This window comes from Natrix helvetica, assembly GCF_964273705.1.
Source record: "Natrix helvetica genome assembly, chromosome: Z".
Lineage (NCBI taxonomy): Eukaryota > Metazoa > Chordata > Lepidosauria > Squamata > Natricidae > Natrix > Natrix helvetica.
In genome coordinates this window covers 58,293,190-58,410,796 of record NC_138554.1, presented here as the reverse complement: position 1 = coordinate 58,410,796, position 117,607 = coordinate 58,293,190, and the positions used below count along the sequence as shown (strand labels likewise).

The 117,607-nt window shown below is 39.3% G+C and overlaps 5 protein-coding genes across 6 annotated transcripts; 1 reads left to right on the top strand and 4 right to left on the bottom strand.

The window, feature by feature from the left end:
• Window positions 1-55,091: 55,091 nt before the first annotated feature.
• IFI35 (interferon induced protein 35) lies at window positions 55,092-68,675 on the bottom strand. Of its 2 annotated transcripts, none has more exons than XM_081969938.1 (9): window positions 68,168-68,675; window positions 65,998-66,126; window positions 65,540-65,698; window positions 63,674-63,790; window positions 62,786-62,939; window positions 61,492-61,601; window positions 58,473-58,662; window positions 57,101-57,207; window positions 55,092-55,803 (listed from the first exon to the last, which is right to left on the bottom strand). In XM_081969938.1, the coding sequence occupies exons 2-9, from the start codon at window positions 66,037-66,039 to the stop codon at window positions 55,615-55,617; spliced, it is 1,068 nt and encodes a 355-aa protein (XP_081826064.1). In that variant the 5' UTR covers window positions 66,040-66,126; window positions 68,168-68,675; the 3' UTR covers window positions 55,092-55,614. The 2 variants fall into 2 exon arrangements, with proteins under 2 accessions (XP_081826064.1, XP_081826065.1); XM_081969939.1 differs by lacking the exon at window positions 68,168-68,675 and adding an exon at window positions 67,889-68,144.
• Window positions 68,676-69,913: 1,238 nt separating this feature from the next.
• On the bottom strand, window positions 69,914-73,607 carry RPL27 (ribosomal protein L27). Its single transcript, XM_081933804.1, has 5 exons — window positions 73,532-73,607; window positions 72,858-72,940; window positions 71,809-71,978; window positions 70,592-70,702; window positions 69,914-70,003 (listed from the first exon to the last, which is right to left on the bottom strand). Exons 2-5 carry the CDS (start codon window positions 72,936-72,938, stop codon window positions 69,955-69,957), a joined length of 411 nt encoding a protein of 136 aa, XP_081789930.1. The 5' UTR covers window positions 72,939-72,940; window positions 73,532-73,607; the 3' UTR covers window positions 69,914-69,954.
• A 2,654-nt stretch (window positions 73,608-76,261) lies between these two features.
• On the bottom strand, window positions 76,262-87,451 carry RUNDC1 (RUN domain containing 1). The gene is made up of 5 exons (XM_081971252.1): window positions 86,988-87,451; window positions 84,343-84,501; window positions 83,992-84,190; window positions 80,706-80,816; window positions 76,262-79,121 (listed from the first exon to the last, which is right to left on the bottom strand). The coding sequence occupies exons 1-5, from the start codon at window positions 87,321-87,323 to the stop codon at window positions 78,250-78,252; spliced, it is 1,677 nt and encodes a 558-aa protein (XP_081827378.1). The 5' UTR covers window positions 87,324-87,451; the 3' UTR covers window positions 76,262-78,249.
• Window positions 87,452-87,510: 59 nt separating this feature from the next.
• Window positions 87,511-111,287, top strand: LOC309401575 (alanyl-tRNA editing protein Aarsd1-like). The gene is made up of 18 exons (XM_081970645.1): window positions 87,511-88,465; window positions 90,665-90,778; window positions 91,518-91,584; window positions 93,874-93,972; window positions 94,541-94,630; window positions 95,652-95,705; window positions 99,583-99,705; window positions 100,790-100,915; window positions 101,516-101,675; window positions 101,790-101,847; window positions 106,650-106,806; window positions 106,878-106,994; window positions 107,130-107,260; window positions 107,674-107,740; window positions 108,244-108,335; window positions 108,840-108,894; window positions 110,600-110,694; window positions 110,857-111,287. Exons 1-18 carry the CDS (start codon window positions 88,458-88,460, stop codon window positions 110,990-110,992), a joined length of 1,749 nt encoding a protein of 582 aa, XP_081826771.1. The 5' UTR covers window positions 87,511-88,457; the 3' UTR covers window positions 110,993-111,287.
• A 148-nt stretch (window positions 111,288-111,435) lies between these two features.
• Window positions 111,436-117,366, bottom strand: LOC309401901 (glucose-6-phosphatase catalytic subunit 1-like). Its single transcript, XM_081971253.1, has 5 exons — window positions 117,107-117,366; window positions 115,586-115,695; window positions 115,380-115,485; window positions 113,602-113,717; window positions 111,436-113,505 (listed from the first exon to the last, which is right to left on the bottom strand). The coding sequence occupies exons 1-5, from the start codon at window positions 117,322-117,324 to the stop codon at window positions 112,994-112,996; spliced, it is 1,062 nt and encodes a 353-aa protein (XP_081827379.1). The 5' UTR covers window positions 117,325-117,366; the 3' UTR covers window positions 111,436-112,993.
• Between the last annotated feature and the right edge of the window lie 241 nt (window positions 117,367-117,607).

Genomic DNA, 117,607 nt, shown 5'->3' with positions numbered 1-117,607 from the left:
AATACATTACATTAATAATAATAAAAATTAAATTAGTCATTAAAATACCCCGAAATAATAATACAATTTTAAAAAGGACTGTCAGGAGGAAAAGGATAAACTACGGTTGAGCCAGGCCAGACAGTTGAAAGAGGTGGGTCTTGAGCTTTACAGCTCAAGGAGCGGAGATCGGAAGTAATCCTGATATCAAGGGGGAGGTCATTCCACAGGGCTGGGCCCATCACAGAGAAGGCCCTCCTCCTGGGTGTCGCCCCCCGACACTGTTTAGCGGACGGCACCCGGAGAAGTCCCTCTCTGTGTGAGCGGATTGGTCGTAGGGATGTATGGGGCAGGATGCGATCCCGCAAGTAACTAGGAAATGCAGCCCCAAGCTTCTCTCTCCTCTGATCTATAGCATTTGATATGGAATATCAGATTTAATGCTTAAATACTTTGTATAGAAACATCATTAGCTTCTAAAAAAAAGTCAAGAGGGAAAGGCTCAAAGAGCCTTCTTGATATTGATGTCCTGAGTGAGGATTACAAACCTTTGGGAAGAAGAAAGGTGGTAATTTACAAGCAGTCCTAGACTTACAACCGTTGGTTTAATGATGGTTTGGAGTTTCAATGACCTCAGCAAAAGTGACTTATGGTCCATCTTTGAAGTTACAAGCATTGCACCACGCCCATAGTCACGTGATTGCAATTTGGGTCCTTGGCGACTGACTTGCACTTGCAATGTGGGATCTTGTGGGCTGTGTGGGATCACAATTTGTGACCTTCCAATTGGCTTCCAACACGCAAGGTCAATTGGGAAAGCTGGATTCTCTTAATGACTGTGTGATTCACTTAATAACCATGTGATTTATTAAAATTATTGTGAAATCGGGTCCGGTCATGTGAAAAGTTGCTTAACAACTGCATCACTTACCTATCAAAATTCTGGTCCCAATTGTAGTTGTAAATCAAGAACTACCTAGATTACTAAATTAACTAAAAGGGTTCATGGACAAATCATATACAGATGGAGTGGATATTCTAAAATACGTACTTATTTAACTCCAAGGTAGCCATATTCAGGTCTCTCATTGGCCAATTCAGAATAACTGATGATTTCGAAGATGTACCTATATGGATGCACAGTGAAGGTCTTAGTTACTTGTGCAGTTGAAGGCTTTTTGCTGTCCTTTTGGATACTAAGAAAAGGGGCGTTAGAGAGTCTCCATTCAATGTTGGGCTGGGCATCATGAGTTCTGAGATATATCTCTTGCTGATGTTCTTTAAAGTGCCCCCCAATTGCTGAGAAAGCTAGAGATTGCCAAGTGAGTGGACACTCCTGTTCTTATCTAATCAGGTGCTACCTTTAGGCAAAAAGTGTGATCCCGTCATTGCTGAAGTCCACTACATTTATCCAGTGCAGAATCTTATTCAATTCTCACTGCAGAATTTCATAAATGCAGGAGGTTTCATGACCTATCAAGGTAAATGTCAGAGTCTGTCAGCAGTGGTTCTCCATAGAGTTTCTAACTGGTAATGGGTTTCCAGAAGTTCTCTTCTCCTTTTCCAGCTCTGTCTCCCCCAGCCTTGCCTGCAGATCTTCTGATTACCTCAGAAATGCTTTCCACTTTCTTGCTCCTGGGACACCTCAATAACTCAGAATTGAAGGTTTGTACTTCTATACAGGGAAATTCTTTGACTGAACAGGTCCTGGGAGTTAAACTTTAAAGTAAGTTCCCATATTACTTGTAGAGATGGGATAGGGCATCCTTTCCACTGGGGAATGATCCACATTTCACTCTTCATATAGACATGCACAAAGATCTAACCTCACAGTCCACCAAACAGTTTCACCATCTATAAGTTCAATGAAGTAAATCCAGGTACTAACAGAAAAGCTAAGGATAGAAGCTTTGTAAAGCTAGCTCCATTTCTGCCAAGTTTATAGAATGTGGTTTACAATATATAACTACATAAACCAAGTTTTCTTTGACAAACTACAATCCAGGCCAGGACTCCTGATATAAGGAATATATTCAAAGTCCTTTGAAATTTTGAATGGGATTTCTAGAAAACACTTGCTAGATAAATAAATAAAAAAAGAGAGGGACGGGGAACAGAGATAGAACACATGGCCGTAATTAGAATTCAAGGCATTCCATTGGTATTAAAATAAATGCTTCTCTCTTCTAGACAGATAACTGGAAAGGCTTTAATGTCAAGTAGTATCTCCCAGCAAATAAATAAGAGTTATAACAGATAACAATAAAACCACATCAACCTATGATCCTGGAAATGGTGTCCAAAGAGAGTTCCCTGCATAAAGAGAGTGCACCTTTTTATGCATCAGTACTACAGGGAATACACTGGAACGCAAAGATCTTGCCTCTGAAATTTTGACACATTCACTGGTCTGCAAGATCCCTAGTTTTTTTTTGACAAGGTACTGCAGTGAATATGGCACTGGATTGGGACCAGGGAGACTGAAGTTCACCTTCAGCCATGGAAGTGGTTTGGATAAGTCACTTTGTCTACAAGGCAAGTCTACAAGTCTACAAGGCAAGTGTTGTGAGAACAATAGAATCTGTATAATTTAAATTTCCCTAGACTATATAGCTCATGTTCAGAATGCATTTCCAGCATTTTTTTCCATACAGTTTCAGGGGTTTGTCCATTAAATTGAATGCAGAATCTTCAGGATAAAACTTTTTTCAGCTTGCAGGATATTCAAATATACAATATTTTTTAGAGCTACTGAAATATTTTTGCTTCTTAAAATATTATATATCTTCTGCTTTAGAATAATGTCTGGATATCTTTACCAGATTGCTAGTAGCTTTGGGAATGACCTCTGGTATTCTTAGATGTACTCCCTATGACTATATCTCCAGTAGTTAAAATAGTATTCTTTTGAAGTGAAGTTTTGTTGCCACTTGGTGGCTATAGCTGCTTACAACAATTCCACTGCTGATCCTAACAGGCAGAACAAGTTCCAGAAATTCCTAAAAATAAATTCAATATTATTTCGGTTAAAAAAATGAATGGTTTATAATTTCAAATTTAAAAATTTCAGTTCCCCATCTCCCAGACTGTTAACTACAGTGAAGTTCAATTCAGTTGAATGTGCTGTTATTTCCCAAAAAATATATTTTCTCACTGACTGACAAATTATTTGACTTTCAATACTTACTGAGGTATTCAATATGGGGGAAAAAACAAGGATAAAGGGGAGTCAATAGAAATCACTTCAATAGAAGAAAACCTCTCTCTGCTTGCTTCTTTCTGCTTTCCCCCATCATTCCAAGCGATACTCATTAAGTTCTCAGAATGTTTTTCAAGATCCTCAGCACAAAATATTCTACATTTTAAAATTCAGAATCTTGATTTAAAAATCAAGCAATTTTGTACAGTTTATTTCATTTAATTTTAGCCCCCCCCCCATCTCCTCAAATAGTAAATGTCCAAATCAGTATAATTTTCTCTGTTTTCAGCACCAAATATTCACTATATCAATATCATCCTCTGATCTCTATTTTTCCCAAAATCTTGCAACAATTTGAAGGTCTGAATTTTCTGAAACTGCCAGCAATCCACCAATAAGAAGCTCCCACTTTGAAAATGTACCATAAATTCTAAATAATAATTGTTTCCCTGATTTCAAAGGTATGCAAAACATAATAAGCCAAATGTCAAAGTACTGAGGTATGGAATATTTCCATCAGAAGTTGTATGTAATCAGCCAACATCTCTTTGGCGGTCCCCGGGCATAAACTCCTCAAAATTCTTAGGAACTCACCTTGTCCTGCTAAAACACACTACGGCCCTGCTCCCTTCTGAAGTGTATCTTTTGATGTGCTGTACAGTGCTGATATAGGCATCTAGCTGTCAGAAATAAGACATGCCAAAGAGAAGATTACTGTTTACTCCAATGCCCGGTGATGGAACTGGTCACTAACATCTATCAATAAAAGAACCCTCATTGTTTTTCTTCCGCTTATAAATTATTCCTTCCATGATATATATGCCAGCATGGTACCATAACGTGCTTGACGGTTTCTCCACTATCATTGGGGTCTTGTGTAGCAATTGGATTGTCAATCTGTCAGCTGCCTGTTCTGGGGTTAAGTCATTGGAATATCCACATACGCACAATTCTACTTACCCCCACAGAGCCTGACCTTTGCAAAAAGTAGGCAACATTTTCTTCCTATTGCATTTAATGTTACATGCAGAAGCAAGTATTTCCATAAGCCACATCTAAAGTTGATAATTTTCTGCCCAAAAAGGAGTTTACCTAAATCTGATCTTGCTTAACTTGGAGAGCATCTGTACATGATATTTGTACAAATTGAAAATATGTTAACTACATACATTACCACCTTAGTGTAGTAGGCAGTAGGATCTGGGAAAAGTCAAAGCTAATGTATTTACATCTATAAGATATATTTATTTTTAGAGTGCATTGTTCTTTCTGAAGATGAATGCTTTTATTTTGATAGAACAAGCTGTGAGGCACCCTTCCCTCTCCATCCAAGCCCACAAATGTTTCCTTTGACAAAACCTTTTCAGCACAGCCATTCTCAGGAACTACAAATAAATGAGCCCCATTAGGTCCCCTTGTCCCCTAGCCTGCCTGGTTTGTCTTGCTGGCTCCCACATGAATAATGCAACAAAGGAAGGTCCTATGCAGCTTAAGGTGGGTGAGGAGCTAGCTTGTCACTTCCCTTGGAAGCCTTGTTGCCCTAGCACAGGTTCTTTGACTGTGTATCCACTCTTGAATTGTTCACCAGAGATCAAATTAACATGCAAAGAAGTATTTCTGCATAGCATAACTATTCATGAAGTTTCAGGGGTTGTTCTTTTTCCAAGCCTATTTATTAAACCTGGGCAAAATGCAATGAAACAGGAAGAGTGGAAGATATATACATGCTTGCATGTGTGCACACATGTAAAATGCTGGTCTAGAAAAGGCCCCCGGGCATTGGATCTCTGAATATCTCTGGGCATGAAAGAGAGCTGAGGGAGATAGATGGACAAACTGAGAGAGTGATAAAGCAGGGGATAGTGCAATAAACACTCAAGGAACAGTTTTTGGAGGCATGGCCAGGGTAGTCAGTGCCATGACAGGTTTCTTTGGGGCTCCAGATAAACATCGATATCTCGACCATTCAGGGGATCCCCTGGTGAATTGGATCCATCTTGTAGGGACAGTGAGGAACGGGGGTACGTGCTGGCGCGAATGGAGATTTCACAAATTCCCCGAAGCACCAGTAATAGCCTCCAACCTGACAGCCAGGAAGACCGGCACTGTGTGCTGTCAAGAAGCTGGGGGCGGTCACATGGAGAGCGGGAAGAAAGCAAGGTGAATCATCTGAATGAGTTTGTAATTTTGTCAACATTTCCTTTCTATTTGGGATTCCCTGACTGGAAAACTTTAAAAGAATAAAAGAACAAGAGACTGACAAAAGCAAGATATTAGAAAGCAGATTGGACAGAGTGAATTTTTAAACATCTTTATATGGTTATATTTTGAATTTTGGCACACTAAGATTTGCTTTCAGAATTGCTGATTTCTATCAAGGGAATCAGAGGTGGGTTTCAGCCGATCCGGTCCGGTACACGGGTACCGGTTCCAGAAATCCAGCATGCGTTTACGTATCGGGGCCCCGTACCAGAACGATCCCTCCTCTGGCCTGCCCGCCCCACTCACTCGCTCCCCCACCTGCCTGGTCGTTGCTCTCTCTCTCTCTCTCTCTCTCATTCCACCTGTTCGCACTATGCTTGCCCCGCCACCCACTTCCTTTGCTGGACTCAGCTGGTGGAAGAAGCCCGTGCTTCCTTCTCTTTGACAAGCACCTTGCAAAACCAGGACTTTGCAAATCACTTCTCAAAGAGAAGGAAGGGGGGGAAGGGGACAGACTTCTTCAGATAAGCCTAGAAAGGCCACTTTGCCTCTGCTGCTCTCCTTCCCGCACTGCAGGTGTGGCCTCTAGGGGAAGATGTCCTACCAAGGCAACAACATCCCTCAGATCACAGTGAGGTGAAGCGCCCTCAGGCATATTCTGCTGACCTTGGATGGCGGAGGTGGGTGGGTGGGAAGCTCCAAAAGTCAGACAAGAAGGGGAGTGGGAGCCTGGTGGGGAGCGCAGCTTCCCTTTCAGCCTCTGAAGCCACACTCAGCTTGCTTAGCTCCCGGGGATGCTTTCCTGGCCGGCCACCGATTTATAAACAGAAATTAACCATCTTCTTTTAAACTTTCCATTTCAATGAATTTAAGAAGTTTTAAAATAATTCTCATTGATATGGAAAGTTTAAAAGAAGTTGGTTAATTTCCATTTATAAAGGTCATGTGGGCTGCTGACTGACCCAGTGACTGGCCAGGGTGGCGGGGCTGTCCTAGAGCAGGGGCGCCAGGAGAAAGTGGGGCCGCCAAAAGCCCAACTGCAACTGGCAATGGGGCATGAAGGAACGGCCACACAGCAGAACTGGGAGCGCCCCCAGCTTGGTGGGCTGGCAGGGAGTTTGCATGGGCCTGGGGGTGGCGGGGAGGTGGGGGTCGAGGCTTCCCTGGGCATCTGCAATGGGTGGCAACCTGCCGCCTTTAGCTCTCAGAGGAAGGAAGCAGGGAAGTGAGCCCTGGGCCACACCCCTGCCTCCTTCCTCGAGAGCAAGGCTCAAGTCCGCCCACAGCAACTCCCTCACACCCGCATCCAATGCAGCAGGGAAAGGGAGGAGGAGGAGGAGCCCAGCCGTTCACGCTTAATTGTTTGGCTCAGCAGGCAACCCCGTGCGAAGCTGAGCAAAAGTGGGCGAGCGCCTCTCACCTTTGCAACCTGAAGACTGGCATTTCATTTCTGCGTCATGAATCGGGCCTCAAGCCATGGCCCGTTTGCGCCTCTTGCAGCTGTCGGCTGCTCAGGGAAGACAAGAGGCTTCGGCTAGCCAACTTGTGTAATACAGGATAGCCAGGCTGGCGGGTGCGTGACTCTGCCTAGGAAAACGTAGAAGGTGCAGAATTAGCTCTGTCTGAAGGCGAGAAGGCTCGTATGCCCCCCCCCACTTGTCCCCTAGCAGAAGTCTCCTGGGAGGTTTTGGCTGGCGGGTGCATGGGGGGGAGCTCCAAGCCTTTTTCCCTTCAGGTAGAGTTGATTCTGCGCCTTCTACGTTTTCCCGGCCAGAGTCACATGTCTGCCTGCCTGCCTGCCTTACACAAATTGGTCTGGAGTGGGTGAGACATCTTTGGGGAAGGGCTGTTCCTTCTGCTTAGCTTACACACTTGAAAAGACCCTATGGTTCCATATCCACAGCTGATACCTTCCTGGCCAAAAGGGTGCCTTTTCAGTCCCAGTGGGGCTTCTGGAAGAGAGTGACCGAAGTGACTTCTCTCTTCCACTCCTGCCAGCCAAAGAAAAAGCCCTGGGGAGATGGGCCCTGCACGCTGCTCTGCCGGGCTACCACAGCCAATCATCCACTGACCTTTAAAAAGGGGATCTGCCACCACTTCTTCTTTAGGGGTCAGCGGAGGATTGGCTGTGGCAGCCTGGCCCCAACCGCCTTTCCCCAAACCTGGACAGTACTACTCCCATCTCCCCTGTGTCCAAGCTGCAGCAAGTGAAGTGCCACTTCTGCGCAGTTATCTCCAGACAGGCTGCAAAGCACAGGGAACAGAGACCAGCCACCGCCACTGCTGCTACCCCGCTGTTGCTGCTGCTGGTGATGTAATAGTAGACCTGGATGCACCTTCGCTGTTCGTTCCGCTGCACCCAGTCTCGTGGGAGGCGAAATGGGAGGCGTCCTACCGGCAGAGCCTCTGGATGGAAGGTGAGTGAAGGGAGCAGTGGTGGGAGAGGCTGGCCGTCCTGAAGCCAGCTCTAGAGGAAGGAGGCAGAGATGAGCCCGGGGACCACTTCCCTGTCTCCTTCCTCCGAGAGCCGCAGGCAGCAGGGAAAATGAGGCTTCTTTGCCAGCCTACCAGCTGGCAAAACAGAAATTTTCACCAACTGTAAGGTATGTGTGTGAGAGCAGGGGGGGGGAGCAAGAAAGAAAGAGAAAGAGTAAGAGGGAAAAGAAGAAAGGAAGAAAGGAAGGGAGAGAGAGAGAGAAAAGAGAGTGACAAAGATAGAAAGAGAAACAGAAAAAAAGGAAGGAAGGAAAGAGGGAGAGAAAGACACACAAGAAAGAAGGGAGGAAGGGAGAAAGAAAGGGGGAGAGAGACACAGGGAAGGAAGAAGGAAGGAAGGAAGAGAGGAAGAAGAAGAGGAAGGAAAGAAAGAAAAATAGAAAGAAAGAAAGAAAGAAAGAAAGAAAGAAAGAAAGAGGGAGGGAGAGACACTAGAAAGAAGGAAGGAAGGAAGAAAGGAAGGAAGAGGAAGAGGAAGGAAGAAAAGAAAGAGGGAGAGAGAGACACACACAAAAAAGAAAGGAAGGAAGGAAGGAAAAAAAAGGAAAGAAAGAAGGATAGAGACACAAGAAAGAAGGGAGAAAGAAAGAAAGGAATGAAAGAAAAAGAAAGAGAATTTATGATCACAACTGATCCCAAAATTTTGGTTGCTAAGCAAGAGCATTGTTAAATGTGTTTCACCACATTTTAAATATTTTTTAAAATTATTTTTGAATAAACACAAACAGACAAAACACACACACCCACACCCACAAAACCATCTTCCATTACAAATTGTAGAAAGTGCATCAATGGTTACAAAAACTTCCGTGCATCCCTTCCACAGTCATCACCTACAATTCATATCAAATCATATATTTTATTTTATTTTTCCTTTTTTTCAATTTTATTAACAAACATGTAAAATACACACACACAAAACTTAGACGTACAACACATTTACACAATGCAATACAAACAAGAGTTTCCTGTTCTTTCTAATAGCAATTATCAATTGATACCGCTCATCTTATATTATTTCCCCTTCTATTGTATTTCATTTGGATTTCACCATTCATAACTCTCTTGTTTTACTCATAACTATTATTTTTGAGTTTTGTTACATTCCTTCATTGATTCTTGTTTCTTTCCTCCATCCACCTATACCATTTATCCCATATCTGATAGAATTCTGATTCTTCTTTTCCCTGAATTTCTTTAGTTAATTTGTCCATTTCAGCACAGTCCATAACCTTTCTTATTATTTCATCTTCGCTTGGAGTTAGTTTGTTTTTCCATTTCTGGGCAAAAGCAATCCTGGCCACTGTAATTATATGTAGTATTAAATACTGGATTTCTTTTTTGTATTTCGCAGACATTATTCCTAATTTAAAAATTTCAGGTTTCCATTCTATTTTAACCCCCGTTATTGCCTCCAGCCAATTTTTTACCTTTTTCCAAAAAATTTTAGCCTCCTCACAGGTCCACCATAAATGATAATATGTTCCATGTATCGATTCGCATTTCCAACATTTGGGAGAGGTATTTGATGAGATTTTAGCTAACCTTGCTGGTGCCAGGTGCCATCTATAAAACATTTTGTACTGGTTTTCCTTGTATGCAACTGATAATGTCATTTTTAAGTTTGTTCCCCCAAATTTATCTCATTTGTCTAATTCAATATTATAGCCAAAGTTCTGTGCCCATTTTATCATTTGTTCTTTCACAATTTCCTCTTCCATTTTATACTTAAGGAGAAATTTATATATTCTCCCTATCATCTTTCTATCTGAGCTTTGAATAATTTTATCCAATTCGTATGGTTCTGTTTCAATGTCATATAATTTGGTATCTTTATTGTATTTCGCCTTGATTTGAAGGTAAGTTAGCCAATCAACTTTCATGTTCTGTTCTCCCAATTCTTCAATTGTTTTTAGGTTTCCCTGTCTCTATATCTTAGCATTTTGTTCAAATCTATAAAATTTGGATGGGTCGTCCTTTCTGTCGGTGATAGTCAATTTGGAATTTTCACATAGTGGATTTTTTTTTTTATTTTGAGCCATTTTTGCAATAACACTCTTCTAATTAAATGATTTTGAAAGTATTTGTGCGCTTTATTTTTATCATCCCATAGGAATGTATGCCAGCCTGCTTGCAAATCATGGCCTTCCAAGGTCAAAATTCTTTTATTCTTTAGCTCTATCCAGTCTTTCAGCCATGTTATTGTTACTGCTGATGCGTATAGATCCCAATTTGGTAATGCTAAACCTCCCCTCTCCTTGCTGTCTTGCATTGACTTTATTTTAATCCTTGCTTTTCGTCTGTGCCAAATAAACCTAGCGATAATTTTGTTTAATTCTTGAAAGAATTTTTTACCCGGATTAATAGGTGCGGCTTGCAAGAGGAATAAGATTCTTGGTAAAATATTCATTTTAATTATCGCTATACGTCCCATGAGTGATAGTTGAATATTTTTCCAATTTTCTAAATCTTTTTTATTTGTGTCACTAATTTTTTATAATTATCGTCTTTAATTGTGGAACATTTTGCCAACACCCAGATCCCCAAGTATTTCACTTTCTTAGTTATTTGCATTCTGGTTGTTACTTCCAATTCCTCTTCTTGCTTTTTTGTCATGTTCTTGGTTATCATTTTTGTTTTGTCTTTATTGATCTTTAGTCCTGCCACTTCGCCATATTCTTCTAATTTTTAAATTAATTTCAGGCTGGATTCTACTGGGTCCTCTAGAACAAATATTAAGTCATCGGCATAGGCTTGGGCCTTATATTCTTCATTTTTGAGTTTTAAACCTTTTATGCCCTAGTCCTTCCAGATTTCATTTAATAAAATTTCCAAAGTTAATATAAACAGCAAAGGAGAGAGGGGGCATCCCTGTCTGACTCCTTTTTTATTTCAATCTTCTCTGTTAATTCTCCATTCATCAGAACTTTGGCTGTCTGATTGTTATAAAAGCCTTCTATCATTTTTATAAATTTTTCTCCAAATTTCATCTCGTCCAATAGTGTTATTATAAATTTCCAGATTACGTTGTCAAATGCTTTTTGTGCATCAAGGAAAACCAGTACCATTTGCTTTTCTGGATGCGCCTCGTAGTACTCTATTATATCTAGGATGATTCTCGTATTATTTTTAATGTGTCTGTGAGGTAGAAATCCGTTTTGGTGTGGGTGTATTCGTTCATTTAAAACCTGTTTAATTCTTCTTTTATTTTATTTTCCTCCATGCTATCTTGTGCGTATAGTTTTGTGAAGTATTTATGAATAATATTCTTCTTTTCTTCTTTGTATTGAATTCTTCCCTCATCGTCTTTAAATTTGATATATAATCCTTTTTTCTCTTTCATTCTTCAGTCTGTATGCCAGCCATCGTCCAGGTTTGTTGGCTTGTTCAGTAATTTTGACTGGCCGCTTTAATTTTCTGTGCTAAGTCCTTTTGAGCTATTAAGTTTTATTATCTCTCTTTTTTCTTTTTAAATTTTATTCTTTGGGTCTTTATGTAGTTCATCTTCGGCTTCCATAAGTTCCTTTTGCATACATTCTTGTTGCTCTTTATGTTTTCTAGTTTTTCTCACCATGTAGGCAATCATAAGGCCTCTTGTGTATGCTTTCATAGTGTCCCAGAGATTTTGAATTGAGGTGTCTTCTTTTTTATTTATTCTAAAAAATAGTTTAATTTTTTTCTCCAGCATTTGAGTGTATTCTATTTCATTTACTATATTTGAATTCATCATCCATCTTTTTCTTCTTCTTTGGCCTTTCCATCTTAATTTTATTGGATTGTGATCTGCCCACTCATTTGCTTCTATTTCAGTTTCATCTACCTGATTGCATAGACCAGATGAAATCCAAGCCATGTCAATTCTTGATAGGGACTGGTGGGGCTTCAAATAAAAGGTATATTGCTTTCTTGTTTTGTGCCTTTCTCTCCAAATATCATGTAATGTATATTCCATTGCCATCTCAAAAAAGGATTTGGGTAGCATATTTTTTTGTTTTCTTTTTCTTTTTGCTTTCATAGTCCATTTTTTTAATCCACTATTGCATTATAATCCCCAATTAAGCATATATTTTTATTTTCTAATTCGTTTATTTTGTTGTATAGTTTCCTATAGAATTCCTCTTGTTTCTGATTTGGTGCATATATGACTATTAATAATATCGGTTTTTCTGTTGTCTCTAATTCAATCATTAGTATCCTGCCTTCTTCATCAGAGTAGACTTCTTTGGAGTTTACTTTTTCCTTTACATAGGTTGCTATCCCTCTCTTTTTTTATCTGCTAGTGCTGTATATAATTTCCCTAGTTTTTTGTTTTCCAGTAAGTTCTTATGTTCCCTTTTAATATGCACTTCCTGTATACAGATTATATCTACCTTCAGTTTCTTAAGTTTATTAAACATCTGCGCTCTTTTTTTTTTTGGTGCATTCAATCCATTCAAGTTTATTGAAATAATTGTTATTTCCTGGTCCATCTTTAGATGGGGTATTTTTTGTTGCTTCTGGTTTGTATCTGACTTTTCCCTCTCACGCCCTCCTTTTCTGCTCTCTCTCTTTCTTGCCTCTGTTCTTCTTTCCTGTTTCTTTTGTTATCTTCTGATGTTTCTTCCTCTGGACTTCTACTTTCTAGGTCCTCTTTACTTCCTTGTTCTTCTTCCCCTGTGCAGTATTTCTCATAGAATTCCTGCGCTTCTTCTATATTCTCTATATTATACCTTCTTCCTTGCCAAGATACCAGTACCCCTTCTGGTACCAACCATCTATACATTATTCTGTTTTTATTTAACTGATTTGTTAAAAATTGGTATTGTCTATGTCGTTCACGAATTCTCTGTGGAATCTGTTTAAGCATGATCAACTCTTTTCCCTGGTATGTAATCGTCTCTTCTCTGGTATTTTTGTATACTTCATCTCTAGTTTTTTTTTTGGCAAATCTTACGTGCACTTCTCTCAGGAGCCTATGTCTTCTGGCATAATTAGTATGCACACGGTAAGCTTCATCGATATCCCCTCTCAATTCTTGTTCTTTTCTCTGTAGAATTTCAGTGAAGATTCCAATCATTTTTCCTTTCAGGTCTTCCTCCTTCTCTTCCGGTATGTTTTGGAATCTTAAGTAGAATGCAGCTCTTTCATTTTCAAGTCGAATTATTGATAACACTAATTCTTTATTAACTTGTCTATATTCCAGCTCCATTTTTTCCATCTTCTGATCTGTTTGTTCTATTTTTGTTTCGATGTTCTGGATTTTCTGTTCGTTGATTGCTAAGGCGTTCTGTATCTTTTCAATTTTGTCATCCACGGTTTTGATATTTTCTTTCAATTCTCCCATTTCATTTTTCATTTCTTCATGATTCCTCCTTGTCTCTTCATGATTTGTAGCCGTCACTTCTTGGTTTTTTAACAGTGTTTCTTGTATCATCTGGAGCATCAATTGCATACTCTGCATTGTTGGTGCTAATCCCGTTGTTCCTGCCATCGTTCCGACTTTCTCCAGCCCCGATGTGCTCTCAATTGATCTTTGATTTGAGGAGGGGGGTGTTGTCGAAATCATATTAGGTGTGGTTTTTTTTTACTAACTTTGCTGAAGTTGCCATTCTTAGCCCTCTATTTATCCTTGCCCACAATTGCATATAAATTCTACTTTATTTCTACTTTATCGGCAATATCAATAGTATCAGTAATTATATATCTCAATATTCAGCAATAATTAACTTTCCTTAATATCGTGTTTCAATATCTACACATTCTTATGTATTATTCCATTCTATTTTGATCCTTAATTATTATATATCCTAGAGTTATATATCACACTGTTATCTTATACAAATAGATGTCTCTCAGTTGTATCAATTATATAAGTATTCAATTCTAGTAATAAGTTTCTCTCTATGCATATATATCAGCTTATGTCACCGTTAAGGTTTCTTGTGTCATATCGCAGGGTTCAAATTTTTGATCCACTAGGTGTCACCCTCTGTTTGGTATCACTGTTAGTGTCAACCAGTTAATGCAACAAGTCCAGCGGCAGTGGAAAATAGAGGGGGGGGGGGGTAACAAAGCCCTCAAATCGTTTCAAAAGAGCAAGAATAAAAAAGTCACAATCAGCCCAATTGTTAAATAATCCTTTTCTGTGCTTTCCAGGCCTTCTCAGCAGTTACTATGTCCTACTCCTGTTGTCCATGCTGGGTTTTCGTTCTCTCTCTGGCCACTTTAATTCAAGTTATTTATGCCATCAATTCCAACTCAGTGATTCTGCTCTCACAACTTTTCGGCAAAAGTCTGAAAAATCTCCTTCCCAGAGCCTCCTTCTTTCCAACTCACTCTCTCTGCCAATTTCACATTGTTCTCCTCTTCTTTGGGTTGTCAATAATAGCAACAGATGTCTCGATTTCAACTGCTTTCTCTCTCTGCTTCCTTCTTATGCGGTTGCCATCGCTCTGGTCCTGACAAAGTGGCAGGATAGATCCTCGTCCGTTTAGTGGGTTTCTCCTACCCGCTGGAGGGTTTGCCTTATCGCTCCAGCATCTTCAGAGTTTCCCCCTTAATCTGATGGCCTCTTCAGGATCCACAGTGCTCAAAAATGAGCCCAAACAAAGAAGTTAGAGTTAGAGGTCAGGAGAGCTCCCGTTCCTCAACTCCAAGCACGATGACGTCACCACAGGAAGTTTTCTCAAATCATATATTTTAAATCAAGTATATTTATATATATTACTATCATTTGACTATAATGATATTGCTTATTGCATATCTTGTATAAGCTTGAAACCCTCCATCTGCTTCTTCAATCAGCTTATCTTTGGTTATCACTAGTGCTTCTGACAAAATTTCTCTCCTTAGTTCCATCAATTCATCTCTCTTTTCTTCTTCTGTACTTTGAAATCTGGGATAGAGCTCCAGTCCATCTATCTTCCCTTTCCATATTCCACTCTTTCCATTTCCAATCATACTCAGTTCACTCTCAGTATCAACAATTTTCTTGTCTCTTTGTTTATTTCTTCCTTCAGTTTTTAGAACTCTGACCTCCACTTTCTTCATTTGATGAACATCTTCAATTTTTCCATCAAATTTTACTGCTCTACAATCTATGTTCTCCAATCTCTTCTCAATTTTCTCTGTTACTTCTAATAATTTTTGAATTTCAAACATAATCTTTTGCAATGTTAAGGTTTCTTTTTCATGTTGCGCCATTCTTCCAACTTGTAAACACTGCCACTCTGGCATTCAAAACTTTTTATTAAGTTTAAAGCAAGTTCATTTATAATCTTTCAAGACAAGGCTTTGTTTTCACTCCACTCCAGCTGCTAAAAAAGCTCCCGAAAAGCACCCGTATAAACAACCCATGCTCTTCTCACTATCACTCTCTGTAAACAAGCTGAGGAACCTTGAAATGCAAAGTTAAATAATCAAAGAGAAAAAAAAATAGATAATATTTCCAAGCCTTCCGAGCCTCCGGCCTCCAAGTGGCAGTGTTACTTCTTTTCCCTCTGTTATTACAGCCCTCTTTGTATTCCTTTTATATCTTCTTTATATTCCAGGCTTGAAGAAAACAAAATTCTTAAATGGAGCAAAAAAACAAAAAACCGTCCAATCCAGCATTATAAAAATAAGGAAAAAGATTTTAATCCATAGATATAAAAAAAGAATGTAAAAAGTAGAAGAAAAACTAATCCATTCAATTTAAAGAATAGAAAACATTTGCAAAAGTTCCATGCGTAAAAGAAATTTTTTTTAAAAAGGATAACACACTGTCTAATGTAGCTAAATTTCGCCGCTTATTCTCTTCTGTTTTCAAATCTAATTTAGCTTTATTTTTTTGGGGGTAGTCTGTTTTATAATAATAATATTTCCTCACCAGATGGACACACTTTCTCTTTCCGTTTTCCTCCTGTTCCGGAGCTGTCCCAACTTCAGCAGCTTCAATGGCTGCGCTTCTGTCACCGACAAAAATATATTCTCCTGAATCAATCAGGGACTTTGTGGTGTCCCTGAGATCAGCAGGATGTACTCTTCCCTGTCACCATCTCTTCGGTATGGTTTAGGTCCAAAAGGATCGTCCAGCGGCAATTGTATCAACTGTGATCTTGGAACTACAAGATCGCACATTGTGTCGTTGCGACATCAGCTCCTCCTCTCGAGTTTCACCACATTTTAAATGTTGGTCACTCCCAGCCAGTCACATGACCCCCAAGCCACGGCCACAATATAGTCCACACCTACAGAATAGGTTCTAAAACAATTTGAAACCCACAACTGAAGGGAATATGTGTGTATAAGAAAAAACTGCAGGACCATCTAATGGCACTAGAGGAGATATATTAAATACAGCCAAAAAACAAAGGACAAGAAAAGAAAAGAAATGACTTTGAGTAATATTTACAGACTTGGTAAATAGAGTGCTGAGAAGATTTGTCCCTTAAAAAAATAAGACCAGATGTGTATTTATTATTACTTTTTTTTTCTTTTGTGGACAAGCTTGGCTTTCTGGGTTTTCTCTATTTGGAACACTGGGAATCTAATTCTGGGTATACCATTTTTGAACTATTTTATTTTTTTCTATTTTTTCCTCAGCTTTTTTCCCCCTTTTCTTTTTGAACTACCAATGTGGATTACTTTTATTTTTTCATGTTAGTATTCTTTTCTTTTCCTTTTTCTTCTTTTTTAACTTTTTATATTTTGGCAACTTGTTTCTGGGATTTTTAGAGGGGGAATTTCTTTTTGGGAACTAAGACATCTATTTGGATTAGGATAACAAGAACCCGAAGATCCTGAATTGGAATTGGAAGCGAAATTTGAAAATTGGGGGTTGAATTTGTTTGATTTGGGCTGGTTGGGGGATTCACAATTTCGATTACAGTTTTAACAGGGCATTTGGATTATAAATCTAACACAAGAAGCAAGATGAAGAAAATAACAGCGTATTCATCATCAGCATGATGTCTTGGGTTTTTAAGGGAGGGATTCCATTTTGGGAACTTCGACACCGATTTGGATTAAAGGAAAAAAAACCCAAAGATTCAGAATTGGAATTGGAAGTGAAATTTGAAAATTTGGGGTTGAAATTGTTTGATTTGGGCTGGTTGGAGGATTCGCAATTTGGATTATACTTTTAACTGGCATTTGGATTATAAATGTCTTGGGATTTAAGGGAGGAATTCCTTTTTGGGACCTTCGACATCTATTTGGATTAGGGTAACAAGAACCCGAAGATTCAGAATTGGAATTGGAAGTGAAATTTGAAAATTTGGGGTTGAAATTGTTTTATTTGGGCTGGTTGGTGGATTCGCAATTTCAATTATAGTTTTAACAGGGCATTTGGATTATAAAATCTAACACAAGAAGTAAGGTGAAGAAAATTACAGCATATTCATCATCAGCATGACGTCTTGGGTTTTTAAGGGAGGGATTCCTTTCTGGGAACTTTGACACCTATTTGGATTAGAGTAAAAGGAACCCAAAGATTCTGAATTGGAATTGGAAGTGAAATTTGAAAACTTGGGGGTTGAATTTGTTTGATTTGGGCTGGTTGGAGGATTCACAATTTGGATTATTGTTTCAATTGGCATTTGGATTATAAATATCTTGGAATTTAAGGCGGGAGATTCCTTTTTGGGAATTTCGACACCTATTTGGATTAGGGTAACAAGAACTCGAAGATTCAGGATTGGAATTGGAAGTGAATTTGAAAATTTCGGGGTTAAATTTGTGCAATTTGGGCTGGTTGATGGATTCAAAATTTGGATTACAGTTTTAACTGGCATTTGGATTATAAATCAAACACAAGAAGCAAGATGAAGAAAATAACAGCATGTTCACCATCAGCCTGATGTCTTGGGTTTTTGGGGGGAGATTCCTTTTTGGGAACTTCAATACCTATTTGGATTAGGGTAACAAGAACCCGAAGATTCTAAATTGGAATTGGAAGTGAAATTTGAAAATTTGGGGGTTGAATTTGTGCAATTTGGGCTGGTTGGAGGATTCACAATTTGGATTATATTTGTAACTGGCATTTGGATTAGAAATATCTTGGAATTTAAGGGGGGAGATTCCTTTTTGGGAACTTCGACACCTATTTGGATTAGGGTAACAAGAACCCGAAGATTCAGGATTGGAATTGGAAGTGAATTTGAAAATTTGGGGGTTGAATTTGTGCAATTTGGGCTGGTTGGAGGATTCACAATTTGGATTACAGTTTTAACTGGCATTTGGATTATAAATATCTTGGAATTTAAGGCGGGAGATTCCTTTTTGGGAACTTCGACACCTATTTGGATTAGGGTAACAAGAACCCGAAGATTCAGGATTGGAATTGGAAGTGAATTTGAAAATTTGGGGGTTGAATTTGTGCAATTTGGGCTGGTTGGTGGATTCACAATTTGGATTACAGTTTTAACTGGCATTTTGATTATAAATCAAACACAAGAAGCAAGATGAAGAAAATAACAGCATGTTCACCATCAGCCTGATGTCTTGGGTTTTTGGGGGGAGATTCCTTTTTGGGAACTTCGACACCTATTTGGATTAGGGTACCAAGAACCCGAAGATTCTAAATTGGAATTGGAAGTGAAATTTGAAAATTTGGGGGTTGAATTTGTGCAATTTGGGCTGGTTGGAGGATTCACAATTTGGATTATATTTGTAACTGGCATTTGGATTAGAAATATCTTGGAATTTAAGGGGGGAGATTCCTTTTTGGGAACTTCGACACCTATTTGGATTAGGGTAACAAGAACCCGAAGATTCAGGATTGGAATTGGAAGTGAATTTGAAAATTTGGGGGTTGAATTTGTGCAATTTGGGCTGGTTGGAGGATTCACAATTTGGATTACAGTTTTAACTGGCATTTGGATTATAAATATCTTGGAATTTAAGGCGGGAGATTCCTTTTTGGGAACTTCGACACCTATTTGGATTAGGGTAACAAGAACCCGAAGATTCAGGATTGGAATTGGAAGTGAATTTGAAAATTTGGGGGTTGAATTTGTGCAATTTGGGCTGGTTGGTGGATTCACAATTTGGATTACAGTTTTAACTGGCATTTTGATTATAAATCAAACACAAGAAGCAAGATGAAGAAAATAACAGCATGTTCACCATCAGCCTGATGTCTTGGGTTTTTGGGGGGAGATTCCTTTTTGGGAACTTCGACACCTATTTGGATTAGGGTAACAAGAACCCGAAGATTCTAAATTGGAATTGGAAGTGAAATTTGAAAATTTGGGGGTTGAATTTGTGCAATTTGGGCTGGTTGGAGGATTCACAATTTGGATTATATTTGTAACTGGCATTTGGATTAGAAATATCTTGGAATTTAAGGGGGGAGATTCCTTTTTGGGAACTTCGACACCTATTTGGATTAGGGTAACAAGAACCCGAAGATTCTGGATTGGAATTGGAAGTGAATTTGAAAATTTGGGGGTTGAATTTGTGCAATTTGGGCTGGTTGGAGGATTCACAATTTGGATTACAGTTTTAACTGGCATTTGGATTATAAATATCTTGGAATTTAAGGCGGGAGATTCTTTTTTGGGAACTTCGACACCTATTTGGATTAGGGTAACAAGAACCCGAAGATTCAGGATTGGAATTGGAAGTGAATTTGAAAATTTGGGGGTTGAATTTGTGCAATTTGGGCTGGTTGGAGGATTCACAATTTGGATTACAGTTTTAACTGGCATTTGGATTATAAATATCTTGGAATTTAAGGCGGGAGATTCCTTTTTGGGAACTTCGACACCTATTTGGATTAGGGTAACAAGAACCCGAAGATTCAGGATTGGAATTGGAAGTGAATTTGAAAATTTGGGGGTTGAATTTGTGCAATTTGGGCTGGTTGGTGGATTCACAATTTGGATTACAGTTTTAACTGGCATTTTGATTATAAATCAAACACAAGAAGCAAGATGAAGAAAATAACAGCATGTTCACCATCAGCCTGATGTCTTGGGTTTTTGGGGGGAGATTCCTTTTTGGGAACTTCGACACCTATTTGGATTAGGGTAACAAGAACCCGAAGATTCTAAATTGGAATTGGAAGTGAAATTTGAAAATTTGGGGGTTGAATTTGTGCAATTTGGGCTGGTTGGAGGATTCACAATTTGGATTATATTTGTAACTGGCATTTGGATTAGAAATATCTTGGAATTTAAGGGGGGAGATTCCTTTTTGGGAACTTCGACACCTATATGGATTAGGGTAACAAGAACCCGAAGATTCAGGATTGGAATTGGAAGTGAATTTGAAAATTTGGGGGTTGAATTTGTGCAATTTGGGCTGGTTGGAGGATTCACAATTTGGATTACAGTTTTAACTGGCATTTGGATTATAAATATCTTGGAATTTAAGGCGGGAGATTCTTTTTTGGGAACTTCGACACCTATTTGGATTAGGGTAACAAGAACCCGAAGATTCAGGATTGGAATTGGAAGTGAATTTGAAAATTTGGGGGTTGAATTTGTGCAATTTGGGCTGGTTGGAGGATTCACAATTTGGATTACAGTTTTAACTGGCATTTGGATTATAAATATCTTGGAATTTAAGGCGGGAGATTCCTTTTTGGGAACTTCGACACCTATTTGGATTAGGGTAACAAGAACCCGAAGATTCAGGATTGGAATTGGAAGTGAATTTGAAAATTTGGGGGTTGAATTTGTGCAATTTGGGCTGGTTGGTGGATTCACAATTTGGATTACAGTTTTAACTGGCATTTGGATTATAAATCAAACACAAGAAGCAAGATGAAGAAAATAACAGCATGTTCACCATCAGCCTGATGTCTTGGTTTTTTGGGGGGAGATTCCTTTTTGGGAACTTCGACACACATTTGGATTAGGGTAACAAGAACCCGAAGATTCTAAATTGGAATTGGAAGTGAAATTTGAAAATTTGGGGGTTGAATTTGTGCAATTTGGGCTGGTTGGAGGATTCACAATTTGGATTACAGTTCTAACTGGCATTTGGATTATAAATATCTTGGAATTTAAGGCGGGAGATTCCTTTTTGGGAAATTCGACACCTATTTGGATTAGGGTAACAAGAACCCGAAGATTCTGAATTGGAATTGGAACTGAAATTTGGGGGTTGGTGTTTGATGATAATTTAGCTAACCTTGTTGGTGCCAGGTGCCATCTATGAAACATTTTATACTGGTTTTCCTTGTATGCAACTGAGAGTGTCATTTTTAAGTTTATTCCCCAAAATTTTTCCCATTTGTCTAATTCAGCGGTTCTCAAATAGTGAGGCTCCGTAAAGGGGGGCGCTAAGGCTCCCTTTCCAATGGCGGCGGCGATGGCGGCAACGGCGAAGGCGAAGGCGGCAACGGTGGCGGCGAAGGCGGCAACGGCGGCGGCGAAGGCGGCAACGGCGGCGGAGGCAGCAACGGCGGCGGCGAAGGCAGCAACGGCGGCGGCGAAGGCAGCAACGGCGGCGGCAACGGCGGCGGCAACGGCGGCGGCGAAGGCGGCGGCGAAGGCGGCGGCGATGGCGGCGGCGAAGGCGGCGGCGAAGGCGGCGGCGAAGGCGGCGGACTGGAGTTTCCCGCCAAGGTTGCCTGTCCGACCAGCCCCCACTGGCTCCTGGCTGAGTGAGGAGCTGCTGCTCCGCCTTCTCCGAGCAGGATCCGCGCCCTGCAACTGGCCGCGGCGGGCGAGGGGAAGCGGGAGCAAAAGCTGCTAGAGTGACAGGTAGAATCTCCAGTTGCCCTTAAATAGCTGCAATTCTCAGCTGTCATTTAGCAAAGCAAATTTCATGCCTTTTTCCCTCTCTTTTTTTCTCCTCCCTTCTCTTCCCCGGCTGCTTTCAGGAAATGTCCCAGGAGCAACAGAATTCACAGGCAAAAGCAAAATACAGGGCACTACAGTTCAGACAACACAACGAGAGCATCGACCAGGTTAATTTAAAAAAAAAAGAGCGCATGTTTCCACAATGGCAAAAGTAAACTGCAGACAGCTTAGATTATTATTAAAGTTCATAACACTTTCTGAAAGCCATGATAATCCTTGCTAAGTTTACTTATTGAAGCCTTCTAGTGGGATACCGTGTCTGTGAGAATGTCTCCCTGTTGAGTTTCCTTTCAAATTTAAGTGCAATATTTTTTATTACCCTATTGCTATTATTTGTCTCCTGACTCTTGGAGTGTGTGGCAGAATGAATGTAAGTCAGTCACTCTTGTTCCTTATTCTTCGGCCACAGTGGTGTGTACCTTATAGAGACTGAAAAACATCTGTATGTTTCTGTGCTGTGTCATAAAAGGAGGTGTGGAGACACAGCAGCATGTCTGGATTTGCATTCATATTCATTGTAGCCATTAATCCAGACATCACATCTGATTAAAAAATCAGCTCAAATTATTTTATATATTTTTGTTTTGCAGGTTAAAGTTTTTTTTAATATTATGTTAAAGTTTAAATCCTGTGCTCCTTTAAATCTTTTCTGCTACAGTTAATAAAGCTATTCTTTGTTGTAAATTGATCCACATTTCTTTCTTTTTTTATTCTCTTATACGTTAATAAGGATACAGTGTTATGCAGAGGTGTACTTATAACAATTTTATACATAAATGATACTATTTACAGTCGCGCGGGAGGCGCGAAATGTTTTCTTCTTCCTAGGGGGGGCATGACAGAAAATAATTGAGAACCACTGGTCTAATTCAATATTATATCCAACACAATTTGGATTATATTTTAAACTGGCATTTGGATCATAAATATCTTGGAATTTAAGGCGGGAGATGCCGTTTTGGGAACTTCAACACCTATATGGATTACGGTAACAAGAACCAGAAGATTCTGAATTGGAATTGGAAGTGAAATTTGAAAATTTGGGGGTTGAATTTGTTTCATTTGGGCTGGTTGGAGGATTCACAATTTGGATTATTGTTTCAATTGGCATTTGGATTATAAATCAAACACAAGAAGCAAGATGGAGAAAATAACAGCATATTCATCATCTGCATGAGGTCTTGGGTTTTTTTGGGGGGATTCCTTTTTGGGAACTACGACACCTATTTGGATTAGGGTAACAAGAACCCAAAGATTCAGAATTGGAAGTGAAATTTGAAAATTTGGGGGTTGGTGTTTCATGATAATTTAGCTAACCTTGTTGGTGCCAGGTGCCATCTATGAAACATTTTATACTGGTTTTCCTTGTATGTAACTGAGAGTGTCATTTTTAAGTTTATTCCCCAAAATTTTTCCCATTTGTCTAATTCAGCGGTTCTCAAATAGTGAGGCTCCGTAAAGGGGGGTGCGAAGGCTCCCTTTCCAATGGCGGCGGCGAAGGCGGTAATGGCGGCGGCGAAGGCGGTAATGGCGGCGGCGAAGGCGGCAACGGCGGCGGCGAAGGCGGCAACGGCGGCGGCAAAGGCGGCAACGGCGGCGGCGAAGGCAGCAACGGCGGTGGCGAATGCGGCAGCGGTGGCGGCAACGGAGCCAACGGCGGCGGCGAAGGCGGCGGCGAAGGGCGGCGGCGAAGGCGGCGGCGAAGGCGGCGGCGAAGGCGGCGGCGAAGGCGGCGGCGAAGGCGGCGGCGAAGGCGGCGGCGAAGGCGGCGGCGAAGGCGGCGGCGAAGGCGGCAGACTAGAGTTTCCCGCCAAGGTTGCCTGTCCGACCAGCCCCCACTGGCTCCTGGCTGAGTGAGGAGCTGCCGCTCCGCTTTCTCCGAGCGGGATCCGCGCCCTGCAACTGGCCGCGGCGGGCGAGGGGAAGCGGGAGCAAAAGCTGCTAGAGTGACAGGTAGAATCTCCAGTTGCCCTTAAATAGCTGCAATTCTCAGCTGTCATTTAGCAAAGCAAATTTCATGCCTTTTTCCCTCTCTTTTTTTCTCCTCCCTTCTCTTCCCCGGCTGCTTTCAGGAAATGTCCCAGGAGCAACAGAATTCACAGGCAAAAGCAAAATACAGGGCACTACAGTTCAGACAACACAACGAGAGCATCGACCAGGTTAATTTAAAAAAAAAAGAGCGCATGTTTCCACAATGGCAAAAGTAAACTGCAGACAGCTTGGATTATTATTAAAGTTCATAACACTTTCTGAAAGCCATGATAATCCTTGCTAAGTTTACTTATTGAAGCCTTCTAGTGGGATACCGTGTCTGTGAGAATGTCTCCCTGTTGAGTTTCCTTTCAAATTTAAGTGCAATATTTTTTATTACCCTATTGCTATTATTTGTCTCCTGACTCTTGGAGTGTGTGGCAGAATGAATGTAAGTCAGTCACTCTTGTTCCTTATTCTTCGGCCACAGTGGTGTGTACCTTATAGAGACTGAAAAACATCTGTATGTTTCTGTGCTGTGTCATAAAAGGAGGTGTGGAGACACAGCAGCATGTCTGGATTTGCATTCATATTCATTGTAGCCATTAATCCAAACATCACCTCTGATTAAAAAATCAGCTCAAATTATTTTATATATTTTTGTTTTGCAGGTTAAAGTTTTTTTTAATATTATGTTAAAGTTTAAATCCTGTGCTCCTTTAAATCTTTTCTGCTACAGTTAATAAAGCTATTCTTTGTTGTAAATTGATCCACATTTCTTTCTTTTTTTATTCTCTTATACGTTAATAAGGATAAAGTGTTATGCAGAGGTGTACTTATAACAATTTTATACATAAATGATACTATTTACAGTCGCGCGGGAGGCGCGAAATGTTTTCTTCTTCCTAGGGGGGGCATGACAGAAAATAATTGAGAACCACTGGTCTAATTCAATATTATATCCAACACAATTTGGATTATATTTTAAACTGGCATTTGGATCATAAATATCTTGGAATTTAAGGCGGGAGATGCCGTTTTGGGAACTTCAACACCTATATGGATTACGGTAACAAGAACCAGAAGATTCTGAATTGGAATTGGAAGTGAAATTTGAAAATTTGGGGGTTGAATTTGTTTCATTTGGGCTGGTTGGAGGATTCACAATTTGGATTATTGTTTCAATTGGCATTTGGATTATAAATCAAACACAAGAAGCAAGATGGAGAAAATAACAGCATATTCATCATCTGCATGAGGTCTTGGGTTTTTTTGGGGGGATTCCTTTTTGGGAACTACGACACCTATTTGGATTAGGGTAACAAGAACCCAAAGATTCAGAATTGGAAGTGAAATTTGAAAATTTGGGGGTTGGTGTTTGATGATAATTTAGCTAACCTTGTTGGTGCCAGGTGCCATCTATGAAACATTTTATACTGGTTTTCCTTGTATGTAACTGAGAGTGTCATTTTTAAGTTTATTCCCCAAAATTTTTCCCATTTGTCTAATTCAGCGGTTCTCAAATAGTGAGGCTCCGTAAAGGGGGGCGCGAAGGCTCCCTTTCCAATGGCGGCGGCGAAGGCGGTAATGGCGGCGGCGAAGGCGGCAACGGCGGCGGCGAAGGCGGCAACGGCGGCAGCGAAGGCGGCGAAGGCAGCAACGGCGGCGGCGAAGGCAGCAACGGCGGTGGCGAATGCGGCAGCGGTGGCGGCAACGGAGCCAACGGCGGCGGCGAAGGCGGCGGCGAAGGCGGCAGCGAAGGCGGCGGCGAAGGCGGCGGCGAAGGCGGCGGCGAAGGCGGCGGCGAAGGCGGCGGCGAAGGCGGCGGCGAAGGCGGCGGCGAAGGCGGCAGACTAGAGTTTCCCGCCAAGGTTGCCTGTCCGACCAGCCCCCACTGGCTCCTGGCTGAGTGAGGAGCTGCCGCTCCGCTTTCTCCGAGCGGGATCCGCGCCCTGCAACTGGCCGCGGCGGGCGAGGGGAAGCGGGAGCAAAAGCTGCTAGAGTGACAGGTAGAATCTCCAGTTGCCCTTAAATAGCTGCAATTCTCAGCTGTCATTTAGCAAAGCAAATTTCATGCCTTTTTCCCTCTCTTTTTTTCTCCTCCCTTCTCTTCCCCGGCTGCTTTCAGGAAATGTCCCAGGAGCAACAGAATTCACAGGCAAAAGCAAAATACAGGGCACTACAGTTCAGACAACACAACGAGAGCATCGACCAGGTTAATTTAAAAAAAAAAGAGCGCATGTTTCCACAATGGCAAAAGTAAACTGCAGACAGCTTGGATTATTATTAAAGTTCATAACACTTTCTGAAAGCCATGATAATCCTTGCTAAGTTTACTTATTGAAGCCTTCTAGTGGGATACCGTGTCTGTGAGAATGTCTCCCTGTTGAGTTTCCTTTCAAATTTAAGTGCAATATTTTTTATTACCCTATTGCTATTATTTGTCTCCTGACTCTTGGAGTGTGTGGCAGAATGAATGTAAGTCAGTCACTCTTGTTCCTTATTCTTCGGCCACAGTGGTGTGTACCTTATAGAGACTGAAAAACATCTGTATGTTTCTGTGCTGTGTCATAAAAGGAGGTGTGGAGACACAGCAGCATGTCTGGATTTGCATTCATATTCATTGTAGCCATTAATCCAGACATCACCTCTGATTAAAAAATCAGCTCAAATTATTTTATATATTTTTGTTTTGCAGGTTAAAGTTTTTTTTAATATTATGTTAAAGTTTAAATCCTGTGCTCCTTTAAATCTTTTCTGCTACAGTTAATAAAGCTATTCTTTGTTGTAAATTGATCCACATTTCTTTCTTTTTTTATTCTCTTGTACGTTAATAAGGATACAGTGTTATGCAAAGGTGTACTTATAACAATTTTATACACAAATGATACTATTTACAGTCGCGCGGGGGGCGCGAAATGTTTTCTTCTTCCTAGGGGGGGCATGACAGAAAATAATTGAGAACCACTGGTCTAATTCAATATTATATCCAACACAATTTGGATTATATTTTTAACTGGCATTTGGATCATAAATATCTTGGAATTTAAGGCGGGAGATTCCTTTTTGGGAACTTCAATACCTATTTGGATTAGGGTAACAAGAATCCGAAGATTCTAAATTGGAATTGGAAGTGAAATTTGAAAATTTGGGGGTTGAATTTGTGCAATTTGGGCTGGTTGGAGGATTCACAATTTGGATTATATTTGTAACTGGCATTTGGATTAGAAATATCTTGGAATTTAAGAGGGGAGATTCCTTTTTGGGAACTTCGACACCTATTTGGATTAGGGTAACAAGAACCCGAAGATTCAGGATTGGAATTGGAAGTGAATTTGAAAATTTGGTTGTTGAATTTGTGCAATTTGGGCTGGTTGGAGGATTCACAATTTGGATTACAGTTCTAACTGGCATTTGGATTATAAATATCTTGGAATTTAAGGCGGGAGATTCCTTTTTGGGAACTTGGACACCTATTTGGATTAGGGTAACAAGAACCTGAAGATTCAGGATTGGAATTGGAAGTGAATTTGAAAATTTGGGGGTTGAATTTGTTCAATTTGGGCTGGTTGGTGGATTCACAATTTGGATTACAGTTTTAACTGGCATTTGGATTATAAATCAAACACAAGAAGCAAGATGAAGAAAATAACAGCATGTTCACCATCAGCCTGATGTCTTGGGTTTTTGGGGGGAGATTCCTTTTTGGGAACTTCGACACCTATTTGGATTAGGGTACCAAGAACCCGAAGATTCTAAATTGGAATTGGAAGTGAAATTTGAAAATTTGGGGGTTGAATTTGTGCAATTTGGGCTGGTTGGAGGATTCACAATTTGGATTATATTTTTAACTGGCATTTGGATTATAAATATCTTGGAATTTAAGGCGGGAGATTCCTTTTTGGGAACTTCGACACCTATTTGGATTAGGGTAACAAGAACCTGAAGATTCAGGATTGGAATTGGAAGTAAATTTGAAAATTTGGGGGTTGAATTTTTGCAATTTGGGCTGGTTGGTGGATTCACAATTTGGATTACAGTTTTAACTGGCATTTGGATTATAAATCAAACACAAGAAGCAAGATGAAGAAAATAACAGCATGTTCACCATCAGCCTGATGTCTTGGGTTTTTGGGGGGAGATTCCTTTTTGGGAACTTCGACACCTATTTGGATTAGGGTACCAAGAACCCGAAGATTCTAAATTGGAATTGGAAGTGAAATTTGAAAATTTGGGGGTTGAATTTGTGCAATTTGGGCTGGTTGGAGGATTCACAATTTGGATTATATTTTTAACTGGCATTTGGATTAGAAATATCTTGGAATTTAAGGCGGGAGATTCCTTTTTGGGAACTTCGACACCTATTTGGATTAGGGTAACAAGAACCCGAAGATTCAGGATTGGAATTGGAAGTGAATTTGAAAATTTGGGGGTTGAATTTGTGCAATTTGGGCTGGTTGATGGATTCACAATTTGGATTACAGTTTTAACTGGCATTTGGATTATAAATCAAACACAAGAAGCAAGATGAAGAAAATAACAGCATGTTCACCATCAGCCTGATGTCTTGGGTTTTTGGGGGGAGATTCCTTTTTGGGAACTTCAATACCTATTTGGATTAGGGTAACAAGAACCCGAAGATTCTAATTGGAATTGGAAGTGAAATTTGAAAATTTGGGGGTTGAATTTGTTTCATTTGGGCTGGTTGGAGGATTCACAATTTGGATTATTGTTTCAATTGGCATTTGGATTATAAATCAAACACAAGAAGCAAGATGGAGAAAATAACAGCATATTCATCATCTGCATGAGGTCTTGGGTTTTTTTGGGGGGATTCCTTTTTGGGAACTACGACACCTATTTGGATTAGGGTAACAAGAACCCAAAGATTCAGAATTGGAAGTGAAATTTGAAAATTTGGGGGTTGGTGTTTGATGATAATTTAGCTAACCTTGTTGGTGCCAGGTGCCATCTATGAAACATTTTATACTGGTTTTCCTTGTATGTAACTGAGAGTGTCATTTTTAAGTTTATTCCCCAAAATTTTTCCCATTTGTCTAATTCAGCGGTTCTCAAATAGTGAGGCTCCGTAAAGGGGGGCGCGAAGGCTCCCTTTCCAATGGCGGCGGCGAAGGCGGTAATGGCGGCGGCGAAGGCGGCAACGGCGGCAGCGAAGGCGGCAACGGCGGCGAAGGCAGCAACGGCGGCGGCGAAGGCAGCAACGGCGGTGGCGAATGCGGCAGCGGTGGCGGCAACGGAGCCAACGGCGGCGGCGAAGGCGGCGGCGAAGGCGGCAGCGAAGGCGGCGGCGAAGGCGGCGGCGAAGGCGGCGGCGAAGGCGGCAGACTAGAGTTTCCCGCCAAGGTTGCCTGTCCGACCAGCCCCCACTGGCTCCTGGCTGAGTGAGGAGCTGCCGCTCCGCTTTCTCCGAGCGGGATCCGCGCCCTGCAACTGGCCGCGGCGGGCGAGGGGAAGCGGGAGCAAAAGCTGCTAGAGTGACAGGTAGAATCTCCAGTTGCCCTTAAATAGCTGCAATTCTCAGCTGTCATTTAGCAAAGCAAATTTCATGCCTTTTTCCCTCTCTTTTTTTCTCCTCCCTTCTCTTCCCCGGCTGCTTTCAGGAAATGTCCCAGGAGCAACAGAATTCACAGGCAAAAGCAAAATACAGGGCACTACAGTTCAGACAACACAACGAGAGCATCGACCAGGTTAATTTAAAAAAAAAAGAGCGCATGTTTCCACAATGGCAAAAGTAAACTGCAGACAGCTTGGATTATTATTAAAGTTCATAACACTTTCTGAAAGCCATGATAATCCTTGCTAAGTTTACTTATTGAAGCCTTCTAGTGGGATACCGTGTCTGTGAGAATGTCTCCCTGTTGAGTTTCCTTTCAAATTTAAGTGCAATATTTTTTATTACCCTATTGCTATTATTTGTCTCCTGACTCTTGGAGTGTGTGGCAGAATGAATGTAAGTCAGTCACTCTTGTTCCTTATTCTTCGGCCACAGTGGTGTGTACCTTATAGAGACTGAAAAACATCTGTATGTTTCTGTGCTGTGTCATAAAAGGAGGTGTGGAGACACAGCAGCATGTCTGGATTTGCATTCATATTCATTGTAGCCATTAATCCAGACATCACCTCTGATTAAAAAATCAGCTCAAATTATTTTATATATTTTTGTTTTGCAGGTTAAAGTTTTTTTTAATATTATGTTAAAGTTTAAATCCTGTGCTCCTTTAAATCTTTTCTGCTACAGTTAATAAAGCTATTCTTTGTTGTAAATTGATCCACATTTCTTTCTTTTTTTATTCTCTTATACGTTAATAAGGATACAGTGTTATGCAGAGGTGTATTTATAACAATTTTATACATAAATGATACTATTTACAGTCGCGCGGGAGGCGCGAAATGTTTTCTTCTTCCTAGGGGGGGCATGACAGAAAATAATTGAGAACCACTGGTCTAATTCAATATTATATCCAACACAATTTGGATTATATTTTAAACTGGCATTTGGATCATAAATATCTTGGAATTTAAGGCGGGAGATGCCGTTTTGGGAACTTCAACACCTATATGGATTACGGTAACAAGAACCAGAAGATTCTGAATTGGAATTGGAAGTGAAATTTGAAAATTTGGGGGTTGAATTTGTTTCATTTGGGCTGGTTGGAGGATTCACAATTTGGATTATTGTTTCAATTGGCATTTGGATTATAAATCAAACACAAGAAGCAAGATGGAGAAAATAACAGCATATTCATCATCTGCATGAGGTCTTGGGTTTTTTTGGGGGGATTCCTTTTTGGGAACTACGACACCTATTTGGATTAGGGTAACAAGAACCCAAAGATTCAGAATTGGAAGTGAAATTTGAAAATTTGGGGGTTGGTGTTTGATGATAATTTAGCTAACCTTGTTGGTGCCAGGTGCCATCTATGAAACATTTTATACTGGTTTTCCTTGTATGTAACTGAGAGTGTCATTTTTAAGTTTATTCCCCAAAATTTTTCCCATTTGTCTAATTCAGCGGTTCTCAAATAGTGAGGCTCCGTAAAGGGGGGCGCGAAGGCTCCCTTTCCAATGGCGGCGGCGAAGGCGGTAATGGCGGCGGCAACGGCGGCGGCGAAGGCGGCAACGGCGGCAGCGAAGGCGGCGAAGGCAGCAACGGCGGCGGCGAAGGCAGCAACGGCGGTGGCGAATGCGGCAGCGGTGGCGGCAACGGAGCCAACGGCGGCGGCGAAGGCGGCGGCGAAGGCGGCAGCGAAGGCGGCGGCGAAGGCGGCGGCGAAGGCGGCGGCGAAGGCGGCAGACTAGAGTTTCCCGCCAAGGTTGCCTGTCCGACCAGCCCCCACTGGCTCCTGGCTGAGTGAGGAGCTGCCGCTCCGCCTTCTCCGAGCGGGATCCGCGCCCTGCAACTGGCCGCGGCGGGCGAGGGGAAGCGGGAGCAAAAGCTGCTAGAGTGACAGGTAGAATCTCCAGTTGCCCTTAAATAGCTGCAATTCTCAGCTGTCATTTAGCAAAGCAAATTTCATGCCTTTTTCCCTCTCTTTTTTTCTCCTCCCTTCTCTTCCCCGGCTGCTTTCAGGAAATGTCCCAGGAGCAACAGAATTCACAGGCAAAAGCAAAATACAGGGCACTACAGTTCAGACAACACAACGAGAGCATCGACCAGGTTAATTTAAAAAAAAAAGAGCGTATGTTTCCACAATGGCAAAAGTAAACTGCAGACAGCTTGGATTATTATTAAAGTTCATAACACTTTCTGAAAGCCATGATAATCCTTGCTAAGTTTACTTATTGAAGCCTTCTAGTGGGATACCGTGTCTGTGAGAATGTCTCCCTGTTGAGTTTCCTTTCAAATTTAAGTGCAATATTTTTTATTACCCTATTGCTATTATTTGTCTCCTGACTCTTGGAGTGTGTGGCAGAATGAATGTAAGTCAGTCACTCTTGTTCCTTATTCTTCGGCCACAGTGGTGTGTACCTTATAGAGACTGAAAAACATCTGTATGTTTCTGTGCTGTGTCATAAAAGGAGGTGTGGAGACACAGCAGCATGTCTGGATTTGCATTCATATTCATTGTAGCCATTAATCCAGACATCACCTCTGATTAAAAAATCAGCTCAAATTATTTTATATATTTTTGTTTTGCAGGTTAAAGTTTTTTTTAATATTATGTTAAAGTTTAAATCCTGTGCTCCTTTAAATCTTTTCTGCTACAGTTAATAAAGCTATTCTTTGTTGTAAATTGATCCACATTTCTTTCTTTTTTTATTCTCTTATACGTTAATAAGGATACAGTGTTATGCAGAGGTGTACTTATAACAATTTTATACATAAATGATACTATTTACAGTCGCGCGGGAGGCGCGAAATGTTTTCTTCTTCCTAGGGGGGGCATGACAGAAAATAATTGAGAACCACTGGTCTAATTCAATATTATATCCAACACAATTTGGATTATATTTTAAACTGGCATTTGGATCATAAATATCTTGGAATTTAAGGCGGGAGATGCCGTTTTGGGAACTTCAACACCTATATGGATTACGGTAACAAGAACCAGAAGATTCTGAATTGGAATTGGAAGTGAATTTGAAAATTTGGGGGTTGAATTTGTTCAATTTGGGCTGGTTGGTGGATTCACAATTTGGATTACAGTTTTAACTGGCATTTGGATTATAAATCAAACACAAGAAGCAAGATGAAGAAAATAACAGCATGTTCACCATCAGCCTGATGTCTTGGGTTTTTGGGGGGAGATTCCTTTTTGGGAACTTCGACACCTATTTGGATTAGGGTACCAAGAACCCGAAGATTCTAAATTGGAATTGGAAGTTAAATTTGAAAATTTGGGGGTTGAATTTGTGCAATTTGGGCTGGTTGGAGGATTCACAATTTGGATTATATTTTTAACTGGCATTTGGATTATAAATATCTTGGAATTTAAGGCGGGATATTTCTTTTTGGGAACTTCGACACCTATTTGGATTAGGGTAACAAGAACCTGAAGATTCAGGATTGGAATTGGAAGTGAATTTGAAAATTTGGGGGTTGAATTTTTGCAATTTGGGCTGGTTGGTGGATTCACAATTTGGATTACAGTTTTAACTGGCATTTGGATTATAAATCAAACACAAGAAGCAAGATGAAGAAAATAACAGCATGTTCACCATCAGCCTGATGTCTTGGGTTTTTGGGGGGAGATTCCTTTTTGGGAACTTCGACACCTATTTGGATTAGGGTACCAAGAACCCGAAGATTCTAAATTGGAATTGGAAGTGAAATTTGAAAATTTGGGGGTTGAATTTGTGCAATTTGGGCTGGTTGGAGGATTCACAATTTGGATTATATTTTTAACTGGCATTTGGATTAGAAATATCTTGGAATTTAAGGCGGGAGATTCCTTTTTGGGAACTTCGACACCTATTTGGATTAGGGTAACAAGAACCCGAAGATTCAGGATTGGAATTGGAAGTGAATTTGAAAATTTGGGGGTTGAATTTGTGCAATTTGGGCTGGTTGATGGATTCACAATTTGGATTACAGTTTTAACTGGCATTTGGATTATAAATCAAACACAAGAAGCAAGATGAAGAAAATAACAGCATGTTCACCATCAGCCTGATGTCTTGGGTTTTTGGGGGGAGATTCCTTTTTGGGAACTTCAATACCTATTTGGATTAGGGTAACAAGAACCCGAAGATTCTAATTGGAATTGGAAGTGAAATTTGAAAATTTGGGGGTTGAATTTGTGCAATTTGGGCTGGTTGGAGGATTCACAATTTGGATTATATTTGTAACTGGCATTTGGATTAGAAATATCTTGGAATTTAAGGGGGGAGATTCCTTTTTGGGAAATTCGACACCTATTTGGATTAGGGTAACAAGAACCCGAAGATTTAGGATTGGAATTGGAAGTGAATTTGAAAATTTGGGGGTTGAATTTGTGCAATTTGGGCTGGTTGGAGGATTCATAATTTGGATTATATTTTTAATGGCATTTGGATTATAAATGTCTTGGGTTTTGAAGGGGGGAGATTCCTTTTTGGGAACTTTGACACCTATTTGGATTAGGGTAACAAGAACCCGAAGATTCAGGATTGGAATTGGAAGTGAATTTGAAAATTTGGTTGTTGAATTTGTGCAATTTGGGCTGGTTGGAGGATTCACAATTTGGATTACAGTTCTAACTGGCATTTGGATTATAAATATCTTGGAATTTAAGGCGGGAGATTCCTTTTTGGGAACTTCGACACCTATTTGGATTAGGGTAACAAGAACCTGAAGATTCAGGATTGGAATTGGAAGTGAATTTGAAAATTTGGGGGTTGAATTTGTGCAATTTGGGCTGGTTGGTGGATTCACAATTTGGATTACAGTTTTAACTGGCATTTGGATTATAAATCAAACACAAGAAGCAAGATGAAGAAAATAACAGCATGTTCACCATCAGCCTGATGTCTTGGGTTTTTGGGGGGAGATTCCTTTTTGGGAACTTCGACACCTATTTGGATTAGGGTACCAAGAACCCGAAGATTCTAAATTGGAATTGGAAGTGAAATTTGAAAATTTGGGGGTTGAATTTGTGCAATTTCGGCTGGTTGGAGGATTCACAATTTGGATTATATTTTTAACTGGCATTTGGATTATAAATATCTTGGAATTTAAGGCGGGAGATTCCTTTTTGGGAACTTCGACACCTATTTGGATTAGGGTATCAAGAACCTGAAGATTCAGGATTGGAATTGGAAGTGAATTTGAAAATTTGGGGGTTGAATTTGTGCAATTTGGGCTGGTTGGTGGATTCACAATTTGGATTACAGTTTTAACTGGCATTTGGATTATAAATCAAACACAAGAAGCAAGATGAAGAAAATAACAGCATGTTCACCATCAGCCTGATGTCTTGGGTTTTTGGGGGGAGATTCCTTTTTGGGAACTTCGACACCTATTTGGATTAGGGTACCAAGAACCCGAAGATTCTAAATTGGAATTGGAAGTGAAATTTGAAAATTTGGGGGTTGAATTTGTGCAATTTGGGCTGGTTGGAGGATTCACAATTTGGATTATATTTTTAACTGGCATTTGGATTAGAAATATCTTGGAATTTAAGGGGGGAGATTCCTTTTTGGGAACTTGGAAACCTATTTGGATTAGGGTAACAAGAACCCGAAGATTCTGAATTGGAATTGGAAGTGAAATTTGAAAATTTTGGGGTTGAATTTGTTTGATTTGGGCTGGTTGGAGGATTCACAATTTGAATTATAGTTTTAATTGGCATTTGGATCATAAATATCTTGGAATTTAAGGCGGGAGATTCCGTTTCGGGAACTTCAACACCTATATGGATTACGGTAACAAGAACCCGAAGATTCAGGATTGGAATTGGAAGTGAAATTGAAAATTTGGGAGTTGTATTTGTGCAATTTGGGCTGGTTGGAGGATTCACAATTTGGATTATTGTTTCAATTGGCATTTGGATTATAAATCAAACACAAGAAGCAAGATGAAGAAAATAACACCATATTCATCATCAGCATGATGTCTTGGTTTTTAATGGGGGGGGGATTCCTATCTGGGAACTTTTACACCTTTTTGGATTAGAGTAACATGAACCTGAAGATTCTGAATTGGAATTGGAAATGTAATTTGAAAATTTGGGGGTTGAATTTGTGCAAATTGGGCTGGTTGGAGGATTCACAATTTGGATTACAGTTTTAACTGGCATTTGGATTAGAAATGTCTTGGGTTTTGGGGGGATTCATTTTTGAGAACTTTGACACATTTTTGGATTATGGTAACAAGGACCTGAAGATTCTGAATTGGAATTGGAAGTGAAATTTGAAAATTTGGGGGTTGAATTTGTTTGGTTTGGGCTGGTTGGAGGATTCACAATTTGGATTATAGTTTTAACTGGCATTTGGATTGTAAATATCTGGGTTTTGTCATGTGGGAGATTTCTTTTTGGGAACTTCAACACCTATTTGGATTAGAGTAACAAGCACCCAAAGATTCAGAATTGGAATTGGAAGTGAAATTTGAAAATTTGGGGGTTGAATTTGTTTCATTTGTGCTAGTTGGTGGATTCACAATTTGGATTACACTTTTAACTGGCATTTGGATTATAAATCAAACACAAGAAGCAAGATGGAGAAAATAACAGCATATTCATCATCTGCATGGGGTCTTGGGTTTTTAGGGGGGGATTCCTTTTTGGGAACTTCGACACCTATTTGGACTAGGGTAACAAGAACCCAACGATTCAGAATTGGAAGTGAAATTTGGAAATTTGGGGGTTGAATTTGTGCAATTTGGGCTGGTTGGAGGATTCACAATTTGGATTATATTGTTTTCTTTTTTTATTGTTTTAATTAAACAAAAAACACACACAAAAACATTCTTCATTACATCTTCCTGAAAGTATGTCGATTGGTTACAATTAAATTTCGTGCGTTACTACAATCATTCTTTATATTTCATTCATATTGAATTGTACATTTTAAATCAAAAATCTTTATACCATCAATATACCAACATTCTCATTTAACTATATTTGTTTGAACGTACTTTTGTGTAGAATCATTTATTTTTATATTATAATAAATGTCATGATGGGTTATCTGTTAACGAATAAACATTTTAAAAATGAAAACATTCTATAAGCAGCTACAATATTCTACTTATTTGTCACCTAGAATTAACTAATTTTTTATTTTTATTTTTATTTTCCCCATTCGATTATGTTTTATTTTGGTTTCACCATTCTTAACTTTCTTATTTTACCCATAACTATTATTTTTAAGTTTTGTTACATTCCTTCATTGATTCTTATTTCTTTCCTCCATCCACCTATACCATTTATCCCATATCTGGTAGAATTCTGATTCTTCTTTTCCCTGAATTTCTTTAGTTAGTTTGTCCATTTCAGCACAGTCCATAACCTTTCTTTTTATTTCATCTTCACTTGGAGTTAGTTTGTTTTTCCATTTCTGGGCATAGGCAATCCTTGCCACTGTTATTATATGTAGTATTAAATACTGGATTTCTTTTTTGTATTTCGCAGACATTATTCCTAATAAGAAGATTTCGGTTTCCATTCTATTTGAACTCCCGTTATTGCCTCCAGCCAATTTTTGATCTTTTTCCAAAACTTTTTAGCCTCCTCACAGGTCCACCATAAATGGTAATACGTTCCGTGTATCGATTCGCATTTCCAACATTTTGGGGAGGTGTTTGATGATAATTTAGCTAACCTTGTTGGTGCCAGGTGCCATCTATGAAACATTTTATACTGGTTTTCCTTGTATGCAACTGAGAGTGTCATTTTTAAGTTTATTCCCCAAAATTTTTCCCATTTGTCTAATTCAGCGATTCTCAAATAGTGAGGCTCCGTAAAGGGGGGCCCGAAGGCTCCCTTTCCAATGGCGGCGGCGAAGGCGGAAACGGCGGCGGCGATGGCGGCAACGGCGAAGGCGAAGGCGGCAACGGCGGCGGCGAAGGCGGCAACGGCGGCGGCGAAGGCGGCAACGGCGGCGGCGAAGGCGGCAACGGCGGCGGCGAAGGCGGCAACGGCGGCGCCGAAGGCGGCAACGGCGGCGCCGAAGGCGGCAACGGCGGCGCTGAAGGCGGCAACGGCGGCGGCAACGGCGGCGGCAACGGCGGCGGCAACGGCGGCGGCAACGGCGGCGGCAACGGCGGCGGCAACGGCGGCGGCAACGGCGGCGGCAACGGCGGCGGCAACGGCGGCAACGGCGGCAACGGCGGCAGCGACGGCGGCGGCGACGGCGGCGGCGGCGGCGGCGGCGGCGGCGGCAACGGCGGCGGCGACGGCGGCGGCGACGGCGGCGGCGGCGGCGGCGGCGGCGGCGGCAACGGCGGCGGCAACGGCGGCGGCAACGGCGGCGGCAACGGCGGCGGCAACGGCGGCGGCGGCGGCGGCGACGGCGGCGGCAACGGCGGCGGCGGCAACGGCGGCGGCGGCAACGGCGGCGGCGGCAACGGCGGCGGCGGCAACGGCGGCGGCGGCAACGGCGGCGGCGGCAACGGCGGCGGCGGCAACGGCGGCGGCGGCAACGGCGGCGGCGGCAACGGCGGCGGCGGCAACGGCGGCGGCGGCAGCGGCGGCGGCGGCAACGGCGGTGGCGGCAACGGCGGCGGCGGCAACGGCGGCGGCGGCAACGGCGGCGGCGGCAACGGCGGCGGCGGCAACGGCGGCGGCGGCAACGGCAACGGCGGCGGCGGCAACGGCGGCGGCGGCAAAGGCGGCGGCGGCAAAGGCGGCGGCGGCAAAGGCGGCGGCGGCAAAGGCGGCGGCGGCAAAGGCGGCGGCAAAGGCGGCGGCAAAGGCGGCGGCAAAGGCGGCGGCAAAGGCGGCGGCAAAGGCGGCGGCAAAGGCGGCGGCAAAGGCGGCGGCAAAGGCGGCGGCAAAGGCGGCGGCAAAGGCGGCGGCAAAGGCGGCGGCAAAGGCGGCGGCAAAGGCGGCGGCAAAGGCGGCGGCAAAGGCGGCGGCAAAGGCGGCGGCAAAGGCGGCGGCAAAGGCGGCGGCAAAGGCGGCGGCAAAGGCGGCGGCAAAGGCGGCGAAGGCGGCGGACTGGAGTTTCCCGCCAAGGTTGCCTGTCTGACCAGCCCCCACTGGCTCCTGGCTGAGTGAGGAGCTGCCGCTCCGCCTTCTCCGAGCGGGATCCGCGCCCTGCAACTGGCCACGGCGGGCGAGGGGAAGCGGGAGCAAAAGCTGCTAGAGTGACAGGTAGAATCTCCAGTTGCCCTTAAATAGCTGCAATTCTCAGCTGTCATTTAGCAAAGCAAATTTCATGCCTTTTTCCCTCTCTTTTTTTCTCCTCCCTTCTCTTCCCCGGCTGCTTTCAGGAAATGTCCCAGGAGCAACAGAATTCACAGGCAAAAGCAAAATACAGGGCACTACAGTTCAGACAACACAACGAGAGCATCGACCAGGTTAATTTAAAAAAAAAAGAGCGCATGTTTCCACAATGGCAAAAGTAAACTGCAGACAGCTTGGATTATTATTAAAGTTCATAACACTTTCTGAAAGCCATGATAATCCTTGCTAAGTTTACTTATTGAAGCCTTCTAGTGGGATACCGTGTCTGTGAGAATGTCTCCCTGTTGAGTTTCCTTTCAAATTTAAGTGCAATATTTTTTATTACCCTATTGCTATTATTTGTCTCCTGACTCTTGGAGTGTGTGGCAGAATGAATGTAAGTCAGTTACTCTTGTTCCTTATTCTTCGGCCACAGTGGTGTGTATCTTATAGAGACTGAAAAACATCTGTATGTTTCTGTGCTGTGTCATAAAAGGAGGTGTGGAGACACAGCAGCATGTCTGGATTTGCATTCATATTCATTGTAGCCATTAATCCAGACATCACCTCTGATTAAAAAATCAGCTCAAATTATTTTATATATTTTTGTTTTGCAGGTTAAAGTTTTTTTTAATATTATGTTAAAGTTTAAATCCTGTGCTCCTTTAAATCTTTTCTGCTACAGTTAATAAAGCTATTCTTTGTTGTAAATTGATCCACATTTCTTTCTTTTTTTATTCTCTTATACGTTAATAAGGATACAGTGTTATGCAGAGGTGTACTTATAACAATTTTATACACAAATGATACTATTTACAGTCGCGCGGGGGGCGCGAAATGTTTTCTTCTTCCTAGGGGGGGCATGACAGAAAATAATTGAGAACCACTGGTCTAATTCAATATTATATCCAACACAATTTGGATTATATTTTAAACTGGCATTTGGATCATAAATATCTTGGAATTTAAGGCGGGAGATGCCGTTTTGGGAACTTCAATACCTATATGGATTACGGTAACAAGAACCCGAAGATTAAGGATTGGAATTGGAAGTGAAATTGAAAATTTGGGAGTTGTATTTGTGCAATTTGGGCTGGTTGGAGGATTCACAATTTGGATTATTGTTTCAATTGGCATTTGGATTATAAATAAAACACAAGAAGCAAGATGAAGAAAATAACACCATATTCATCATCTGCATGAGGTCTTGGGTTTTTTGGGGGGGATTCCTATCTGGGAACTTTGACACCTTTTTGGATTAGAGTAACATGAACCCGAAGATTCAGAATTGGAAGTGTAATTTGAAAATTTGGGGGTTGAATTTGTGCAAATTGGGCTGGTTGGAGGATTCACAATTTGGATTACAGTTTTAACTGGCATTTGGATTATAAATGTCTTGGGTTTTGAAGGGGGGAGATTCCTTTTTGGGAACTTCGACACCTATTTGGATTAGGGTAACAAGAACCCGAAGATTCAGAATTGGAATTGGAAGTGAATTTGAAAATTTGGGGGTTGAATTTGTGCAATTTGGGCTGGTTGGAGGATTCATAATTTGGATTATATTTTTAATGGCATTTGGATTATAAATGTCTTGGGTTTTGAAGGGGGGAGATTCCTTTTTGGGAACTTCGACACCTATTTGGATTAGGGTAACAAGAACCCGAAGATTCAGAATTGGAATTGGAAGTGAAATTTGAACATTTGGAGGTTGAATTTGTTCAATTGGGGCTGGATGGAGGATTCACAATTTGGATAACAGTTTTAACTGGCATTTGGATTATAAATGTCTTGGGTTTTTAAGGGGGGAGATTCCTTTTTGGGAACTTCAACACCTATTTGCATTACAGTAACAAGAACCCAAAGATACAGAATTGAAATTGGAAGTGAAATTTGAAAATTTGGTGTTGAAATTGTTCTATTTGGATTCGTTGGAGGATTCATAATTTGGATTACAGTTTTAACTGGCATTTGGATTATAAATGTTTTGGGATTTAAGGTGGAAGATTCCTTTTTGGGAACTTCGACACCTATTTGGATTAGGGTAACAAGAACCCGAAAATTCAGGATTGGAATTGGAAGTGAAATTTGAAAATTTGGGGGTTGAATTTGTGCAATTTGTTCTGGTTGGAGGATTCACAACTTGGATTACTGTTTTGACTGGCATTTGGAGTATAAATGTCTTGGGATTTAAGGGGAGAGTTTCCTTTTTGGGAACTTCGACACCTATTTGGATTAGGGTAACAAGAACCCGAAGATTCTAAATTGGAATTGGAAGTGAAATTTGGAAATTTGGGGGTTGAATTTGTGCAATTTGGTCTGGTTAGAGGATTCACAATTTGGATTATAGTTTTAACTGACATTTGGATTATAAAACAAACACAAGAAGCAAGATGAAGAAAATAACCGCATGTTCACCATCAGCATGATGTCTTGGGTTTTTGGGGGGAGATTCCTTTTTGGGAACTTCGACACCTATTTGGATTAGGGTAACAAGAACCCGAAGATTCTAAATTGGAATTGGAAGTGAAATTTGAAAATTTGGGGGTTGAATTTGTGCAATTTGGGCTGGTTGGAGGATTCACAATTTGGATTATATTTTTAACTGGCATTTGGATTATAAATGTCTTGGGTTTTTAAGGGGGGAGATTCCTTTTTGGGAACTTCAATGCCTATATGGATTAGGGTAACCAAAACCCGAACATTCACAATTGGAATTGGAAGTGAAATTGGAAAATATGGGGATTGAATTTGTGCAATTTGGGCTGGTTGGTGGATTCACAATTTGGATTACAGTTTTAACTGGCATTTGGATTGTAAGATCAAACACAAGAAGTAAGATGAAGAAAATAACAGCATATACATCATCAGCATGATGTCTTGGATTTTTTGCGGGGGATTCATTTTTGAGAACTTTGACACATTTTTGGATTAGGGTAAGAGAACCCGAAGATTTATAATTGGAATTGGAAGTGAAATTTGAAAATTTGGGGGTTGAATTTGTGCAATTTGGGCTGGTTGGAGGATTCACAATTTGGATTATAGTTTTAACTGGCATTTGGATTATAAATCAAACACAAGAAGTAAGATGAAGAAAATAACAGCGTATACATCATCAGCATGATGTCTTGGGTTTTTAGGGGGGGGTGAATTCTGATTTGGAAATTTGGACACCTTTTTGGATTAGAGTAACAAGAACCCGAAGATTCAGAATTGGATTTGGAAGTGAAATTTATAAATTTGTGGTTTGAATTTGGATTATAAATGTCTTGGGTTTTTTACGGAGGGATTCCTTTTTGGGAACTTTAACATCTATTTGGATTAGAGTAACAAGAACCCGAAGATTCTGAATTGGAATTGGAAGGGAAATTTGAAAATTTGGGGTTTGAATTTGTGCAATTTGGGCTGGTTGGAGGATTCACAATTTGGATTATAGTTTTAAGTGGCATTTGGATTATAAATGTCTTGGGCTTTTTAAGGAGGGATTACTTTTTTGAAACTTTAACACATTTTTGGATTAGGGTAACAAGAACCCGAAGATTCAGAATTGGAATTGAAAGTGAAATTTGAAAATTTGGGGGTTGAATTTGTTTCATTTGGGCTGGTTTGTGGATTCACAATTTGGATTACAGTTTTAACTGGCATTTGGATTATGAATCAAACACAAGAAGCAAGATGAAGAAAATAACAGCATATTCATCATCAGCATGATGTCTTGGGTTTTTTCAGGGGATTCATTTTTGGGAACTTCGACACCTATTTGGATTAGGGTAACAAGAACCCGAAAATTCTGAATTGGAATTGGAAGTGAAATTTGAAACTTTGGGGGTTGAATTTGTTTGACTTGGGCTGGTTGGAGGATTCATAATTTGGATTACAGTTTTAACGGGCATTTGGATTATAAAATCAAACACAAGAAGCAAGATGAAGAAAATAACAGCATATTCATCATCAGCATGTCTTGGGTTTTTGTTGAGGGAGGGATTCCTATTTGGGAACTTTGACACCTATTTGGATTAGAGTAACAATTACCCGAAGAATCAGAATTGGAATTGGAAGTGAAATTTGAAAATTTGGCATTTGAATTTGTGCAATTTGGGCTGGCTGGAGGATTCACAATTTGGATAACAGTTTTAACTGGCATTTGGATTATAAATGTCTTGGGTTTTTAAGGGGGGAGATTCCTTTTTGGGAACTTCAACACCTATTTGCATTACAGTAACAAGAACCCAAAGATACAGAATTGAAATTGGAAGTGAAATTTGAAAATTTGGTGTTGAAATTGTTCTATTTGGATTCGTTGGAGGATTCATAATTTGGATTACAGTTTTAACTGGCATTTGGATTATAAATGTTTTGGGATTTAAGGTGGAAGATTCCTTTTTGGGAACTTCGACACCTATTTGGATTAGGGTAACAAGAACCCGAAAATTCAGGATTGGAATTGGAAGTGAAATTTGAAAATTTGGGGGTTGAATTTGTGCAATTTGTTCTGGTTGGAGGATTCACAACTTGGATTACTGTTTTGACTGGCATTTGGAGTATAAATGTCTTGGGATTTAAGGGGAGAGTTTCCTTTTTGGGAACTTCGACACCTATTTGGATTAGGGTAACAAGAACCCGAAGATTCTAAATTGGAATTGGAAGTGAAATTTGGAAATTTGGGGGTTGAATTTGTGCAATTTGGTCTGGTTAGAGGATTCACAATTTGGATTATAGTTTTAACTGACATTTGGATTATAAAACAAACACAAGAAGCAAGATGAAGAAAATAACCGCATGTTCACCATCAGCATGATGTCTTGGGTTTTTGGGGGGAGATTCCTTTTTGGGAACTTCGACACCTATTTGGATTAGGGTAACAAGAACCCGAAGATTCTAAATTGGAATTGGAAGTGAAATTTGAAAATTTGGGGGTTGAATTTGTGCAATTTGGGCTGGTTGGAGGATTCACAATTTGGATTATATTTTTAACTGGCATTTGGATTATAAATGTCTTGGGTTTTTAAGGGGGGAGATTCCTTTTTGGGAACTTCAATGCCTATATGGATTAGGGTAACCAAAACCCGAACATTCACAATTGGAATTGGAAGTGAAATTGGAAAATATGGGGATTGAATTTGTGCAATTTGGGCTGGTTGGTGGATTCACAATTTGGATTACAGTTTTAACTGGCATTTGGATTGTAAGATCAAACACAAGAAGTAAGATGAAGAAAATAACAGCATATACATCATCAGCATGATGTCTTGGATTTTTTGCGGGGGATTCATTTTTGAGAACTTTGACACATTTTTGGATTAGGGTAAGAGAACCCGAAGATTTATAATTGGAATTGGAAGTGAAATTTGAAAATTTGGGGGTTGAATTTGTGCAATTTGGGCTGGTTGGAGGATTCACAATTTGGATTATAGTTTTAACTGGCATTTGGATTATAAATCAAACACAAGAAGTAAGATGAAGAAAATAACAGCGTATACATCATCAGCATGATGTCTTGGGTTTTTAGGGGGGGGTGAATTCTGATTTGGAAATTTGGACACCTTTTTGGATTAGAGTAACAAGAACCCGAAGATTCAGAATTGGATTTGGAAGTGAAATTTATAAATTTGTGGTTTGAATTTGGATTATAAATGTCTTGGGTTTTTTACGGAGGGATTCCTTTTTGGGAACTTTAACATCTATTTGGATTAGAGTAACAAGAACCCGAAGATTCTGAATTGGAATTGGAAGGGAAATTTGAAAATTTGGGGTTTGAATTTGTGCAATTTGGGCTGGTTGGAGGATTCACAATTTGGATTATAGTTTTAAGTGGCATTTGGATTATAAATGTCTTGGGCTTTTTAAGGAGGGATTACTTTTTTGAAACTTTAACACATTTTTGGATTAGGGTAACAAGAACCCGAAGATTCAGAATTGGAATTGAAAGTGAAATTTGAAAATTTGGGGGTTGAATTTGTGCAATTTGGGCTGGTTGGAGGATTCACAATTTGGATTATATTTTTAACTGGCATTTGGATTATAAATGTCTTGGGTTTTTAAGGGGGGAGATTCCTTTTTGGGAACTTCAATGCCTATATGGATTAGGGTAACCAAAACCCGAACATTCACAATTGGAATTGGAAGTGAAATTGGAAAATATGGGGATTGAATTTGTGCAATTTGGGCTGGTTGGTGGATTCACAATTTGGATTACAGTTTTAACTGGCATTTGGATTGTAAGATCAAACACAAGAAGTAAGATGAAGAAAATAACAGCATATACATCATCAGCATGATGTCTTGGATTTTTTGCGGGGGATTCATTTTTGAGAACTTTGACACATTTTTGGATTAGGGTAAGAGAACCCGAAGATTTATAATTGGAATTGGAAGTGAAATTTGAAAATTTGGGGGTTGAATTTGTGCAATTTGGGCTGGTTGGAGGATTCACAATTTGGATTATAGTTTTAACTGGCATTTGGATTATAAATCAAACACAAGAAGTAAGATGAAGAAAATAACAGCGTATACATCATCAGCATGATGTCTTGGGTTTTTAGGGGGGGGTGAATTCTGATTTGGAAATTTGGACACCTTTTTGGATTAGAGTAACAAGAACCCGAAGATTCAGAATTGGATTTGGAAGTGAAATTTATAAATTTGTGGTTTGAATTTGGATTATAAATGTCTTGGGTTTTTTACGGAGGGATTCCTTTTTGGGAACTTTAACATCTATTTGGATTAGAGTAACAAGAACCCGAAGATTCTGAATTGGAATTGGAAGGGAAATTTGAAAATTTGGGGTTTGAATTTGTGCAATTTGGGCTGGTTGGAGGATTCACAATTTGGATTATAGTTTTAAGTGGCATTTGGATTATAAATGTCTTGGGCTTTTTAAGGAGGGATTACTTTTTGGGAACTTCGACACCTATTTGGATTAGGGTAACAAGAACCCGAAAATTCTGAATTGGAATTGGAAGTGAAATTTGAAACTTTGGGGGTTGAATTTGTTTGACTTGGGCTGGTTGGAGGATTCATAATTTGGATTACAGTTTTAACGGGCATTTGGATTATAAAATCAAACACAAGAAGCAAGATGAAGAAAATAACAGCATATTCATCATCAGCATGTCTTGGGTTTTTGTTGAGGGAGGGATTCCTATTTGGGAACTTTGACACCTATTTGGATTAGAGTAACAATTACCCGAAGAATCAGAATTGGAATTGGAAGTGAAATTTGAAAATTTGGCATTTGAATTTGTGCAATTTGGGCTGGCTGGAGGATTCACAATTTGGATTCCTTTTTGGGAACTTCGGCCCGACCTTGTTTGTTTTGTGTGGATGGACTCTTTACAAATGCCTCTTCCTTTTAAACTTCCTTACAACACAATAATAACTATAGTCAAATAAATGTTTAATAATGATAACAAAGCATTTATATATACTAGATTGATAATATGAAATTTTATACAATACTGTAAGTGAGGATTTGGAGATGATGTTGAAAAGCCTTTTTGTAAAAGTTACACAATTTTATATAGAATAGAATATAAAGATGTAATATCATTGGATGATTTCAGGATGATGTAATAAAATGTCATAATATAAATTTACTTCAAATTTAATATGCCTTATGTTGAAAGGATGTAATTATAGCTGGGCTTAATGGATGTTGAATAATTATAACAATTTGTATACATGTATATTAGATTGATGATACCAATAATGGGGAAAAAACATGGAATTGAAAATTATTAGAGAATGTTATCAATGCTAAAATAATAGAATGATGTCACAATAAATTTAGTTAAATGTAGTTACATTCTGAGTGCAATGTACAACGTAATAACTTCTATAGTGAAATAAATGATTAATAATGATAACAAAGCATTTATATATACTAGATTGATAATATGAAATCTTATACAAACTGTAAGTGAGGATCATGGAGATGATGTTGAAAAGCCTTTTTATAAAAGATAAACAATTCTATATAGAATAGATTATAAAAATGTAATATAATTGGATGATTTCGGGATAATGTAATAAAATGTTATAATATAAATTTACTTCAAATTTAATATGACTTATGTTGAAAGGATGTAATAATAGCTGGCTTAATAGATGTTTAATAATTATAACAATTTGTATACATGTATATTAGACTGATGATATAATAATGGGGAGAAAAACATGGAATTGGAAACTATTAGAGAATGTTATCAATGCTAAAATGATTGAATGACTTAGAACAGGTGGAAGCATAATAATAATGTATAGAAAGATATCTTGATTGTTAATATGTGAATTTTGATAAAATTCAAGTGAGGACTATGGAAAGGACACAGAAAGACTTTGTAACAATCGACACACTGTATGTAATTGAAGAGGCTTTTATGTTATATGTGTTGTGTTGAGTGTTTGTGTTTGTCTGAAAATAAAAATTTTATATAAATAAAAAAAGAACCCGAAGATTCAGAATTGGAATTGGAATTGGGGGTTGAATTTGTGCAATTTGGGCTGATTGGAGGATTGGTATTTGGATTGGCATTTGGATTATAAAATCAAACACAAGAAGCAAGATGAAGAAAATAGCAGCATATTCATCATCAGCATGATATCTTGGGTTTTTAGAGGGAGATTCCTTTTTGAGAACTTCAACAACTATTTGGATTAGGGTAACAAAAACCCAAAGATTCAGAATTGGAATTGAAATTGGAAGTGAAATTTGAAAATTTAGGGGGTTGAATTTGTGCAATTTGGGCTAGTTGGAGGATTCACAATTTGGATTATAGTTTTAACTGGCATTTGGATTATAAAATCAAGATGCAAGAAGCAAGATGAAGAAAATAACAGCATATTCATCATCATGTATGTATAGATGGTGTTTTTGGCTCACTTTAGCCAAATATATCCATATCCATATATCTATATCTATCTATCTATCTATCTATCTATCTATCTATCTATATATATATCTATATATATATATATATATATATATATATATATATATATATATATATACACACATACACACACACACACACACACACACACACACACACATATATATATATATATATATATATATATATATATATATATATATATATATATATATATATATATATGGATATTTTAACGCTATTGTAAGTAATGAGTTGGACTATAAAACTACAAAAACGAATAAGAAGTTGAAAAAGACTCCCCCCAAAATATTCTTCAGTATGTTATATGAATTAAGTCTGTATGATGTGTGGAGAAGGAGATACCCGAAAGAAAAGCCATACATTTTACTCAAACAAGCACATGTCATGGTCAAGAATAGATATATTGTGGACATCCATGGAATTAATAGCTAAAACACATAAAATTGATATAGAAATGAGTATGTGGGTGGATCATAACCCAATAACAATGATTTGGAAGGGACAGAGAAAACAAACGAGATGAACTTTAGATCAAAAATAATTAAATGATAAGAACTTTCAGCAGTGTATGGAAAAAGAATTGACTTTTTTTTAAGGAAAATAAAAAAGAGGATACATCACTACAGAACATGTGGATCACTAGCAAAGCATACATTAGATGACTGATGACGACTTATTTTGGGGGGGGGAAATAAACACAGCAGACAAATACAAAAAGAAGGAGGAGTATAAGAGGTTGGAGATAGAATTATAGAAAAACCCACAAAACAAAAAGATTAAGACTCTTATGGACTTGGAAATAAGCACATATTGAATTTAATGGAAAATGAAGATGTAGCAAATAAAATAAAATTAACAAGATAAAATTTCTTTGAAAATGCAAATAAACCAGAATGATGGTTGGTGTGCAGGATGAAAAAGGAGAAAGAAAAGAAGGTAATAGAGCAACCAGTAGATCAAGAAGGAAATCTATGTCACCAAAATAAAGGAAAGAAAAAAATAGTTGAGAATTATTATAAAAAACTGTATCAACATGAGGTAGTCGCAGAGGAAAGGATAAGATAATACTTAGAAAAAGCTGAAACACTTAAGATCCGAGAAAATTTTTTTAAAGTGCTAGAAGAAAGGATAACCATGATGGAAGTAATGGAGGGAATTAAAAGGCAAAAGAAGGGGAAAACACCAGGGTCAGATGGTCTTCCAGCAGAACTATATAAGACATTACAAGATGTGTTAAGCAATGTATTGCTGTAAGTATTTAATGAACTGCTACTAAAAGTGAGGATACCGGACTCATGAACAGAGGCGTATATAACTTTGATACCTGTTAAGTAATTAAGCTCCCCATTAGGAGAGCAAGTATGCAGAGAAGCTTAATGAGAGTAGTATGAAAAAACACGCACAAACTGGCATACAGAGACATTGAATAGTATAATAATATAGTAATTTACTATGTAGAAATATAGAAGTATTCAGAGTCCAGTTAACAGTCCAAGTCATACACGGTTCAGTAATTCAGTTATCAAAATAGTCAGTCTAGCACACAAAATATAGCTAACAGTAGCAAACCACAATATCTCACAATACACCGACCAATGTCTAACAAACAGAGAGCTAACAGCCATTCTGGCTACCTCTTATGGCTGCTTGAGGTAACAAACCTATTACATCTCTTAAGCATTTAAAGTAACAGTAAAGTAATCATAGCTTATACACATTGCCAAGCCAAGCCTAGGGTTATATCCCTAACAATACCAAAATAAGAGACAGACTTACAGCAAATGAAGAACAATAGACCAATTTCCTTACTAAATGCAGATTATAAAACTTTTGCATCAATAATGGCGGAAAGACTGAAGAGGTTGGGGAAAGGGGGGAGTATGTGGCTCCACGTCTTTTGATCTTCTTCCCCACCTCAGTTCTGCAGGTGGGAGGTGCTGCTGCTGAGGCGGCACGGCGGTGGCGGTGGGGGAGTCGGGACACTGCCCACTACCCACAGGAGCAGTAGCCACCGCCGGCTTCTCTGCCCCGCCATCACTTGTTTCCCCTCAGGCCGGTGGCCAGGCACACAGAGGGGGCATGGCGGCAGTGAGGGCAGCCAAGCTGGGGCAGCACTTTGGTGGACGCTGAGGGAAGGAAGGAATGAAGGAGAGCCAAGCAGAGGGAAAAAAAAAAAAGCTCTGCCGGGCGGGGGAGCAGGGTGGGTCACTCCATGGTGGGCCAGTCCTGCCGCCCACTTTTTTTTCTTCCCCTCACGAGAGTCGTGCCAACAGCGGCAGCAGCAGGGGGAGCAACAGCCTGGCATGAGCTCCTGATCCGGCCTGCCTGAGGAACAGGAGAGGAATTCGGCTGTTTGAAAAGCCCTGCATGGGACTCCTCTACTGTTCCTTCTTCTGCTGTTTGAACACGCCAGCCGGGACACGCTGCCTTGTCTTTCACAGCTGCCTTGTTTCCAATTGGGATGGGGATCCATGGAGAGGGAGAGAAAAAATGGGTTTCTTTCCCCCCCCCCCAATTGGAAACAAGGTGGCTGTGAAGGCTGACAAGGCTGTGCGCCCTGCGTGGCTTGTTCAAACAGCAGAAGAAGGAACAGAAGGGGAGGATTTGTTGGACAAGCACACGGGCACGTGCTGCTCTCTCCTCTGACAGCCGCCTCATTTCCAATGAAGAGGGTGGGGAATCCATGTGATTTCCTCCCTCGGCATGGATTCCCCATCCTCCCCCCACGCACCTACCAGCCAAAACCTCCCGGAAGGCTTCTGCTGGTGGGTGAGTAGGGGGGCTCCGAGCCTTCTCCCCTTCAGGCAGAGCTGATTCTGCACCTTCTATGTTTTCCCGGGGAGAGTCACACGCCCTCCCGCATGCCTGTCTTGCCTTACACAAGTTGGTCTGGAGTGGGGAAGGGCCATTCCTTCTGCTCAGCTTACGCATGGTTCCACATCCGCAGCTGAGCTCCTCCTGGCCAAAAGGGTGCCTTTTTGGTCCCAGCAGGGTTTCTAGAAGAGAGTGGCTGAAGTGGCTTCTCTCTTCTCCTGCCAGCCAAAGGAAAAGCCCCAGGGAGATACAAAGTCAATCACCTTATGGCACAGCCAATAATTACCCTGACAAGCGGCTACAGCTGATTCAAGTGCCAATCAGAACAGGGATAAGAGCAGAAAATCAGTGTCAACACGGTGGTTTGGCTCGAGTAGCGGCGGCTGGCTGGCTGGCTCCCTAACAGCTGTAATCTGTGCTAAATGCTGAGCGGTGACTTTCTGGTAGAATGGACTAGGTTCCACGTGAGCCAAATGGTGCTTGTTGATCGCTCCCAGCAGTGATGGGTTTCAAAAATTTTTAGAACCCATTCTGTAGGTGTGGCCTGTTTTGTGGGAGTGGCTCAGTGGTCAGGTGATTGGGTGGGAGTGGCTTGGTGTTCGTGTGACTGGGTGGGCATGGCCATGTTGGAAAACTCACTTAACAACACTTTTGCTTAGCAACCAAAATTTTGGGCTCAATTGTGATAATAAGTTCTCTTTCTTTTTCTTTCTTTTTTTCTTCCTTCCTTCCTTCTTTTTTTCTTTTTTCTTTCTTTCTTGTGTCTCTTCCCCCACTTATTTTATTTCTTTCCCTTCCTTCCTCCTTTCTTGTCTCTCTCTTTCTTTCTTTCCTTTCTTTTCCTTCCTTCCTTTCTTTTTTCTTTCTTTTGTCTCTCTCCCCCACTTTCTTTCTCTTCCTTCCTTCTTTCTTGTCTCTCTCTTCAACTTTCTTTCTTTCCTTCCTTCTTTCTTTTTCTTCCTTCCTTCTTTCTTGTGTCTCTCCCCCACTTTCTTTCTTTCTCTTCCTTCTTTCTCTTTCTTTCTTTCTCTCTCTCTCTCTTTCTCTTTCTCTCTCTCTCTCACACACACACACCATTCCCTTCATGTCTGCCACTGACATCTCTCAAAGAGAAGGAAGTGTAAGGACTCCTGCCTTGGGAAGGGGTTAGACTAGATTACCTCTCTTGCATCCCTCTATGTTCTCTGTCCCATTTAGTCACAAACAACCCCATTCACTTTAAAGTTGGTCACAAACTCCACTCACCCTGCATGCACCCTGGTCCCGCCCAAGGTGGTGAGCTGTGGGGAGGGGGAAAGGGGGGAGTCTGTGGCTCCACGTCTTTCAATCTTCTTTCCCACCTCGGTTCTGCACATTCAGCACAACCAACCGCACCGCCTCTCCCGGGGCTTTGTCTTTCTTTGGTGGGTGAGTGGGGACTGCGCCAGGGAGGTGGCCATCATTTGCCCTGGAGCTGTGGGCAAAGGAGAGGCCGGTGCTTGGGCCAGCCAAGATTGGCGGGACTTGGCTCCCCCCATGCTCCGACTCTGGTGCTGAACCTTCAATCCTGCCCCTGTGGGCTTCAGGCACCAAAGGTGCTGGGTGAGGTTGCGCAGGTGCCTGCTGCCCTGCCTGGTTCCCGCGACAGAGGGTGAGATAGAAGTAGCGGTCGGAACAAGGTCTAGTGCGGTCCCCGGCCCTTCCCCGGAGGATCCCAGGATAGGGAGGGACCTTCCTTCGATCACGCTGTTTCTGATGGGTGCAGAGCCCTGGGGGAACCTGGAGGGGCGGGTGAGTTCTCTGCTCCTGTTCCTTCCTGGCTTCTTCAAACAGCCGAAGAAGAGATAGGAGGGGAGTTCAGCTGTTGGAAAAGCCCTGTGTGGCTTCTTCAAATAGGCGAACTCCCCTCCTGTTCCTTCTTCGCTTGTTTAAAGAAGCCACACGGGACACATTTCCTTTTCTTTGACAGCCCCCCATGATTTCCAATGGGGGTGGGGGGGAAGAAATCCATGTTTTTCCTCCATCTGCATGGATTCATCCCCAATTGGAAAATAGAAGGGAGCGCACGCCAGGTGGGCTTCTCCCAATCCTGTTCTCTGGCAAAGGAAGTGGGTGGGTGGGGCAAGCCTGGTGTGGACAGGTGGGGTGAGTGAGTGAACTAGCGGTGACTGGGCAGATGGGGGGAGCAAGCAAGGGGGCAGGCCATGGGAGGGAGCGTTCCAGTACCAGTATGCTGCCTCCAGAAGAACGGGTACGGGAAGACACTAAATTTCATGGACGGGTACAGGTGTACTGGTGTGTACCTGCTGAAACCCACCTTGGTTCATACGCGCCACCCAGGATTTAAAGGGAGCTATTGACACAACAAAAATCTCACAAAAAGAACAGCTAAAAAGCAAATTGCTCTCATGACTATATTGTAGTGAACTTGACCACCTGCTTATTAAACTATATCTTTATATAGTTAAACATTGCAACCAAGAATCTAAACCTCACATTACTTTTTGAAATACCTAGCTGATATTAATGGGTGTTCTCTTCGATTATTCTATAGTATTAGCTTACTTGCTTATAATGTTATAAAATCTTCTTGAAGGGTTTCACTTCCCGCAGGAGAAAGTAGAAAGCCATAAAACAATTTACATTTACAATTGATATTTGAGATTTCAGTAATATGTTCATAAAGCATACAAATACAGATTGATCCAGTTTGTTAAGCATACTGTCTACTATTCTTGAATTTCATTACCCTTTTGTACCTTTGCAGTTTTCATAACTTTCGGATGCAAACTCAGAGGGAAGTGCAACATTTTGTGTTCTTGTGAAACGATCACAAGAAGACTTGCATAGAACAATACTGTGGTCTAGCTAAAGATGCTTCACTCAAAAAATACAGCTTGGGAGAATGATAAATGGAATTCTCTTCCCTGAGATGCAATGCAAGAGGAAAACGACAAAGGCAAAAGTAATCAATCCAGTTTCTTACAATAGCTTTATAGAAACTCTTTAACCTTTGTGATATTCCTATTTATTTCCTTTTAAATCCATAGTTTCTGATTGTGCAATTATACATTTTAACATTTTAAATTCCTTACATTGTTAAGTGGCTCTGAGGGCTTTATACTGCATGAATAACAATGTTAACCATTTTTTTGTTAATTTTGAACAAAATATTTCTATAGCTTTTCACAATTGTTCAAAGCACTTCACATGGATTATCTAAATACGGATCTCAGTGGAATGGTTGCCTCCAGAGATTGTGAGTACCCCATCACTGCAGGTTTTCAAGAAGAGATTGGACAGTCATTTGTATGGAATAGTATAGGTTGTCCTACTTGAGCAGGGGGGTGGATTAGAGGACTTCCAAGGTCCCTTCCAACTCTGTTATTCTATACTTATTCTGCAAGGTTGGAATTTGGGTGTAGGCAGAGGTGAGATTCAAATAATCTGTTCTTTGCCCTAATGATTTCTTCCAACAACCAGTTCACCAAACTGCTCAGAAATTAACAAGCAATTCTCCCGAAGTGGTATAAACTGGCTGAATCACACCACTGGTTGTAGGTATACAACCCAAACAGTATACTAGTTAGGAAATTGCTGTACCTTCACAAATCTTGTCCTTTCTAAATATATGTTGCAGTGAGGAAAACTTTCAAATATCACTTATTATTTTTCCTTTCCTGATGCCTGCTTAAAAGTGCTGGGACTGTAATTCCTTGAATTTGGCATCTGGGAGTTGTAGACCAAGATTATTAGCAGAGCAGAGTTAGAGAAACATGCCTTATTTCAAAGCTTCTCAATCTTAATAACTTTTCAGATGCTGGACTTCAGTTCCCAGAATTCTCTGGCTAGCTGCCAAATTGTCAAGATCAAGAAGGTTGAGAAACATTGCCTTACTGGTTTCCAATGTCACTTGCTCTGCATTAAGCTTTTTGTGGGCCAATGGAGATGGCAGGAAAAGCATTCATCAAGGCAGCAGGAAAACTCATTTGCCAGAATGAAACACTGGGCTTCACCCAAATCGTCCTCTTAATCGAAGTGTAGGAACAGCGAGCTGAGAACAAAATTAAATCTGTGGATGAAATCCACTGATGATGGGGATAATGCCAGACTCCAGAAGTGAGGTACAATACAGCATTAAACAAAAAAACAAGAGGCAAATAATTTTAAGATAAGAAGGATATCTCTTTGGTGGGGTACTTACATATGTGGATACCAAGGTGAACAGGAACAACTATAATCAAGAAATGAAAATGGAAGTTCAGCTTGAGAACTCCCTTTTTGTGCAAGGAAAAACCAGAAAGATCAATTTAAGCAGATACCCAGCTTGGTGAAAAATGAAGTGCATAAGCACAATATTTTCTTTCTTTTGGAGATTACATCACAGGGCAAAAAACACCCCCATCTCCAGAGATGGTTCTTAAGGCCTGTGGATACCCAAATCAGAATCTTACTAAATTAGCAAGTAGGACAGGGGTGTCAAACTCATAGCGTCACATTTTTCCCCTTTGCTAAACTGGGGGTGGGGTGGGGGGTGGACAGCATGTGATGCATCTGCCCCGCAGACCACAAGTGTAGGAGATAACTGGGCTGAGTCATGACAGCAAACATGTCAACAGTAAATATATTTATATTGATTGCACAATTTGTGTGTCACAGATTATAGTTTATGTTGTCTTTGTTCTAAAGAAGTTAAATGTTCTTTTTCCCAAGTTATCCTTGTATATGTATGAAACATACCTTTCATATATAGTGTTGAATTACAAAGAGGCAATTTTATATTCCTCCTTGGCCATGGAATTTAGTTGATACTTTAGTTCCTTGTACTGGTTTCATATATATGAACTACAGCTATATATGTTCCAATGAACCACTGGATTGTTTTACTTAGAACCTTGCTCCCTTTACATAAAAATTACACAAATTCTTTGTGAACAGCATGTCTTTCTTTTTATTTTCTGAACATTTTTTATCGAATAATTTTTATTCAACATTTTTTAACATTAAAATCACAGTTACATTTTTACAGCTTTCTGTTATCGGTATATACTTTTTTCCTAATTTTGAATTTTCCATTTTAAGGCCTATTGTTTTATACATATGCCTCCTTATTTCATAGTTATTTATTTTTCTTATTGAACATGATCTGCAGAAAAATACAATTTAGCAGGTGCTTCAATGCCATGCAATGAAATTACTAAAGGAAACAAACATCAACACATACCAAATCGTGCATAGTTCAGACTTGAAAAATAGATATAATTGTGGCAGAAGATCTTTCCATTATCTAAACTACAAATAGACTTATTTTTCCCGTAATCATCCAGTTCCTCGGTTTTTACCTCATCCCTCTAACCTTCAATTCAAGCAATCAAAAAGTTTCATCCCCTCTTCCCTGGAATATTAGTATGCTTCATGTATCACAAATGAAATGTCATCTCTTCTAGCTTTGGCATGCAGAATCAGTCCTCCTCCTCAAAAACAGCTACTGCATAATGTCCAGCTGGAACATACACAGCAGCTTCCACCTCTCCTCCACCCTTGCTTTGCTTTTGGAAATGGATCTCCAGAGCTTCACACATCATCTCCCTCTCTATGACATCTGGAATCTCTGTCAACAGGACAGTACGAGGACAGATGGAAGGATGCAGCTAAGATGGAGAAAAAAATTGGAGACCAGTGAACAAATGCCACAGTTGAAGATAAATGTAAAACTAAGAACAAGCTGTTAAAACAAAAACAAGATTCAAGAGATCTTGCTTTATAGATTGGATCCTTTAAATTGGGTTTTTTGATATGTGGGGGTTGACTATCCAGTTCGTATGCATGACAGGCCCAATCTAGAGTGATTTTAATGGACCACAGAATGTCTTTTAAATTCTTCAACTGGCACCAAGATGCAAAGATACCCATCATATTTGCACTACACAATTAAATGTATAGGTTTTATGAAATCACTTTTCCTCAACTTTTGAAGAGAGTTTTAATCTGAGCTAAAGGAAACCTTTTCCTCCTCCTTTATATACCATTTTTCTATGGAATCATTGGTGCTATAATGTATTGGAATTTTTGCACTGAGAAGGAAGATCTCTTTCAAATTAGGGCCAGAGATGGCTATTGTTTAGGGCAGAGCCTCCCTAAGAATAGTATCTGTCTCTGTGTCAAGAACTGCACATATAAAAGAGCAGTTTCAGTTGTGAAGTTCCACCTGCTTTCTTGTAGCTGTTGACCCTTTTGATTCCAGATACACTCAAGCGTCAAGCTCCAAAATTTTGTGATGTGGCTCCCAGAAATCTCCAAACATTTAATGCCAAGTTTTAATTTTTACAAGAGAGAAAAAAAAGATTAAATATATGACTGGCAAATAATCGTGTGAACAATATATATTTTGAATTAAAGTTAAATATACCATATTTTTCGGAGCATAAGATGCACCTTTTTCCCTCAAAAAAGAGGCTAAAAATCTGGGTGTCTTATACACTGAATGCAGCATTTTTTGCCTCCCGAAACCCCACTCCCTTCACCAAAATGGCCGTGCATAGCCTGTAGAAGGCTTTCAGAGAGCTGATGGGGGATAGGGAAGGCAGAAATGAGTGAAAAACAGGCTGTTTTTTGCTCAATTTTGCCCTCCCAGCCCCCAGGAGTATTCTATAAGCCTCCTAAAAGCTATGCATGCATTTTTGGGGAGGGGGGAAAGGGCCCGTTTTCATGAAAAACGGGTCGTTTTTGGGAGGTTTGTAGAGTGCAAAAAAAATTTTTTTTAATTTGCCTGTTCAAAACCTTGGTGCGTCTTACATCAAAATACAGTAAATGAAACAAAATCTCCTTCTGCCCCACCCATTACTTTTAGGAAACAGCCACTCCCATTGCTGTAGTCTTGGGATGGGGAGCATAGTTTGCTTAAGGAGAGGAGAATGCAGTGTCTCTCTGTCCATGTTTTCCCCTCACCTGTAAATCTGCAATTTCCCCATGTAAGCAATGTGATGCCTTGACCTGATGGGTCTCCTTTCCAAGCAATACCTGAAACAGCCCTTTTTCAACGATCCGTTGAGCCACTGCAAGGGAGGAAAAAGCCTGGGCTTGTAATCTGTAACTGAGACCTGTCTCCCACATATATGTACTGGTGCAAGACAAAACACATTCTACAGATAACAAAGCACAATGTTGCTGGGTTTATTTCAGTTTTGTGCCCACCTCTTTCTATTTACAAGGAAAATAAATACGCTTGCAGGGAGAAATAAAGCAAAAAGAAAAATGTCAAAACATGCTTTAAAAAAATCAAACGCTTATGGGATGTTCAAACAAATGCTAAAATTAAAATGTTACTATATTATTAAACCAAACATTACCCTGTTTCCCTGAAAATAAGATCTCCCCAGATAATAAGCCCAATTGGGCTTTTGAGTGCATGTGCTAAAATAAGCCCTCTCCTGAAAATAAGACCTCCCGAAACTATTGCAACAAGCAGCAGCCATGAGGTGACCATGCTTGCCGCCTCATGCATCTCAAAAATAATACCTCCCTGAAAATAAGGCCAAGTGCTTATTTCGGAGGGTCAAAAGAAAATAAGACCGTATCTTATTTTGGGGAAAATACTAAACATTATAATGTTCTAAAACAATTAGATAAAATTAGAAATACACCAGTTCATCTGTCTTACGAAGAAGAAAAATAACCAAATAGACTTTTAAAGGTGTTAAAGTTAGGAAGCATTGAATAAGGTATTGATGAAGTGTAGTGAGAAAGGGAAAAGTTAATAAAATATAAGAAATCAGATTTATAGTGATAAAATGGAAGTCATTCTCATACTAAACAGTACAACACTGCAGTACTACAAGTATTCCTTGTTTAGCAACTGTGTTGTTTAGTGACCATTCAAAATTACTGTGGGGATGAAAAAGTAATTTTATCACCAGTTCCTACATTTAAAATTCATGAGAGTCTATAAAGAAAAGGAAAGCTGAAGTAAGATACTTCACTTAATGACCAAGCTGCCAGAGATCACTAAACAAGAATGATGTCTAATTGCTATTGGATAATGCAGGGGCTATAGTACCAGTGGTTGGTTAAAAAAGGGTTTTGATAAATATACAGAGGGGATCAATTGATGGCTCAAGACTCTGAAGCTAGGAAATTTCTAGTTCCATGCTCTTACAATTTTTAACCTGCTTGTGTGCTTCAATGAAAGTATCTTAGGACAAATGCGGAATCACTGATAAGTCCAGGAGATGATATAACCATGACCCTCTCAATCTGTGGAAGGAATGCTACTCCCCCCAAGACACGAGGCACAGCTCCCTTTTATCACATTTTCTCCTACCTCCATCATCTACAAAAGTCAGCACTACATTATCCGAGTTTGGAAGCTGTTCCAGAAGATCCACCTCACCCCCTTGGTTCTTCCGTTTGCTGAAAAACAGATTTAGTTTGTCGTGGAGTTGATCCTTGGGTAAAGAGAAAGCAGACAATCCTGATAATAGCACTTGCTGGGAACTCTGCTTCATGGAAATCTGGAATCAGAAGGGAAAAGATTTTGAGAAAGGAGAATTAAATAATAGTATAGCATTATTATTATTATTATTATTATTATTATTATTATTATTATTATTATTATTATTATTATTATTACTATACAATTGTATCACAGCGGCCAGTTGTTTCACTGGATTTGGCATTGATTACTAGTTGGGCCCCACCCAGAGGCCTAGGACGTCGTAACGTATTTTTGTAATATACGTGCGGATTCAAGCAGTGCAGCTTTTTGCATTTGACTGATGATGATTTTGTCAAGTTTTAAATGTTTTAAATGTAATTCCAGGGCTTTTGTAATAGCACCCCATGTGCCAATTACCACTGGAATTACTACTGCAGGTTTGTGCCATAATCGTTGAATTTCAATTTTTAGGTCCTGGTATTTCGCAATTTTTTCAAGTTCCTTCTCGTCAACCCTGCGATCACCTGGTATTGCGATGTCTATGTATACAAAAATCCCATAGGATCTTGACCATCTGATTTTTGGTGACATTTTCAGGCTTATGTTCCCACCAGTTTGTTGTTGTTTTAATATTATAATTTTTGCACAAATTCCAGTGGATCATTTGTGCTACTGAATTGTGCCGCAATTTATAATCACTGCACGATTTTTTTGCAGCAGCTGAGTATGTGGTCAACAGTTTCATCAACTTCTTTGCAGAGTCTGCATTTGGCATCATCAGAGGATTTTTCGATTTTGGCCTTAATGGCATTTGTTCGGATAGCTTGTTCTTCCGCAGCCAGGATTAGTGACTCTGTTTCTTTCTTTAATGTACCTGTTGTTAACCATAACCAAGTTTTTTCACTGTCCACTTTATCTTTTATGTTTTCCAGAAATTGACCATGTAAGGCTTTGTTCTGCCAACTCTCCATTCTTGATTTTATCACATCTTTTCTGTATTCTTGTTTCGTCTGTTGGATAAAATTATTATTATAAAATTATTTATTTATAATTATATGATGATGATGATGATGATGATGATGATGATGATGATGATGATGATGATGTTGTTGTTGTTGTTGTTGTTGTTCATCTTTGGTGAGATTCACAGCCTTTGGGGCTGGTTGGTAGCCCAACAGCTCAAGTCCTAACCAAGGACCTAGAAACTGTTAAGGTAATGTCGGAGGATATAAGTTGTTCCAAGTAGAGTAGTTTTTTGTAGAGTAAGAATGTTGAAGTCAGGTAAATTTAGAATTTTCAAATAGTGAGGTAGCCCTTTAGGTATTGCTCCAAGGGCTCCAATTACAATTGGGACAACACATGATTTCTTTTTCCACAGTCTCTCAACCTCAATTTGCAACTCCTGGTATTTTGTGATTTTTTTTCTTGCTATTTATCTTCAATTCGTGCATCACCAGGTATTGCAATGTCAATGAACCAAACTTTTTTCTTTTCAAATATTGTTATGTCAGGTGTGTTGTACGCCAAGTTCCTGTCAGTCTGGATTCTGAAGTCCCACAAGATCTTGACTTTCTCATTCTCTAAAACCTTCTCAACCTGATGGTCCCAGTGGTTTTTGCTGTACTGAAATCCAAACTTTTGGCACAATTTCCAGTGAATAATCTTAGCAACGCGGTCATGGCATTGTAGGTAGTCAGTTTGTGAAATTTTGCTGCACCCACTGATCAAGTGGTCGACTGTCATCTTTCTCATTACAGAGGCGACACTTGCTGTTGGTAGTAACATGTTGAATTTTTGCCTTCATGCAGTTTGTGGCTAAGGCTTGTTCTTGAGCTGCCAAAATAAAGCCTTCGGTTTCTCTTTACAGTACTCCTGATCTTAACCAGTTCCAAGTTAGTTTTTGGTCAGCTTTGCCTTCAATACTTTTCAAGTATTGGCCATGCATAGCTTTACTTTTCCAATTTTCAGCTCGCTGAAAATACAGGTAAATTTAGAATTTCCAAATAGCGAAGTAGCTCTTTAGGTATTGCTCCAAGGGCTCCAATTACAATTGGGACAACACATGATTTCTTTTTCCACAGTCGCCCAACTTCAATTTGTAAGTCCCGGTACTTTGTGATTTTTTCTTGCTGTTTATCTTCAATTCATGCATCAACAGGTATTGCAATGTCAATATTATTATGTGGTTAATCTTTGGTGTGGTAATTACTATTAGTTATTAATTGTTATTATTATTTGTCGCCTAGTCAACCAGATGTTCAGACTGGATTTAACATTTTTGTCTACTTATCGAGTTCTGAATTGATGGTGTTCGAAATCATCATCTTTGTTGTTATTATTTTTTTGTTATTGTTTTGTATCATCATCATCATCATCAGTTGTACAGGCAGCCAGATTTTCAGACTGGATATTTCATTTTTGTCTGCCTATTAAGTTCTTTTCAAGGACTTTGGATAGGCAGATGTGGATGTTTGATGCTGTTTCAGATATCTTCACAGGATGGAAGCTCTCCTAGTAAAGCTGCCTTTCACAATTAACTGACGACTTAAATTAACTTAAATTCAAACAAGTTATGTAAGTGATAGGGAAAGTATGTAACTTTGCAGTTTGAAAATGCAAGGAGGAATGTTTTTGCTTTATTTTAATTTGAATTGCTAGTCCGCTTTTTTTTCAAACTCCTACATCTCACCATATGATGAGATGTGCCTGCCAACATTCCTTCTTCAACTCATCTATTAAGGGACTGAAACAATAAACAAGACTGATTGGATATCTTTAATTACAGATTTAGGTAGATTGGATGAGAAGACAATGAGAAGATAATATTACTTGCAGTTAGAGTCCCTTTCTACAGTAGATCCTCCAATGCATGCATTCCTCCACAGTCAAAGGCTACAGAATTCACCTTTAAGAATGAGGGCAGCAACAATGTCATAGCTTCAGCCTTCACGTGCATGTAGCTCCATTCATCTAGCTGAATGCAATGCTGTCCTTTTTGGATGATCCTCCTGGCAACTGATGGGGAAAAGCCATGGAAGAGACATATTCAAACTAAACCTTTTCTATTTGCATCTTGGGTCAGTTCAACAATCCCTAATTAATTTCCTCATTCAGAATTTTTGGACCATCTCATTGCTTGAATGAGTGCAGAATTTGGGGTTCTTTACCAGTGAATTCAATACACGATGGAGTGGGGAGAAAATCAATTTCTAAAAAAATATATGATGGTAGTCAATGGTGGGATTCAATTTTTTTTTTACTACCAGTTCTGTGGACCTGGCTTGGTGGGCGTGGCAGGGGAAGGATACTGTAAAATCTCCATCCCCTCCCCACTCCAGGGGAAGGTTTCTGCAAAATCCCCATTTCCTCCTGATCAGCTGGAATTCAGGGGAGGGGGGCAGAGAATAGATGGGGGTGGGGCCAGTCAGAGGTGGTATTTACCGGTTTTCTGAACTACTCAAAATTTTCGCTACCAGTTCTCCAGAACTGGTCAGAACCTGCTGAATACCACTTCTAATGGCAGTGCCAAAAATACAAAAGGGAGAGTTCTTGAAGTTGGAATCTCTGCTTTGAATGAATTTTCTTTTGCTGATTTTTTTTTAAATCTTTGAAAAATATCTGGATCACTGTGCAAGATCAAGCAGTGGTGCTCAGGAACCTGTAAAGGGGTCACTGCCTTGATCACAATATCCCTACCAAATTCTCTAATTGCACTCATCCTAGTTCTTACTGAAATTTACAGATTGTTTCCATATTTTAGGCAAGATCATTTCCTCTGAATAGAAAATAGGTTGCTTGAATGAAAGGCTACAATACGTCACTTCCGTAAGTAGGAGAGCTTTTCTTATTATTATTTTTTTGTTATGGTATAGAGAAATGTCACCGGTTAAAATAATACAGATCAGGTTAAAAAAGCTGCTATTAATATCCATGTAATACTTCCCTTTTATTTCTTCTGCTTAATATTTTTCTCCAATTTTAAAGGAATGAGCTTTACTACTTAAGGCTAAATAAAGATCCCCCCCACCCCCATGGCAAAGTAAGCCTGAACCTACTTATTTGAAGTCAATATAAATCATGTTATTCTTACAGTATTTTGATTCCCCCTCCTCCAAACAAATTCATATTATTTACTTCCATTATGATTCACAACATCATGCTGAGAACGAGAATGTCACTTTTGAAGTAGTTGTTCCTACCTTCAGGATCCTCAAAGGTGATGAGAGCTGATCCCCCAAGTACAGGGTATCGGATCTGGGGCAAAAAACTCAACATTTCTGGCAAGCTCTCCATCTTTCCCTCTTCCACATGACCTTTAAACACCATTTCTCTGTCAGGAAGAGCAGCTGGCACCTGGGCAATGCAAAGTTATATACACTAAACAGAGACAGGCTTACTTGTTCCTTGAGTGCTAGCACACAAATTGGGGCTCAAAACATAAATGTACCTACACCAAATGTTTTTGCCTCCTGAGTTGGTTTGTAAGGCAAAAAAATGTGACTGACATCATGTCAAGCTCCAATAAATGATTATCGGGTCAACTTGATTGACAGATATTAGATTTCTATACTTGAGATATTTTATAAGAAACAATAGTGTAAAATAGCAATATACCAAATATAGCAAATATAGATGAGAAAGTTCATAATTTTTGTAGATGCACCCGGCAAGGGGGGGGGGGGATTTACAAATTTATTTGAGACATATCTCTCAACATAAAACCAAAATGGTCAATATATATTTAATGTTGATTCTATTTATGTTGTGCACATTTTTATTATTAGTTTTTTTTGTCTCGTCTGTAATTTTTGTCTTTCTTTTTATTGTCACTGTAACTGTTTATTTTATACGTAACATCTTATCTTTGAGATAAGTACAAATATTTAATAGGGAAAGAAAAAAAGAAAAATAAGTGGTTTAGAGAATTTCTCCAAATGAAGAAATCTGAAAAAGAATTCTGACTGAGATTTTGAGTAATTTGTATAGGTCTGGGCTGAAGCTTGCCTATAGGAATTTAAATAAAATAATATGGTTTTACAGAGCCATATTTTTTTAAAAAAAATCTTTAAAACCATTTCTCCTGATACCTTACGAATTTGTTCCTGGGTTGCATGGAGCTGCTCCAGATGTTTCAATTCATTTTTCAATGCCAATTTTTCTTGCATTAGCTGCTTTGAATCCTTCCTTTCCAATTGAAGCATTTTCTGTAGGGAAAAAGGTAGGTCACCAAATCTGAAAAAGTGACATTTCTTTGCTATTGGATGACAGTCCAAAGATGCGCTACTGTTTCCTCTGAGAAAACAGATTACAGTCTATCAACTTCTAGACAATTACAGTAGAAACCCACTCCAGAGTTTCATCTTGAGACAAGAGGCCTGAGCCTAGGGAATCTGGCAGGAACAATTCTGGACATAACAGAAAGTTGGAAACAATGGTGATCTTTGCCTCAATACTCTGAACTACAAGAATATTTTACTTAAGTATATTTTGCAAATTTAATTCTGTCCTTTATTGGGTTATTGAGTCCCTTAAAAACTGGGTTGAGCAAGCCATAATGAAACACAGACAGGTGATTAAACACAGGCCGGCACAATTATTTGGAATATGAGGTTGATCAAGCTTTTCTGCTATTAAACAGAAGGTAACATGTCTTCCTTGCTACAGGCTGCACGGTTTCAATTCTACATTAGAAATTGTGACTTCTAATATATTGCAACTGGGATGTCCAATTGCCAGACATGGCATGGCATGCACATTTTATCTTATTGGATTTTACCCAAGTGACTGAAAGCAAAAGCTAGCAAAGTGCAATAGCAATAACTGGGGAAAATTTCAATTTGGGCCCAAATTCTTAAGAAAAATTCTACAGATGAGAAGATCAAGGTCTTAGAAGTCTCCACTTCAAATTTATTCATCCAGTGGATGCAAGAAAAAAGAAAGTATGTAAAATAGGCAACAATGTAAGATTTAACTGAAACAATATCTATATACTGTATATATATATATATATATATATATATATATATATATATATATATATATATATATATATATATATATATATATATATATATATATATATATATATATATATATATATATATATATATATATATATATATATATATATATATATATATATATATACACATACATACATACATACATACATACATACATACATACATACATACATATATATATATATATATATATATATATATATATATATATAATGACTGTGTGTGTGTGTGTGTGTGCGTGTGTGTGTGTTCCAGTATAACTCTGGAATGCCTCAAGATTCCAACCAAACTTCGTACACAGATGACTCACTCTCTGGAAAAAAACTACTGTGGGGGTAAGACACCCCTAACATCTCTCAGGGTGTGTGTTCTGTTAAGATACAGCCTGTTGTGCCTTAAAATACTGTACTGCCTTAAAATGGCTTCCATTGTACAGCACAATGAGTTGCCAGGGTAACGGCTTCACAGTACTCCACACGGGGGCTCCCTCTGGTAAGGGGGAAAATCCAACTTTAGAAATTTTGTTTGGTCCGGACATTTCATATAATTCATTCCTTTTCCTGTCTAATACAGGATTGGGATGAATAAATACCCTGGCAACGCCAGGTTAGCAGCTAGTAAGTATATACATTCCAATATCTAACTTCTTTCAAGCATTGTCAAAATGTTTATTTCAAATTAAAAAATTAAAATTAAAAATTAAATTAAATGTATTTCAATTTTTTTAAAAAAAGTCTATTTTTAAAATTTGGCACATTAGAGCTATTGTAGTGGGCCTCATCGTCATTTCCTGGAGATTTCTGTAGGCAATCAGAAGTAAGATAATGATGCAGTCAAACTGTTCTTCCATTAAAAGTTTCTAAATCTAAATTCTAAAAATCTAAATTTACAGGAAGATTATATGGAATTCTGGATTTAAAATGGTCAGACCTGGAAAGAGGCTTCCTGGGCCTGAGCCTCATTTTCAGCTTCAATAAGTTTTTGACTGAGAAGCTCATATTCTTCTTGGAATTTGACCAAGTCCTCCTCACTTGTCCTTGTGTTTGCCTTCAAGGATAAGCAATCTCCTTCAAAACTTTTCCAAGTATCCTAAAGTTGAAAAAACAACCAAAGGGCAATCAGAAATTTTCTCTCATTAACAAAGTTAATTTAAATGGAAGGCTAAAGAGAATCTATTAAGAACAATAGTACAGTATGTTCTTGGTTCAACAATAGGAATCAATGATGGAATATTAATGATGGGTCATGTTAAGTGAACCTCAAAAGTTACCGAGCACTCAAACTTGACCTATAGGTAGGAGTGTAGATGAGGGTTTCTAAGGAATGACTGAACACCCACATATTTCATTTGAACCACTAAAGATAATCCTCTTCTCCAAATAAAATACCTGGCATTTCTTAATCTCATTTAAGATTTGGTCCATTGTCATATTCCAAGATCCGCTTGCAACAAAGCTGTCACTGTCCAAGTGGAGGAGGAACTCCTGTGGACCAAAAGATGTTTCACAGCCTTCTTCCTACAAAGGAAATATGAAGGTGACCACAAAGGAATGGGCAAGAGAACTGATAAGGGAGCATTCCCCTCATGTGGAAGAATAATGTAAGAAAATTTAAAGGATGGTGAGAAAGCCTTCATTTGTAATAACATAAAGTGTAAGGGTTCCATAAGTTGATTCTACTATGAATAAATTATAGTGAAAACGCTTTCTACCTCTCATGGTCATAAAGGAAACAAACAAACAAACAAACAAACAAACAAACCATTTTTTTCTTCAAGCACAATCAATGATTGTTTTATGACAATTGTTCCCAAACAAACCATCATTTTCAGATCTTTTGCAGACTTTGTTATAAGCCAGGATCCATAATATATATGTCTTCCAAGTTTTAACCTTATTAAATATCTATAACTAATCAATCACTTGGCACTACCAAGTGATACTGGTTAGTGGTGCCAATTGACAACAACTTCAGGAAAAAAATGAATATAAGAAGCTGGAGAAGTACCAGGGCCTAAAGGGGAAATTAAGAGCGTATATGGAAATTAAAGACCAAAGTTATGCCAGAGCTGGTAGGAGCACTCAAGGCTGTGACTTGAATAGGTCCAACAGATCCCAGCTAGAATAGGTCCAACAGATCCCAGAACAATATCAGAGCTTTCTGTCCAGAAAAATACCATGCTAGGAACAATTAAGATACAGTACTATTCATTCTCACCCTTGGGAGTGGTATTTGTCTTCCTAGCATAGATTGGATAGATGATAGACAGACAGACAGACAGACAAACAGACTGCTAGATAGGTAGATGGTAGATAGATGGATAGATAGAAATATCAATATAAATAGACATATAGGCATCTGCTAAACCATAATATATTAATCATTTTAAGATAAACAAACACTGCCCTCTTCCTAGAAAAACAGACACACACTGCTCACACACATTCTCTCTCTCTCTCTAAGATCTTGCTCAAATAAATCCAGATTCTACACACACACACACACACACACACACACACAAACAAACAAACACAGACAATAAATCAGTTTTAAAATTAATTATTTTACCTATTTATCAAAGTTGGAACAGGAGATCTTAAAATGTTATTTCAGGCTCAATAAACCAAGATTTAACACAAAAAACACAGATGACCAAAAATACAATAAATTATTTTAAATGATTGTACTTATTTAATACATACAATATAATGTAAGATTTAGAAAATCTTAAAAACAGTTCTTAAGAGTTTAAAATAAAAAAAATCTAGAAATTCAGACAGCGAATGAAAAATCTAAATCTGAGTTTAAAGCCAGCACTGGCAACTCTGAGCCCAACAGTTAGTAAAGAGTCTATTAATTGCTATCCTGCAATTCCAATAACCCATGCCTTTTAGGCTAGATAAAAATAAGCATTTAAACACAAAACAAAACCCTCAGATTAGCAAGATTTTTGCCCTGGAATACTCTTTCCACTTTTCCTTCCTCATAATAAAGGGTGGCAAGAAAACAGCCAAGATCAAAATGTCTCTGGAGATTCTCAGTCATCCAGGTCATGGTTGTCCTGAAAGTGTTTTTCAGAAGGCAACTGGGCTTTCTGTGTTTTTTCCTTGAAGACATTTTGCTTCTCATTCAAGAAGCGAAGCGAACTAGAAGCGAAACGTCTTCAAGGAAAAAACAACAAAAGTCCACTTGCCTTTTGAACAGCACCTTTAGGACAATCAAGCTCAGACAGCACAAGGACCGCCCCCCCTCCCCGCGTCCCCCGACGAAACCGCTTACAGTGTCTTTCTTTCCCAATCTCTCCTGACCTAAGAACAAGAGCACGCGCTTTTCGGGAGTCGTAACAAATTAACAGAGTTGAAAGGGACCTTGTAGGTCATCTAGCCCAACCCCCGCCCAAGCAGGAGATCCTACACCATTTCTGTCAGATAACTTCATGGCTGGAGGAGAAATTAACACGGAAGGCAATTCCACATTAAAAGAAAAGCGTGATTTTTGTAGATCTTCGCAACTTTAGGGAATAGCTACTTGGTTCCTGGCCCGTCCCAAATTGTTTACCTCCGAAATTCGTGGTGCTCGGTTCTCGAAGCTCGCTTCCAGTTTCGATTTCCAGGACCTTCGACTCTTTCCCGTCAGCCCTTTCTTTCGGCAAGATCCCCAGCTGATCGGGAAAGGAGGCGAGTATTTATCAGAACTTTTCTAAAGGTGTCTTTGGTCCTCAGCCCTGCGGGGCTTCGTTCAAAAACAACACTACTAAATACAATGCTACTTCGGAGGGATCCGGAAACCTACCCAGTTCGGGCTGAACAATTTATATGCAAGCGCCTTCCGGAAAACCCTACTTCTGCCCCAACGTTGGAGCCATGTTTCAGGAAATGGCTGCTGAACTTCGACTTGTTTGGTTAGCGGGCTAAGAAGTCCTTGTTCTTTATTGAGTTTATCCAACTTCTTAGAGCAGAACAGAGTTGCTAGGGACTTTGGAGGTCTTTTAGTCCAACCCCCTGCTTAGGCAGGAAACCCTACAATTTCAGACAAATGATTATCCATGCTTATTTGCTGCCCAGCCGACTTTCGGGAGGTACATTAAAAGCAATAAAACCATGAAAATAGTAATCCTAATCATCATCTTGTATATTTAAAAAAGCAATATAGCCTTTTCCTATTCAGCAACTGTTATTCAAGTGTGACAGGAATTCAACACTCATTTTAAGAACTCGTGTTGGAAAAATTAAAGCTACAAACTCCCGTTTTCACTTTACCTTATTCCTCGTGTTGCATTCATTCCCCATTTCCCTCAAGTTCTTTGTCACCCCCACCCGTAAACTAGACCAACTTCAGACTAATACATAATTCAAACAGAGCTTTTCAGGTGCCAAGATGTTTTTTAAATTCTATCACAAAGAAAACAATAAAAAGCCCTTACCTAAAAAAAAAGTTTACCTTACTCAGTGCTACTCAAGAAAAACCTGTTCAAATAATTTTTGCTTTTAGTATCTTTTACTCCAACCAGAATTTTTACTAATGAAGAATACCGAAACCTTAAGAGGAGCATAGTGTAAATGTACTGTAGTAATAATCACCTGCATATTATCATTTCCTATTGATATATTCCCCATTCCGCTTTATACCATATAGCATACTGTTAAATACTGGAGATTTATTTTTGTCTCTTCAGTCTGACAATCAGTTTACAGGTCTTCAGAATTACTTTAATCATAATTAGAAGACAGATCTCAATTTAAATGTGTCCCAACAGATATTGGAATCAGACTTTTTGTGTATTCTACTCTTCACAATGTATTTCATTAGTCTAGGGGTGTCAAACTCAATGTCTGAGGGCTGGATTCAGCCCATGGCTGAATGTGGCTCATGGGACAGCCCTGAAAACAGCAAATGACTAGCCTGTGGTGCCTCTGCCAGCAAAAATGGAGCTCAAAAGGGCCGCGGGCAGCCCTCTGGAGCTCCATTTTTGCTGGCACAGGGTTGCAGGCCATTGCAGTCAGAGAGCCATTTTTGCTGGCAGAGTGCTCGGACTGCCACAGGTGGCCCTGTGGTCAAGCCGGCCACATCCACCCCAGCCTCCTGATGGCAAACACAACCATGATGCAGCCCTCAATGAAGTTTGACATTCCTGGCCTAATACTAGCAGATCTGGGCAAAAATTGAAATAACCAGCAGATGGCAGTAAGGCTGTAAAACAAACTATTGCCTTCTTTGGTCAACTGGATTTTTGCAGGCCAGTTCTGGTAGCCCAATTCTAACTAATCTATGAAGGAGGAAGCGTGCAATACAATTACAGAGAAATAGGGTTTACAAACAATTTTATTGGTTCAGTTGAAAACAAATCAGAATCTGAGCTTCTGGAAAAACCACTTGTTTTTGCCTGTCTTGTATCTGAAAGAAAGAAAGAAAACAATTTTGTTAATGGTTCTGCAAATCTCTGTTAAGCATCAGCCAAAGTAATCACTTAATGTAGGAAACAAGCTAGGCAATCACTATGTTTATAATAAATACGATGGTTGAGAATTTTAGGACTTGCAGACCTGACATATTCAGAGGGGCACCAGTATGGAAGATTGATATAAAGCAAGAGATATTGCCAGACACACAGAAGTTATAAAATAAGCCATATCAACCATCGGAATGTATGGTAAATTCCTTCTTAAAGCATTGACTTTATTAGGGCAACTCAAAGTATAGGTAACAGGCTACAGCCGTTTGTTTAGTGATCACTTGAAGTTACAACAGCACAAAAGTGACTTATGACCACTGCAACATACCGAGGCATGTAATCAAAATTTGGTTGCTTGGCAACTAGCATGTATTTATGATAGCTGCATTGTTCCAGGGTCATGTGTCACCACTGGTAAAACTGAAATTATTTTGTACCCACTTTTTCTTATATATATTTTTTCCTCCCTTAACAGTTAAGGACTCTATAGCTTGGATTCAACTGGAAACATAACATCATTCCAAAGTCACCTTTCTTCAAATTTCACTTTAGCCTCTCGCCGTGCTTTACGTTTCAGGGCAGGATCTCTGAATACATCCTTGTTGACAACGGTTTTGTCCAGGGGAATATCAACAGAGTACCTAAACAAAACACAAGAAGTGGGGAAGTTACAAACTCAGAAGCACTTTTGCCTTCTTGCCTGGATTTTATTTCAAGTTCACAGCTGAAAGCAGAGCACAGAAGAAAGGAGACTGAATCAACTATTGATCTTGGTTAAAAAATATAAATATAGCCCCACATACTGTTTTTCAGAGTATAAGGCGCACCGGAGCATAAGACACACCAAGGTTTTGAAGAGGCAAATAAAAAAAAAGTAGGTAGGCAGATAGAGGGAGAGAGAAATACAGTAGGTAGGGAGAGAGAGAGTTAGGTAGGTAAGTAGGTAGATAAAGGGAGAGACAGAGATATATACTGTAGGTAGGTAGGGAGAGAGAGTGAGTGTAGTTAGGTAGGTAGATAAAGGGTGGGGGGAGAGAGAGAGAGAAATAGAAAAATACAGTAGATAGGGAGGGAGTAGGTAGGTCCGTAGGTAGATGGGGGGGGGAGAAGTGTGAGAGTGATATGTAGGTAGGTAGGTAGATGTTTCTAGGTGTATTTATCCATGTGCTGGAGAAGGAAATCACTGACAATCTGCAGCACCTAAGACTTTGTTTCTGCTGGCACAGCACTTGATCAATGTAATTCTCATCAATCAGTTAAAGAGCTTTCCAAAAGGAAAAAAATAAGTTTTTGCACTCTGCAAACCTTCCAAAAACGGCTCGTTTTTCCCAAAAACAGGTCTGTTTTTTTAAAGAAAAGGGCATGAATAGCCGTGGGGGGGGGGGGGTGGCTTGCAGAGTGCTCGGGGAAACGTGAAAATGGGCCCATTGTTTGTCAAAAAATTGCATGCATAGCCTTATGGAGGCTTATAGAATGCTGCTGGGGGGGGGGGAGAACGGGCTGTTTTTTGCTCATTTCTGCCCTCCCCAGCTCCCAGGAGCTCTCTGAAAGCCTCCATAAGGGTATGCATGGCCATTTTGGTGAAGGGGGTGGGGCTTCGGGAGGCAAAATATGCTGTATTCGATGTGTAGGATGCACCAGATTTTCAGCCTCTTTTTTGAGGAAAAAAGGCACATCTTATACTCCGAAAAATACGGTACTTTCTTTTCCTCCCATTCTTCCATACTTTCTTTTCCTTCCAACTCACCTGGTTGGCATCAAGTGGTTGTAATTATAAACTTTAACAAAGGACTTGATTTTGGACCTTTTAGCAATCTTCTTCTTGCCCATACTGGCTGTTACTTTGCGTGGGTAACGATCGATACCTGCCACCAAGGCATGGCTGTATGGGCGGTCTGAAGTGCCATCATCAATGTTCTGTAATCAGAAACTCAATTTAAAAAGTCATATACAGCATCCACTACAATGTTTAATAATTATACTATTAGGTCATCAATTGTAACTTTATTCAGAAGGGAAAATAATACTATTTTTGTTTGTTCTGAACAGGAAATTATTTGGACCCAGTCAATTAAAAAAAATCATTTCAACTTTTTCAGTTGATCACTGTACAATTACTATCTAAGTCTGTCTTTACTTAATTCAGAATTTACTAGTCACTTTTTGGGGTTTAAAGAATTTATGTTATCATAAAATGTGCCTACATATATCACTCCAATTTTCAAAATTATAATTAAGTGGATAAATGAACTCTGCATCAAGTTTTATATAGCTCAATTGAAATCAGAGATTTATCACTTTCTAAGATCAGTTTAAAACAGAATTCTCTATTTTGATATTCAAAGCCCTTAATTTTTTACCTTTGCTGTTACTGTTTCTGATATCACTTTATTATGGCTATGTAGTTTTTATACTGCTTGTATGCTACCCTACAGTGGCTTTGACTTGATGTAAAGTGGTTCTGAAATGGTGGTTTATTATTGAAATAAATAAAATCTAAGATAAAACCATCTAAGAGCATTCCATTACTTCGGACACAACTTCTAGAATATAAATTGGCAACACAGTCAATCTTGGAAAAAGCAAAGGAAAATACGACATGATTAATATTTAGATGGGAAACTACAGTAAATACCAAGGCTGTAGAGTGGAGTATAGAAAAAATATTCTGGAAGAAGACAGTGGCAAATCACTTTCATACTGCTGCCAAGATGACTCCATGAAGATATGGTCATCGAGAGTTGAGTTCAGGGAGGCTTTACTAAACTACTTGGTGAAGAGATCCAGCTTTCTCACCTTAACAATAACAGCTTTGCGTCCAGAATAGCGTCCAGCCAAAACAAGAACGACCTTCCCAGGTTTCATAAACTTGCCCATCTCTGAGTACAACAATAAAGAAAAACTTTAAAATGCAATCACATGTACATATCATATCACTGTTTGAAAAATCGAGCATTTCCTTGCCATCAAGCCTATTTATAGTTTCATTCATATATACGTATGGTTTTATCTGAGTGAGACAACCAGAATTTATACGCAACTTTATCTTAGCAATCAGTGATCAACGTTGCTTAGGAGGAAGTTTGATTACCAGCAGGGTTAAATTAATCTGGTAGATCCCAGAGCCAAGGAATTATTAAGGACAACGCCGTTCCACGTGAAGTTTTTGCTTTATTTTTATTTAAAAGTAGGCAATACATTTATTCTAGACGGCGACAACTTTACCATGAATGTTGAAAGAAAATACCAGCCCTTAAAGAGAATATATATTCCTTCTCTAATGCCGGCACACCACAGACCACGAGAAACGAAATTCCCTATCATGGTTACTTACTGCATCTTCATATTTCCAAACCTCCCAAGCCACCAGAGACATGTCTTATACCTTTCAGCTGCCCCACCAACCTGACTTTCCAAATAGTTTGAGAGGATTACAACGGATTGTTCCACAACGGCTACAACAGCCTTACCGAAGGTATTTCGCCTACGGGACGAAGCCGAAAAGGAAGAAGCACGTAACTTCCGGCGACCTTTCACCCTTCTGAACACACCGCGCATGCGCGCTTTCGTTCAGTTTCCGGCCGCACGGGTGGTTTGTTTGGGATTTCCGTTTACCTGAATATTTGAAAAGCGGTTTCTCTCGTCTTTTCCAAGATTGAGATTTGCCTTTATAAAATAATTTTAAAAATCCCGGATCTAAGAGTAGTTCTTGCAACTGTGTGTTTAGCTTAATATGTTTACTACCTAGTCTACCCACAACAGATGCTGATAGGGAACTCAACAACTCCTCTGCCGTTCTTTTCTCTCATGCTTTGGGTGAAGATTATCGTTCGAATTAAGCATTTAAAAGCGGAAAGTCAGATTTCGAGAGGAGCCAAATCTAGAATGACAATGGATTCCATTTGTTAATAGATTTTTTTTTAAAAAAAACCCACATGGTAATACAAACCAACGTGAGGTAAGTCAGGAGCCCCCTTTCCCCTTTTCATATTGTGCATTAATAGAATAGAATAACAGAGTTGGAAGGGACCTTGTAGTCCAACCCCCTGCCTAGGCAGGAAACCCTACACCATTTCAAATGGTTATCCAACACCATCTTAAAAACTTCCAGTGTTGGAGCATTTACAACTTCTGGAGGCAAGTTGTTCCACTGATTAATTGTTCTTTCAGGAATTTTTTCCTTAGTTTCTAGGTTGCTTCTCTCCTTGATTGGTTTCCACCCATTGCTTCTTGTCCTACCCTCAGGTGCCTTGGAGAATAGTTTGACTCCCTCTTCTGTGTGGCAGCCCTTGATTTTGGACACTACTATCATGTCTCCTGTTCAATACTCTGAACTTAGTGTGAGTGCCAGAATAACTGAGGCTCAGGCAGGAATAAAGGCTAACAAGTTTATTCCGTAACAATAACAGCTAACAGTCAAACGCACCGGCTTACTGACAGGCAACAGCTGAAGCTGCTGTCTGACAGTTCGCTTTTATACGAGCTGTCAGATGGCTCCACCAATCAGCTGTTAGCTGTGTTCCTGCGGAAACTATAACGTGCTGAGCATGCTCAGAACACATTTCCCCTACTCCTTCTTTTCATTAAACTAGACATACCCCATTCCTGCAACCGTTATTCATATGTTTTAGCCTCCAGTCCTCTAATCATCTTTGTTGCTCTTCTCTGCACTCTTTCTAGAGTCTCCACATCTTTTTTTACATTGTGGCGACCAAAACTGAATACAGTATTCCAAGTGTGGCCTTACCAAGGCATTACAGAGCAGTATTAACACTTCACGTGATCTTATTTCTATCCCTCTGTTTATGCAGTCTAGAACTGTGTTGGCTTTTTTGGCAGCTGCTGCACACTGCTGGCTCATATTCAAATGGTTGTCATTTAAACCAAGGGAAGAGGAGTTAGTCAACATAAGTAGTGCAGTCAATTTATTTTAACATTTCCTAAACACTTTAGCCTTACTGAAACTACTTGAATTGGCTCAAAAACAATTTAGAAACTTGCTGGGCATGGTAAAGGAAAATACCTATCAGTCAGAGAAGGATGAGCTATCCCCAATTACGTTAATTAATTATTTTGCTTATTTTTGCCAAAGCAAGACATTTTCACTGTTCTGGAAGGATTTGCACTTATATCATTTCTGAAGAATAAATTCAAGAATATTTAAATGTTGGATATACTTTCTATGTTGAAATATATATTTAAGTATGCAAACCATTACAATTTGTATATTAAAAGTGAAACTTTTGCTTCAAGTTTTTTGGAATATATTTTAGAATATAAATATACCATAAAATGTTTTTAACACAAAAGAACATTTGTTCAAAATAGAGGAAAATACATATTTCATGCACAGAGCATCTGAAGGATAATTTTGTGGATTGGCAACCTAACATCCATTTATGTCTCATTCAAATTACTTACAATCTTCTCCATGAATCCTCTTACATAGCCAACAGAAAATTCCCTTATTTGAAATGCTGGAAATCCTTATCAATATTTTTTGATAATCTTCCATAATTTCTGAACTCTTTTTCACCTATCCCCCCCCCCCACACCTGTTTTTCTCCTGGGCATTTCTGTCCAGCTTCCATTATTGGATATGGACATGGGGCAAAAACTGGTGTATTTTGGTGTCAATAAGAAATATTTGTACTTTGCTTTTCTGTGGTTACCTCAGCACATGCCTCAGCCATTCATTATATGCTTTTCACCTGTAGTCCTTTGCTCTGGTTGAAAACTTCTTTAAAGACTACTATTATGTTCTTTTTATGTCAGTGGAACACAGCATTTTCATTTTTTCATTGTTTTTGAAGTAGGATGTTAGTAGTGTTAATGTCATGTTGACTAATATAATTAATTCAGAATTGTTTGAGAGACATTGAACCTCTGGAGGATATATCACTGCCAAAGTTCTGATGAACAATTTTAAAGTTTTGTAACTACAATCATGTTCACAACTCCAGCAGTTTGTTGGTGATTGTCTTCTATGCTTAAAGCATATTTTTTTACAAAGAAAATACACTGCAGTGCAACATTTCTTCCCTGTCCCTAGAAAATTAAGTAAAGCAGTTTATTCAGATCCTCCTGCAAAGGACAGCTTCATGCCAAAAAATCTCCATAGGCACAAGTGTAATAAGTTTGTTTGCTATATATCTTTTTCCCATATTCTATTGGAAAGAGGTATTTATTTATTTCATTATTTGTGAAAGAGATCTAACAACCTCAGAACTATATAGCTTCTCTATGTAGATTGAAAGAGATATTGCACTTTTCTTCAGCCAACATGTCCATGTGTCCAGGAGAAGATTCTATAGCAGCTATGGCAGCCTAGAAATACAATTAGAATCATAGTGGGAAGAATACAATTAGACCACTGAGTCTAATCAGAGTCCAGTTTAGGAATTCAAATTAAAGCAAAAGAAAAATAACAAAAACTAAGGACACCAGACTGAATTTATTAAAAGCAAAAGACATTTTTCCAATAAATTTCTTCTTCCCACTGCAGTGAACTGAGTTCAAAACAAATAATACAAATATTTTAATTGAAAATACCCAAAGGCTTAGGGTAGAATTTTTTAAAGCGCACCAATGGATGAACCATCAAAGGGTAGAAAAGAGCACCTATGCAAGATAGGAGTTTCAATCAGACCATTCATATATATATATATATTTATTTATCAGCACAAATACTATATACATACATACATACATACAGACATACATACATACATACATATATATATTTGTTTTTGTAGATTTTCGTATATATGTTTCGTAGAACATATATATATGTTGTATTTGTGCTGATAAATAAATAAAGGGAGACTAGTATGGATCCATTTCAAGCTATTTAGCTCTCATCAGCTAGCCATACCCTTACATATATATATATATATATATATATGAGTCAATGAGCCCCTTGTGCTTGCCCTTTTGAGCAATAGCATGATCAGAATCAGCTTTGAGACTGTGGGTTGTCTTTAGTCTTACACATACAGGAAGTCTTACAAGACACTATACAGAGTTACAAGTGCTGCATATACGGAGACTAAAAGATTACTATTCACCTAAAGAATAAGAGTTCCACAATCTGAAATGAACATTCTTTAGATATATCTTTTTTGAATATTCTGGAGAAATGCAATTCAAAAGAACATTATAGCCAAGCCTTGTTGCTTTAAGAGCTGTAATGGAAGAATAGGTTCAGGTTCAACATTGTGGATTTCCAAAACAGCAGCTTGATTGGTTATGCACAACCAAATCAAAGGAGGTTATTTTGTCTGCCATTGAGAAGACTTCTAGCATCAAGTTATTTCTTCTTTCAAGGAAGATGCTGATTTAAATGTTCAAGCTTAATAGCTTTTTCATTCTTGACTTCAAGTTAAGATTTTACCCTACTCTGTCAAAGTAATTAAGATCCCAAATTAAACTGTCCTACAAAGAAGCATTATTGTCTCTAATTCTTTCCATCTAATTCTCAAAATAATCTCTCAACATCTGAATGCAGTGGATTTTTTTTACTTTCCTTATGTTTGGTTGGAATCTAAATAAACTGGTGCTTACTTAAGCAATATATTTCCTTATCAGCAAGCCAGCTGAAAATATTGAGCATATACTGACCTGTAAGGATACAATGGACTCTATTTCCTAGCACAAAATAGCTCAACTGGAAAAAAACAAACACATTTCCCTGGAAGTAACTGGTTTTGCAGCATCAGTATCAAATAGTTTTAAGGCTACTGGCACATAGTAAGTCTCTTCTTCAAATGTGAGAAGCCAGGCAGTATATTTAAAAGTTAAATTATAAATGTAGGTATCAGCCCCTCTATGCCTCAGGGAGTGAACACATAAACTGTGATGCAACTAAAATATTAGCTATGTTTAAATATAGCCTTGGTTCCATGGCAGGACAAAATCTTCCTAACATTCCCCTCCGTATCTATTTGCAAGTGAAATGCTCTCGTAACTCCATTGTCAAATTTGTCCATGTAGCACATATCTCAAAAGATCCTCCTAGTCAGGATCCTAATGCATGTGATTGGAATCGCCAATAGAAGCAGAAGACTAATCAACTAGAAATATTTCCTTCTATAGGAACACACCAATATGGTCTTCTGGTCAGAACGAGAAATGTATCCTTCCCACCAGCCAAACCCAGGACTGAAACAACCTCCACTTGCCAAGCCACTCAAAAGGCATCCCTGATGTTTTTCAACTGCCGAACGGCCAAGTCCACAGGAAGGCTGAATTGTAGATTACTAAGACGGCTAAGGAGGTTAAGGGCTCCCTCAAAGCCTGTCTGGGCCATGTAACTCCAGGGTTGGTAGTGGACTTGGATCAAAGTTCCTGACTTACAGATAAGATTAAGCCATGAGACTAAACGTTGCTCATTGAGTGCCAGGCATACCAGCGCCTTCAGTTCTGAGTCTGCACTACGCTTGAATGGGTCATGTTCTGACAATACTGTGTGAATGGCTGACAGCAGGCTCTGCTTTGGGGTGGCAGGTACCCCACCCATCACTGGAAGGGCAAAAGACTGGGAGAGTTTGCGAGCTGGTGATTCCACAAAGGCACGGCCGTTCTTTGAACTGTAATACTTCACAAAGAGTTCCCATGGATGCATGGGCTGGGGAGAAGAGCCCAGCATAGGAAGCAAACAGGCAATTGGAGCTAGAACCAAGCTCATTCCAGGAGATGGGGTGTAGAGACCATGAGCCAGAAGATCCCGCACTGCAGTTGTCAGTTCTTTACGTACTGCCAGTGTTAGTTCGTCACGTCCTCCCAAGGAAGTGTCCTGGATACCTGAATAGCTGATGACATGTTCTGTCTCTTGCAATTGGTACTTTTGAGCCAGTTGCCTGACATGGGCTACGGCCATCTCTAGCTTGTTTATTAAAGGGGAATAGTCTCTGTCAGACTGGTTCTTCTGCCATAACTGATGAGGGATTTGACCTGTTGCACAACCAAATTGGCTCAAAGCAAAAATCTGTAGCATAGTAAGCATTCGACGCATGAGATGCAGCCCTGTTTCTCGCATCCTCTGGGCTTCTTCTGAGTTTACTGCAGAGAGAAAATGAATATTTTTTTTTAAACACAGTTGTATATACTTGCATATTGTAGTCTCACATCACTGTCTGAAGAAAGGACAGAAAGAGGAGAAAGACTATAATGTTTGCAGTTATACATAGGGCTAACTGTGGCAACATTCTATATAGTTTTGGAGAAAGACAGAACTTGAGAATGAGGTTAGTGGGAGCTGCTACAGAAATACGGGTGGTGAAAAAGGATTGTAATATTCATGTTGACGCATTCAGCAGGACAACCTGGGCAGATAATGAAAAGGAGGCATGCCCATGTGGTTGTCCATATCTGAAGGAAGAAACAGTAGAGCTGCTTTTTTCATCTCTGAGTGTTTTACAGCGTTCACATAATTCCATATTCCATGAGCCTGGTGGTGCCAAGTACCACATATACTCTTGCAGCCATAGCATTTTTCAGGATGAGAACTCCTCCCATTCCCCCAAGACGTTTGGCTGTCTGATATTTAGAAATCTGATTTCCTTATAGTGATGGGTCATTTTCATGCCTGCGATCTGATTTTCAAGACAAGAAAATAATATAAGCCAGTAGTAATATATCTCCACTAATGGGAAAGAAATCAAGCCTACAATTGGGCGTCTGGTAAAAGCTCAGCTGAGCAGGATAACCAATTTCTACTCAGCTCTTTCCAAAATATTTGTGATGATTCCCACCCCCCCACACACACACAATAGTATAAACAAGATTTCAGGGGTTGCTTCTGCCATCTGAGAGGCTGAATTGGGGTAGATAAGAATTGGGGTAGATAAGCCAGTGATGGAAGGGTTATGCAACTCCCACTTTTCTCAATAACCTATTCCAGTGATGGCGAACCTATGGCACGCGTGCCACAGGTGGCACGCGTAGCCATTTGTCAGGGCACGCAAGGCGCTGCCCTGTCAGCTGGCCAGCGCACATGCACGCGCTGGCCAGCTGAGTTCACTGTTTTTAAAAGCCATTTTTTGCCCTCCCCAAGCTCCAGAGGCTTTATAGGAGCCTAGGGAGGGCAAAAAGAGCCGCCCCCGCCCCTCCGGAGGCTTCAGGGACCGTCGAGAGGCGTCCCTGAAGCCTTCGGAACGCTTAAAACGACCCTCCGAGCAAACCGGAAATGACTCGGAGGGTCATTTTAAGCGTTCCGAAGTCTTCAGGGAAGCCTCTGGACGGTCCCTGAAGCCTTCGGAGGGCCTCCAGTTTGTCACTACCAGTTTGCTTGGAGGGTCTCTGGGGGGCGGGGGAGGCTCTTTTCGCCCTCCCCAGGGTCCTATAAAGCCTTTGGAGCCTGGGGAGGGCGAAAAAAGCATGTAAAAATGGGGGGACGCCTGTTGTGCACGCATGCGCACTGGGGAGGGTCGTGCATTGCATTATGGGTGCGGCACGCCCGCACACGGCCACCCTGCGCTCCCCCCACTTGTGGCACGCGAGCCAAAAAAGGTTCGCCTTCGCTGACCTATTCCAAACTGCCACATCCCATTTCTATAACAAGCAAAAGTCCTCTATTAACTTTTTATTCAACCAACATTTTCAACTATGATATGCGAACAAATTCTTGCTTGGATGGATACCTACCTCGGCTGCTTCTGTGATGTTGCTGCATGTTTGGCTTGCTGGTGCCACTTCCAGTTTGTTCGCTTGAACAGTCACAATGTCCTTCCTCTGGTTTGCCAGGACTACCTTCTTCTGCAAGAAAAAAAAAGATTTTGACCAACCTTTATAAAGCTAAGAGCTCAGCTTTAGCTCACATCATATATCTAGTGAACCAAAGGCCCAGCTTCATCTCAGCAATAATACTTCTCTTTCAGTTATCTTTATATAGATGAAGACTAACAGTTGCCATGCATTATTTCTATACTCTGCTTCCACATTCAGTGCAATCATTTGAGGATATCTCAGTTCTGTACAAGTCTTCATAAAGAAGGGTTCTCCCAATTTCTAGATAGAATAGAATAACAGAGTTGGAAGGGACCTTGGAGGTCTTTTAGTCCAACCCCCTGCTTAGGCAGGAAACCCTACACCATTTCATACATGGTTATCCAATCTCTTCTTAAAAACTTCCAGTATTGGAGGACCACAACTTCTGGAGGCAAGTTGTTACACTGATTAATTGTTCTAACTATCAGGAAATTTCTCCTTAGTTCTAGATTGCTTCTCTCCTTGATTAATTTCCACCCATTGCTTCTTGCCCTGCCCTCAGGTGCTTTGGAGAATAGCTCACTCCCTCTTCTTTGCGATAGCCCGAGATATTGGATCACTGCTATCATGTCTCCCCTAATCCTTCGTTTCATTAAATCAGACGTACCCAGTTCCTGCAACCGTTCTTCATATGTTTTCGCCTCCAGTCCCCTAATCATCTTTGTTGCTCTTCTCTGCACTCTTTCTAGAGTCTCCACATCTTTTTTTACATCATGACCAAAACTGGATGCAGTATTCCAAGTGTGGCCTTATCAAGGCATTATAAAGTGCAATTAAACACTTCACGTCATCTTGATTCTATTCCTATTTATGCAGCTTAAAGCCTGTGGCTTTTTTGGCAGCTGCAGCATACTGCTGGTTCATACTTAAATGATTGTCCATTAAGATTCCAAGATCTCTCTCACAGTTATTACTATTGAGCAAGGAACCACATGCATTTTGATTTTCTTGCCTAAATGTAGAAACTTATTTTCTTCATTCAATTTCATTTTGTTAGATAATGTCCAATGTTTAAGTCTGTCAAGATCCTTCTGTATCTTAAGCCTATATTCTGGAGTATTGGCTATTCCTGCTAGTTTGGTGTCATCTGCAAATTTGATGAGTTCCCCCTCTATTCCCATGTCAAATAATTGATGAAGATGTTGGAGTACTGGGCCTAAAACAGAACCTTGGGGTACTCCACTGTATACTTCCCTCCAGTTAGAAGCAGTTCCATTGAGGACTACATGTTGAGTGCAGTTGGTCAGCCAGTTATGAATCCATCTGGTGGTGATGCTGTCTAACCCACGTTTCTATCTTATCAAGTAGTAGGTTATGGTCTACTTTATCAAATGCCTTACTAAAGTCCAAGTAAATTGTATCGACAGCATGGTCCACTAATTTTGTAACTTTGATGTTCGCTGATTCATTGCTGAATCTTCCCTGGTAAAATAGAAAATCTGGAGTCTTCGTTGAGAACAGAAATATAAAGAGTTCTGTGGTAATATAGTGATTAACACTGCCATCACTTGATTTCAACGCCCCATGCCACTAAGTTTTAAATAAATATTAATTTATTTAAATTTCTAAGCTACCCTTTACGATCCCGGCTTGATCTACTGGTTAAGGCTCCAGGCTAGAAACTGGATGACTATGAGTTCTAATCCTGCCTTAGCCCTGAACGTCACCTTGATGATCTTGGGCTAGTGTCTCTCAGCCCAGTTCACCTCACAATACTGTTGTGGAGAAAATAGGAAGAAGAAGGAATATTAGATATATTCGCTATTTTGAATTGTTTATAAAAATGATAAACACGGGAAAATAACTAAATACATACATACATACATACATACATACATACATACATACATACATACATACAATATAGAAATATATTACTCATAAAACAGAAAAAGAATGTCAGAAGAAAATAATCACCATTCCGCAACTCCCAGAGATCACTATTAATATTAACCCTGGGAGAAGAGTCAGGTCTTACGGATTTGTTTAAATAAGGACTGAGTGAGTGATTTCAATAGTGTCTAACAGTGATGGTGAATCTTTTTGGCACCGTGCCAAAAAGGGAGCATGTGCACGCTCATCTGGGCCACAACCCAAAAGAGGAGATGCCAGGGGCACGCACATGCCGGAAAAGGAACTTTGAGTTTCTGCAATATGCATGCGCTGCAGCCAGCTAGTCTTCCAGTTACTGGTGCACATGTGCATGCAACAATCAGCTGGCCGGAGTGCATGCTCACGGCAGAAAACAGAAGACCAGCTCTTCCAGTTTCCGGCACTGCTGCACAGATGAAGGCCAGCTGATCGTCATGTGCACATGCACACCAGAAACCCGGTAGAGGAACAGGCAATGCCACACACACCAGGTGACATGGCTCCATGTGCCACTTCGGGCACACTTGCCATAGGTTCACCATCATGAGTCTATAACATCCTTCTGGAAAACTGAAATTATGTGATATTTGTTGCTAAACACTGCTTTTTCAGATATCACATTTCTGTATTTTTATTCTTTCTCATACAAAACCTCTAATGCAGAAAGAATGCAGAAGACCAACTGAAAGTGAGTATATGGAAGTGAGCCTATTCTTGTTATTGTGACAGCCAATGTTATTAAATCCTGCAAGATCTCATAACTGAAACTATTCTAAATATCAGTAATGATCAACTTTTCTTCCCAAACAACAACAGCCCACTATTCAACAAGCCACATAGATAAGTAGACTTGTGGCAAATTTTGGTACGACCAGGTTCTCCTTATCTTTTTGGACTTCACAGAACCTAATGTATCTATGAAAATGGATAACAACAGGATCTGATGAAGTGGACTCTAACCTACGAAAGCTGATACCATAATCAGTTTTGCAGGATATTCAGGTTCCATAGAAATTGTTTATTTTTCCTGCATGACAGGAAAAATAGGACAGGAAACCCCACTGAAAAATTATTAAACATCTGTCACCTTTTCTCACTAATTTGGGTAAGAACAAACAAAATGTGATACTTATTAATTTCTTAAGCTGAAGTAAATATTTATATTAATTTGGTATCACAATTCAGTCCAAAACTTCAGGTTATTCAATACATTCCATAGTCCCTTTCAGATCTGGTTCCTAATTTATCCCACGAATTGTAGAATGTATGCAAGATATGTATATTTTCTGACCCTGGATGAAATTGATAAACATTTCAAGGTCTCGGATCTGGGTTTTCAACTGATCCACCAGCTGTTCCTTTACACGTGCTGGGTTGATGATTTGTGCCACAGCAGCATCCACCTGCTGACGCAACTCTTCTGGGGACAGCAAGGCAATGTCCTCACTCAAGTTCATGTCCAATTTCTTGATTAGCTCCTCAATAATCACCTGTGAAGCATAGCAGGAATAAATCAGGAGTTAATCTCACTCCTTGCTAAGGATTCTCTTCCCAAAATGTTTAAAAATCAAATTGCTCAGTTAAAGGTGTCCCTTTAGAGACAAAAGAAAATTATGTCTGACTATATACCAATGAGTCTTACCTGCTGTCTCTCCATGACCATAGACTGAGGCAATGCATCATAGCTACCCTCCTGGTAGGCAAATGTTTCCAAGTCATCTAACTGTGCCTTAAGCTGCAGAATTAGTTCTCGTTGCTTCTCCTTTCTAGCTTCCAGCTGTTCTTGCTTCTCATATTCATTCTGAAGTGAAGGAAAAAAAGGTTGCATTGTACCTCTGTGTAAATTGAGAGTACAGTAATTGTAGGAGGAGAGCTGTGTTAGTCAATGGGAGCAAAAAAATTAAGAATCTAAAAACTTTTTCTGATTAATTTTTTTTAATTAAAAGGCATTAGCTTTCAGGGCCCGCAGTTCAATTAATCAAATTCAGAGTGGCTATAAAGCTTATAAAATGAATTGCAACTTTCAAAAGCTTATGCTTTTTCATATAATTGTTAATCAGAAAAGATGCTATCCGACTCCTATTGACTTTAAGAGTAAAATTAGAATATAGTTCTTAAAGAACCATGTGTGTCCAGACCTAATGGCTATCTCTTGTTGCATAAAACAGTCAACTTTGAATTGAAATTGCAAGTCTTTTGGAGCATCTTTCTCCAGCTCTTACTTCTATCCACAATCCATTAGTTTCAAGAGAATCCATAATAATTACATCACTGGCAGGGGAAAAATTCCCTACGACATGGAAATTCTCCTTACAGCAACTTTATATGCCTTTCTAATTCAACAGCCTATAAAAAGTATAAGGAGATGCATAATACAACAGACACTTGTTAGGTAAGCAAAGTCATTTACAGATTTCTTTTTTTACACAAGTAGTCCTCAACTTATGACTACAATTGAGATTTGAATCTCAGCTGTTGAGTAAAGTCATTAAGTGAGATACCTATGTGACTGCTTCATTCAATGACCAAGATTCTGGCAGTTGCTGTTGTTAAGTGATCTGCAACGTTGTTAAGCAGATGGAGCAAAAGAACTGCCTGCAGATGGATTTCAACCCCACTCCCCATCTGCAGAAAAGAATGCCTCTACAGGGCTACAGAAATGGAGAATGGATCTCCACCGTGTATGTTCCATTTTTGCAATCCAGCAGAGTAGTTCTACTATACTCAGCTGGTAGCAAAGATGAGAGAGTGAGTCCTTTTGATGGGCAACAGCAGCTTGCAATCTTTCCTGCTGTTTCCTCATTGACTTTCTATGGAAGCCAGCAAAGAAGATTCCAAATGGTGATCACTTGGTAAGTGTGAAGAAGTTGCCAAGTGCCCAAATGTGTGTATGTAAAGGGGAGGGGGGGGGAAATGACAGTATAAAGTTTTACAATGTTTTGCCGATCATAAGGCCATTATGAGGCCATCATAACTTGAAACAGTTATTAAACAACTGGTCGTAAGTCAAGGATTACCTGTATTTTTTTAAAAGGTATGGTACAAGAACCTCAGAAGGTTTTCTAGATCTTGGAGAAATTTCAGGCACACATTTTATGATACGATTTGAGTCATGCTACTTGGTGACCTGCTTCAAATCACAACAATCTATGATCTAAATTCCAGGCTCAATTGTTTTCATTAATGAGGACTACTTGTATTCACTGCTGTAGCCTCATAGCAGCTAAACAAAATTTAGAATATTTTGGGTAACACAATATATCAGAAAAAAATTAATATTATTAATATTATTATTTTATTATTACTTAACAATATTTTGGTATCTAATGTTAGTGACTGCCAAAGACAATACATCAAATTTAATTAGAGCAATTGCTCTGTGATAACAGTAATTTGTTAGGGATTAGCAGAAATTAGTTGGCATGATACTGAAGACTCCAAACTTTATGCTGCCTTGGTTATATGAATACTAATTATATATTTCTGCTCCTGCATTATACTTCAATCAAATGCCATATAATAAAAATGCTTGAAAATTTTGTAATTCAAAAATGTCCCCACAATCTATATTACCAAACTTACTTATTTACTAATCACAAAGTTATAAAAACAAACTGGACTAATACATCTTCAAGTACTGATTCTGAAAAGAATTCTGAGAACAGAAAGTCTTATAAGTCTGTTGGACAATACATTTTATTAATTCGCTCTGGTTGAAAAAATATTTTCAATGATTAATATTAGTGTTATAAATTTAGAAATGGAAAACTCCAAGTGTGGCTTTATAATAATTTTAAATTTTTCAACTATATTGGAAGACATCCATCAGGAAAAGCAGAATGAACCCAAATCTTAAGGTAATCTTAAATCCTATCTTTTGACAACCAGTTGATTATAGGAACATCATACAGTAATAACAATCTCTTCTCAACTGTTGATTTCAATAGCTTAACTGAAACAGATTGTTCCTGAAAGACTAGAGCAGTTGCATCCTTCACTACTGTAATGTTTCCCTTAATATGGGACCCGAAATCTACTTCCTGATTTTAAATACCAACATCAAAACTTTTAAGTAACTGGTACATTTTCCACTGGTGGGTAAATTTCCCATTGCACAGAGCCAAGCTCCATGGAATCTTTGTAGCAGCTTCAAATTCAACTGTCTCCGGATTCATATCTATCGTATATAAAGTAAATCAGATTTATTAGACAACGAAGTTACCTAATGCATCTTTGAAAGATCACAGCGGAGGAGGGCTGCAAAAGCGACCTCCAGCCCCTGCTCACCTTAGAGTCACTGGCCACTCCGTCCACTGCCGCAGCGGCAAAGCCGAGGCCGGAGCCGGGGCAGCCGCGGAAAGCGAATTCCTCCAGCTCACGGAGGAGACGCTGCTGCTGTCCTGGGCCGGCACGAGCCACTTGCCGGAGCCGGAACTGGACCTGCGCGAAGTGCGAAGCCAAAGCCAGGAGCGCAGAGTGAAGGCGGTGGCGTTCCGCCCTAAGTGCCCGCGGGGACCCTGGTTCGGCTTCTATTTCCTCCCCGACTTCTTCCTCTCCAGCTTGGACTTCGGCTACCGCGCCTACAGGCGCCCAGCGCTCCCCGGGACTCGCCGCAGTCTCCATTGCCGCCGCTTCGAGGAGCCGCTGCTATCTACTACTCTGAAATGTCAACGGGAGACCGGGCCGGCGAAATGAAACGTCATTTCCGGTCCTGTGAGAAGCGACAGAGAAAATCGTCATGCGGAAGGAGATGTGGCCTGTACAAGTAGCGTCATGGCTGCGTTCGTATGATGTACGTTCCATGATTGACTGGAGGGGACGGGGCTATTTAAATCAGTTTTTTGGATTCGAAGTATAAGTTAACCAAGATATTTGAGTTCGCACAACACATTTGATTAAAAAGAGGCTGATTTGTGAGTCTCCTCTAAACCAAAACAAGATTGTAGCGACTACAGTACCTACTTAAAATAGATATATGACAATTATAATATATTCTGGAATATATATACCGGTCAATTGCCTAAAATAAACTTCAGCGACTTCGTTTGAAATCTGAACGCTGTGTAGAAACGAAAAGAGCATAGCTATGTTAGTAAAAAGGATACATATTTCAGCTGAGATTAACTAGAATTTTCTTAACTGCATAATATATAATACTGATTATTTCGAAGGAGGGAGTGTATTTGCATACGAACGAAAGTTAAACGTTATGTTGCAATTATATAAGGTTTAGAATTCAGACATACTTGTAGAACAATCACACTCACTTGGACGTTTCTTTTTTCAAAGAGGCTTTCTTCAAGTATAGTTAAAAATGTTAGAAGTTGCAACTTGGTTTCTATTTCTATAATGAAATGAATTGATTTACTGAGCAGAAATCCTGAACGAAATCCCTTTAAGCAAACTTGCCTTATCTTGAAAAGAAATTTACACCGATCCTCAAAAGTTTCTGGCAAAATATGAAAAATAACTACCCTTAAAATTATTTAAACTGGCATACCCAAGAAAGTTTTTGTTTCAACTGAACTAAAAGCATCAAAGCGACTAGAGTATCTACTTAAAATAGATACATGGCCTCTGTGATATATTCTGGAATGCATCGGGACATTTCTGGAATTGAGTGCTGGGCAGTGGGGAGGGGGGAGCCTCTGAATTTAGCTCCGCCTGGCCCAAGAGGATGTCTGCCTGAAAGGGCAAGAAAGCTAGGGGGCCGGTGGGGTGGGGGGGGGGCAGAAAACACAATAAACGGCAGCCATCATGGCAAGGTAAGTGCTGGTGGTTTGGTGACAGCTCTTTGTTAGGACTTGTTCTGTCTTTCTCTTCCAGCTGATCTGATTCAATGATCTAACTTCTGGGATCCCCTCAAAATAGAATAAAATTCTATAGTCTTGACTGCTTGGGCAGGAAGCCTACTTCCTCAGATCTTTAATATTCATTGTATTAAAATGTGGTATTTGTAGCTGTAAATATTTAATTGATTAGAACTTTTCAATTATATTACATTGTGTGATCCTCCTAGTATCCTTTTCCAAACTGAGCAGACAGAAGTAACTCTTGATATTTTACTGAATAATTAGCAGCTCTCTCTGTTCAATGATCAATTCAGTCTAACATTCCTGTTATTATATGTGGACTGATATGTGGATTAGGTTCCAGTAATTTATTTGGGGGTTTGAGGAAATTTGCTAACTTTAGTTGATTAACTTACTTTCAGTTTGACTGTCAATTATCTAGTGAAGATAGACCATTGTAAATTAAAAATGATTTGTGCTGTAACTAATTTGGGTGGTATACTAATCATTTTTAAAGTAACCTTTTAACAGCCAATCTATGTCCTGTTGATCATGGGAGTGAAAGCCACTTTAGAATTAAGCCATTTTGAACCTTAATCAAAGATTTGATGAGATTCATCCAGTCTATGCCTAGAAAGAGAACCTTTTTCACAGAATATTTGGTCCAGGAGTAACCATTGTGAGTATGGTCCATCAATTGAGCTACACAGATCAATAGCTACCAAATGGATCTGTTCTAAATAAAGCAGCTTTATAATGGCATTTACATATATGTGTATTATGAATAATAAAATTCTTGCAAGACTAACTGAGAATAAAAAATGAAACATACAGTACCTTATAATAATTTAAAATGAAACTTTCTGTGTTATAATTTGCCAGTTTGGTGTAGTAGTTACAGTGATGGCTTAGAAACTAGGAGACTAGGAGTTCTAGGTCTACCTTAGGCATAAAAGTTACCTAGCTAACTTTGGGTCAACCACTCTTTCTCAACCCTGCCCACCTCAAGGTATTGTGTGGAAAATAAAAGGCAGGAATGCAGATAGTCCTTGACTTACAACAGTTCACTTAGTGACCATTCAAAGTTACAACTGCACTGAAAAAAGTAACATGATCATTTTTCACACTTATGACCATTGCAGTACCCTATGGTCACATGATCTACATTCAGATCGGGGTGAAATTCAGCAGGTTCTGACAGGTTCTGGACAACCTGTAGCAGAAATTTTGAGTAGTTCGGAGAATCAGAAAATATCATCTCTGGCTGGCCCTAGAGTGGAGTGGGAATGGGGATTTTGCAGTATCCTTTCCCCAGGAGTGGGGAGGGAATGGGGATTTTGCAGTATCTTCTCCTGCCAAGCCGACCAAGCCACGCCCACAGAACCAGTAGTAAAAAAAAAATGAATTTCATCACTAATTCAGATGCTTGTCAACTGACTCACTTTTATGAATGTCCCGGGATCATGGAATCACCTTTTGCAGCCAAGCACAATCAGGAAGCCAGATTCACTTAACAATCAGGTTGCTAATTTAAGAACTGCAGTGATTCATTTAACAAATGTGGCTAGTAAAATGGGGCAAAACTCACTTAAGAAATTTCTCATTTAGCAACATAAATTTTGAGCTCAATTGTAGTCATAGGTTGAGAACTACCTGTATTAAGTATGTTCACTGCCTTGATATATATATATATTAAAAATGAAATAATAATAATAAAATCTAGATAGTGGACATGACAGTACCTGGATATAGGAGAATAGATGAGAACTGGAGAAGATAACAAAATAGAGGACCTGCAAATAGAAGTTGAGTGACTATGGCAAAAGAAAGCAAAGATAGTATCAATGATATTAGGTGGCTTAGATGCAAATCCAAAACAACAAGAGTATCATTTGAATACTATTGGCATTGACAAAAGTACCATCAATCAACTGAAAAAGGCAGTTCATTTGGAACAATTTACATCCTGTGACAATACCTTTAGTACCATCAAACAATATCTGCCTGCTCCCATTCTTTGGAAAGGATCTATCTGGATAAAAATGCCAGATACAGTCTAAATATCTGTGCAGCCAACCATAATATGGAATAGCTTGATGTTCCATATTTTTTTTGGAGATGGAATTCACACTTTTACCACCCCAATGTTCATTCTTCTTTTGTTTCCTTAAGACAACCAGCCAAAACCTTATGGTATGACCGTCCACGATACGTATTTCTGGAATTTTGTGTGGAAGACAGCAGGGATGTAAAAGTGGACCTTGATGATTACAAGGTAATATTCAGGTAAGAAAACATTGTCTTCTATTTTAGAAGGAAAAAAACCCATATATGTTGGGGTTAATAAGCAAATACAAATGACTAGCTTTTCTTTTCCATTGAACAATGTGGAATTCATTTCTACAAAAAAATACATTGGATTGTGTGACTATATAAGTTTGTCAATTTTCTGATTCTCATTCACACGTGATCAGTAATTAGTCTAATTCTTCACACAACTGCTTTCTTCTCTAAAAATGAAAAGTATACTTTCAGAAGGTGGATTAATAATGTTTAAGTAATATGCAGGTAGACTTTGACTTATAATCACAATTGGAACCAGAAATTCCCCAATGCAATTGTTAAGATTGCGCCTGATTTTGCAATCTTTTTTGCCTATTGTTAAGTGAATCAATGGTCATTAAGCAAATCTGGCTGCCCCCACTGACTTTCCTTGTCACCAGCTGGAAAGGTCATAAATAGTGATCACATGATCTGGAATGCTACAATTGTATTAACACATGCCAAGGGGCCAAATACATGCCAAATTTTGATCATCGATCCTGGGAATGCCATGATAATTGGAAATACGCGGAATGGATCTAAATCTCTTTTTTAATGCTGTTGTAACTTTGAATGGTCACTAAATGAAGGGTTGTAAATTGAGGACTACCTGTATTAGCTAGCTTACTAAGCCAGTTATCTTCAGTAGCATTTGTGAAAAGAGATAGTTTCAAATAAGTATTTATTGTGTATCTTTCTGCAGCTGTAAGAATGCTGATGGTATTGAAATATACAACGAGATTCACTTTTATGCCCGAGTAAATTCCAAGGTAGGTAGCTGAATGGAGAGGACCAGCTTAAAATAAAAGAATAGCCTCTGTTTAATTATTTTTAACAGAATTTTGCTTGCATGAGAAATCAATACAATGACGCGATATTTGGAGCAGTCTCTAGCATTGTCTTTCTTTTCAACTTGGATAAAAACAGATCTTTTCCAGTTCTGAGGCCATTGATATGTAGTCCATATCCCTTGACACAGAACAGTGAGGTTGATAACTGCCACTGGTTTTAGTAATTCTGCAGGTATTCAACCAATATCTGGGGTTTCCAGTTCGGCAATTTCTCCATGACATTCTACTTCTTTCAAGATGTTTGGTTCTTCATTGATTGGGCTGTTATCATTGTCATTTTGATGGTAAAGTCAAGCTGCTATAGAGTCCTTCCATATATTCTTTCTATCTGTTTTGATCTTCTGCTGGTCACTTAATGTATTCCCATTGCAGTCTTTAACAGTTCCTTGCTATGCTGAAAATCTGAATTGCATCATTTTCAGTACAGCAATCTTAGTATGTTCCTTCCTATTAGCTTCTTCCAGATGTTGACACTGCTCTTCCTACTGCCTATTTTTCCTGGCTTTACATTCGAAAATTGTATTCAATTTTTTAACTTCATCCTTATTACCTTTGGCTTTGCCTGTTTGTTCTCCTTGGTTTTTCATGTGACACATACTTCCAAGCAATTTCCATGATGTTACCTCAGATTTCTCATCACTATTTATTTGGAGTTTTTCCTTTTAAATTCAGCGACTCAAACCTATTCATAACTTCTATGACATACATAGGTGAGATGTTCACATTGAATTTTGGGGAGATATTACCTTTTCACTTTGCACAGTTTGAGGTTCAGTTTAGCCACTAATAGCTGATGGTCTGAATTACAATCAGGAAGTGTCTTAACAGATACAACCAAACCTTTTCAGCATTGTTGGCATAAAATGAAGTCTTAGCTGATTGTAGATGTCTATTTGGTGCTGTCCATGTGTATAAACATTACTTGTGTTGAATAAACCACATGTTCATGGAGTTGAGATAAAATCATTTTCCTGGCAATTTGTATTAGGCGATCGCCAGCTTCATTCCATTCATCAATCAAAACTTGCCTACTATACTTGCAATTCCTCCTTGACCTATCTTTGCATTTAAATCACCCATAATATAAAAAATTCTCTTTTTCTGTATTTTCTTGAGAGCACTTTGAAGCTCACTTTAGAAAACCTGAATTTTATCATCATTTGAGTCTCCAATTGGGGCATAGATTTGTAGTATAGTGATGTTGAGTGGCTTGCCTCAAATTTGGATAAATATTATGCAATCACTGTATGCTCTGTGATTCTAAAAACATTTAGCAATTTGTTTGCTTATGGAGAATGCAACTACTTTTCATCTTATATCATTTCGAGAAAAATAAACCATAAACGGTGTGATTTGAATTGACTACTAACTGCCCAGAGTAACTCACTGATGTCAAGGATGTCTAGGTTTATACTAATCATTTCTCTTTTTACAATTTTGAATTTCCCAAAGGACATGCATCTAGCATTCCATGTTCCAATTTGATATAACTTTGTAGAGTGTAGGTGACCTCTTTCATCATGTGCACCATCAATTGTTGGGTTTCACGAAGGCTTTCCTCCAACATTATAAAGACCCTGACTACTAAAAGCTCATCCATGTTCTTCTGCAGTAATCCGCTGTTGGTATTCATGTATGAGTCATACTGAGTTATTGCCATAAAGTGTTCTGATGATATTTTTTACAGGGTAGTTCACCATTGCTTTTTGTAACCCTCCCCATTTATCCAGGCTTGAGACCAGTATATAGATTAATCAACCAGATGGCTGGATTATATAAGCATAACAAGTGTAAATATAAGCATGGGCCAAAAACAGTACTTTCTGGTCTTTCAAATTTGTACTGCTCTGCCTTTTCCCTTCTCTATTTTATATTCAATAGGAGACTCTCAATTATTGACAAAAAGTCTGATGTAGAAACAATATTTTTCACAGTTTTAAAATGTGTTTAAACTATATGGAAAAAGGCTCAGGTATGTCCTCAGGCTTCTTGTTTATTCTATTTCCAAGCAAAGATATCACCCTATGGATGGAGAGAACCTTCTAAAGCAAATAAGAGCAAAAATGTGGCCCTCAAATGTAGATTGTATCAGTATTTATAGGGCTAACTTAACTAAAATATATATGACTAATTGCAATTACAAGTTACTTATAAAAGAATTAACTGGTAAAACTCAGACTTTTTCTACTCCTATATAATCACTTTTAGGATTCTCAAAATAAGCGTTCAGGCAGGTCTATCACACTCTTTACACGCAAATGGAAGGAGAAAGTGCCATGGCCACATCTCACCAAAGAAGATTTCAAGGTAGGACACCTTTAATTTTCCCTGGTTAATTAGGGAACCAATACATGTAGTCCTTGTTTAGCAATCACAATTGGGCTTGACAGCACTATTATTAAGTGAAGTGGTCTTTAAGGCAAACCATAAGGCTATTTATGATCTTACAGGCCTGCAAAAGTTGTAAATACGAGGACTGGTTGCAAAGTTACTTCTTCATCACTATGAATGGTCACAAAAGTGGGAAGTTGCTAAACAAGGATTACTTATATTATCGGATCTCAGTATTAAATGGGGATATCAGTAAGACCAAGTCCTACTTACTTAACAATTTCCATAGAAAACTTGGCTTTTTGATTTTTATTCAAAGAGAGCAGTTAATACGACTTAGTGGAGATTTTATACCAGTTGAAAGTAGCTGATTTGGCAAAATATATTCTTATTTAATACCAGTTCATTTCCTGTTTGGTTGAAAAGATGACAAAATTAGAATGCCATTGCTTTATTTATCATTTGGTTTTTAAATGCTAATTTTAGTAACATAATAAGAGCAAAGATGGAATATGCTGTAAGCAATTGTTCATCTTATTTGCAGCCAGCATGGCTTTCCGTGGACTTTGATAATTGGAGAGACTGGGAAGGAGATGAAGAGGTGGAAGCAGCCATGGTGGAACAATATGCAGAGGTGAGCACAATTATCAGATCAAGGCAGAATTCTGAAACTTACCTCTCAATGAATCAGCAAAACTGAAGTCTGAGAAAGCAGAAAGTTGCTATTCTGTATCCCAATTATAGTGCTAACTAATAGTGACAGTAGGGATGATGAGGCTTTTACCTTTATACAGAATGCAATGGTTCCATTTGACAGTGTCACCAGTAATAGCAAGAAAAACACCATTTACCAAAGCAGGTGTCAAGGTTCCGACTAAGAAGGCCAAGAAAATCAGAACTCCAACTCCAATCTTCCTTAAAGTACTTATTTATTGGGTACATCATGTTGGCACATTTAAATGCAAAGCCAACTCTAAATACTCCCTGGGGTTTCAGTATAATTAAAATAGTAAATGACCCCCTCCCCAGTGCCACTGGTCACATTGTCCAATTAAGTTACTTGGCAGGCTCCTTGGGCACTCCCCTTTCTTCAGCCGACACCTGCAGGGATGACCTTGGTTTCCACGAAAAAGATCGGTGTTGCATCTGGTAATGCGTTACAACCTCCTCTCCCCACCCCCACCCCCACCCCCACCCAGTGTGGCAACTGAGAAGAGTGAAAATGGCGTCAGTCTGATTCAGTTCACAATTGACAGCAGGATTGTGCTGCTATTATTATATATGCCACAAATTCTTGTATTATGTATCCACCATTTATACATGAAGTATTGAATATTGTAAATTTATGCTCACATTAAGGTAAAAGGTAAAAAAAAAAGCTCTAATAAGAGAGAAAAGAATATTGACCTTTCCCTACTTCTGAGATTTCAAAAATGGTTGCCTACATGCTAACCTGCCCTATTTTTACAGAGCATAATACAATAACATAAATCTAGTTAGCTGGATTCAATACTGTTACTCATTGGCTAACATGAATAATAGTAGATATTTTACTAATTTTTTCATGCAAATAACTGTTAATTATTTAGTTATACTCTTTGGGTAGGAATATACTCCATCTTTCTTTTTGCTTTAATCGCCTTATTCTCCTACAGCTGATGCAAAAAGTTACTAAGAAAGATTCACCCCCAGCCATGGATGATCTTGATGTAAGTATGTAGGAAAAAGCATCTTTAACTATTTCTGAAGTTCTGCTTGCTTGACTCCATACCATCAGTCTGTCAGATTTATCAATTAACATGGCTGGAGAGCTGGGATGGAATATGGCTTGTACTTCACTAATATTTCAAACCACTGTGCCAGAACTTGCAGAAGTTGATATATACATTTTAAAAGTATTTCATTTCATAAATTTGGGTTATGTTCCTCTCTCAATGAAAATACTAATGTTTCTCTGTATGCGCTTAATAATTTTAGGATGACAGCTGAAAGGGCACATCTCTCTGACTGGACTGCTACCTTAATTTACTACTGCTATAGTCAGCAGTGACATGGGACTAGGCCACATACTGGCTAAGGCCTAGAACATGGAAGCAGATGTGGTCTGACAAAGTGTTTCAAATGTATTTATTTTCAATGAGTGTTAAATTATTGCAGTGTAATTTTTCTGGATAACTTTAATAAACAATTCTTTGGCCCATACCTAGCAGGGTTGCTGTAACCCATTCCCTTTTAAGTGTAGCAGTCTTTGTAATCTGAATAATTACAAAGAAACTCTTCAAAAAAAATTGCGAAAGAAAATGATCATTCAATAAGCAAAAACAAGCTTCAGTTTTAACTGATTTTACTTTCAAGGAGACATTTATACCTGTGTGTTGTCCCTTCTATTTCACTGCGTGGCCATCCTTACTTGATTTTTGAAGTTCAGTCATGATTGGCAACCATATGAAAATACTCAGCTGTTGAATAAACTGAACAACAACAACAACAACAACAACAGTATTTTAGTGAACAACAACAACATTTTAGTGAACCATTTTCCTAGCAAAAAATTATATGGGTGTAGCAGTTATAATTTGTGTTAGCTTAATTGGAGAGCATATTTATCTTTCCTTTAGCATGCTTCTTGGTGACAATCGTAAAGCTTTTGCGATTTTTATAACAGAATTCTTATGCTAGGATTATCAGATCTGGCCTACAAATATGGAGGCCAGCAAGGATAACTCTCTCACCTTAAAAATGGGAACTAAAATGGCGATCCAATCCTCAACTATGGTTTCCCCATGCCTTTAATTCTTTCTCTATGCCACAGGTGTCAAACTGGTGGCCTGTGGGCTGGATGCATCAAGTGCAGGCCATACCCACTCCAGCTCTGCAAAGGCAAAAAATGTCACGATACGTCACAATATATATCACGTGATGCGATCGAGTTTGACACGTATGGTTCTATACAACGGTTTTTCAACTTCAGCAATTTTAGGATGGACTACTTCCAGAATTCCCCAGCCACCATTCTTTGAGTAGAACTCAACACATCTTAATACTGGATACTGATAAACACTGGTCTATACAAATGTATTCAATTTATAGGCCACCTATCTCTCCTGATTACAATATTAAGCTGAATGCTATAGTAACCATAAACTATTAGTCTAATAGATCTGGGCTGTAAAAAATCCAGATCATTTGAGACAACAAATATATTGATAAAACACTATTCTTTGCTGTCATTTAGTAGTCATTCTGATTTCCCCAGCCCCAGGTCTATACATTATATTACCCTGCTATATAAGTGTAGTCAATTGTGAGTTGTTCTTTTAGCAATATCTTTTTACATGCTATTTGAAATCAGTCTCTCATAACATCCTCAACAAGGGGTTTTCCCAATCTAAAAGTACTGTTTAATCCCAAGGTTGGAAGTTTGTGAAGCGAGATCTTTTATGTTTTCACAAGAATGAAAGAGCAAGCAATAAATCATGGGTTGTTTTTGTCTAGGCTGTAACACTTTACATTAATGAGTTTAAATTATGTATATTTGATGTTGCAAGCCACTCGGAGTGTGCAACCAAAATATCTATGTCAGTGGTGGGTTCCGGATCCCGTTCCAACCAGTATGGTTGGAATGGGCCTGACATTGCGCACACGGTGAATGCATGCATCGTACCTGCCTGCGACGCCTCCACAAGCCTCTGCGATGCTCCAGCTGCTCGGCGGAGCATTGCACAGGCACCGTAGGTAGCGTGCGCGGAAGCGCCAAAGGCTTAAAGGACAGGTAATGAGCTCAGGCTGGCGAGTGGGCCCTCTGGGGCACCGTACCAGAACCGTATCCGGTGCTCCGGGCAGGCTCCAATACACCCGTACCGGGGCGTACCGTTGCAACCCACCACTGCTATAACTAAAAAACAATAATGGACATAATGGAGAAGTCAACATAGGAAGCACTAAGGCATTTGACAAAGTAGACCACAATTTACCTCTTGGTAATCTAGGAAAATGTGGGATAGACAACATCACTACTAGATGGATTCGTAATTGTCTGACAAACCACACTCAACGTGTAATTCTTAATGGAACTACATCCACATGGAGCTACCCAAAAGTTCTGTTTTAGGCCCAGGACTCTTAAGCATCTTCGTAAAAGATTTAGATGAGGGAATAGAAATTTGCAGCCAACACCAAGCTGGCAGGAATAGCCAACACCCCAGAAGATCCATCCAAGATCCAGAATAATCTTGACAGAGTTGCATGTTGGGTCCTATAATTCAATGGTGAGAAAAGCAAGGTTTTACAACTAGCCAAGAAAAAACAAAGGTATAGGTCGGGGGTAAAATCCAGCAGGTTGTGATAGGTTTTGGAGAACCGGTAGTGGAAATTTTGAGTAGTTCAGAGAATCAGCAAATACCACCTCTGGATGGCTCTAGAGTGGGGTGGGAATGGAGATTTTGCAATATCCTTCCCCCAGGAGTGGGAACGGAATAGGGATTTTGCAGTATCCTTCCCCTGGAGTGGGGTGAGAATGGAGATTTTGCAGTATCCTTCCCCTGCCACACCCACCAACCGACACCCACAGAATCGGTCGTAAATTTTTTTGAATTTCACCAGTGTTATAGGTATAGAATAGGTAGAACCCGGTTCAATAGCTGTAACTGCAAGCAGGATCTTGGATTCCTAGTGAAAACTCATTTAAATTGAGCCAGTTGTGTGCTGCAGCCATCAAAAAGCCAGTGTAGTCCTAGGTTGCATAAACAGAGGAATAGAATTAAGATTATGTGAAGTGTTAATATCCCTTTATAAGGCCTAGGTAAGACCACACTTGGATTCAATTTTGGTCATCACAATATAAAAATGATGTTAAGAAAGAGTGCAGGGAGAGTAACAAAGATGATTGTGGATTGGAGGCTAAAACGTATGAAGAACAGTTGCAAGAATTGGGTATGTCTAGTCTAGTGAAAAGAAGAACTTGGGGTGATATGATAGCAGTATCCCAATATTTGAGGGGCTGCCATAAGGGAGAGGTGGTCAAATTATTTTCCAAAACACCAGAAGGCAAAACAAGAAGCAATGGTTGGAAACTAACCAAAAAGAGAAGCAACCTAAAATTAAGAAAGTTCCTGACAGTGAGAACAATCAACCATCTTGGCTTCAGAAGTTGCGCGCGCTTCATGACTGGAAGTTTTAAAAAGAGACTATACAGCCCTTTGTCTGAAATGGTATAGGATCTCCTGCTTCAGCAGGGTGGGGGTGAATAGACGGTCCCTTTAGACTGTTAGTTTGTTTAGTAGCAGCAAATATCTTTCATTCCACAGTTTTCCCCGCAAGGAGAGGAAATAGCCCCGTGAACATTTTTCACTGAGCTCGACCTGCCACCCCGATCCCATCCCGGCTTCTCGGTCTTTAAATTTAATACTTAGGTCACGAATACACAAACAGCTCATTGGCCAACGTTGACCCCTCCCTCCCTCCCTCCATAGTAAACTTTGAAAAACGTTACTAATTATGTCCCTCGCTGCTTACCTTAGGCCGCCACTCGCGCATGTCCGTTGTCTGAGTGAGTGAAAGAGAGAGAGAGAGAGAGAGAGAGAGAGAGAGAGAGAGAGAGAGCGAGCGAGAGCGAGAGCAAAAAAGGCGCCGGTAGCTCGTGTCCCCTGGTTGGCTGACTTCAGTGGCTGCATGGCGTTTATGTGCCAGCGGGACAGCTGGCTTCAGCAGGTGCGGAAGGAGACGGCCGAGTGGGCGATGGTCATTGCCGCTATTCGGGGTGGATAAATGTTTGCAGTTTTGCTCTTCATCCGTTTGCGCTGGAAAAGAATTCTTGACGCAATCTTTCCAATCTCCAAAACTGGAGATAAGCGGCTTTATTCAGAATTGGAAAGACTACTTACGCCTACGATCGCACCCCTTTTGCTAGCACAAATTGAGATGAGCAGTTGCAGGGTTTCTACCATTAGATTTTTCTGTTTCACAGAAATCTACAGGGGTTATTGAGCTCAGGACAGCCCATTGTTCTTTTTTCATATTTTTGTTTTAGGAATATAGAGTAATGTTCTATATATAGCAGATAATTATTGTAGGCATGGTTTCTTCCTCAAGCAGTTGTTGCCATTCCTTATTATAGCTTACTCTAGAGCAACTAATGTTTGTATACATGATGTGCAATGACAATAAAGGCTATACTATAATAGGACAATATAATATAATGCAGAATATATTCAATTACTTGCATAATACAGTATGCTGATATAAAAATCAGTTGCTTATACATTGTATGTCAGTAGGAAAGGAAAGCCCAGGAAAGCAAAAGGGAAGAGTGAGTCTTAACTGCCCTTTGCCCAAGAATAACTTGTCTATGAGCAGTTATGACTCACTGTAATTATAGGAAAGTGCCTCAAGAGGCCACATATATAGTATTTGGTCTCATTTTAAGAGGTTTCTAATCTGTGAAGCATTTTAGAAGGCAACTGGAAGTGAAATTGGACATTTAAAGAAATATGTATAATAAGATGGATCTACCGTGGGTTATGAAGTTGGTATACATGCTACAGAAATTAAAACGTACAGAAATATTAAAATAGAAGTTTGGGATAAAAGTTGCATCATTTTCTGAATGTAATAATTGTAACAAAATGCATGCAGTTCTCCCCAGAAATTTACAGAGAAGAAGGCTATTGTTAAAAACATATAATTTTTATCATTGTTTTGTCTTGGCTTGCACATGATTCACCTCTTTAATCTCAACTTTCTATGTGTTAGTTGCCTCCACCAAAACTAAAGATCCCTTCCTTTTCCTGTTAAGTTTACCACCCAGGTGCTCTCCTGCTGCCCAGCAAAATTATCTACAGAAATTAGTAAAAAGAACATTTTGCAAGGTTTCCATGTCATCCTGGAAGACACTATTCTTTTCCCAGAAGGTGGTGGGCAGGTACTGATAATTTTTCTCAAACTATTTTAAATTTTAAAATTATTGTATATTTATTAATATGTTGCTTGATATTAAGTCTAAATTTATGTTTTTAAAACCAAAAGTTTAAATGGTTAATATACTTGTTAGGAATACATGATTTTCATTTTACTTTTAAATATGTTGTTTGTATATTTAACGAGGTAATTCAACAATAAGTTCCATTGAAAACAGTTTTAGCATAAAAGATAGGCTTGGATTGCATAAGTTGTGTTATTTAATGGTAGTTTGAAAATTCTGGGGTAATTGTACTTCTTCCTAAAAACGTTTGGTATGAGATTCATAATAATTGAAACTTTTACTTGAACTAATTAATAATATAAAAATGGTTGAGCAATGCCTTTATTTGTGCAGTCATTCATTGTTGCTCTTGTATTAATAACTTTTTAACATTTTGGAATAGCTACGGAAAGGATAGCATTTATTAGTTATTTTTTTCCCAGAGCTTTCCCACAAATAAAGTTTTTGTGAATTAAGTTTGTCTGTTTTATACATTTTGTTGAGAATGTTTTTTTTTTTCCTTAGAAGCTGGGATTGTAACTTTAAATTTCTTCATTCCAGCCTGATGACCGGGGATTTATTAATGATATCCCTGTTCTCAGAATCACCCGACAAGGTCCAGATGCTTTACACTTTATCCAGACACCACTTGAGCCAGGAACTAAGGTACAACTGACGCTGGACTGGGACCGGCGATTTGACCATATGCAGCAGCATTCAGGTGAAGAATTGATGCATGTGATATCCATCAGTTTGGGTGATATAATACAGAATACTTAAAGAAGCCCAATAGAAACAGATATTTCAATACCTGATGCATAATTATCTGTTTCAGGACAACATCTCATCACAGCACTTGCAGATTTGATGTTTGGATACAAGACAACATCATGGTAAGCAGGATTCAACTTTGCTCCTTCTCTTTCTTCCTTGTGGATTCTAAAACTAGAGCAGAGGTAAGTTGCAAAATCTATAGAAATGTAACTCTTTCAGGTAATGCTGACAGACTTAAAGCCTGTAGGATCGTTCTTGACAAAATGCCTTGTAAAAAGAAAATATAACCATATGGTTTATTACAAAATAAATATCCACAGTTGTCAGTATTTTATTTTAGGACAATTACCTTTCTTTGATGAAATGACTGACAGAGCACATTCTGAAGCTAAAGAATGTAAGCAAATATTTTGCTTTCATCTTAAATCAGAATTAGTTAAAAAAAAAGATTATGGTATCTGTGCACCATAATCAAATTGGAAAGTCTGAAAAGGCATGAATCTGGTGATACTCACCAATCTAGACGATGTAAAAATGGGAATAGAACAATGAATAGAAGATATAGATATATCACTGCTATTAATTTTGATGACAGAATATTATCTTCAGTATTATAGGGGATATGATTATTGTTAAGAAATAATAGTAGAGCAGTTTGTCTGCTTCCAAGACAAATACATGTCTTGCAGTAGTGGGATTCACTATCGCTTCTCAAATGTGAGCGCACTCGCATGCACAGAAGGTCGCGCATTACATCAGGGTGGGTCAGCTGAGCCTCCAGCAGCCACCACTACCGATTCGCCCAAACCAGTAAGAACCGGCTGAATACCACCTCTGATGTCTTGTGTACATATATGCATATCTGTATAACTGAGACTTGGGGGACCCAAGTGGTGGTAGGGGGGAAAGGTTCTTCTGTCAGAAGTGTATTCACTTGGGTTTGTGTTTGGTAGCAACTTCTATCCATCAGTTGGGGTTAGGAAGGCAGTTATTATTTGGGAAGTCTTGATGGCTTTCAGAGCTCTGCATTGCATGTAAACAGATGCAAATCCTTTTGAGTGATGTTGGATTCTGAGGCGCAAACTGAGTTTGCTGCTACGTTGGCCTTTCTGTTATGCTGCCTGAGCTGCTTGAGTCTATTGCCAGATTGGTAATAGAATCACTGAAACTGTCTGCCTCAGGAACCTGATGGATCCAAATAAGTCTCCCAGAGGAGATGTTGAATTGTTTGAGGCTTTAGTCTCTACTTGAAGTGGCAAGGGAACAAGGGCTTAGACTGGATTGTCTTTATGTGGTCTGTTTCTGTAACTTACCCCTAGAGGTTCCTTGCTTTTTGCCAGGAAGTAAATCACCAGCAGAGATTCCTAGATCACCTTTATTGAGAGATGAAGAGTGACCCAACCAAACATATGTAAGACCTCATATTAGGGATTACATTGTGGTAGTAATAGAGGAAAAATATAATTTTATCTATTATAGTGAATAAGGCTAAGGATCCAGAGGTCCTTTTTTGCATGACCTATTCTTTGCTTGGAAAAAAGCAAGGCCCCAAATCTTCTGTTTTGACTGCTCTATCTGCTCTTTGCAGATAAAGTTGCATAGATTTGGGCTCTAATTTGCAGTGACAGAGGTGTGATTTTGCTCTGTTAGTTGGGAAGAATTTAATGTAGTTACTCAAAAGGAAGTGGACACAATCTTCAGGACTATTAACCTGCTGAACTGTTTATTAAATCCTTGTTTCCCTAGGTGATTATATGGTTTAAAAGATGCATGTCTTACGGTGGTTCTTCTAATTTCCCCATGACCAAGTCCACGCAATATTAATGGGAGAGGTCAAGTCTGAAGCTCCTGATGTTCAGGATGCTATAGGGTTTGACACTGTCATCCTTGGTGGCCATATATATAGAGAGGTTAATAATGATGGTTTTTCACATCTTGACTCCAGCCATCCAAGCAATGCTGTCGAAGTCTTGTTCTGATGCCTGGAGGCTATGGGAATCTGGATGGGGGTTTAACCCTAGCAAGATGAAGTGACTGTGGGTTCTTGGACTACCCAGTTCACAAGATCTCTTACCTCTAGTTCTAAATGTGATTGCAGTGCCCCATTGAGACTGGAGCATAATCTGGGAGTTTTCTTGGAATCACAGGTCCTGCTGAAATAGCAAACGGCATCTCTGGTCAGGAAGGGCTTTTTGGAGATTTGTCTTGTGCAATTGTACTTGTTCAAGAATCAGGAGGCCCTCCCTATAATTATACTTGCCTTGGTAGTCTTGCAAGTGGATTTTGCAATGTGCTGTATTTGGGACTGCCTTTGAAGTCTATGCAGAAGTGGCAAATATTCCAGTGCTAGGCAAATGTTGCTATGCCCTTGTAACAATTGTATCTCTTAAGATACACTGATAACCAGTAAGGTTCCATATTCAATTCAAGGTGTTGTTTTTACATTTAAAGCCCTGTATGGTGTAGAGCAGCGGGCACCAATCGGTGGTCCGCAGACCACTGATGGTCCATGAGAAAATGTTGGTGGCCTGCAGAATAATTATTTGCATTTTGGTTGTGTTTAAGAGACTGACAGCCGAAGAATAGAAACTATTTTTAAACCTATTTGTTCGGCTGGCTGTGCTTTGATGTCTTCTGCCCGATGGTAGAAGTGCGAAGAGACACTGACCAGGGTGTGAATCATCTCTGAGTATCTTCTTTACTCTGCTAAAGCAGCGAGATCTGGCGATGTCATCCAGTGGTGTTAGAGGGCAACCAATGGTTATTTGTGCCAAATTGATCACTCTCCGTAGAGCCTTCCTGTCTGCGGCAGTTAAACCAGTGTATCATACTGTAATGCAGTATGTGAGAACACGTTCTATTGTGGACCGATAGAAAGAGATCATCAGCCGTTGTTCCACCTGATTTTTTCGCAGAACTCTAGGGAAATCAAGTCTCTGTTGGGCCTTGCCAATCGCCAGGGACATTTTGTTTTTCCAGGTGAGATCTTGACTAATAAGCACTCCCAAGAATTTAAAAGAGGAAACCCTCTCCACACAGCTCCTCTCGTTATATAGTGGGGCAGGTCCTCTCTGCTTCCGGAAATCTAGCACCATCTCCTTTGTCTTACTAGTATTTAGGTGTAAGTTATTTTTCGAGCACCATGCGGATACCTTCTGGGCTTCTTCCCTGTATGCTGATTCGTCCCCTCCAGTTATGAGACCCAGCACCATTGGGTCGTCTGCAAACTTTATTATGATGTTGTATGGATCAGAGGATATGCAGTCATGTGTAAACAGCAAGTACAGGTAGGGACTGAGTGCACAGCCCTGAGGGGAGCCTGTGCTGAGCTTCAGCATGGAAGATGTAAAGGATCCAACCCTTACTGTTTGTGGATGATCTGTCAGGAAGTCTTTGATCCAGTCACAAGTGAGAGGAGGGAAATTCAGGTCAGTCAACTTTTCAATGAGAATGCCTGGTAAGATGGTGTTAATGACTGAACTATAATCTATAAAAAGCATTCTGACATAATTCCCAGATTTCTCACGGTGGCTCAGTGCAATATGTAGAGCAGTGTTGATTGAAATTTGGTGGAAGACAGGACCTGAGGTGTTGTAGGACCAGTCTCTCAAAGCACTTCATCACTATAGACATCAGTGCAATGGGTCTATAGTCATTCAGGCTGTTTATGGCTGCTTTCTTCAGAACTGGGATAATTGTGGCTGCTTTCAAGCATGATGGGACTCTAGCCTGTTGCATGGAAGATGTTAAAAATCCTTGTCAGGACCCCTGTTAATTGGTCAGCACAGTTTTTTACCACTTTCCCCAACACCCCGTCTGGACCTGCAGCTTTGTTGGGATTTACAGTCTTCAGCAAAGCTCTCACTTGATGTTCATCCAGGGTGAGTGGCTGGAGGTTAGAGGGCCTTTGGGCTAGATCCACAGAGACCGGTTTTTTGACCTCAAAGTGGGCGAAGAAGCTATTTAGCTCCTCCACCAGCAGAGCATTAGCATTGGCTATTTTTTTCATATTGCTCTTATGTTGGTTGGGTGTTGTAGCCCCTGCCACACTTGTCTTAAGTTATTATCTTCCAGATGCTTCTCTACCTTTTGTTTGTATTTCTATTTAGCTGACTTAATGTCTGTTCTCAAGTTTTCCCTGGCCTCGTTGTATTTGTCTTCGTTTCCTGCCTTGAAGGTGGAGTTTTGGACTCTCTGCTGACATCCAGGGTTTATAATTACTGTAAACTCTGATGCGCTTATTCACCGTTACATTGTCTGTGCATGTTCTAATTTATGAGAGTACAGCGTCAGTGAATTCTTGGAGCTCCAAATGTTCAAATATGCTGTTTTGGGTCATGTCAATCAAGCAGTGTCATCAAAGAGTCATCAAGCAGTACTCAAGAAACCAACTTTCTCTATTGTTGCCCCTGTCTTCTGGAATAGCATGTGGCAGCCTACAGATACTGGTATTTGTACAATCCCCTCTGTCCATGAGTCTTAAAAAACTAGCTGTTTTCCTGGGCCTTGGGTCAATGTATCTTTGGACCTTTTAAAATCATCCACAAATGTTTTGTTCCCTTCAAGCTACTATTCAGTCAATTTGATATTATTTTTTATCTTTTTTTTATTGAGAAGCTTCAGAGAATTGTTCTGGAATTGGAGAGCCTAGAAATTCCGTGAGTGAAGGAATGAATTAATGATATAGAACTAGTGAATGACATTAAAGACTGATTTCACCACAGTTCATACTTGCACAAGGATTAATAAGCTATGTAATTCTCAGATAAGGATGCATAATATTGCTGCCTCCATTTCATTCCACCCTAATTCTTAATCAAAGGAAGATCATGGAATGGCCAAGAAGACTCTTTGTGGACCTATGTTTTCTCCCTAACAAATGAGGGGGATATATTATATTGCCTTTCTCTGCCCATTGTAGGGAGCTGGGCCGACAGCGAAGCACTATTGAGCTAGACACCTCGTCAATGACAGTAGATCAGGTGGCAGCCCTTGAGCAGAGTGTGAATGAAAAAATTCGAGCTCGAGTCCCTGTGATGGTTCGAGAGTTTGCTGCAGGCGATCCTGAAGTTGAGATGGTAAGTTTGGGCTGCAGTAGCGGAAAAAGAAACAACTTTGTATTCTTTTCTAACCAGATACTGTATTACAGGTAAGGAGCCGTGGCTTGCCAGATGATCATACTGGGCCAGTCCGGATAATAAGCATTGAAGGTATTGATGCTAATATGTGTTGTGGAACACATGTCTCCAATCTCAGTGACCTGCAGGTGAGGCCCCACATGCAAGGTTTTATACATTGAATTTCTTCAGATGTGCTTGTCAGGCTGTCCTACAGAATAAACACATCCTCTTTGTGCTTGTAGAAATCTTTTAATCTGACTCAATGTTTGTTTGTTCGAAAGGTCATTAAGCTCTTGGGTACAGAAAAGGGGAAAAAGAACAAAACCAACTTAATTTTTCTGGCTGGTAATCGGGTGCTGAAAAGTCTGGATCGAAGCCATGCCACTGAAAAGGCCATGACATCACTGCTTAAGCAAGTATTCCATTTTCTGTATATCACAAATGGGCCTCTCTATACACAGTCACAGAAAATATTTCAGACTTACCGGCCTGAGAATTCCACTTAAGCAGTAGAAGGAAAAGCAGCTGAACTTTAAGATTTTTCTAAAATCCACAATCAATGACACACGGTTTAATTATTTACTGAAGAGGAACAAATACTTTATTTAAATATATTTAATATTCATGTTAAGTAATGTAAGCCTCTGAACAATTGTTCCTAGGCTGAAAAAAAATTGTTCCCAAATCATTTAGCAATTCCTATTACAATCAATTCTGCATCCCCTATTAATACAAGTTGCTCCACTCATGCTTCTCCTCAAGGCTTACTCTCAGTAAGATACTATACAGTCTTTCCTGAATCCCGTGGTTGCCTTTGTATTTTAGAAATGGTCCCGAAGAACATGTAGAAGCTGTGAAAAGGCTGCAGAGCTCTCTGAAGCTTCTTCAGAAGGTAGGTTTATGTCACTTCATTTTCATCTGTCATGGAAAGTTTCCAGCCAGGCTTCACAGTAACCACAGCAAGATATATTGTCAACTTTATGTTAAAATAAGACATTGGTAAGCAGTTTACAGAAAAGCATGTTTAGTAATGGCAAACCAGGTTTGAGGTAGTGAGTTGGTTAGGAATGATAGTGACTATGACTACAATTTTCAGGATGGTTCTGGCTCATCTGGAAGGATGTAGTCCAGCCTCTAGAAGGATCAGATTGAGAACCAGTTGCAGGCAGATGATACCTACTTGCCTTTCAGGACTATCCAAGATCTGTTCTCCCAGAACAAAACTACATGTGATTTAGAATCCAGATGGGTAGACTACAGCTTGATCATGGAGAAGTTCAGTAACATTTATTGCATCCTTGTCCTTCTTTACCTTGCTAGGAATTTCCCTGCTCAGTCATTTCCTCAGTCAGTTAATCTTTGCTAAGTGTATCCATGGTGTACTTCTTTTTTCAGAATAATATGAATTTGCTAAGAGATTTAGCTGTTCTTACAGCGCAGAACTTCAAAAACACCACAGCTCAACAGCCAGTATTTGTCTTACACAGGTGAGGGAAAAGACTCCTCATGTTTTAGCTTAGCTACTTTGGCAGACCAGCATGAGAAAATCTATGTATATGTCTGCTAAGAGTCAACACCAGTCTGACAATATCAGTATGGTAGAACCAACAAATGTCTTAGATAAGGGGAAATTTAAGATAATTGAAGTCACCCTCATCTCCCATACACCCACAAACATGAAATTATATTTAATTTTATCAACAAGAACATTTTAGTGTCTTGAGAACTCTATTTTTATTTTAATAATAAATCATTTGAAGCTCTATCAAGCAAAAGTGTGTTATACAATATTTTAAATCTCCAAAAAGCTGAAGTTGTTACAAATTAAAATATCAAACCAACCCAGACACTCTTTGTATGTCTGATAGACCTGTTACAGAGAGGGGTATAAGAGTGGAAGTTTGGACTTATTTCTTATAACATTTTAAAAATAGGAAAGAATTTTTCTATTCTTCTTAGGGGATTATGGAATATCTTTCTCCTCTCTACAGGAAAGATGGTGACTCTGAATTCATGAATATAGTTGCAAATGAAATTGGCTCTGGGGTGAGTCTTTTCTTGTTTCTCTAATTTTTAAAATAGGAAATCTTCAACAAATATTTATTTGTTGAAGATTTCATATTTTAAATTTAAAGGAGGTTCCTGTTTCTGATACAGATAGACCTTATTAACAACCATTTGTTCAATGATCCTTTGAAATATAACAGCACCGAACAAGAAGATTTGTAACTGTTCCTGATAATGTGTAGCTGTTGCAATGTTCCCATTGTCAGGTAATAGCAATTCGGGCATTTTGCAACCAGCTCACAATGGTGAGGGTTGCAGCATCCTGCAGTCCTGTGCTCTCCATTTGCAACCTTCACAGCTGGCTTCTAACAAACAAAATCAATGGGAAAGATGGCAGATGGCTATAAATTGAAATCATGTAACTGTGTGACACTGTAACAGCATGGGATTCATCTATCAAACATAACTGTAACTGTTGCAACTGCTATTACAAGCCTATGCATGATCACACTTTGTGACAATGTCCCTTAGTGATGGAGATGACAATCCTAGTTACAGTAGTTCTTGATTTAACAACCATTATTTAACAAAGGTTGAAAGAAACAATGAAGTCAGGAAAAGTGATTTATGACCTGTTCTTGCACTTACGACTATTGCATCACTACCCCAACCTCCACAGCCACATGATAACAATTTGGATGCTTGGCAACCAATACGCATTTACGACCAGTTGCAGTGTTTTCACATAACTGTTTTGTGACTTTTTTTTTAATGGTTTCAAATAAGAATTTTCAATTGGGGAAGCTGGATTAGCTTACCATCATGTGATTTGTTTAATAATTGCAGTAAAATTGGTTGATCATAAAATTGGGTCCAGTCACATTTATGACTTCAGTGATTTATGATGGGAATGGTCTCAAGTCTGGTCATAAGTTGAGGACGCATAATTAAGGACTATCTGCTGTATATATCATCTTTCTTATTATAAATAGGCATTTGACATCTTTGCTATGGGCTTTAGAACATGGTTTCAAATCAATGCAAAACTGAGATAATTAATTGTAGAAATTATAGTTTAAAGTTTAAGATGGAATAATGATCAGATTTAAATCATTATATAGAAATATCCCAATTAAGTATTCTCTGGTATTCTTATCCATGTGATTCTATCAAATAAAGATGTGGAAGCAAAAGAGACGATGAAAGCATCTCACTAACTGTTCAGACTTAATAGTTAACATTCAAGAGGGTGAGAAACTGTTAGCTTGTTGATCATTTGTCAAAGAACTTATCAGTTCTTTGTGTGTCCTAAGCTTGATTCAAATACTAAAGTTGCACTTGGTCCTTCTGTAAGTATGAACAGACTTTACTTACCAACTAGTGCTCCAGTACTTTGATTTTTAAAAAAGTATATGACCTGGAAATAGAAACTAGTCCTTCACTGATCCACAGGTTTTTTTAAAAAAATGGGAATCAAATCATATAAATCTTACCTTAACAAAATAAAGTTGCAAAATTGCAAAGCATAGTTTCCCTGAAGAAACTATTTCCTAGAAATGGCTGTTAGGAATTGAACCAGTGAAATATAAATCTTGCAGGGAGCCTGCTAATGAATTTGACTTAACTACCAGAAATTTAAATCCTGATTTAAATATTCCTATACAGTGGCACCCTTGAGCAATGGCTGAATAGTATATTGTAAAGAATTTGCAGCATTACATCTTAAACACTATCATTTCAACAGGAAACTCTTCTTTTCTTATCTGTGGGAGATGAAAAAGGAGCTGGGCTTTTTTTGCTGACAGGACCTTCAGAAGCAGTGGAGAAACTGGGTCCCAGGTGAGTTAGTCAAAACAGTTGAAGTACAGTCAAGCTATTAATTTGGCAGCCATTGAGAATGGAGCTCTGTTCTGTTGCTTTGTCAGTTGCCCAACTGATGAATAAGAGAAATCCAATCTAACTGAACAAATTGATTCGCCTCTTTGTTGTTCTTCCCACAAGAGTTGCTGAACTACTGGAAGGAAAAGGAGCAGGGAAACACGGGCGCTATCAGGGCAAAGCTACAAAGATGAGCCAACGATCAGAAGTGGAGGCCCTTCTTCAGGCATTCGCCAACAAACAGAACTCGGAACAATGACTGGCCATCAGGACAATAGTGCAATTAGGGAAGAAGCAAAAGATTGAGCCATAATTGTTCCTCAGGAACTATTTAATAATACAATAATTTCTCTTTCTATGTTTTTTTAGCATGCCAGTATCAGCAGAAAATAATTATCAGTGGTCTAATACTACAAAAAGGGATATTACTAGATACGAAAGAGATAACATATGTAAGAGAGGTGTGGTATGTAAAACAAGCATATGTGGAAACTTTGTTATATGTCTGTAGAAAGAAACCTCACCATAAATCAGTTTTTTGGTATAGAGAAGAATTGCATTTTTCAGAGATGTTCCATACGTGTTCCATAAAATTTGTGATGCTTCAGTATCACAAATTAAACACTACAGATGTTTGCTGATATATTTGTTTCTAATAGTGCATGTTGTCTTTCCCAAATTGAATTCTGTTGAACCATTTGGGAAGGAGTTTAACAGGCATAATTCTTTGCTCAGTCTTGTCTAATTTGGCCTCCTCTGAACATATAGGACTGGTATACTTAGAGTTCTCAGCATAGCCCAGTTGGCTGGACTTTTTGGAATTTGTATTCCTAACACATCTGGAAAGCACCAACTTGGGAAGATTGTTTTAAATCCCTTAGGATCATCATCTTGCCCCCAACAATCTGGGTCCTCATTGTATTGACTTTGGAATGATGCAAAGTCAATACAGAAGATGCAGAAAATGCTGTAGGGGATCAGTCTTGAGCTCATCTGAATCAGTCTTGAGCCTGATCATTCAGTCTTGAGCCCATCGGCTCAAGTCTTGAGCCTGAATCAGTCTTGAGCCCATCGGAATCGAACTCCTGGCTGTAAGCAGAGTTAGCCTGCAAATACTGCATTCTAACCCCTGCACCCCCAAGTAGCATAATATTAATGAGAGGGAGGTGCACAGTTTTCTACTTACATAGCAACCTAGTACTATATAGTTCATCTGCTAATGTACAAGCTGTTTACTACATGACTTTGCACAAGAAGTACCATGATAGGATTCTGAATCACTTTCTGAAAATCAGGCTTAGAAAAGTGAGTCAAAGAAAGTGCCTGAATTGTTTAGGTGTTAAAAATGGTATGTAAATTTAATCCTGAATCAATCTGATGATTTATGATTCTGCTTAGGCTATACCAAATATGATTACAACTGGAAGAAAAAGCCTCCATTACAACATCAGAATGGACAGTCAATTGATTAGAATATAGAATAATAGAGTTGGAAGGAACCTTGGAGATCTTCTAGTCCAACCCCCTGCTCAAGCAGGAGACCCTGGCCTACACCATTTCAGACAAATGGCTGTCTGTCCACTCTCTTTAAAAACCTCCACTGATCGAGCACCGACAGCTTCTGGAGGAAAGCTTTTCCCTTTTGTTTATTGCTCTCACTGTTAGGAGATTTCTTAGTTCTAGGTTGCTTTTCTCCTTGATTAGTTTCCATCCATCATTTCTTGTCTAGGATTAAATATGGTCCAAAGTGATAAGAAAATGGTGAAAAGCAAGACATTGTGCCTGACATTGGTTGGAAATAAATGCATAAATATTCACATGAAAAGAGGGAAAAGAATCTATGATCAATATGGAAAAAGAACCAGAAAGCCTGGGGTGGGCAGGGGAAGCAGACAATGCAAATGCAGCAAATAATTCTTCCATGCTACTATTAAAAGTGATAGTAACTGTTTCTGGCTTGTTTGCAAACTAGTAGGTAAGTTAGTCATCTTCTATTCTGGTTGAAATTCCTCAGAAGCTTTTCTAAGAGACATCCCATCCACTTTCTTTTCTGGCTAAAATATATCTATGCTTTTCCTCCCTGTCCATCCAACCACAGTATCAAATCATTTCTGTCTGAAGGCAGTTATATTCATCAGTCTATGGAAGATTCTGTTTAATCTTCCACAAAACAGACCACAACATATCTTAGTTTATAAACATTTAGTATTTAAAGTTGAAGATACATGTCCAAGTAGCTCAATTGCAGGACATTTGTTCCTTATAAATCTTTCTTGTCTGTCGGCTGAAGGATGCAGAAAATGCTGTAGGGGATCAGGGCCACTGCGCAGATATGGGCACAAGTGCACTTACAGAATGAGAGGAGGTAAAAAAGAATCTCCTGATCAGTGGGTAGTTCAAAGGAATCAAACAGGTGCAGGACTAACAATGAAAAAATGATGCAACTGAAGTGGAAGATCAGCCCTTGGCTTGGCTTCCCTTTGCCCATTTCTGCATACATTGGGGAGTTGAGTCCAAATCCCAGACCAAACAAAATGCCCAGATTGCGTAAAAGACTGGCAAACGGGGTTGTGTCAATATGGACCCATTCAGGCCTTTCACACCACTTGTGGGCCTTCTCGAGTGTCCATAAGAGATCTACACCCAGCATCTTGAGCAGCAGGTACAAGCCTAGGGCAAAACTAAAGAGGAAGCCAATAGTTCCAACATATCGTGTGAAGTTGGCAGTGTAGATGGAATGGACTTGTTCAAAAATCACAGCCACCAGTATTCCTGTGGAATAAGTCAATCATTGATTGAGTTGACATTCTCTGATATTTACATATAAGATTTTGTTTTTTTATTTATTCAGGACCAGGAATAGCTTACCTGAAATAACACCTACAATCACTTGATGTGGGAAGTGTGCAGCAATGAACACTCGGGATAAGCAGACACAGACTTGTATAGCCCAGAATCCTGCCCAAAGAAGACCATGCAGCCATCTGGAATGGGGAAGATCAGGGCAAAAGCAGGAGTTTTTAACTGCACCAAAGAGGGACATCTTAGGCTAAAGGCCAATCTGTCCTTTGAATGTTATGCCAGAACAGGAAATAAGATTTCATTTAGCTAATTCTACAGTGAATTAGTTAAATGAAGATAGTCCCCACTTATCAACTGCTTTGTTTGGTGACTCTTCAGTGTTATAAAAATACTGAAAACATAACTTTGACACCAATGTCTGTATTTATGAACTTCATAGTATCCCTCAGTCGTGCAGTTTCGATTAGAATCAGTATGTGTTGTCCTGTACTGATCTGGGTTTTTCCCCTTCACTTTCAGTACTGAGAGATTGCACAGGAAGGGATTACAAGAAAATAAGCAGGCACATACTGATTACTCTCTTGAAATCCTTTCTCTAATCTCTGTGCTCTGCAAGGGGTAGGAGAGAAGCAATATCTATGGGCAATTTCTGCTGTCCTGTTTTTGGAACCATCTGTAGCTTTGAGACTTTATCTGATGTACAGGGGTGTCACAGTGTACGATGTGATTGTAAAAGAGTAGACATCATAGCGAAATCAAAGTTATGTCTGTTTTTTATATGTTCTGCACACGTCCATACATACAAACCTGGCAGAACTTTATTTATTCCACTGTTGCTCACACCCTGCCCCCCCCCCACTTCTCCTATGGATATCTATATTTGTGTATCTGTGTTAAACTGACAAGATACCTGCTGTGTCTTCACTTTAGAATTAAATAAATTTATCTAATCGGTCTGGCAGTCAAAAATACATTTCGTTATCTCCTTTTGCGTGGCATTTCCTCACAAATGGATGATTCCCTGAAATATTCAGTCAAGATATTTTCATAATTAAGTTTCAATGCACACATTTGTGAAATGTTTCCAGAGGTTCCCAAAACAAACTGAACAAAAACAGGGAGACTGACACTGAAGCACAACAAAATCCAATTTTCCACAAATGCAGATAGCCCTTGACTTACCACAGTTCTTTTAATGACCATTCAAAATTATGACACTGAAAAAATGGCTTACGAATGTTTCTCACATGAACGTTGCAGAAGCCCCATGGTCATTGGTGGCGACTGGTTTGTATTGATGATAGTTGCAAGCAAAGTCATTGGGGAAGCCAGATTCACTTAAAACCCATGTCACTAACTTAGCAACCCCAGTAATTCACTGAACAATGGTACCAAAAAAGCTCACAAAAGGGGCAAAATTCACTTAACAAATGCCTCACTGAGCAATAGAAATTTTGGACTCAATTGTGAACATAAATCAAGGACTACCAGTATAATGCTTCAATTTTTAATCTCAATTTTGATTTCATGAAAGTTATCACTGCTGATTTAGAAGTCAACTTTGAAACTGCTGTGCAAGAACACAGTTTATTTCATGTTGCATATAGATAATGCTTCTTAACGTGTTGATGGTGGTAGCCTTTGTCTCAAACAAAAACAACCACCTGAAAATGAGAGTGAATTGAGACAATGTTTTCCTCCATAGTCTTATATCAATATCCTCTCTTTAGAAGCAAATCGGAATGGGAAGATATATCCAGGAGAGAAGAGCAAAAGAGGAACTCTCGGTTATGTCCATGTCTAAACATAAAGTTTCAGCATGATAGCAATCAAGCAGACCTTACCTGCCTCTCAAGGTGTTTCGCTTCTGTGGCTGTAGTAGTGATAGTAATGCTGTCACCATGACATAATAGACCCCTGAAGACCCCATGGCATGACCAGAAGGACTACCTGAAGATGCATACAAAGGAATCAATGAAAGGAAGGCCGCAGCTGCAGTGGCTTAAGGAAGGGACTGGGAAAGTAGGGAGTACAACACTTCCAACCTCACCTGGGCCAGTTTCACAAGTAATGGGAAACTGGCGGATTACCGGGGGTGTTACATTGCCATAGAAATCTGTCTCATGAACCCACCAGTAGGGCCTTTCTCCGAAGAGGATCCTAGGAGGAAGGAAAATTAAAAGTAATTCTGATCCCAGTAAAGGACAAAGCAATAGCAGGCATAAGATAACAGACACTTAACAATTCTGGGAATACCAGATAATTGGTCTATCTGTAAAAAAAAATTTCAAGTTTCTAATTTCAGATTTACCTGCAAGACAGGAGTTCTAGAATTAAAGGCATTTCAAGTAGAGATAGACATGGGCAACATTCCCCAACCTGTGCTCCCATTCTTCCTAGCACTGAGAATTATGAAAATTATAAGCCAAAGATATTTGACTCAGAAAGATTTATTACTCTTGCTGCTGTTTTCTGAATTTTAATTTTAATTTTTGCAAACTCATTGATTGTTTTAATAGAAAACTAACCATGCAATTTTAAAATAAAATTTCAACAGTCAGTTTTTGTTTTTCTTCATCCAGCAAAATCAATCTAATTTTTTCAACAAAATGAAGAATGCATGTTATAATGTACAGGTTAGAGTACTTGTCAGTATGACTTCTGTGAAAAAAAGATCAAATTCTAGAAATCATTAACAAAATTGTAAGATCTAAAAATGCCAATGATTTTTTAAAAGGTACAATATTACACTTGCCTATTCAGAAGGCAAGATATATTTAGTAAAATATATTATATTTAATAAAAATGATTCCCAATTAAATTAGATTGGAACCTGAGAGCACATTTAGTAGAGCATAGTATCTATTTAAAAAGCTGCCTAAATTCAGAACATTTTCCCAAATACATGTCTTTAAAATGGCAATTGTAACCTCTTCCGTAATATGGAGACAAAATTGCCCATAGTTTTCATCATGATACCCAAATCCCAGTTTATGGTAGTCGGAGAATAAAAGTCCATGGAACAAATGGATGCTCAGACTATTTAAGCAAATAAACAAATAACTGGTTAATTTCTGAAGAGAGAGAGAAGAGAATAATGGCAGTCCTTAAGCCTCCTCCTTTTTCCTTAAGTATCCCAAATTCAACTCTCCGAGGGGGCCCATATGAAATATAACTTGGAAATGATAAACGCTTATTTGGAGGAAAACCTAGTGTGAATGTTTTCTTTCTCCCAGTCATCTCCCTCTCCTTAGTTCTTTCTTGCTTCACAGCCAACAGTTTTTAGCATTACGTACAATTTATAAATTACAATTTGTGCTGGCCTTTCAAAAAAGAGTCAAAATCTGGAACATATAAGCATAATTCCCCCCCACCCTAATATTACTGTATACTATATTCTTTTGCATGCTTCACAGGATGCAAAGACCTATGTCTGAGTTAAGCACCAGATCAACAAATTTGCAAGAAGGAAGGGTTGTAAAAGTCACTTTGGTCTTTATGCTGGAAGAATGAGAGGAGAAGTCATTCCTGACCCCAGATATGGTGATCAGGGATTCTCACTCATGCTCACCACTTGAAAACAAGGTTGAACCAATCGCCGATGACAGCTACCCAGATGAGTCGGATTCCTACTGCTTCCTTCAGTTGGAACCAGATGGGAAAGAGGAAGAAAAAAGTTGTTCTGAGATCAGCTACTGTTGAGATGAAGAGAAACCAGTCCTGAAAGTCCATAAAATTCTCTTGGAGGTAACTGGTGGCCTGGATTCCTGCACTATGCAATAGATCCATGGTGCAGCTTCAGCAGAGATTATCGTTTCCCACTTTGGTACTTCTTAGTTTCCCCAGCAATTGCTGGGCCTTTTTAATATCCAAGCCCTCTGATCTTTGATCTTTAACCACCTCTCCTGTCCAAAAAATATTGACAGAAGCTGCAGAATGAAGCAAGGTGTATTTGTTTGCAAGAGTCAATATCTTCTGTTTCAGGGAGCATATCTGCCCTACATGCTTGAAAGTGTTTGAAATACCATTGCCTTTTCCCACCGAATTCTGAATGGAGGTTAGATTCTGCTTA

What these genes read in the sequence shown, in the direction of transcription:
- LOC309401575 (XM_081970645.1), top strand. An exon ending in CCAATCTCAGTGACCTGCAG is followed by an intron (nt 106,995 to 107,129) that starts GTGAGGCCCCAC and finishes TTTGTTCGAAAG; the next exon opens with GTCATTAAGCTCTTGGGTAC. An exon ending in CAAATGAAATTGGCTCTGGG is followed by an intron (nt 108,895 to 110,599) that starts GTGAGTCTTTTC and finishes TCATTTCAACAG; the next exon opens with GAAACTCTTCTTTTCTTATC.
- RUNDC1 (XM_081971252.1), bottom strand. Translation starts at nt 87,323, where the DNA reads ATGGAGACTGCGGCGAGTCCCGGGGAGCGCTGGGCGCCTGTAGGCGCG. An exon ending in GAGTGGCCAGTGACTCTAAG is followed by an intron (nt 84,502 to 86,987) that starts GTGAGCAGGGGC and finishes CCTTCACTTCAG; the next exon opens with AATGAATATGAGAAGCAAGA. An exon ending in TGGTCATGGAGAGACAGCAG is followed by an intron (nt 84,191 to 84,342) that starts GTAAGACTCATT and finishes TATGCTTCACAG; the next exon opens with GTGATTATTGAGGAGCTAAT.
- RPL27 (XM_081933804.1), bottom strand. Translation starts at nt 72,938, where the DNA reads ATGGGCAAGTTTATGAAACCTGGGAAGGTCGTTCTTGTTTTGGCTGGA. An exon ending in AACCACTTGATGCCAACCAG is followed by an intron (nt 70,703 to 71,808) that starts GTGAGTTGGAAG and finishes TGTTTTGTTTAG; the next exon opens with GTACTCTGTTGATATTCCCC. An exon ending in AAAGTGAAATTTGAAGAAAG is followed by an intron (nt 70,004 to 70,591) that starts GTGACTTTGGAA and finishes TCTTTCTTTCAG; the next exon opens with ATACAAGACAGGCAAAAACA.
- LOC309401901 (XM_081971253.1), bottom strand. Translation starts at nt 117,324, where the DNA reads ATGGATCTATTGCATAGTGCAGGAATCCAGGCCACCAGTTACCTCCAA. An exon ending in TACTTGTGAAACTGGCCCAG is followed by an intron (nt 115,486 to 115,585) that starts GTGAGGTTGGAA and finishes ATGCATCTTCAG; the next exon opens with GTAGTCCTTCTGGTCATGCC. An exon ending in GATTGTAGGTGTTATTTCAG is followed by an intron (nt 113,506 to 113,601) that starts GTAAGCTATTCC and finishes CTTATTCCACAG; the next exon opens with GAATACTGGTGGCTGTGATT.
- IFI35 (XM_081969938.1), bottom strand. Translation starts at nt 66,039, where the DNA reads ATGACAATGGACCAAATCTTAAATGAGATTAAGAAATGCCAG. An exon ending in CCCAGGAAGCCTCTTTCCAG is followed by an intron (nt 63,791 to 65,539) that starts GTCTGACCATTT and finishes TTTTCCCTACAG; the next exon opens with AAAATGCTTCAATTGGAAAG. An exon ending in GACTTTTGTAGATGATGGAG is followed by an intron (nt 57,208 to 58,472) that starts GTAGGAGAAAAT and finishes CCTCCCTTGCAG; the next exon opens with TGGCTCAACGGATCGTTGAA.